We start from the raw sequence: 144,179 nt of genomic DNA on the forward strand, positions 1-144,179 counted from the left end.
TTACACTTCCCAATTTGCCCATCATCTCGAGTGGTTCGTTCTCTATGAGACGAGCTTGAGCGACCATTTCCCCTGTGCTATCTGTCTGCTAACTCCTACCCCATCTAGGTGCAAAACTCAATTGGCAGCTTTCTAAGGCTAACTGGAGACTTTAGTCCTCCCTGGCGGCCCTCTCAGCGAACAACATTTCACTGTTTGTGATGATTAGGTGGTGTACCTTACGAATGTTATTATTACCATTGCAGAACATTCCATATCTCATGCTTCATCTTTACCACGCCAGGTCCTGGTCCTTTGGTGAACTGGGGCATACTGTGATGTGATTTACGTATGATGTGCCCTCCACTTTTTTAACGGTTTCACTCCCTCTTCCATTGCATGGGGCAACCTCCATTGGATCTCTGGACGCAAGGCCCAGTCCCCAATTTACAGCCTGACTGTAGCAGATGATGCCATTGTGGACTCAATTGCTATTTCGAATACCTTGGGCCGCTATTTTGCGGATTTAGAGCTCCACCCCCCCCCCCCCCCCCCAAATTCCTCCCTTGGAAACGTGTGGAGGATGTTCGGGTGATACCCTTCTCTTCTCAGAATCGTGAATGCTATAATACTGCTTTTACTATGAGGGAGCTAGACCATGCTCTCACTTCATGCCGGCCGGAGTGGCGCTACAGTCTGGAACCGAGCGGCCACTACGGTCGCAGGTTCGAATCCTGCCTGGGGCATGGATGTGTGTGATATCCTTAGGTTAGTTAGGTTTAATTAGTTCTAAGTTCTTCCACTCCAGGCCCAAACGATGTTCACATTGCAGCACCCTTCTTTACACATACGATCGCACTTGGGCAGAAGGTACGTTCCCCAGACGCTGGTGTGAAGCCATTGTCATATTTATGCCTAAGCCCGGTAAGGACAAGCACCTTCTTTCTATCTACCACCCCATTTCTCTCACCAGCTGTGTCTACAAGGTAATGCGACGTATGATTCATGGCTAGCTGATATGGTGGCTCGAGTCTTGCAATGTACTAACCACTGCACAATGTGGATTTCGAGCCCACCGTTCTGCAGTGGACCATCTCGTCAGTTTCTCAACCCACGTCATGAGCGGTTTTCTGCGGAAACACCAGAATGTGACCTTGTTTTTTGAACTGGAGAAAGCCTACGACACCTGATGGAGAACTCGTATCCTCCATACTCTATACAAATGAAGCTACCAAGGCTGCCTGCCCCATTTCCTTCAGCAATTTCTAAACGGCCAAGTTTTCAAGGTACATGTGGGTTCAACCTTGTTGGAAAGCTTTATCCAGGAGAACAGGGTGTCTCAAAGATCTGTCTTGAGCTTCGACCTCTTTGCTATAGCCATAACCCTATTATGGCCTGCCTTCCACCAGGCATCTCCAGCTCCCTTTTCGTCGACAACTTTGCAATCTATTGCAGTTCTACAAGGACTTGTCTCCTTGAGCAGCGTCTTCAGCGATGTCTCGATCATCGTTACTCGTTAGTATTGACAATGACTTTCGATTTTCCACTGACAAAACCGTTTGCATGAATTTCTGGCGGCACAATGGGTTCCTTTCACCGTCTTTACATCTAGGGCCTTTGCTCTTCTGTTCGTTGGAACAACGAAATTCCTGGGGCTTGCACTTGATGGAAAACTTCCTTGGCACTCCCATGTGTCTTACCAGGCTGCACGCTGTATCCATCAGTGTCCTTAGTTTCCTCAACGGTACTTCTTGGTGAGCAGATTGGACCACCCTCCTCCATTTGTCCTGATCCCTTGTTTGATGAGTGTTTCATTTATTCATCTGCTTGTCCTTCCACCTTACGCTGTTTTAATACAATCCGCCATCATAGATTACATTTGGCCACTGGTGCCTTTACACTAGCCTGGTTGAGAGTCTCTATGCACAAGCTGCCAAACTACCACCATCTTAATGGTGTGATGTTCTCCTCAGCAGATACACATGCCATTTCTCTGTCATGCTCAGCCACCCATCCTATATTCCCTTTTTCAATTATTCCCTTGCTGCCAGTATGGGGTATGCCCTTCGTCTCTGTTACCTTCTGGAGTTCGCTTTTGGCTACTGCTATGAAAGCTTAACTCCACGCTACCTGCCACATTACAGATGGGTGTGAAAGTTTCACCACGTTGGCTTCGTGCTGCAGCCTGTGTTCATCTTGGACTTCATTTACTTCCCAAGGAAACTACTCTGGACTCGGTCTATCGGAGTAAGTTCCTTGACATTTGTACACAACAGCAATAGTACCCTCTAAGACAGAGGGTGGGTATGCCTTCGTCATTGGCACCAACCATTTACGATATTGGCTTCCAAAACACTGCTCAATATTTAAAGCAGAGCTCTTCACCCTGTATCAGGCCACCCAGTACATCCGGCGACACAGGCTTTTTAATTGTATCCTAAGCTCCAATTATCTCAGTGCCACTCTGAGCCTCTGTGTGCTGTACACAGATCATCCCTTGGAGCAACAGGTCCTAGAAAGCTTCCACTAGCTAGCTGTTGAGAGAGCCACTATAATGTTCATGTGGGTTCCTGATCACGTTAGTCTGACGGGAAACGAGGCTGCTGACACTGCTAACAAAGCTGCAGTCCTCCTACATTGGCTCTTTCATTCCTTCGCATGATCTCTGGCTTGCCATCTGTCAGCGGGTGATGTCACTGCGGCATCTCTTCATGAGAATAAGCACTGGGAAATTAAATTTCTACTAGCAGATTGGCTGACCTCCTGTTGGCCCTCTCGCTGTCTTTTTAAGAATCGCCATTTGTTACGTGGTGATCCCCCACCATTTTGTGCTAATTGTTGTCAACCTCTGATGCTTCACTACATTCTGACCGAATGTCCTTTTCTTTTTAACTGCTTATATCCTAATGTGTATTTATCATCTGAGTTATGGACCATTTTAGAGAACGACGCGCGAGATGTCGACCGCGTTTGCTTTTTATCCGTCGTAGCAATACGACAAAGGACATTTAATCTTTGGTCCGAGATCTTTGCTGTCTGTACAGCGTATTTTGTTGACCTACCCCAAGAAGAATCCTTGTTTTCAGCTCTCTTTTCTTCCGTTGATTGGGCTTAAGGTGTAGTCGCAGGGCAAATATACATTGTTACGGCACTAGGACAAACAGCTCTATCTACACTCCTGGAAATGGAAAAAAGAACACATTGACACCGGTGTGTCAGAACCACCATACTTGCTCCGGACACTGCGAGAGGGCTGTACAAGCAATGATCACACGCACGGCACAGCGGACACACCAGGAACCGCGGTGTTGGCCGTCGAATGGCGCTAGCTGCGCAGCATTTGTGCACCGCCGCCGTCAGTGTCAGCCAGTTTGCCGTGGCATACGGAGCTCCATCGCAGTCTTTAACACTGGTAGCATGCCGCGACAGCGTGGACGTGAACCATATGTGCAGTTGACGGACTTTGAGCGAGGGCGTATAGTGGGCATGCGGGATGCCGGGTGGACGTACCGCCAAATTGCTCAACACGTGGGGCGTGAGGTCTCCACAGTACATCGATGTTGTCGCCAGTGGTCGGCGGAAGGTGCACGTGCCCATCGACCTGGGACCGGACCGCAGCGACGCACGGATGCACGCCAAGACCGTAGGATCCTACGCAGTGCCGTAGGGGACTGCACCGCCACTTCCCAGCAAATTAGGGACACTGTTGCTCCTGGGGTATCGGCGAGGACCATTCGCAACCATCTCCATGAAGCTGGGCTACGGTCCCGCACACCGTTAGGCCGTCTTCCGCTCACGCCCCAACATCGTGCAGCCCGCCTCCAGTGGTGTCGCGACAGGCGTGAATGGAGGGACGAATGGAGACGTGTCGTCTTCAGCGATGAGAGTCGCTTCTGCCTTGGTGCCAATGATGGCCGTATGCGTGTTTGGCGCCGTGCAGGTGAGCGCCACAATCAGGACTGCATACGACTGAGGCACACAGGGCCAACACCCGGCATCATGGTGTGGGGAGCGATCTCCTACACTGGCCGTACACCACTGGTGATCGTCGAGGGGACACTGAATAGTGCACGGTACATCCAAACTGTCATCGAACCCATCGTTCTACCATTCCTAGACCGGCAAGGGAACTTGCTGTTCCAACAGGACAATGCACGTCCGAATGTATCCCGTGCCACCCAACGTGCTCTAGAAGGTGTAAGTCAACTACCCTGGCCAGCAAGATCTCCGGATCTGACCCCCATTGAGCATGTTTGGGACTGGATGAAGCGTCGTCTCACGCGGTCTGCACGTCCAGCACGAACGCTGGTCCAACAGAGGCGCCAGGTGGAAATGGCATGGCAAGCCGTTCCACAGGACTACATCCAGCATCTCTACGATCGTCTCCATGGGAGAATAGCAGCCTGCATTGCTGCGAAAGGTGGATATACACTGTACTAGTGCCGACATTGTGCATGCTCTGTTGCCTGTGTCTATGTGCCTGTGGTTCTGTCAGTGTGATCATGTGATGTATCTGACCCCAGGAATGTGTCAATAAAGTTTCCCCTTCCTGGGACAATGAATTCACGGTGTTCTTATTTCAATTTCCAGGAGTGTATATGCCCTACCACAGACTTTCAAAATCAGTTAACAGTTATGAACTTATGGGCCACAAATTATTTAACAAACTTCCACAAGCTATACAAAATTTACCAGAGCAACAATACAAACAAACACTTTATGACTGGTTAGTTGTAAACCCATTCTACAATATAAAGGATTTCATGACCTGTGATATTAAACTGTAAAGTTCTTAACAATTCTGTCCTTCTATAGCATGTACTGTATTGTATTGTATTATATGTATGACTTTGTCTATTGATGTAATGGCTTAAAGACAATAAAATTATTATTATTATTATTATTTCGTATTAGTGTTCTAAGGTTATGACATGGGCGCTTCTGACCTCATTGGTTTTTGCGCTCCAAAACAAAACAAAACAAAAATATTAGCGCAAACCGTATTGAAGGTTTTTGCCTGCACGTAACGCTAGAGACTTTTATCTTCCCACCCGTTTCTGATATAGCATCATTGCAGATGCAGATCACGGACCTCACTGCACAGGTTGCCATACAGCGAACATGACTTTGCAGTTGTCGACCTCAATGACATTACTGACCGGAAAAACGCAGCCGATCGCCTTTTCCAAAGATGATTTCCTGGTACCACAGAAGTTTTGGACCTCAAGCACAGGAACACACTCCACCATGCGAGATGGGAAACATGACAGGCAGTTAATAATGACAGCAAATGGCTTTCTCAATAGCAGCTGTTGATTGTTCGTCTCTGATCTCTATACTAAACTCCATTTCTGCCTGCCTCACCGTAACTGTGATGGTTGTCACTTCTTACCTGCCAAAAGATCAACAATAAAGACTTACGGTTGCATGAGACATGCACTAAACATACGTCTACATTGTAAAATCGAGTGGGAATTTAGCGAATGTGACACTTCCCATAATAGGAGCCGACTTTCTGTCATTTTATAGCCTGCTACCCGTCCTTGAACATCGCCAACTACTTGATACCATCACCAAGCTGCCCAGTCAAGCAAGTGTACATCACAGTGGACAGTACAGCTATGTAGAAGATCGCTGGTGATTCTCCCTACATAGAACTTCTTAAACAGTTTCCATGGATCACCATGCAGTTACTGATGGTAACACCAGAACGGCATTCGACATTGCATTGCAACACCTGGACAACCAATGCATGCTCGACTGTGCTGCTTGATACGTGCGAAGCCAAAAGCAGTTAAGCAATAATTTTCTATCATACTTGCGTGGCATCTACCCACCATGACACCATGAAGCATCAGCTTGGCCTCACTACTACACATAGCCCTGAAGAAGAACAATGAATGTGTCCGTGCAATGATTATCAATAGCTGAATGCAAGAACAATTTGGGACAACTACACGGTACCACACATTGAGGACTTTCCATTTAACATCTATGGTAAGCACGTCTTCTCCACCTTAGATTTATTGTGCACATATTATCAGATACTGGTAGCTCCAGAAGTTATTGCTAAAGCTGCTGTCGCCACAGCATTTGGCCTCTTCGCGTTTACAAGAATCCCAATCGAGCTGTACAATGCCACGCAACATTTTATTTTATGGATGGAATGATGAGAGGCCTGGACTTCTGCTATGATGACGTATCAGCTATACTTGGTTCCGAAGCCAGTTAAATTTTAGTTACGGCTGCAGAAGCATAGTGTGCTGATGTTGGCAACGACTGTCGAATGCTGGGAGTTATGTGATAGTCATATTAATGCAAATGTTTTGTTACAACATATTCACTTTATGAGGATAATTAATTTACTGAGCAGACAAGGGTACACACAAGAATTTATCAGCCATAGAACAGGAACAGTATTAATTATTTACTTCATAGCAAATCATTACCAACACCACCAATCTATGCCGCTGCTGTTGTAAGTAAAATTTAACCCCGAACCCGAACATCTGAGCCAGATATTTCCACACATTCGTTCGCATAGCTGCTTGTCAGTCCTTCTAAATGCGTCTTTGGAGCGTCAGAAGTCCTCTTACTGGGCTACGGAATCAATGCCCACGGAATTTGGCCACCACAAGACAAGGTAGACACAGTAGTTAATTATCCACTACTGGTGAATGTTTGTGAACGGCGGCGATTTCCAGACATCACCGACTTCTACCCAAATTGTGTGTGGGACCATGCATTGTTAGCTGCTCCTCTGAATGATCTCCTACACAGTTCACACAGACCAACCGACAGACTGCAGTGGAATAGAGAAGCTGAGATAGCTTCCAACACTGTAAAGACTGCTATTGTCAAGGCCACTCTGTTGGTGCACCCTTTTCCTTAATGGCTGATGCATGAGCGACAGCTATAGGTGGCGTGCTACAACAGCAGATAGACGATCAGTGGGAACCTTTGGCTTTCTATAGCAAACAGCTGTCTTATTCACATCAGAATTCGCAGTTCTGATCTACCTAGGATGGCGAACTGTGTGCAGCATATCCTCCCATCATGAAATTCGGACACATGCTCGAAGGTAGACACTTCACTCTCGTCACGGACGACAAAACACTGAAATATGCATTTTGTCAATGCTCAGACAAAGATTCACTGTGGCAGATTCGTCATTCGGACTTCGTAGGACAGTTTACGACCAACATTGTCTAAATTTGAGGTAGAACGTAATGTCCTAATAAGGTATCTTGGGGTACACAGATACAATATATTAGTTATAAGTTGTCAAGAGTAATTTATTTGTTAAGGGGGCTTATGGATTGTGGACCTGAAATATATGTTATAACATACTATTTATCATTCTTATGAAGCATAATAACATACAATATTATTTTCTGCAGAAACTCTAGTAGTGTGCATGACCTGTTAATACTGCAGAAGAAAACTATTAGGGTAATTACTAGTTCATATAAGGTACACTGTAAATCATTGTTCTGTGAACTGAAAATCCCTTTTCATACAGCATGCAGATAACATTTACTCTTTGACAAGTGTTACTGTGGCTATCTAAATAAAGCTAACAGAGGAAGATAAATGAAAACTATTCAACACAATTGAAAAATCAATTTTTTACCAAACTGGCGACTTTTTCACTAGTATAGCTATATCAAACAACTAAAAGTCCAGGCAGGAATAACAAAATATGGGAAGGATATGTTACTACTCACCACTCAGTGTAGGCATTGAGTCACAGGAACAATTAAAATGAATGCTAAAAATATTTCAGTTTTTGGATGAAGTCCTTGTTCAGCACTAGAAAAAACACACACATTCATACAACAACAACAATAACTACTACTACTACTACTACTACTACTACTACTGCTAGTACTACTAACACACTTCTGCCCATTGTCTCTGTCTGCAGCCTTAGTGCCAAGACAGTGGTCGTGCATATGTAAGTTGTTGTGTGAATGTGTGGGAGTTTTCTACTTTTGAAGGAGGACTCCATCCAAAAGCTGAAATATTTCTAAAATTCTTTATCATTCTGCTTGTCTGTGAATCAGCACTTCCTCTATCTGATGAGTAGCAATCGGTCCTTTTCATATTGTTATTAATACAACAGTATTATATTTTACCTGTGTAGGCTCACACTATGTAGTAGTCTAACGACAGCTCTATATAATAGATTAATCATTCATACAGTAGCCTATAACAAAGGTGTAACTCTTCAGGCTTTCCCGGCGATGTAATGACATCTTGGGTTGTCGGGTGTTCTGCCGGATATCAGCGTCGTACTTGCACGATATTTCAGTCATGTAGCTCGTAACCTTCATCAGGTACGACCTGAGACAGTCTCAGGCCGCACCTGATGAAGGTTATGAGCTATGTGACCAAAATATCGTGCAAGTACGACGCTGATATCCGGCAGAACACCCAACAACCCAAGATGTTATAACAAAGGTGTTTACATACAAGTGTTAAAGTGATTAAAACTGAATGAAAAGTTCAATAGTCTGCAATAGCTGTATCTATTTAAGTTGAATAGAGTTTCACTACTTAAAGGTTGCATCGTCTGGTGTTTATCTTTATGGAAAAATTTTATAAATTAATATTTTGATAATACAGAAATGAAGTTATCTAAGATATTTTAAAGTACTGAGTAAATAAGGCAATTCCCTGATAATACTCTCAACAACCAAATGGAATTGAGACTCCAAGCTTTACTGTCCAATTGTGACTATTTGAATTTTTGGTGTAAGGAGTCTCAGCATCAAATTGGATATCTTATTGCAGGTTTCCTATGTTAATCTCCAAGTCTGCCCCCACTGCTGGTCATCATGTAGGTCATTGTGATTCATTTAAGTGTACACAGTTTTAATGTTACAGAAATAAGCAACAAGTTTTAAATTTTTTTCACCACAGTAATATTATTATATTTGTATGACCCATGGTTTTTCTTATGTAATATGGATAATTGAGTCTAATAATTAGTGTGGTGACAGCAGCTCCTCATCAGAGCACTAGCAGTGTGTTTCTCTTATCTTCCAAGATCCCTGCATTGGTTTGATTCCCTTAACTGTCACAGTACCTGCACAGCAGTCACAGCACACACTCCAGCAACACACTGCACACCCCATAGCTGTTTACTCAGCCACTATGACTAGTATTATGTTGGTTACACACACATAAGCATGTTGGTTTCCAGTAAGTTTGACCTTCAGCATAATCTCCTTCCTTCAGTCCTTGGTGGTCCCTACAGCATGTTAAAAAAAAAAAAAAAAAAAAAAATTATTTGGTGTGTTTTTATACATTACTTTTACTAGTAACTTTATTTTATTCTTGAATCATTCCAGTAGACACTATTTTCCTGGATAACATTTACTAGGGGCATTGTCCATTGCTTAACATAGGCCCTCATGAAAATATTTTAATTGGTTGAGTAATGACACATCATTGAGATTTTAACACAGTTCTTGTCAGCTGTTTCATATTACATGGGACTGTCCTCATCTCTTTTACATCTGAGTTACTTTGCTGTGTTTATTAAGAGCCAGTTCCTGATTTTAAATTCCATTCCTGTTCCTTCATTTTTTTCAGACTGGACATTCATCATTGATTGTGATTTTTACCAACTGAAGGTGAGAATTTTGTCTAGCCACACCAACTATTACTCTGTGGTATTCTGCAATAGCTCCCCATATCATATGACATACCATTGTAAGTAACCATCTTTTTGATATTACAAATCTTGTTTATCATATAGGAATAGCCCTGTTCTTTGTGTGGCATATGTGATCCATATCTAGTTCCCTAAGTAGATACATAACATTTTTTCCCATGTTTAAATCTGTTCACTCTGTACTTTAAAATCTCTTTAATAACATTTCCCTCTTGCCAAAGTATTAATTTATAAAAATTTTCTGTACTGATATACACCAGAAGATGTACTTGAAGTTGTGAAACTGGTTGTGTCAGTCTCTGTTCGACTTCAATAAATACAGCTATTGTGGATTATTGGACTTTTCATTCAGTTTCATATTTTAATAGTTTTAACATCTGTATGTAAACACATTTGATAACTGTATGAATGGTCAATCAATTGTTTACTTTAGCTGCGGCTGCCCTAGTTTTAAAACTATTTGTTAATGATAGTTAATTATTAATACTGTGTACAGAATTAGTTTTAAACAGTTGCTTCTCTTTGTTACCATATGTGTAGATCATGATTCAGTCCCTATCTCTGAAGATTCTTCACGATGCAATCTACGGAACATGAGAAATGAATTAGAGCAAAATTTCCAAACATTTCAAAAGCTCATCATAATGTAGTTTCAAATAAGTGGCTAATGGGACATTGGGCATAATGGTCTAATACTAAATGAATCCCGTTGTAACATGGCATTTTCCACAGTATCCCTTCTCCCAGAAGTGCTAGTCCTGCAAGTTTTGCAGGAGAAATTCTATAAAGTTTGGAAAGTAGGAAACGTGGTACTGGCAGAAGCAAAGCTGTGAAGGTAGGCCCTGAGCTGTGCTTGCGTAGTTAGTAGAGCACTTACTCGCAAAATGCAAGGGTCCCGAGTTTGAATCTCAGTCCAGAACAAAGTTATTATCTGCCAGGAAGTTTTATATCGGCACACCCTCTGCTGCAGAGTGAAAATTTCATTCTGATGGAAATGCAACTAGAACATTCACAAGAAAATAAAGAGCTCATTCAGTATATTTTGATCACAAAAGTAGCCCTCATTGTTCAGTTACTGTCACCTTCCATAGTGCACTTTCACTCACTGATGAGCTGTGGAATTATCATCTGAAGTAGCATTACTAAATTGAATAAAGTAAAAAAGGCTAACCACTTCATACTGCAGTTACTCTAAATAATGGGCAAATATCACTTTCAGATTAGATTAGATTTACTTTCATTCCAATTGATCCGTAGTGAGGAGATCCTCCAGGATGTAGAGCATGTCAGAAAAACAATAATACATGACAAATATTTACAACTCAAGCAAATAAGCTAATGTACCATTCCACATTTCCCAAGTGGAATGATTGTCATTATGTTTAATGAACACTATATGAAAAAATCATTTTACAAACACTAATGCACTGAATTTAAAATATAAAAAGTTTTATTGTATTTATAAGATAATAAACATGTAATAGAACTACTGTAATACTTATTTACAATGAACACATTACTGCACTGAAATTGTGCAGAACAAGTTATACTGTATACACACACACAAACACACACACACACACACACACACACACACACACACACACACACACACACACACACAAACACAAACACACATATAAAGATGATGTGACTTACCAAAAGAAAGTGCTGGCAGGTCGATAGACACACAAACATACACACAAAATTCAAGCTTTCGCAACTAACGGTTGCTTCATCAGGAAAGAGGGAAGGAGAGGGAAAGGCGAAAGGATTTGGGTTTTAAGGGAGAGGGTAAGGAGTCATTCCAATCCCGGGAGTGGAAAGACTCACCTTAGGGGGAAAAAGCGACGGGTATACACTCGCACACACACACATATCCATCCACACATATACAGACACAAGCAGACATTGGCCTTTGAATATGTCTGCTTGTGTCTGTATATGTGTGGATGGATACGTGTGTGTGTGTGGGAGTGTATACCCGTCCTCCTTCCCTCTTTCCTGACGAAGCAACCGTTGGTTGAGAAAGCTCGAATTTTGTGTGTTTGTTTGTTTGTCTATCAACCTGCCAGCGCTTTCTTTTGGTAAGTCACATCATCTTTGTTTTTAGATATATTTTTCCCATGTGGAATGTTTCCCTCTATTATTTATACATATATATTGTGTGTCTATCGACCTGCCAGCGCTTTCGTTTGGTAAGTCACATCATCTTCGTTTTTACACACACACACACACACACACACACACACACACACACACACATATATATATATATATAAAAAAAGATGAGGTGACTTACCGAACGAAAGTGCTGGCAGGTCGATAGACACACAAACAAACACAAACATACACACAAAATTCAAGCATTCGCAACAAACTGTTGCCTCATCAGGAAAGAGGGAAGGAGAGGGGAAGACGAAAGGAAGTGGGTTTTAAGGGAGAGGGTAAGGAGTCATTCCAATCCCGGGAGCGGAAAGACTTACCTTAGGGGGAAAAAAGGACAGGTATACACTCGCACACACGCACATATCCATCCACACATACAGACACAAGCAGACATATTGGTCTTTAAATATGTCTGCTTGTGTCTGTATGTGTGGATGGATATGTGCGTGTGTGCGAGTGTATACCTGTCCTTTTTTCCCCCTAAGGTAAGTCTTTCTGCTCCCGGGATTGGAATGACTCCTTACCCTCTCCCTTAAAACCCACTTCCTTTCGTCTTCCCCTTTCCTTCCCTCTTTCCTGATGAGGCAACAGTTTGTTGCGAAAGCTTGAATTTTGTGTGTATGTTTGTGTTTGTTTGTGTGTGTTTTAAGGGAGAGGTTAAGGAGTCATTCCAATCCCAGGAGCAGAAAGACTTACCTTAGGGGGAAAAAAGGACAGGTATACACTCGCGCACACACACATATCCATCCACACATATACAGACACAAGCAGACATATTTAAAGACAAAGAGTTTGGGCAGAGATTTCAGTCGAGGCGGAAGTGCAGAGGCAAAGATGTTGTTGAATGGCAAGTGAGGTATGAGTGGCGGCAAATTGAAATTAGCGGAGATTGAGGCCTGGTGGGTAACGGGAAGAGAGGATATATTGAAGAGCAAGTTCCCATCTCCGGAGTTTGGATAGGTTGGTGTTAGTGGGAAGTATCCAGATAACCCGGACGGTGTAACACTGTGCCAAGATGTGCTGGCCGTGCACCAAGGCAAAGTGATATTTCCAGCAGAGAGTACAAGTGTAGGACAGTAAATCTTTGATGAGAGCTGTTTGGTTGAATCTGGGAGTTGGGCTGAAGGTGAGGCCTTTGGATAGGACAGAGGTTTCCTATTGGGAGAGAGGTTTGGAGGAAAGGTTCACTACTGAATTAGGGTGTTGTGGTTCCAGATTGTGTTGATTGGGTCTTTGATGAAGGATGGGAGACACCAACCACTTTCTCGAACACCTGGAATCCTTACCCAATCTCTTACCCCCGGAAACCATCCTTGTAACCATTGATGCCACTTCCTTATACAGAAATATTCTGCACATCCTACACTCGTACTCTCTGCTGGAAATATCACTTTGCCACGAAGAAAAATTATCCTAATCCTACTCCTAATGATCCAACTCCCCAAGACACTATCCAAATTGAACCCTGCCTGAAACAGTCCCGTCCTCCATCACAGCGGGATCCACCTCCTCTTCCTCAAAATCACCCTCTCCAAACCTTCCAGGAATTTCTGACTTCCAGCCTTGCCTCTCAATCCTTCTTAAAAACCTTTATCCTACTCCCAACATCACCACTGCTGAAGCCCAGGCTATCCGTGATCTGAAGGCTGACCGATCCATCGTCATTCTTCCGGCGGACAAGGGTTCCACGACCGTGGTACTTGATCGTCGGGAGTATGTGGCTGAGGGACTGCGTCAGCTTTCAGACAACACCACATACAAAGTTTGCCAAGGTAATCCCATTCCTGATGTCCAGGCGGAGCTTCAAGGAATCCTCAGAACCTTAGGCCTCCTGCAAAACCTTTCACCTGACTCCATCAACCTCCTGACCCCACCGACACCCCGCACCCCTACCTTCTACCTTCTTCCTAAAATTCACAAACCCAATCATCCCGGCCGCCCCATTGTAGCTGGTTACCAAGCCCCCACAGAACATATCTCTGCCTACGTAGATCAACACCTTCAACCCATTACATGCAATCTCCCATCCTTCATCAAAGACACCAACCACTTTCTCGAACGCCTGGAATCCTTACCCAATCTGTTACCCCCAGAAACCATCCTTGTAACCATTGATGCCACTTCCTTATACACAAATATTCCGCACGTCCATGGCCTCGCTGCGATGGAGCACTTCCTTTCACGCCGATCACCTGCCACCCTACCTAAAACCTCTTTCCTCATTACCTTAGCCAGCTTCATCCTGACCCACAACTTCTTCACTTTTGAAGGCCAGACATACCAACAATTAAAGGGAACAGCCATGGGTACCAGGATGGCCCCCTCGTACGCCAACCTATTCATGGGTCGCTTAGAGGAAGTCTTCCTGGTTACCCAGGTCTGCCAACCCAAAGTTTGGTACAGATTTATTGATGACATCTTCATGATCTGGACTCACAGTGAAGAAGAACTCCAGAATTTCCTCTCCAACCTCAACTCCTTTGGTTCCATCAGATTCACGTGGTCCTACTCCAAATCCCACACCACTTTCCTTGACATTGACCTCCATCTGTCCAATGGCCAGCTTCACACGTCCGTCCAGGTCAAACCCACCAACAAGCAACAGTACCTCCATTATGACAGCTGCCACCCATTCCACATCAAACGGTCCCTTCCCTACAGCCTAGGTCTTCGTGGCAAACGAACCTGCTCCAGTCCGGAATCCCTGAACCATTACACCAACAACCTGACAACAGCTTTCGCATCCCGCAACTACCCTCCCGACCTGGTACAGAAGCAAATAACCAGAGCCACTTCCTCATCCCCTCAAACCCAGAACCTCCCACAGCAGAACCACAAAAGTGCTCCACTTGTGACAGGATACTTTCCGGGACTGGACCAGACTCTGAATGTGGCTCTCCAGCAGGGATATGACTTCCTCAAATCCTGCCCTGGAATGAGATCCATCCTTCATGAAATCCTCCCCACTCCACCAAGAGTGTCTTTCCGCCGTCCACCTAACCTTTGTAACCTGTTAGTTCATCCCTATGAAATCCCCAAACCACCTTCCCTACCCTCTGGCTCCTACCCTTGTAACTGCCCCCGGTGTAAAACCTGTCCCATGCACCCTCCCACCACCACCTACTCCAGTCCTGTAACCCGGAAGGTGTACACGATCAAAGGCAGAGCCACGTGTGAAAGCACCCACGTGATTTACCAACTGACCTGCCGACACTGTGACGCATTCTATGTGGGAATGACCAGCAACAAACTGTCCATTCGCATGAATGGACACAGGCAGAAAGTGTTGGTTGGTAATGAGGATCACCCTGTGGCTAAACATGCCTTGGTGCACGGCCAGCACATCTTGACACAGTGTTACACCGTCCGGGTTATCTGGACACTTCCCACTAACACCAACCTATCCAAACTCCGGAGATGGGAACTTGCTCTTCAATATATCCTCTCTTCCCGTTACCCACCAGGCTTCAATCTCCGCTAATTTCAAGTTGCCGCCACTCATACCTCACCTGTCATTCAACAACATCTTTGCCTTTGCACTTCCACCTCAACTGACATCTCTGCCCAAACTCTTTGTCTTTAAATATGTCTGCTTGTGTCTGTATATGTGTGGATGGATATGTGTGTGTGCGCGAGTGTATACCTGTCCTTTTTTCCCCCTAAGGTAAGTCTTTCCGCTCCTGGGATTGGAATGACTCCTTAACCTCTCCCTTAAAACCCATATCCTTTCGTCTTTCCCTCTCCTTCCCTCTTTCCTGATGAGGCAATAGTTTGTTGCGAAAGCTTGAATTTTGTGTGTTTGTTTGTGTTAGTTTGTGTGTCTATCGACCTGCCAGCGCTTTGTTTGATAAGTCACATAATCTTTGTTTTTAGATATATTTTTCCCATGTGGAATGTTTCCCTCTATTTTTTTTTTATATATATATATATATATATATATATATATATATATATATATATATATATATATATATATATATATATATACTGAGAAATTCACCAATGGAGTAGAAGGAGTTGGCCACCATTAAATCCTTTAGGCTTCTCTTAAACTGAATTTCATTGGTTGTTAAACTTTTTATGGTTGCTGGCAAGCTATTGAAAATGTGTGTTCCTGAATAATGCACACTTTTTTGTACAAGAGGAAGTGACTTTAAATCCTTGTGAAGATTATTCTTATTTCTAGTGTTGATTCCATGAATTGAGCTGTTGGTTTGAAAAAGTGATATATTTTTAACAACAAATTTCATTAAGGAATAAATGTATTGGGAAGCAGTAGTTAGTATCCCTAGTTCCCGAAACAAGCTTCTGCAGGATGTTCTTGAGATCACACCACATGTAACTCTTACTGCACGATATTGTGCCCGGAAAACTTTAGCTTGGCTTGATGAATTACCCCAAAAAATAATGCCATATGATATTATGGAATGAAAGTAAGCATAGTATGCCAGCTGTTTCATTTTTATATCCCCTATGTCTGACACTATTTGCATTGAAAATAGAGATTTGTTAAGATGTTTCAGCAGTTTTGTGGTGTGCTCCTCCCAGTTGAATTTATTACCAAGCTGTAATCCCAAGAATTTAACACTGTCCACTTCTTCTGTCTGCTTGTCTTTGTATATTAGGCATATAGCCATAGGACATCCCTTATAAGTTCTGAACTGCATGTAGTGTTTTTTTTTTTTTTTCCAAAGTTTAGTGACAAAGAATTGGCTAGGAACCAGTGATTAATGTCCACAAATATTTTATTAGATTATCTTTCTAAGACTACACTTGATTTGCTATTTATTGCAATGTTTGTATCATTGGCAAACAAAACGAACTTGGCATGTTGTAATGTTACTAATGAAACATCGTTGATATACACAAGAAAAAGTAAGGGCCCTAAAATGGGACCTTGTGGGACCCACATGTAATTAGTTCTCAGTTGGATGATGCCTGATAGCTTAATACATGTCTCTTTCTTAATAACACCCTTTGTTTCCTGCATGACCATTTTGCAGCATTTTCTTTTACACTATAATATTATAATTTACTTAAAAGGATATTGTGATTTACACAGTAAAATGCCTTTGACAGTTAACAAAATATACCAGTTGCCTGCAATTTTTTGTCTAATGAATTAAGCACATTTTCACTGTAAGTGTAGATAGGCTTCTCAATATCAGAACCCTTTAGAAATCCGAATTGTGACTTTGGCAGTATGTTATTTGAGATAAGATGGTTATAAAGCCGACTGTACATTAATTTTTCTAATATTTTTGAGAATGCTGTCAAAAGTGAAACTGAATGGAAATTTGATGCTATTTCTTTATCTCCTTTCTTAACCAGAGGCTTAGCTACACCATATTTCAACAATTCAGGAAATATTCCACTGATAAACGACTGGTTACACATATAGCTTAATATGTTACTTAACTCAAAATCACATTCTTTAATTAACTTTGTTGATATTTCATCATATCCACAAGATGTTTTTGATTTAAAATATTTTATGATGGACATTATTTCTGATGGGGTAGTGAGGGTCAAATTCATATTATGGAAGTTACTTGAAATGTCTGGTCTGAGGTATTCCATAGCAGCATCTACAGAACCTGACAACCCCATCTTTTCAGTAACAGCTATAAAATGTTTATTGAATAGTTCTGCAACACTATATACATCTGTCACCAATGTGTCATTTACTCTTAATGCTATTTGTCCCTCCTCATTTCTGGTTCTACTGGTTTCCTCCTTCACTATATCCCATATTGTCTTTATTTTGATATCTGATATGACTATCTTTTCCTTGTAATATATTTGCTTTGATGTCCATATTACAGTTTTTGATATTTTGCAGTATTTCTTGTAATGTGCTATAGCATCAACATCAGAACTGTTTCAGATTGACAGATACAGTTTTCTTTTTGTTTTACAAGATACCCCTATTCCTTGAGTAATCCATAGCTTCTTTGCAGACTTTGCTCTAACCTTGGTTAGTTTTGGGGGAAAACAGTGTCCAAATAAGGTAAGCACTTTATTAGTAAAAGTGTTATATTTTTCATTCATGCCATGAGCTACGAGCTCTGTAAACATCAGTCCAGTGAATGTCTCTGAGGAGCGTCCTAAACTAATCAATTTTTGGCTTATGGATTACCCTCTTGAGCTCAGATTTAAAAGATTTTATATACTGTTCAGTATTAACATTTAACAGAAGGAACTGCATGTCATGGTCTGAGGGGCCATTGACTATTGTTTTCGTTATATACTTTTGTTCATTGGACTTTTCTATAAAGATATTGTCAATGGCTGTTTGTGAGCAATTGGCTATCCTATAGCCTATACAATTGTTGATGTTTCCTAAAGGCATATTTTGTCACTTATCCCTGTCTTTGCACAAGCATAAACAGAAGCATTCTTGTTACTTTTCCTTAATGAAGGGGTATATGAAATGTGTGAATTAATTAATGCCGCGTGGGGTAGCCGCGCAGTCTAGGATGCCTCGCCATGGCTTGTGCGGCTTCCTCCATCAGAAGTTCGAGTCCTTCCTCTGGCATGGATATGTGTGTTGTTGTTAGTTTAAGTTAGATTAAGTAGTGTGTAAGCCTAAGGACTGACGACCTCAGCAGTTTGGTCCCTTAGGAACTTACCAAAAATTTTCAAAATTTCCAATTAATTAATGTCAGAAGAGGGTTACAGTAATATAGGCCCAGGTTACATCATCCAGGGTATAGGTAATATCCAACTGTAAGTAAGGATCAGCCCACACCAAATTTCTGTAAACAGAGTCTAATACTGCCTTAGCACATCCAACATGAAACTAATGTGAGTGAGGAAGGCTCTTTTCAAAGTACAAACTTTTCTTATAATTCATTAGCTTCCACATGAGTGGTACAAGCAGAAGTAGTATTAAGCAGTATACTGACTACATATTGTTGTACTACAGTGTACAGATTAAGCTGTATGAGTTTCTTATACATTCACGCCTTCCACATCCCTGAAGATTCTTTTTTTGATGGACTCTACTGAACACAAGGAATGAATGAATGAACAAATGAGGAAAAAATGCCAATACTAAATTAGTTGAAGAATTGCTTATGCAAAGCAGTAGGGAACAATACAAATCTAAGAATACATTGCAGTGAAGCATAGCTTCAGTGAGGATATTGCTGCTGATTTAAGCATCAATGTGTTGCATGAAAACTGTGAAGCATTAAAATTCATTGACATAATAAAAAAAAAAATATTTTAAATTAAAGTTGTTTGGAACCAGTGAGACAAAATGCTCAGTTTGCTACATATATTGACACTATTATAACAAATTAAATTTTTGAGGATGTGCACAATTTTTTTTTTCCAGTCATTCAGCATTATTCATTGAGCTGCCCAGGTCATGTAAGGAAGTTCTATGCAGAAAGAAATTTTAATCAGGAAAACATGATTTCATTTCATGACAAGCTGAGTGAGACAGAATAGCACCTTGAGCAAAATATTTCTAGTCCTGTGAATTTTAAATCATTTTGAAGTAGTGTTTTAAATGAATTCAATGAAATGATTCCATCTAAAACTTGTTTTAATAAATGGCAAATAAATTTAAATAGATTACTAAACACACAAAAATCTCTAGTACTAAGAAAAGACAGCTACATAAGAAACCAAGATATAATAAAAATACTGATTTTATTGAATATGTTAGATAATACAAAATAACATTTAATAAAATTATCACGCCAGCAAAACAAATGGCAAATATATTAATTTTAAGTCGTAAGAGTAAATCAAAGGCAGTTTCGTCAGTTGTGAAATCTGAATTAGATATTAGAGCCTCTAGTCACAAAATTTATAAAATCAAGTTTGAGAATGAAATTATTGTAAATCCAGCTCAAATTTCAGAATGCTACAATGAATTCTTCACTAATGTAGCTAAACCAGATGTCAATGTTGCAGATTATGACAATAAAGTATTTCCCTTCAGAGCAGTTAAATGTCTGAATGCCTCACACAATTCAAAACAGCATCAGCAGCAGAAGTAGAAACACAAATATTGTGCAGGTTGGGATTGGATACCCACAAAAGTTTTCAAATTTCTGCATAAAATAATAGGACAAAATTTCAACAAACTAAAAGCCAAGAACATTCTGACTATGATCCTAGATTCACTGAAAACAAAGCTAGATCATACTCCACCTCAGCAACACTACTACTCAGTTGAAGATATCACAAAGGATGAATTGAATATTTGAGCAAAATGTAGTTTATCAGTTGTCTCTTTATGTAAATATGTAAATGTTTCTTTTCACAGAAAAGTTACATTAATGTTTAAATACTACTCCATCTCATTAACTATAGTTTTATATCAGTGGAATTGTATTAATCATATTTCCACATGTCTCCAGTACTCTAATCAAATAATTAGCATATGTATGTTATAAGACAAATAAATCACAATCCACAATACAACCTCATTCCCAACATACAAATATCAACACTTTGACTGCATTTAAGATTGATTTTGAGTGATGATATGTATGTGTGTTCAGTAACAACAGCCAGCAATACACTATAAGTTGATCCTGTGTGACAGATCACTTCTGAAAACCTGAAAAAGATGTATTGATTCCATTATTTATGTAGGGTTTATAGACTTTATGAAAGTAGTCTAAAATTTAGCAGCATATTTTATCATTAGCATTGATGTAGACTGTTGATCCAGATTCCTCTCTCTCATTCCTTGCTTCATACCTTCAGCCACTGGTGCAGTAGTTTTCATCATTTTATTCTGCTGCTGCTTTTCTCTCACTCAGTGACCATACCAAGCAAGGTGGTGCAATGGTTAGCACACTGGATTCGCATTCGGGAGGATGACAGTTTGACCCCGTATCTGGCCATCCTGATTTAGGTTTTTTGTGATTTCCCTAAACTGCCTCACGCAAATGCCAGGATGGTTCCTTTGAAAGAGCATGCCCGACTTCCTTCCCCATCCTTCCCTAGTCAATGAGACCAATGACCTCACAGTTTGGTCTCCTCTCCCCAAATCAACCAAACCCCAATCAACTCAGTGAACATGCTTTCTACCCATGACCTCCACATTTTGCAATATTTCTTATGCATCTTCTATCCAATGTGGTACACCCCCACACACATACCTGTATGTAAGTTACATTATCATACAGATAGTAGAGTAACAGAAAATATGTTATAAAAATTAACATGCTGTCTGAATCGACATTTTAAGTAATTAATGCAATTAGCTAAACAACACTTCAAACTTCATTTGATTTCAACATACAGCTCAAGCACAGCTGGGCAACTGGTGGATTAAGTTTAATCTGGCTCACAGAACAAATTCATGGAAGAGAGAATGTGGGTGTATCAGAACACTGCAGCTGTTGAAATTGAAGGTAATATTTAGTGAATTAGCTGCAACTAGTTGCTTTTATAGGCATTTATTTTTCAAGTTTGATATTTAAAGATGCCCAACATCTAGTCTTCGGGTGTTTATATTTATTTGTGTGTTGTGAACATTGTTTCTTCACTAATGATGTTGTAAAATACCATAAGCAAGAAAGCTTTTTCATGATGAGTAAACAAATATAAACATCTGAAGATTGGGTGACCATAAAATGAATGTACTCTCAAAAACATATACTTTGATATATAATTTGCTGGCGTGGCATGTTGGGAAAGAAGTACCATTCACATCAGTGTGTTACTGCAAAAACATAAACGTCATGGACATTATAGTTTTGACTTCATGCACTGGGAGTGCTGCTGTTGCATCACATGACTAGATGGCCAGTGAGTTTAATTACGTGAATGAGGCCCATGGGTCACCAAAGATTGCCCATCCGTGATCCAAAGCATCATCTCACTAGGGAAGATGAGGTTGTATACTGCACACAAAATATTCATGTCGAAGTGTAGCAAGCAGTCAGCTTACATTCTAATTTATTTTATCTTTACAGGTACTTTAATAAGTGCACTGTTCTCACAGAGCAAGCATTACTTTTTAGAAGAGCACATTATCTGCAGCAGAAAATTTGTAACAAGCCTTCAACAGCTACACAAAATGTGGACATTCACAAGTAGTTCCTATTGGTCTTCTACATTCCATTCAACTTGAGTAAAAAGAGACACCATTTAGCAAAACAAATTCTAATGTTTATTCTTCTACAAGTTTTACAGGAAATCTGAGGTCAGTGTGTTTCAAATTTTCTTTTATCCATTCATTTGCCCTTTTATCCAACTCAGGTGTGAACTCATCAATCCATGAACCATTTTGACCTGAAACATATTTTCATGTTTGAGACAGTCTAGTTCTATACAGTTTAAACACATCTGTTACTTATTATATCATATTTTTCCTTCTACTATTATATTATTACACCACATTACATTAGTCGTTTACTGTGAATCCCTAGGAGATGGAAGCCAGAGATGCAGAAAGGAGTCATGACATATATTTTATTTAAATCTAATATAATGAAATGACTAAACATAATTAAATGATATTTTATAATATTGATAATAAATAATCTAAATGCTATAAATGTAGATTGCCTTTTGTAACACCTTCTGCATACATAAATACATAATATCTAGGTAATATTTTAGGAAAGTATTTTTGTATAGTGTAGCCAGACATGGAAGATAAACAGACAAGAAAACAAGAAAATCTTCTGTTGCACTACCACTGTGGATAGTTAAAAGTTCCCATCTCTGGGTGCAATTCCTCCTTCCACCAGTCTCTCCTGGACTTCCAGAACCTTCAATCCTTAGCCCTTACCCAACTTGTCCTGAATCTCTACACTACTTCATGTAACCACCACTCCCAACAGCTCCTATCTCTCTTCAAAGTTCTCCACCTCTCAAACCCTTGCTTGGAGAACACACTCAGGAACATCATCCTAGAAGCCAGCTGCAAACTTGAGTTCCATGCCACACACCACCTGAAAAAAACTATCCACAGTGCTAGTGCAACACCTAAGAAGTGGGGTCCCTCTCCCTATCCCTCACAAACACCAACCACAACAGAACCTTCAACAAACCCCCCTCATAGCCAACAAACCTAGTCTAGCCACCCTACTCCATCTCCCCATCCCAGCATATATCCCACACAGACCAAATCTCAACTACAACCACAGTCAAATGCCACATATCACCAGTCCCAATTCAGTTCTAAACCTCTCATCCAGATCCCTCTCTCCTCCAGAGACATCTGATCTATCAAAAGGCTTAATCTTTAGCCCCACGCCTAAATTCAACCACACTGCCCTGGTTAAAGATCTCCTCTCATTCACCCGGAACCTCAACTGGAAATATCACTTCACTACCCAAACACAGCCCCCAAATACTAGACCCAGTGTTGAACCTTGTCTAGAACAGTTCCGACCGCCTTCTCAAAGGGATCCTCCTCCCCTCCCCCAAAACCATCCCTTGCATTCATTTCAGGAATTCCTCACATCCAGTGTTGCCTCCTAGTCCTTCTTGAAGAACATCCTGACAACCCCGAACATCACCCCAGCTGAATCCCGTGCCATTAAGGAGCTGAAAATAGACCGCTCTATTGTCATCCTCCCGGCAGATAAAGGCTCCACAACTGTCGTACTTAACCGTGTGGAGTATGTGGCAGAAGGACAGCGTCAACTCTCCGACACCTCAACCTACAAAGCTGTTACCCAGGATCCCATTCCCTCCATCCAGACTGAGCTGCAGAAAATCCTAAAAATCTAAGGTCCCTCACAAGGCCTCACAACGGCTTCCATAGACTTACTCACTCCACCTGAGCCACGTACCCCTACCTTCTACCTATTACCCAAAATCCACAAAGAGAACCATCCTGGCCGTCCCATTGTGGCAGGCTTCAAAGCCCCAACAGAACGTATCTCAGATCTGGTAGACCAACACCTCCAACCTATCACCCGCAGACTCCCATCCTACATCAAAGACACAAATCACTTCCTAGAACACCTCAAATCCATTCCCACTCCTCTCCCACCTGAAACCTTTCTTGTCACCATAGATACTACATCCCTTTACACAAACATCCCACATACCCATGGTCTCTCTGCCCTTGAGCACTACCTCTCCCAACGCCCACCCGAAGATCTTCCAAAAACCTCATTCCTTATCACACTTACCAACTTCATCCTCACCCATAATTACTTCACTTTTGAAGGCCAGACCTACAAACAAATCAGGGGAATGGCCATGGGAACCAGGATGGCTCCGTCCTATGCCAACCTCTTTATGGGCCGCATGGAGGAAGCTTTCCTGAAGACCCAACAGCTGCTTCCCCTGGCCTGGTATAGGTTTATAGATGACATCTTTGTGGTCTGGACTCATGGTGAAGAAACACTCCTTAATTTCCTCCATAACCTCAACTCCTTTTCGAATCTGAATTTCACCTGGTCCTTCTCCAAAACCCAAGCCACCTTCCTGGATGTTGACCTTCATCTTGTTGAAGCTCACATCCACACCTCTGTCCATATCAAACCCACAAACAAACAACAGTACCTTCACTTTGATAGCTGCCATCCATTCCACATCAAACGCTCCCTTCCCTACAGCCTAGGTATTCGTGGCAAACGTATATGCTTCAGTGACGAATCCCTCAACAGTTACACCAATAACCTAACCAGTGCTTTCCTCTCCCGCAACTATCCTGCAGACCTTGTCCACAAACAGATCTCCCGAGCAATACATTCCTCCCCGTCCAACAACAATGTTCCTATCCCCAGACCACACAGAAGCATCCCCCTTGTCACCCAATATTATCCTGGCCTCGAAAACATCAACAAATTACTCCGCCAGGGATATGACTTTATCTAGTCAACCCCTGAAATGAGATCACCCCTTGACAAAATTCTCCCCACACCACCCAGAGTTGCCTTTCGTCACCCCCCTAACCTCCGTAACATCCTTGTTAAACCCTACAATATTCCCAGACTACCTTCTCTACCCAGCGGTTCCTACCCCTGTAACCGACCCCGCTGCAAAACCTGCCCCATGCATCCCCCCACAACCACCTACTCCAGCCCCGCTACTGGTAAAACATACACAATTCAAGGCAGGGCCATGTGTGAAACTACACATGTCATTTATCAACTGACATGCCTGCACTGCACAGCCTTTTACATCAGTATGACAACAACTAAACAGGCTGAGCGCATGAACGGATACAGACGAACTGTCCGCCTAGGAGATGTCCAATACCCAGTAGCGGAGCACGCCCTCCAGCATAATTCTAGGGACCTAGGAACCTGCTACACTGTATGTGCCATTTGGCTTCTCCCACCCAACACCAGTCCCTCTGAACTGCGAAGATGGGAACTTGCACTCCAATACATCCTTTCATCCCGACATCCCTCTGGACTGAACCTACATTAAACAACCTCACCCCCATTTACTCTTCAGTCTTCTCCTCTTTCCCTTTCCTCTTTAGCCATTCACGCATCTTTTCAAACTACATAGTTGTGTTTATCTTTATACTATATACCTCTTTACTTCTGTATGCATCCTCTTTGGTTTGAAGCTGGCACAGTAGTCACATTAGAATATCTTTGGCTTCCCTCTGACAACCATGCCTCCATCCTTGCTACCCTCCCTGTTTTCCTTTCCCTGTTGCTTCATAACCTGGGTTGTGAGTAACTGAATCTACTTTCCCTTCTTCCCTTTCTTTCCCCTCTCTCCTCCCTGATGAAGGAACATTTGTTCCAAAAGCTAGGAACATAAATTTTTGGTTCTGTTTTTTGTGTATCTATCGGCTGTACTGAGCTGAGGTAAGTACTGGCCAGCCCCTCTATCTCTTTGTTAGACATTTTATATTGCTGGATAAGTTTTCAAAAATTTTACTTGCAGTGTTGTGCACCTCCTTTTGTGCTGAAGACAACTTTACTATGGAGTAATGAATGTCATTTTTACTTCTGGTATTGTAATTATGTACATCACTGTTCCTTTTGAATTGCAGTGGATATTTGCAACATGCTTCATGAAGGAATATAAATATATTGTGAAACTGTAGTCCTAATGCCTAACTCCTTACAGAGATGTCTACAAAATGATTATGTGTGAGCACTACATATTATTCTTACAGCACGTTTTTGAGCTACACTTTCTAGCTTCAAGAAGAGCTACCCCAGAACATTATCCCCTGTGACATTACTGAATGAAAATATGCAAAATATGTCAACATACAGATTTGTCCCTCACCAAGATTTCCAATTATTTTAAGTGCAAATGTAGCTGAGCTAAGATGTTTTAGGAACTTCAATACCGTATGAACTTTTTTCAGTTTAAATTCTCATTGATATGGACACCTAAGAATTTTGAAATTTCCACCCTATTTATTATTTCCATGCCATGTGTTACACTTGTCATTGGTGTAAAAAAATGATTCAAATGGCTCTGACCACTATGGGACTTAATATCTGAAGTCATCAGTCCCCTAGACTTGTTGTTGTTGTGGTCTTCAGTCCTGAGACTGGTTTGATGCAGCTCTCCATGCTACTCTATCCTGTGCAAGCTTCTTCATCTCCCAGTACTTACTGCAGCCTACATCCTTCTGAATCTGCTTAGTGTATTCATCTCTTGGTCTCCCTCTACGATTTTTACCCTCCACACTGCCCTCCAATACTAAATTGGTGATCCCTCGATGTCTCAGAATATGTCATACCAACCGATCCCTTCTTCTAGTCAAGTTGTGCCACAAGCTCCTCTTCTCCCCAATTCTATTCAATACCTCCTCATTAGCTATGTGATCTACCCATCTAATCTTCAGCATTCTTCTGTAGATCCATTTTTCAAAAGCTTCTATTCTCTTCTTGTCTAAACTACGTATCGTCCATGTTTCACTTCCATACATGGCTACACTCCATACAAAACCTTTCAGAAATGACTTCCTGACACTTAAATCTATGCTCGATGTTAACAAATTTCTCCTCTTCAGAAACACTTTCCTTGCCATTGCCAGTCTACATTTTATATCCTCTCTACTTCGACCATCATCAGTTATTTTGCTCCCCAAATAGCAAAACTCCTTTACTACTTTAAATGTCTCATTTCCTAATCTAATTCCCTCAGTATCACCTGACTTAATTCGACTACATTCCATTATCCTCGTTTTGCTTTTGTTTATGTTCATCTTATACCCTCCTTTCAAGACACTGTCCATTCTGCTCAACTGCTCTTCCAAGTCCTTTGCTGTCTCTGACAGAATTACAATGTCATCGGCGAACCTCAAAGTTTTTATTTCTTCTCCATGGATTTTAATACCTACTCCAAACTTTTCTTTTGTTTCCTTTATTGCTTGCTCAATATACAGATTGAATAACATTGGGGATAGGCTACAACCCTGTCTCACTCCCTTCCTAACCACTGCTTCCCTTTCATACCCCTCGACTCTTATAACTGCCATCTGGTTTCTGTACAAATTGTAAATAGCCATTCACTCTCGGTATGTTACCCCTGCAACCTTCAGAATTTGAAAGAGAGTATTCCAATCAACATTGTCAAAAGCTTTCTCTAAGTCTACAAATGCTAGAAACATAGGTTTGCCTTTCCTTAATCTTTCTTCTAAGTTAAGTCATAGGGTCAGTATTGCCTCATGTGTTCCAACATTTCTACGGAATCCAAACTGATCTTTCCTGAGGTTGCTTCAGTTTTTCCATTCGTATGTAAAGAATTCACATTAGTATTTTGCAGCTGTGACTTATTAAACTGATAGTTTGGTAATTTTCACCTGTCAACACCTGCTTTCTTTGGGATTGGAATTATTATAGTCTTCTTGAAGTCTGAGGGTATTTCGCCTGTCTCATACATCTTTCTCACCAGATGGTAGAGTTTTGTCAGGAATGGCTCTCCCAAGGCTGTCAGTAGTTCTATTGGAATGTTGTCTACTCTGGGGGCCTTGTTTCGACTCGGGTCTTTCAGTGCTATGTCAAACTCTTCACGCACTATCATATCTCCCACTTCATCTTCATCTACATCCTCTTCCATTTCCATAATATTGTCCTCAAGTACATTGCCCTTGTATAGACCTTCTATATAAACCTTCCCTCTTTCTGCTTTCCCTTCTTTGCTTAGAACTGGGTTTCCATCAAAGCTCTTGATATTCATGCAAGTGGTTCTCCTTTCTCCAAAGGTCGCTTTAATTTCCCTGTAGGCAGTATCTATCTTACCCCTAGTGAGATAAGCCTCTACATCCTTACATTTGTCCTCTAGCCATCCCTGCTTAGCCATTTTGTGCTTCCTGTCGATATCATTTTTGAGACGTTTGTATTCCTTTTTGCCTGCTTCGTTTACTGCATTTTTATATTTTCTCCTTTCATCAATTAAATTCAATATTTCTTCTGTTACCCAAGGGTTTCTACTAGCCCTCATCTTTTTACCTATTTGATCCTCTGATGCCTTCACTATTCCATCCCTCAAAGCTACACATTCTTCTTCTACTGTATTTCTTTCCCCCATTCCTGTCAATTGTTCCCTTATGCTCTCCCTGAAAGTCTGTACGACCCATAGTTTAGTCAGTTTATTCAGGTCCCATCTCCTTAAATTCCCACCCTTTTGCAGTTTCTTCAGTTTTAATCTGCAGGTCATAACCAATAGATTGTGGTCAGAATCCACATCTGCCCCTGGAAATGTCTTACAATTTAAAACCTGGTCCCTAAATCTCTGTCTTACCATTATATAATCTATCTGATACCTTTTAGTATCTCCAGGGTTCTTCCATGTATACAACCTTCTTTCATGATTCTTAAACCAAGTGTTAGCTATGATTAAGTTATGCTCTGCGCAAAATTCAACCAGGTGGCTTCCTCTTTCATTTCTTACCCCCAATCTATATTCACCTACTACGTTTCCTTCTCTCCCTTTTCCTTCTCTTGAATTCCAGTCACCCATGACTATTAAATTTTCGTCTCCCTTCACTACCTGAATAATTTCTTTTATCTCATCATACATTTCATCAATTTCTTCGTCATCTGCAGAGCTAGTTGGCATATAAACTTGTACTACTACTGTATTAGGCATGGGCTTCATGTCTATCTTGGCCACCATAATGTGTTCACTAAGCTGTTTGTAGTAACTTACCTGCACTCCTATTTTTTATTCATTATTAAACCTAATCCTGCATTACCCCTATTTGATTTTGTGTTTATAACCCTGCATTCACCTGATGAAAAGTCTTGTTCTCCTGCCACCGAACGTCACTAATTCCCACTATATCTAACTTTAACCTATCCATTTCCCTTTTTAAATTTTCTAACCTACCTGCCCGATTAAGGGATCTGACATTCCATGCTCCGATCCGTAGAACACCAGTTTTCTTTCTCCTGCTAACAACGTCCTCTTGAGTAGTCCCCGCTCGTAGATCTGAATGGAGGACTATTTTACCTCTGGAATATTTTACCCAAGAGGACGCCATCATCATTTAATCATACAGTAAAGCTGCATGCCCTCGGGAAAAATTACGGCTGTAGTTTCCCCTTGCTTTCAGCCGTTCACAGTACCAGAACAGCAAGGCCATTTTGGTTAGTGTTACAGGGCCGGGTCAGTCAATCATCCAGACTGTTGCCCCTGCAACTACTGAAAAGGCTGCTGCCCCTCTTCAGGAACCACACGTTTGTCTGGCCTCTCAACAGATACCACTCCGTTGTGGTTGCACCTATTGTACGGCTATCTGTATCGTTGAGGCACGCAAGCCTTCCCACCAATGGCAAGGTCCATGGTTCATGGGGGGGGGGGGGGGGGGCGGGGCTAGACTTAGAACTACTTAAACCTAACTAACCTAAGGACATCACACACATACATGCCCGAGGCAGGATTCGAACCTGCGACCACAGCGGTCGCACGGTTCCAGACTGAAGCGTCTAGAACCACTCGGCCGCATCAGCCGGCTTGGTGTAACACTCTGATTGTGCAGAAATGAATATTTTGTGTCTTTTTAAAAAGAAGGATGAGACCATTCACAGAAAATCAGTCACTAATACTTTTAAGAAGATTGTTTACCATTTCTTCTGTTTCTTTATGCTTGGCTTGATTACAATATTAGTGTGCAAAAGACATGCAAAAACAATGTAATTCTGCTTGTTGTATGTTAGACAGAAGATCGTTGGCATATATAAGGAACAATAGCAGACCTAAGATTCAGCCTTGGGGAACCCCATACATGATTTCTCCCCAGTCAGAATAATGTTGTAAGGACTACATTGGTCGAATTACTAACCACAACTTTGTGCATTCTTTTGGTTATATCTGACGTTATCTATTGGCTGACTATATCATCAGTCCCACAAAATTTCAGTTTATCTAGGAGACGACTGTGATTCACGGTCAGATCCATTAGATAGGTCACAGAAAATACTAACCACCACTATTTGATGCTTCTCAAATTTGGTGAGTTAGCATGTAAATAGCATTCTCAGTAGAGCAACTCTTCTTAAATCCAAACTGTGATGTGCTTAGGATATTATTATTGCTCAGGTGAGATAATATTTTAGAATAGTTTTGGAAAATGATGTCAGCAGTTAAAACAAACAAAGACTAGCACGGGGAAGACTGTTATGGAGAGCTGCATGAAACCAATTTTTAGACTGAAGACCAAGACACAACATAACCTAAAAGATTAATCTTTAGGGTTTGTGTGAAGAGACTCTTCATTGGAATAGAAGAAGTTCCCCAACAATATTTTCTGATCTATTATGACGTGATTCTTCTTTCTTTTTTTCTTTTCTAGTTTATTTGGAATTCTTTTTTCTGTCAGTTCACACTTGTTTTGTAATAGTTTGTTTTAACAAATGTTCCTTCTTCAGTATGTAGTGTAGACTTTATGATTCTTGGTAACCAATTTGCAACTTGCAGAATGCATCTTTAGTAGGCATTTTGTGGAAACACTGGTGACGGAGGAGCCTGCAAATATTTTTTGGCACGTGGGCAGAGGCCTGGCATGTCTGGATGTCGGACAAGTGGCTTGCACTTCAGTATCAGTACTCCTGATGAACTGTGCACAGTAACTGATGAAAATCTGAAACCCATCCATTTGCAATTGCTAATCATAAGCCATGGCGGGGTGGGGTATGGGCATGGAGTGTGTGTGAGCAAGCAAGGCATGCTGGGGCTGTGTGGAACATGTCAGGGGTAAGCATGGAACAGATTACCAAATCTGGGCTGATCGTCATGTCCACCAGTGTGGGAATAAGTTTTTTCTTCACTTGTTCTGCTAGTGGCTATCATAAAGCTAACTGCTAAGGGGGTAGGCATGTTGGGTATGGAAGGAGAGAAAACAATTTAAGTGCACTGGCATACAAATGGTCCATTTAGTGGAATGAAATGTACGTGGTGGATGGAGGCTATTTAGCAGATTATCATACTAGATTGCTGACAGAAATACGTCAACAAGAGAATATACAAAGATGCAGAGATGGACGAATGTGCACGATGGTCCAGCTGTTGTGTCTAGGCCAGACACATCTCACTAATAACACAAATCTACATCCTCAGTTTAAGGTGAGAGGTTAAATGGAATAGTTATGAGGTGAATGTCTAACTACCAGTTCACTTGAAGGGGTGTTAATAAAGGCAACATTACTTTTACATGTATAGGAAGGCCACTTGTGGAGAAGTATATAAAGACTTGGAAGCATGCTCTGGTGGGCACACACACTGCACCATTTATTGGAGTCTCTGGAAGGTGCCGGACTGCTGTCTTGCTGGTATTAATGTTGGTGGTAATTGAGAAGCAATGCTCAATGTCACATCTGGAATAACTGTCTGGGCAAGGGGGACACGGTTGCCCGATTATTTAAAGAGGTAGGCCCACTGGTTCTCCATCATAATGTGAGCAGCCTGTAATGTTCAGCTACAGTGTCAGATGTATTGTTCTCTGGACATCCATTCGGGAAGTGTCAGTTGTGGGATAAAGGCTTCTGTCTGCACTTTCTACCTGGAAAAACCCACCTACAGCAAAAACATAACTGGGGAGAGAATCCACGTCATGCTAGGGTCCTCATTACATACTAATGGTCTGGCACATGCCCATGCATCTTCTGCTGTAGCATTTGTCATCTGCTTGAGCAGACAAGTGGCAGGTGTGAACACTGGGAAGTGTGTCATCACAGTTGCATACAGAAGTTGATTTGAAAGTTTCATTTAGTTTCTTAAGATTTACTACTCTCCTTTGTCCTTTCTATTTAAAATATCATCTAATGATGAGTTTCTAAGAAGCCAAAACCAGGAGTAACATTTGTGTGACCTGATACTGAAAAGATACAGTAAAAGAATTTTGTACACCCTTTTTATTTATAGAGCTTCCTATGTTTGATGGAAAATGTTCTTTCACGTTCACTTATTTCCCCAAGCTACAGTATTTTCCTGTACTGGTAGCTGTTTAGCACTTTTTTTTTTGGAAGGCTTTAAAAAGATGTAGTGAAAACATCGGAAATCATTGGGTCTGGATAGATACTGCCTTAGTCTCACTGAACCCTGCTGATTCTTAATTGTGCAAGTAACTTCTTTCCAGATGCATTCAGATGGAGACCATACTATAGATGATGCATCAGTTACATCTACGGCTAGTTATGTATGTCTCTCTCCTGCCTCCTCTCCTCCCAAGTGACTCTTGAAGCTTTGCATTAGCAAGTTCCACATTGCACCTTATCCAAGTTTTGCATTACTCCTCAAAGAGTGACAGTATTGTCACACTTGTGAGAGGAGCATTGTCAGTTTTGTGACTGGTGCCAGTTGTTTATTCAATAAGTGATGCCAACTGTTGTCTGCAACTCCAGCTAAAATTATATTACGATTTTTCCAAGGTACTTGGGAGAAAGGAAGGAAGATGAGAATTTAATCCCCTGCTCACTTACAGTATTGAAGTATTGTAGTTTTCATTAATATATGCAAAAGAAATGGAAATGTTAATGAAACACCTAAGATGAGCACATTGTATTTCATGTGGCAGAGGAGCAGGATCCAAAAAAGGAGGATGCTTCTATTTTGAAGGGAGAAAACTAAATGTTTGTCTTCTTTCTTGTTAGATTCACAATAAATTTTGTATTTCACAAGTGATGCATCTGAATCGGGTAGTAAATTCTATGACCTAATAAAAATAGTAGGTAAAGTTGATAGTAGCTGAGATAATGCTTGACTTGTTAATAATACCTTTCCTTATAAAATCCTGCTCTCCATTCTGCAGCAGTCCAATGTCTTTCAGCTGATCCATGTTGACTGCTGTGTTTTTACGGAAATTATTTATATGCAAATATGATGTGAGCTCTGATACCTGTTCATCAGTTAGAGATTTCCCAAGAAAGTCTGCCACTCTTTCAACAGTTTCTGAAATGTCCTGCAAGGAGTTAGTGATTAGTTTAAATATACTTTCATCACATGAACTACAACCGTATATTCATTAAAGCTTTTAATGCTTATACCTTAAGTTAAACTATCACAATAGTATCAATAGACACAACAAGCCATAAATGACTATGGGAACACACACTTACACACATACACACACACACACAAACACACACACACACACACACACACACACACACACACAAACCATGGCACATGAATTCCTGTCCTGCTGCAAGTGCATTTAAAAAGTGACTGTCAGAAGTAAAGGAGCATTGTGGGCAAACCTGGAAGTTTAAATGAAAATTTAAGATAACCTGATTAGAGATTCCTTCTACAAATGAACTGATGATCGCAGAAATGTTTGGTTTTCCAAATTGAGAAGAAATTCAATTTTTTTTGTACACATCTCATATATAAAATCTTTTGGTGTACTCTCCTTCTGAAATTGATCTCAATTGCACTTCCTAAGAATACAATTTGGGAAAAAGCTTATGTTGCTTCTCCACTAAATGAATATCGGCTGATGATTGATTATACTTAGAGAAGGTAAGTATTTCATTAACAAGGCAGATGGATCTCAATGTAGCAATCACTCTTTACTCTCTATATGAAAACAAACATGCAAATACTACAAAACATCTGACATGTTCAACACTCTTTTTCTATTGAGCAGTAACAGTCTTTCCTACTGATTTTATGGCTGCAGGATTTTTCTTAAGCAGCCTTTCCACCAACTATGACAATCCAAAATGTGTGGGAGATTCAAATTTCATCACTTGTCTTAATGTATGATTAGGGCCTCGTAGTGTTTTAGAACATACATGCAGTCAAATGAATAGCGATTTTTCTTTATTGTACCACAATCCCATTTATTGGGAAGACAGGAATGGCCACTGATCAGAAGTAATGTACTATTTTGTTTATGTGGCCTGTCAGAGTAGGACAGAATCAAATCATTGTGTGGTTGCAGATTTGTCCCGGACAACCATAATAAAAAAGGTTTCTTTTTGGAATCCTTCCTAAAAACCCAGAATTCTAAACCTCTCAGCTGGCTCAGATTCATTGATGACATCTTTGCTATCTGGATTGAAAGTGAGGACACCTTATTCACATTCCTCCAGAACCTCAACAACTTCTCCCCCATTTGCTTTACCTGGTCCTACTCAACCCAACAAGCCACCTTCCTAGATGTTGACCTTCACCTCAGAGATGGCAACATCAGTATCTCTGTCCATATCAAACCTATTAACCACCAGCAATACCTCCACTTCGACAGCTGCCATCCATTCCATACCAAGAAGTCCTTTCTGTACAGCCTAGACACCCATAGTCATCGCATCTGCAGTGATGAGCAGTCTCTCTCAGAATATACCGAGGGTCTCACTGAAGCCTTCGCTGACCGTAAATATCCTCCCATCCTTGCACAAAAACAAATCTCCCGTGCCTTATCTTTCCAGTCTCCCACCACCTCCCAAAGTCCCACAGTCCGGCCACAGAGAAGCATTCTCCTGGTAACTCAGTACCATCCAGGACTGGAGCCACTGAATTGCATTCTACGCCAGTGTTTCAATTACCTCTTGTTGTACCCTGAAATGAGAAATGTCCTGCCCACTATGCTTCCCACTCCTCCTACTGTGGTATTCCGCTGTCCACTGAACCTTCACAATATACTCATCCGTCCTTACACAACCCCTGCTCCCAATCCCTTACCTCATGGCTCATACCCCTGCAATAGACCTAGATGCAAGACCTGTCCCATTCATCCTCCTACCATCACCTACTCCAGTCCAGTCACTAACATCACCTATCCCATCAAGGGCAGAGTTACCTGTGAAACCAACTATGTGATTTACTAGGTAAGCTGCAACCGCTGTGCTGCATTCTATGTAGGCATGACAACCGACAAGCTGTCTGTCCACATGAATGGCCACCGACGAACTATGGCCAAAAAACAAGTGGACCACCCTGTTGCTGAATACGCTGCCAAACGTGATATCCCTCATCTCAATGACTGCTTCACAGCCTGTGCCATATGGATCCTTCCCACCAACACCAGCTTTTCTGAATTGCGCAGGTGGGAACTTTCCCTGCAATACATCCTATGTTCCCATGACCATCCTGGCCTAAACCTTCATTAGTCACTGCCCTCACCCATCGAGCCCCATCCCTGTTCCCATTCCAGCACTACACAGCCGTCATTTCACCGCCACAACCAGTCTTTTAATTTCTTTTTACTTCTATCCTTTCCGCTACTTATCCCCTCCCCCCTCCACACCTTCTCTCCTGCCCTCCATCTAAACTGCAACACTTCACTGTCCACCACTCCCACCATACTATCCCTCCCCCTCCCTGCCCCAGCCTCCTCCTTACCCCCACCCAGTCACCACTCCCATAACGCACTGGTGCTGCTGCTCGCAATGTAGTTTCAACTCTCTGAGACTGCAGACATGTGTGCAAGTTACATTTGCATTTGTGTGTGTGTGTGTGTGTGTGTGTGTGTGTGTGTGTCTACTGCTGACAAAGGCCTCAATGGCCAAAAGCTATAATTGTGTGAATCTTTTTGTTGTGCCTATCGCAACTCAGTATCTTCGCTATATGGTGAGTAGCAACTTTCCTTTTTCTGGTATTGTTACATTCCATCCTGGATTTTCCATTGTTTGAACTTTCTTTATTTTGTTACTTATAGGAGTAAAGATTCATTTATGTATGAGAAAAAAACATGCTACCAACTTCACTGACAATTTGCTTTCCCTTCACACAAAAATAATTTAGACATTTTGGTCTTTAAGTTATCAAATCAACCAACTCATAGATACCTTGAATGCAAATTTTTGGTAACTCTGTATAAAGCCAAACAGGAGACTGACAATTTCATCATGTTGCAAGCACAATTTAGTTATGTGGTTTAGTTTCCCATACAACTTACTTGCTGACATTTTGTAAACTTGTAGCTCTCTTTTAGCTGTTTTTCTCGCAGAGAATGTAATTATATGCCTCTACATTTTGGAAAGACCTCCTCACATTTCACGCTGGCATCAACTTCAGTTTGACCAAATCTCAGATCGAAGTTTTCATTAAAGCCAAGAAAATACAAGTAATGGTGCTGTTGCACAGCAGAATAGTAACTACAGGAATAAAATTTCATTTCTAACTGACGGAAACATTGCTAAGTGGGGCACATCTGCTGGCTATGCAACTGTGTCATAACCGAATGTCAAGATGGTAGACGTGAAGTACAAACGAGCTGTGAGCTAAATTCATCAGACTATGTGAACAGGAAGCCAAGAACAATTGATTCAAAATTTGACAAGAGTGTGGAGCAAACAGAACGCTATACCATAACAAGGCTAAATGTAGTAATTTCACCTAGAAATGTCATAAGAACACCTTTAAGGGTGCAAACTTCATATAAAGGAATGCTCTGAACCCCTGAAGTTACACACTAGATCAGCCAATAGCACTGATAGGCTCAGAGAACGAGAGCACACATGGTCAAGTGGTCAAGATTGGGGGAAAGGGGCGGGGGATGTAACGGTTGGTGTTGCTACGCTTATCTTTGCTTCAGTATTTGAGTTTTACCTACGTTACCATCATATGTTAAGTCCTATTGGCTCTCAATGATGTCATTCAACAGGTGAGGGGTGCAACTTTGTCTTTATAATACACAGCATTTTGACACTATCTAGCAGTTACCAGTGGTGTTCTCCAACACCTCCCAATGCGCCACCTCTCTGCTCACCATCTGATAGTATAAAAACATTTTATTTTATTAAGTCTGTCAATCCACATTTATTATGTAGATGAAGTGTGTAATTTTGATACCTGTTTCCCTCTCAAGAATATCAATGGTAAACATTTCAGAGAGATGGTCTGAAGATGATTTTTGATAAAATCAAAACCAGTTACCACTTTGAAAAGTGATCTTAAGTTTTTAATAAATCCTTGCAATTAAGACAGATTAGTATTTTAACTGATTTTGTGTTTAGCTGCAGAACAGGATCAGCAACTGGAGACCTCAACGTTATCTAAACTAGAAACAAATATGATCAGAGACACTAACTTTGGTGGGGAAGCGGAGGGGGGCAAGGTGCTTTGTGCCCCTCCCCAAATATTTAGAAGTAGGGGCTTCGCTTCTCCAATGTTCAAATATACACTTCTCACCACCACCCCCCACCTCTTTACTGGAAAATCTGTTAAACTTGCATTTACACTGTTGCATAAGAGTACATAATAAATAAGAATGAAAAAGTGCTGGTTTGACAAGTTATTGAGAGTTCATCCCTGCTACTGCTCTAACCTATTTGTATAATGAGCTGTCATTCTGAGAGGGTTTCCCCTGCAACTGTATTGATCTCGTATTTTTATTTTGCACCTATAAAGGGGCATGTTGGGAGCAGAAGCTTATGATCAGACTGTTGCACATGTGCTTTTTGAACAATCCTCTCCTCTTTCTTGTAGAGCAGCCAACTTACAGTTTATAAAAGAAATGAATGTGTAATAGATTAGTGCATAGCAGAAGTAACAAGAAAATTGTTGATGAGTCGCTAGAAGGACAAGGTACTGGTAAAGATTCTTTACTCTTTTTTATAAATAATATTGAGAATTACTAGGTACAACACCACATACGAATCTGCACTAATCATACAGTGGGTCCTTACTGCTAGGGCACACAATACTGTTATAGTGTTGCTGTTGGCAGCGACAACAAACATTCCGGAGCAGCTCAAAGTCAGCCGCCGGCCGGTGTGGCTAAGCGGTTCTAGGCGCTTCAGTCTGGAACCGCGTGACCACTACGGTCACAGATTCGAATCCTGCCTCGAGCATGGATGTGTGTGATGTCCTTAGGTTAGTTAGGTTTAAGTAGTTCTATGTTCTAGGGGAATGATGACTTCAGATGTTAAGTCCCATAGTGCTCAGAGCCATTTGAATCATTCAAAGTCAGCCAGCATTCACCAAACAGCCAGGCACCAAGTAAAAGTGTCCACTTTTTATTAATCTATGTCCAACCCCACTAATAAGTCAGAAAAGCCTCCGAGGTGCCTTTACCTTTCATAAAGCCAAACTGATCGTCATATAACACATTCCCAATTCTCTTTTCCATTCTTCTGTATATTATTCTTGTCAGCAACTTGGATCCACAAGCTGTTAACCTGATTGTGCGATAATTCTTGCACTTGTCAGCTTTTGCTATCTTCAGAACTGTGTGGATGTTTATTTTGCCATAAGTCTGATGGTATAACACCACTCTCATATATTCTGCACACCAATGGGAACAATCATTTTGTTGCCACTTCCCCCCAACGATTTTAGACATTCTGATGGAATGTTATCTATCCCTTCTGCCTTATTTGATCCCAATTCTACCAAAGCTCTCTTAAATTCTGATCCTAATACAGGACACCCTATCTCGTTTACATCAATTCCTGTTTCTTCTTCTATCACATCAGACAAGTCTTCGCCCTTATAGAGGCCACCAGCATACTCTCTCCACCTATCCACTCTCTCCTCTGCATTTAACAGTGAACTTCCCATTGCACTCTTAATGTTACCACCCTTGCTTTTAATTTCACCAAAAATTGTTTTGATTTTTCCATATGCTGAATCAGCCCTTCCAACATACATTTCTTTCTCAATATCTTCAGATTTTTCATGAAACCATTTTGCCTTGGCTTCCCTACAATTTCTATTTATTTTTCCTAAGGGACTTTTATTTCTGTATTCCCAAATTTCCCTGAACATTTTTTTGCAAAAGTAACACCTTTTACCTTATTGCAATTGATCCATGCAAATTGCTGACTGCATGAGGGCTGATAAATGTGATGCTTTATTTTCATGAAATAGCGTGATTATTATTTTTTTTTTTTTTTTTTTTGTCACTGCCACACTTTTGTCAATACTTTTGTCATTGTTTTCTCACACAGCATGTCTAACACTAGCTGTAGGTTCACCATCACTAGCACTTGGTGCATCAGTAATTTTCTTCCTAAATATTAGCTTGTACATTTTAAACTGGTCAGTGAGGGACACAAGACTGATTAATAATCCATCTAATCCATCTGAGTCACAGTAACACACTGTCCAATGTGTGGCATATTAGTGAATGCACCTCAAATGATACGAGGTTTGGAGTTGGACATAGATTAATAAGACATGTTCATAGGATTTGTCAACCTGGAAAAGAGTTTGACAGTGTCAAATGGTGCAAGAAGTTTGACATTCTATGGAAAATATGGGTAAGCTCCAAGGAAAGATGGGTAATACACAACATATGCAAGAGCCAAGATGGAATAATAAGAGTGGAAGACCAAGAACGAAGTGCTTGGATTAAAAAGGGTGTATGTGAGGGATGTAGTCTTTTACCCTTACCATTCAGTCCGTGCAGCAATGAAACAATAATGGAAATAAAAAAATGTTCAAGAGTTGAATTAAAATTCAAGGTGAAAGGATATCAATGATAAAATTCAATGACGATGTTGCTATCCTCAGTGAAAGTGAAGAAATAGAGGATCTGTTGAACAGAATAAACAGTCTAATTAGTACAGAATATGGATTGAATGTAAATCAAAGAAAGATGAAAGTAATGAGGACAGCGAGAAACTTAACAACAGGACTGATGGTCAAGAAGTAGAGGAAGTTAAGGCATTCTGCTACCTAGGCACCAAAATAACCCATGACAGATGGGAGGGGGGCAAGGTGCTTTGTGCCCCTCCCCAAATATTTAGAAGTAAGGGCTTCGCTTCTCCAATGTTCAAATATACACTTCTCACCACCACCCCCCACCTCTTTACTGGAAAATCTGTTAAACTTGCATTTACACTGTTGCATAAGAGTACATAATAAATAAGAATGAAAAAGTGCTGGTTTGACAAGTTATTGAGAGTTCATCCCTGCTACTGCTCTAACCTATTCGTATAATGAGCTGTCATTCTGAGAGGGTTTCCCCTGCAACTGTATTGATCTCGTATTTTTATTTTGCACCTATAAAGGGGCATGTTGGGAGCAGAAGCTTATGATCAGACTGTTGCACATGTGCTTTTTGAACAATCCTCTCCTCTTTCTTGTAGAGCAGCCAACTTACAGTTTATAAAAGAAATGAATGTGTAATAGATTAGTGCATAGCAGAAGTAACAAGAAAATTGTTGATGAGTCGCTAGAAGGACAAGGTACTGGTAAAGATTCTTTACTCTTTTTTATAAATAATATTGAGAATTACTAGGTACAACACCACATACGAATCTGCACTAATCATACAGTGGGTCCTTACTGCTAGGGCACACAATACTGTTATAGTGTTGCTGTTGGCAGCGACAACAAACATTCCGGAGCAGCTCAAAGTCAGCCGCCGGCCGGTGTGGCTAAGCGGTTCTAGGCGCTTCAGTCTGGAACCGCGTGACCACTACGGTCACAGATTCGAATCCTGCCTCGAGCATGGATGTGTGTGATGTCCTTAGGTTAGTTAGGTTTAAGTAGTTCTATGTTCTAGGGGAATGATGACTTCAGATGTTAAGTCCCATAGTGCTCAGAGCCATTTGAATCATTCAAAGTCAGCCAGCATTCACCAAACAGCCAGGCACCAAGTAAAAGTGTCCACTTTTTATTAATCTATGTCCAACCCCACTAATAAGTCAGAAAAGCCTCCGAGGTGCCTTTACCTTTCATAAAGCCAAACTGATCGTCATATAACACATTCCCAATTCTCTTTTCCATTCTTCTGTATATTATTCTTGTCAGCAACTTGGATCCACAAGCTGTTAACCTGATTGTGCGATAATTCTTGCACTTGTCAGCTTTTGCTATCTTCAGAACTGTGTGGATGTTTATTTTGCCATAAGTCTGATGGTATAACACCACTCTCATATATTCTGCACACCAATGGGAACAATCATTTTGTTGCCACTTCCCCCCAACGATTTTAGACATTCTGATGGAATGTTATCTATCCCTTCTGCCTTATTTGATCCCAATTCTACCAAAGCTCTCTTAAATTCTGATCCTAATACAGGACACCCTATCTCGTTTACATCAATTCCTGTTTCTTCTTCTATCACATCAGACAAGTCTTCGCCCTTATAGAGGCCACCAGCATACTCTCTCCACCTATCCACTCTCTCCTCTGCATTTAACAGTGAACTTCCCATTGCACTCTTAATGTTACCACCCTTGCTTTTAATTTCACCAAAAATTGTTTTGATTTTTCCATATGCTGAATCAGCCCTTCCAACATACATTTCTTTCTCAATATCTTCAGATTTTTCATGAAACCATTTTGCCTTGGCTTCCCTACAATTTCTATTTATTTTTCCTAAGGGACTTTTATTTCTGTATTCCCAAATTTCCCTGAACATTTTTTTGCAAAAGTAACACCTTTTACCTTATTGTAATTGATCCATGCAAATTGCTGACTGCATGAGGGCTGATAAATGTGATGCTTTATTTTCATGAAATAGCGTGATTATTATTATTATTATTATTATTATTATTACACTCCTGGAAATGGAAAAAAGAACACATTGACACCGGTGTGTCAGACCCACCATACTTGCTCCAGACACTGCGAGAGGGCTGTACAAGCAATGATCACACGCACGGCACAGCGGACACATCAGGAACCGCGGTGTTGGCCGTCGAATGGCGCTAGCTGCACAGCATTTGTGCACCGCCGCCGTCAGTGTCAGCCAGTTTGCCGTGGCATATGGAGCTCCATCGCAGTCTTTAACACTGGTAGCATGCCGCGACAGCGTGGACGTGAACCATATGTGCAGTTGACGGACTTTGAGCGAGGGCGTATAGTGGGCATGCGGGAGGCCGGGTGGACGTACCGCCGAATTGCTCAACACGTGGGGCGTGAGGTCTCCACAGTACATCGATGTTGTCGCCAGTGGTCGGCGGAAGGTGCACGTGCCCGTCGACCTGGGACCGGACCGCAGCGACGCACGGATGCACGCCAAGACCGTAGGATCCTACGCAGTGCCGTAGGGGACCGCACCGCCACTTCCCAGCAAATTAGGGACACTGTTGCTCCTGGGGTATCGGCGAGGACCATTCGCAACCGTCTCCATGAAGCTGGGCTACGGTCCCGCACACCGTTAGGCCGTCTTCCGCTCACGCCCCAACATCGTGCAGCCCGCCTCCAGTGGTGTCGCGACAGGCGTGAATGGAGGGACGAATGGAGACGTGTCGTCTTCAGCGATGAGAGTCGCTTCTGCCTTGGTGCCAATGATGGTCGTATGCGTGTTTGGCGCCGTGCAGGTGAGCGCCACAATCAGGACTGCATACGACCGAGGCACACAGGGCCAACACCCGGCATCATGGTGTGGGGAGCGATCTCCTACACTGGCCGTACACGACTGGTGATCGTCGAGGGGACACTGAATAGTGCACGGTACATCCAAACGGTCATCGAACCCATCGTTCTACCATTCCTAGACCGGCAAGGGAACTTGCTGTTCCAACAGGACAATGCACGTCCGAATGTATCCCATGCCACCCAACGTGCTCTAGAAGGTGTAAGTCAACTACCCTGGCCAGCAAGATCTCCGGATCTGTCCCCCATTGAGCATGTTTGGGACTGGATGAAGCGTCATCTCACGCGGTCTGCACGTCCAGCACGAACGCTGGTCCAACTGAGGCGCCAGGTGGAAATGGCATGGCAAGCCGTTCCACAGGACTACATCCAGCATCTCTACGATCGTCTCCATGGGAGAATAGCAGCCAGCATTGCTGCGAAAGGTGGATATACACTGTACTAGTGCCGACATTGTGCATGCTCTGTTGCCTGTGTCTATGTGCCTGTGGTTCTGTCAGTGTGATCATGTGATGTATCTGACCTCAGGAATGTGTCAATAAAGTTTCCCCTTCCTGGGACAATGAATTCACGGTGTTCTTATTTCAATTTCCAGGAGTGTATTATTATTATTTTTTTTTTTTTTTTTTTGTCACTGCCACACTTTTGTCAATACTTTTGTCATTGTTTTCTCACACAGCATGTCTAACACTAGCTGTAGGTTCACCATCACTAACACTTGGTGCATCAGTAATTTTCTTCCTAAATATTAGCTTGTCCATTTTAAACTGGTCAGTGAGGGACACAAGACTGATTAATAATCCATCTAATCCATCTGAGTCACAGTAACACACTGTCCAATGTGTGGCATATTAGTGAATGCACCTCAAATGATACGAGGTTTGGAGTTGGACATAGATTAATAAGACATGTTCATAGGATTTGTCAACCTGGAAAAGAGTTTGACAGTGTCAAATGGTGCAAGAAGTTTGACATTCTATGGAAAATATGGGTAAGCTCCAAGGAAAGATGGGTAATACACAACATATGCAAGAGCCAAGATGGAATAATAAGAGTGGAAGACCAAGAACGAAGTGCTTGGATTAAAAAGGGTGTATGTGAGGGATGTAGTCTTTTACCCTTACCATTCAGTCCGTGCAGCAATGAAACAATAATGGAAATAAAAAAAATGTTCAAGAGTTGAATTAAAATTCAAGGTGAAAGGATATCAATGATAAAATTCAATGACGATGTTGCTATCCTCAGTGAAAGTGAAGAAATAGAGGATCTGTTGAACAGAATAAACAGTCTAATTAGTACAGAATATGGATTGAATGTAAATCAAAGAAAGATGAAAGTAATGAGGACAGCGAGAAACTTAACAACAGGACTGATGGTCAAGAAGTAGAGGAAGTTAAGGCATTCTGCTACCTAGGCACCAAAATAACCCATGACAGATGGGAGGGGGGCAAGGTGCTTTGTGCCCCTCCCCAAATATTTAGAAGTAAGGGCTTCGCTTCTCCAATGTTCAAATATACACTTCTCACCACCACCCCCCACCTCTTTACTGGAAAATCTGTTAAACTTGCATTTACACTGTTGCATAAGAGTACATAATAAATAAGAATGAAAAAGTGCTGGTTTGACAAGTTATTGAGAGTTCATCCCTGCTACTGCTCTAACCTATTCGTATAATGAGCTGTCATTCTGAGAGGGTTTCCCCTGCAACTGTATTGATCTCGTATTTTTATTTTGCACCTATAAAGGGGCATGTTGGGAGCAGAAGCTTATGATCAGACTGTTGCACATGTGCTTTTTGAACAATCCTCTCCTCTTTCTTGTAGAGCAGCCAACTGACAGTTTATAAAAGAAATGAATGTGTAATAGATTAGTGCATAGCAGAAGTAACAAGAAAATTGTTGATGAGTCGCTAGAAGGACAAGGTACTGGTAAAGATTCTTTACTCTTTTTTATAAATAATATTGAGAATTACTAGGTACAACACCACATACGAATCTGCACTAATCATACAGTGGGTCCTTACTGCTAGGGCACACAATACTGTTATAGTGTTGCTGTTGGCAGCGACAACAAACATTCCGGAGCAGCTCAAAGTCAGCCGCCGGCAGGGGTGACTAAGCGGTTCTAGGCGCTTCAGTCTGGAACCGCGTGACCACTACGGTCACAGATTCGAATCCTGCCTCGAGCATGGATGTGTGTGATGTCCTTAGGTTAGTTAGGTTTAAGTAGTTCTATGTTCTAGGGGAATGATGACTTCAGATGTTAAGTCCCATAGTGCTCAGAGCCATTTGAATCATTCAAAGTCAGCCAGCATTCACCAAACAGCCAGGCACCAAGTAAAAGTGTCCACTTTTTATTAATCTATGTCCAACCCCACTAATAAGTCAGAAAAGCCTCCGAGGTGCCTTTACCTTTCATAAAGCCAAACTGATCGTCATATAACACATTCCCAATTCTCTTTTCCATTCTTCTGTATATTATTCTTGTCAGCAACTTGGATCCACAAGCTGTTAACCTGATTGTGCGATAATTCTTGCACTTGTCAGCTTTTGCTATCTTCAGAACTGTGTGGATGTTTATTTTGCCATAAGTCTGATGGTATAACACCACTCTCATATATTCTGCACACCAATGCGAACAATCATTTTGTTGCCACTTCCCCCCAACGATTTTAGACATTCTGATGGAATGTTATCTATCCCTTCTGCCTTATTTGATCCCAATTCTACCAAAGCTCTCTTAAATTCTGATCCTAATACAGGGCACCCTATCTCGTTTACATCAATTCCTGTTTCTTCTTCTATCACATCAGACAAGTCTTCGCCCTTATAGAGGCCACCAGCATACTCTCTCCACCTATCCACTCTCTCCTCTGCATTTAACAGTGAACTTCCCATTGCACTCTTAATGTTACCACCCTTGCTTTTAATTTCACCAAAAATTGTTTTGATTTTTCCATATGCTGAATCAGCCCTTCCAACATACATTTCTTTCTCAATATCTTCAGATTTTTCATGAAACCATTTCGCCTTGGCTTCCCTACAATTTCTATTTATTTTTCCTAAGGGACTTTTATTTCTGTATTCCCAAATTTCCCTGAACATTTTTTTGCAAAAGTAACACCTTTTACCTTATTGTAATTGATCCATGCAAATTGCTGACTGCATGAGGGCTGATAAATGTGATGCTTTATTTTCATGAAATAGCGTGATTATTATTATTTTTTTTTTTTTTTTGTCACTGCCACACTTTTGTCAATACTTTTGTCATTGTTTTCTCACACAGCATGTCTAACACTAGCTGTAGGTTCACCATCACTAACACTTGGTGCATCAGTAATTTTCTTCCTAAATATTAGCTTGTCCATTTTAAACTGGTCAGTGAGGGACACAAGACTGATTAATAATCCATCTAATCCATCTGAGTCACAGTAACACACTGTCCAATGTGTGGCATATTAGTGAATGCACCTCAAATGATACGAGGTTTGGAGTTGGACATAGATTAATAAGACATGTTCATAGGATTTGTCAACCTGGAAAAGAGTTTGACAGTGTCAAATGGTGCAAGAAGTTTGACATTCTATGGAAAATATGGGTAAGCTCCAAGGAAAGATGGGTAATACACAACATATGCAAGAGCCAAGATGGAATAATAAGAGTGGAAGACCAAGAACGAAGTGCTTGGATTAAAAAGGGTGTATGTGAGGGATGTAGTCTTTTACCCTTACCATTCAGTCCGTGCAGCAATGAAACAATAATGGAAATAAAAAAATGTTCAAGAGTTGAATTAAAATTCAAGGTGAAAGGATATCAATGATAAAATTCAATGACGATGTTGCTATCCTCAGTGAAAGTGAAGAAATAGAGGATCTGTTGAACAGAATAAACAGTCTAATTAGTACAGAATATGGATTGAATGTAAATCAAAGAAAGATGAAAGTAATGAGGACAGCGAGAAACTTAACAACAGGACTGATGGTCAAGAAGTAGAGGAAGTTAAGGCATTCTGCTACCTAGGCACCAAAATAACCCATGACAGATGGAGCAAAGAGGACATCAAAAGCAGACTGGCACTGGCAAAAAGGGCATTCCTGGCCATGATAAGTTTACTAGTATCAAACATAAGACTTAATTTGAGGAAGAGATTTCTGAGAATGTATGTTTGGAGTATGTATGGTAGTGAAACATGGACCTTAGGAAAACTGGAATGGAAGAAAATCAAAGCATTTAAGATGTGGTGCTACAGAAAAATGTTGAAAATTAGGTGAACTGATAAGGTAAGGAATGAGGAGGTTCTGTGCAGAATCATAGAGGAATAACATGTTTGGAAAACACTGACAAGAAGAAGAGACTGGATGATAGGACATATGTTAAGACATCAGGGAGTAACTTCCATGGTCCTAGAGGGAGCTGTAGAGGGTAAAAGCTGTAGAGGAAGACAGAGATTGGAATATATCCAGTAAATAATTGAAGACATAGGTTGCAAGTGCAACTCTGATATGAAAGGGTGTGTTGCAATGCCTGTGAGAAAATTTGAGAAGGGAACAGCCTGTAATGTGGCGAGACAATTCATGGCTCTTGCATCACGATAACATACTGGCACATTTATCCCTGTTGGTGTGTGACTGTTGCGCCCAAAATGAAATCACTGTGCTGCCTGATCCACTGTACTCTCCAGACCTAGCCCCTGAGGGCACTTGTTTTTATTTCCAAAGTTGAAAACCATGATGAAAGGATGAACATTTGCAACAATAGATGAGGTAAAAGAAAATTCACCAACAGCACTTTGTGCGATCCAGCAAGAGGCATACCAAGACTGCTTCCAGAAGTGGAAACAGCGTTGGGTTTGGTGTATCAACTGTGGAGGAGAGTATGTCAAAGGAGACCATGCACAACACGTAAATGAGAAGCACGGAAAAATTTTATCAACAAAGTTCCAGAATTTTTTGAACAGACCTTGTAACTCTGGGTATTGACTTGTACACACAATCAACTTTTCCTTGTCTAATGCCATGTTGGTAAACAAAACTTTGTTTCATGTGTCGAAAGAGCTATGACTGGAATGACGTGTGGTGTTGTGACTCTTGCTATACTGCACTAGCGACAACAGAACTATGTGACACTGCATGGCAAGGCACAGTTGGTCAGTTGGTCAACTTTACACAGTTTCACTGCCCTGTAGTGCATTCTGCCTCATATGGCTACCTATAAACAATACTTAGTCTTTTCATGTTGTGCCGCTCTGCTGCAGTGCAGTTCTGTTCAGTACGGTCTTACCTTTAGTGCTTTGTATTTCTTATGAGCAAATGATGTTTACAAAAACGAAGCGAAACATGCAATAAGAGATCTGAAGAAATTGCTAGAGTGTGTGCCAGCACTCAAAATAACTATTGTTAGTATTCCTGAGTGGCATGACCTAACAAAAACATCTTGTGTAAATAAAGAAATAGAAATTACAAACCGTAAAATTGAGAAAATGTGCAAACTGTTCTGCAACGTGAGCTTTCTTAAAGCTACCAATCTAAGAGGAGACTTCACAACGCATGGTATGCACAGGAACAGCAGTGGCAAATCTAGATTGTGTGACTTAATACTGGAAAACCTAAATCAATTCAATGAATCACAGTATTCATCAATAGCAGTAAGTATGGTGGAGCCTAATCTAGGATCACAGAGTGGTACAACTGCAGTGACTTCGGATAAATTGAGAAACAATTCAAGTAAAGAAATTGACATAGATGATTTGTCAAGCTCAGTTTCTACTACATCAACTGTCCCGTCATCAGTGGAAGTGTCATTAACTCCAGCTACAGCAACTACAGCAGTGGAAACATTAACATTAACTGCAGCAGAATCAACAACTAGATCACAGTGCTCCATCAGAGCTACTGTAGTGTCACCAAGGCCTGCAGCAGTCTACAATCAAAAGAGGAGCTTGAGGCCTAGAAAACCTGCTCTACTAAATCAAGATTTTTTATGGTTTTGCAACAAAAAGGGGAAAATCATGACTTAGATAAGTCAGTTAAAAATGACACTCAGCAAAAGATTAATTATCTAACAAGCATGTGCAAAAACTCACCCATCTTGAAACCTAGCAACTCACTTCCTCAAAAAGTCAGTACTAAATGTGACAAACTGTGTATTTTCCATCAAAATATACGGGGGCTAAGAAGTAAACTAGAACTGTTGACAATGAATATTAGTGACAGTAATACTATTGATAATGCCGATATCCTTTGTTTTACTGAACACCATGTAAAAGAGGGTATCAATATGCTGAATCAAGATGGCTATCATATTGCCTCTCACTTTTGTAGAAACAGTGTGCAGAAGGGTGGTGTAATTATATATGTAAAAAAGAATATAATGTTTTGTTCAGCATTTTGAAGCTTGTGGTATAGAAATTAGCACCAAGACCCTATCACTCATTGTAGTAACAGTGTATAGGGCCCCATCAGGGAAGCAATGTATGTTCTTTAAGCAACTCGAATCTCTTCTACCCCATATATATTCAAAAAATAAAATACTGTAGTCTTAGGAGACTTTAACATTAACTTTCTAGATTATGATAATAGTAGAGCTGACCAGCTACATATAATGAACACATACAACCTCACACCCAAGGTAGACTTCCCCACAAGGGTTACGAACTACTGTTCAAGTCTTATAGATAATATTTTCATTGATGAGAATAGAAACATCAATGCAACAGTAAAACAAGTCCTAAATGGTCTTTCAGACCATAATGGCCAATTGCTAATTATCAATGATATATGCCCACACAAGAAGGACAAAGTCTATAAAAGGTCATTTAGGGCAATTAATAATGAAAATCTCATGATCTTCAACAGTTATCTTCAACTCATTGACTGGAGTCCAATTTATAGAGCACTGAAAGTCAATGATAAATTTAACCTATTTATAAATGAATTTATGTGCCACTGAAGCTGTCTTCCCTCTAAGAACTGCAAAGAACAAGTACCAGAGCCATCCCAGCAAACAGTGGCTCACAAAACGAATAAAAACATCATGTAGGACTAAAAGACTGCTTTATGTTTCTCTCAGAAATACAAATGACCCTGAAATAAAAGCTTATTATAAAAGGTACTGCAAGATCTTAAATGAAGTTCTGATAAAGGCAAAAAGTATGTTCATCAAATCAGAAATAGATAATTCTGGCAACAAAATAAAAACCATCTGGGGTATTATTAAAAGGGAAACTGGTAGTTAACTCAAATGATGCAGAAAATATTGAAGTTATACCTAATGGGAATATCATTGATAAAGGTGAAAATGTTGCAAAAATTTTCAACAAGCATTTTTTGACTGCAGCAGATAAAATAGGGTGTAATGGTCCTATAAATGAGGCTCTGAACCTTTTACAAAGAAGTGGACGTAGTGCAACACCCCAGATTAGCATGCCTCCTGTCACTGTAGAAGAAATTAAGAAGATAATAAGGACCATGAAAAACAAAAACTCAACTGGTATTGATGGTATTTCCATCAAAGTGTTGAAACACACACACATTTTCATAGGTGAAGTCCTGTGCCACATCTTTAATGACTCACTGAGACTAGGAATTGTCCCTGATAGACTTAAATATGCAGTGGTTAAACCATTGTACAAGAAGGGTGACAGAAATGAAGTAACCAATTATCGTCCTATTTCACTCTTAACTTGTTTCTCCAAGATTCTCAAGAAACTTGTACACAGAAGGATTCTTGAACACCTTAGTAAATACAATATTCTCAATAAGTCAATTCGGTTTCCAGAAAAACATCTCAACAGAAGATGCAATGGATTCTTTCACCAATGCAATTCTTGAATCAATCAATAATAAAATGTCTGCAACTGGAATTTTTTGTGACTTTTGTAAGGCGTTCAATTGTGTGAACCATGAGATTTTTCTGAGAAAGGCAGAATTTTATGGGTTAACTGGAGAAGCAGGGATGTAGCTTGCCTCCTATTTAAAGGACCGGAACAGAAAGTCATGGTAAACAACACTAATGGGGAACCAGTGTCCTTTTCTTGGGGCACAATAAACTCTGTCTGGGTCCTCTACTTTTCCTTATTTTCATAAATGACCTTCCAATGTGTACAAGGGCTAAGATAAAATTTACTTTGTTTGCCAATTACACGACGATTCTGGTAGAGAATTCAACAAATACTAATCTTGAAATCACTGTAAATGCAATCTTTCAGGAGCCTTTAACTGGTTTACCTCTAATGGATTATAACTAAATTTTGAAAAAACTCAATTGATTCAATTCCATACAAGCCAAAATATCGAAGGTGAGGATGTTAAATACAATGATGGGAATTTAGCAAGAGTGGAGTCAACAAAGTTCCTGGGTCTACTTGTTAATAGCAATCTAAACTTGTCCTTACACATTCCTTACCTTAAAAAAAATTTAAAAAAATATTTTAGTTATTTTCATGCCCTGATGGTCTATGGAATTATATTCTGGGGAAACCAGCCAAAGGCAAACAAAATCCTCATAGCCCAGAAAAGAGTCATTAGGATTCTGTGTGGTGTCATTTACAGACATTCCTGCAGGAAACTCTTCCAAGAACTGAGAATACTCACAACAGTATCTCAGTACATTTTCTCTCTCATTTGTTTCTTGTGTAAAAACCATTCCCTTTTTGAAATGAACAGCATGTATCATAATTATGACTCAAGAGTAAAAAAGATCTACATCTTGAGCAAAAGAATCTAAGTATGGTGCAAGAAGGAGTACACTACTCTTGCATAAAAATATTTAATGCTCTCCCTCAGGCAATAAAAATGTCAGTTAATGATCCACCTACTTTTAAAGATCAACTTAAACAGTATCGTCTAATTAAAACCATTTACTCACTGGACGAATTTATGTATGAGAATATGTGAATTGATTTTGACCTATTGTAAGTCTGTTCAATGTAATTTGTAACTTTTTACAAAAAATAATTCTTGTTAACATTTTTTCTATGTAATATATTATTCATTGTACAACCTATTATTATAAACAAATGTCTCAAATCCATGTAAATGACACGTTCTACACCCAAGCGATTTATCGCTAATGGGTCTACAGAACACAAATGAAATAAATAAATAGATAAATGACTGGAGATCTAATATTACTTTTCTTTTCTGTCAGTTATGGATATGATAAATAAATTTACTAGGAGGTCATTGTATGTGGCTATGGGCAAAGATATGTTGCCCATTGTCAAATTCTCACTCCTTCTTACAGTTACTTGGACTGTTTACATATAATGTGTGTGCCTTGACAAAATGAGATGTGTGTGTTTATGTTTGTAGTTGTGTTTGTATACAGAAAAAGGTGATGATGCATGTTCTTTGTTTTTAATTTTGGGGTTTTTATTGTTCATGTTTGGTAATTGAATTGGTTTGTGGTTGATAGGTAATGTGGATATTCTTTAAATGTACTCGCAAAGGCGAATATGGACAACCATCAGCTGTCGAATGGAAAGTCAACAGTGAAAATTTGTGTCAGACTGGGATTCGAACTCAGATTTCTTGCTTATCGCGAGCAGTCACCTTACCATTAAGCTATCCGTGCACAACTCACAGTCAAACCCAAACTTCCACATATCTCCAACTATGTGTCTGCAACCTTCCATTATGTATATTCCCATACAGGTGAGACATTTTACTTTAGAGTCGCTTGCCCAGTGTCGGCGCATAAAGTCGATGTTGTAGTGCCTGTGTTATTCGAAATTATGATGCAAAGTTTCTTTTCTTGCATGCATGTCCTTGGAACAGCCACTGTGGCAACATTGTAATTCAGAATAGTAAAGACACTGCAACACCATATTCTTTCACTGATGTCACATGCATGCATGTCCAAAGAAACTTTGCATCATAAATTCAAATAACACAGGCACTGCAACATTGTATTTATCCGCCGACATCAGGCAGGTGACTTTAAAGTAAAATGTCTCACCTGCATGGGAATATACATAATGGATGTATGAGTACAGGTTGTTGACACATGTTTGGCAACATATGGTAGTTTGGGTTGGCCATGAGTTATGCATGGATACCCAAACAGGAAGGCGACTGCTTGCGATAAGCGGGAAATAAGAGTTCGATGTCCTATCTGGCACAAATATTCACTGCCATCTTTCCACTCTACAGCTGATGGTTGCCCATACTCACAGATGTGAATGTATTTAATGTATTTCATGATGGTTGTTGTCCCCACAGTGCCTGTTCCTTTGAACATCCATGCATACCCGAAGTAACTTTGCAGTGCCTACTGCAATATCGAATGTCAAGATTATTTGTTTTTGTTAGTTATGGGAATGAATTTTGTTTTCTTGTACTCAGGGCTTCGTTTTATCTAGGTGTGTTAAGTGAAGGTTTGGATGACGATTTGACAGTATGAGTGTTATGGTTTTGATATTGTGGGCCCCATTTCATCTTTATAGATGAGGTAAAATTTGTGGTTTTCGAAATGTGCATTGGTCTCTGGTACCACAGGATACATCTGAACTATGTAGGTCAATCAAAATTTGTGATATTAGGTTTCCAAATTGTGTGTGATTAGTTTGGTACTGAGGGCTTTGTTTGAGCTATATATGTCACGCAAAATTTGTGAGACAAAGTTTTTGGGCTGTGTGTGGGTTACTGGTACTGCACGCCTCGTTTGACCTATGTTAAGTGAAATTTGCAGTATTTGTTTTTGGGTTGTGTGTGGGTTACTGGTACAGCACTCCTCGTTTGACCTATATAGGTTAAATGAAATGTGCAGTATGAATTGTTTTGCTTTTTTCGGTTGTCAGTTGTTGAAAATTTTGGGCACTTGATTTTTGGGTTAATTTTTGTTTTGAAGTGGTGCTGTTATTAGTAGTATCATATTTTTAGTTTGCCCCAACCAAAACCCCCTACTTCCCATGGTTCTTCCATTAGTTTTTGGTCATTTTCTATTTTTATTCGCACAGACCACAGTGCATTAATAATGGAACTCAGCATGAAGAATAAGAGTAAATTGCATCCAAGTACATGTTGTTCAAGCTACACATTCAATAGGAGGGTTATTAAAGAATAGACATTAAATGATAGTAAATCAGCACTGTCTTGTGTGAAATGGCAGCAGAAAAATGCAGTGGGGCCAGTGCTTCATCTAAATGTGTGTTCCAAACCCTGAAAACACAATTTGATGACATATTCCCAGTAGTCCTCAAGAAGTATCCTGCAGGTAAATTACAAGGAAGGAAAAAAGCTATTATAGGGAGCTAGATAAATAAAAGGCATTGTATTAACATTCAGGGACTGTATGAAGACAGCTTTAGAACTTCCAGCTAAAGACCTGCTTCATAGTAATTACTTAAGAGCCAAGAGGGATGGAGTGGAGGATGCAAAGAAGGAGTATTATGACAAGTTTGTTCAAGAGGCTCATAATCCGTGTAAAGCAGCTTGGACTCTGATAAATGAGCATACCGTAATTCAGTACTTCAATCAGTACTTCATAAGGACAGCAAGAAATATTGTAAATTAAATTCAAGACTCAGGCTTAGATTGCACAGCTCATATAAAAATGTAAGGTGTTGCTTAAAAACTGGAAGTAAGTGCACTCTAGGACATTCTAAAAAATAGTGAATACATGTAAATACTCAAAGTGAACAGGTATCTATGGCATAGGCCACACAGTCCTGAAGGAAATTATCCCAGAGCTTGCTCAACCATAGTAATCCACAAATGTTTTTCCTTTGGTGTCATCCCAGAATTCCTGAAACTGGCATGGAAAGTAGCAGTCTACAAAAAAAGGTGATCCATGTGAAATGTCCAGTTTCAGACCAATTTCCATAAGCCCCATCCTAGCTAAAATGATGCACTCTAATGAAACAATAGCTACAAAAATTAATTCAAAGACAATAAACTCTTTCAGGACAACAGCATGGTTTTCATAAGAGAAAGCCAATGGACTTAATTAGGGAGATAAGGCAAGGGTTTGAAGACAGGAAAAGTCTGGCACTGACACGCTGTGACCTCAGAAGGCATTTGACTGCATCTTGTACAAGATATTGCTTATTAAATTAAAGTATTATGGTATTGGAATTGTTGTGGTGGTTACTCTCCAATCCTATCCTGAGAACTGATAGCAAGTAGTATCTTTTCTTGGTGCAATCTCCCAAGAACAAAAACTGGATCATGATGTACCCCAGGGGTTCATCATAGGGCCTCTCCTGTTCCTTATTTACATTAATGATCTGGGTTGTATCAACCACAGTATGCTGATGACACCACTCTTTTTGTGAAAGAAAAACATGCTGCACAAGCTCTGCAAGCTACAAATATGTTCTTTGAAAATGTCAAAGAATGGTTCATTGAAAATAAAATTAAAATTATTGAAGAAAAAACACATCTGTTATGCAGCCTTAGCAATATTGGATACCACGATAATATGGGGGCTGTCAAACTGCTGGGACTTATGATTGATAGCGAGCTATCAATGAATGACCTGTGTGTGTGTGTGTGTGTGTGTGTGTGTGTGTGTGTGTGTGTGTGTGTGTGTTGAGTGCGTGCACATGCATACTCAAAGCTCTCCCACATACTATACCTTCTGAGGAGACTAAAAGGTGTATTAACTGACTTATACCTTATAACAGAGTATTATGCGCTGTTCCATAGTCTCAAAAACTGTGGCTTACTGTTACGGGGACACATTGCAGGTTGCAAGGAAGTATTAAAGCTATAAAAGAATGCAGTCAGAATCATTGCATCAAGCAAGACGGGAGCACTGCAAGCCTATATTCACCTGGTCAGGAGTAATGAAAACCTTCAGCCAGCACGTGTTTTTGTACTTCATCAGTGTAAAAGAAAACCAAAGGGTTTCCAGCATAAGGTAAGATATACATAATCATGACACCCCTAACAAGAGGAACATTGATACACCTAGCTGTTGACTGTCTGGAACAAAAGATGGTTTTACAGTGGTTGCTTTAACTCATTGCCCTGAGAAGTGCAATCCCTGTCACCAGGGTGTTCAGACAAAACTGTCTAATACTTTGGAATGCTTGGAGAGGTGGTAGTACTCATTGAAACAAGAAAAATAAGTCCAATGAACAAAAGCATACTTTCTGAAATAAAAATGTGTTTATGGGAAGGGCTGTGCAATACTTGGTTGCAAAGTTTAGCACAGTCATTGCATTAATGCTCCATCAAATGTGTTGGCAGTATTACTCACTGTACTCTCCCTACCATTAGGTGGTCTGCAGTTAGTTGTCTGGTTTAAGTCATGTTGTAGGCTACATTGGTTTTCGTCATGTTTATGTGCTTTATTGTACAGCACTGTCAATCCTGGGTAGGTATCATGATATTTTGCCTTCTTCCAAATGTGATTCACTTATGTATTTACTGTTATTGCTCTGTTTTGTATGTACAATGGGTGCAGTACATTTACATTTTTTTCTCCCACCACTTGTTAGCATTGGAAGTCTTCTACTCAACAAGTGAAATAGTGGATACAATATTCTGCTATGGTTTAGCAAATGGATATAGCCTACGAGCCTGTACCCTCTACAATGAAAAATATTCACAGCGCAGAGTGGCCTCTGATAAGTGATGAGCTGTTCGACAGACTTTTCCAGTGTCTGAGGGACACAGGTACCCTTCTTGCTCAGAAGCCTGACTGTGGAAGGCCCGACGCAGTCTGCACACCTGACATGGAGAAGCATGTGCTACATTCAGTGGAAGAAACCCTTGGGACCAGTGTGTGATGATTAGCAGCAGCAGAAGGCATGTCTCACTCTCTTATCTAGGAGGTACTTCATGAAGAATTGCTGTACCCATATCATCTACAGTGCATTCAAGCATTAAGGCAACAGGATCATCATCGCAGATGGTGGTTATGTCAATAGCCATTGCAGAGGGGGACCACAGATCCACTGTTCACATCCAAGATTTTATTTACCGATGAAGCAGGATTCACAAGAGCTGGTTTTGTGAATTTCCATAACCAGAATTCATTGGCAAATATAAATCCACAAGCAATTCAGAAAAGAGGGCATCAACACTGATTCTCAATCAGGTGTACTTGGTGACAGATTAATAGGGCCATATGCTATGAGCAAGGTTAACTAGGGCACATTATACGGACTTTCTCTTTAATGTATATCCTATCTTGCTGGAGGCTGTGCCATTGCAGCAATGAATAAAAATGTGGTTAATGCACGATGAGCCATCAGCACACTTTTGTCACAATGTGCGCAAACATCTGACCCAGACATTTCAGGGCCACTGTATTGTTGAGGGAGTCCCCACACCTTGGCATGCTTGTTCCCCAGACCTCGAGACCCTAGACTTTTGGTTATGGGAACACTTGAAGAAATTGGTCTACACTATGCTAATCCACTATGTGCGGACAATACAGGGTCACGTCTTTGATGTGTGACAGCTAGTACAACAACAACCCGGTGTATTTCAAAGGGTGCACCATTCATTATGCTAGAGGACAGAGGGGTGCATTGCCATGAATGAACTTCACATTGAACACCTCCTGTAAACATGTGCTTATCACAGAAAGTATGCATTTCTGGAGTCATGTTTATTGGACTTCTTTTTCATGTTTTGATGAGTACTACCACCTCTCAAAATATTCGACACCTTTTTTTAGAACACCCTGTATATATAATGAATATTTGTCTGAATATATATGAAAATTGTAAATAAATCATACGTGTGTATGTAATCTTGATGCAGTCTGTCCAAACATGACTGGTAAATGATGCAGATCTAATAATAAAACAATAAATTCAATTACTTTTTAATAAAGTCCCAATTTGTTGAAAATATATGGGATCTCGTGAACAGTGACAAAAGCAACAAATATTCATTAGCTAAATTATTGGAACAGTTTACTGACGACCAGCTTCTGATGAGGAGATATTCACAGAAAAACTCTCTGAATTAATCTTACTGACTACCAAATACAAGCAGAATAAAACATTTATCACAGGAGACATTAATATAGATGTAAGAGCAAAGAGAAAAACTGTGATATACATCCTACACATCTTAAGATCAATGAATTACTACTGCTTAAATGAATAATTGACCAGAATGGAGGCATGCCTTGACAATATAATTAGCAATGTGTGTAGGAATCAAGTAGAATGGGATACCATCAAATTAGGACTATCTAACCATGATGGCATATGGCTCAAAATTGGAAATCTGTCACTTGATGATACCAGGATGTTAACTACATATAAGCTCACAAGGAAGAGAACATTGAAGTAATGAGAAGTGAACTGAGTAGAACAGAATGGCTAGAATACTAACCATTGATAAAGATATAAATGAAAGCTTTTCTGCATTCATATGCAATATAAAAAATACATTAGACAGTAACTGCCCTCTTGTCACTAAGAGATCTAACCGTAGCAATATGCATAAACCACAACACACAAAAAAGTGGTACACCCTGCACCTAAATAAAATTAGAATCCTTCAACTCAATGCTGAAGGGCAAAATTGAAGGCAATCAAGAAAACAAGAATAGATATATGAACTTAAGAAAAATATACAAATCTGAAATTAAAGCAGCAAAAATGAAAGCAAATGAGGAGTATATTTTAAATTCTAAAAACAAGCTGCCTGCAACATAGTTAAAAGTGAGATAAACATGGAGAAAGTAGAAATCAGTAACCCAATTAATTTCAAAACTCTCAACAAACACTTCATAAATTTAGTAAATGCCCAGGTTCCAAAAAGTGATGATTTAACTGATGCGGAAGCTTTTCTTTCGTAATCACAGAATAAAAAAGATAAAAGATTTAAATGGAGTAGAATAACTGCCACAGATATAACTAACTCTTTAAACAAGTTGAACAACTCTAGAACAGAAGACTACTATGGATTCAGTAACTTTGTAATAAAGGCTATAGTTAAGGAAATTAGAACTCCTCTACTCTACCTTGCAAATAAAATCCTTGATGATGGCATTTTCCTTGATTGGCTTAAAATTACAGTTACACTACCCATATACAAAAAGGGTGACAGAGAAATGCCAGATAACTATAGACCAATATCAATTGTCCATATACTCGCCAAAATCATAGTTAGCTGCTCACACACACAGATTTACATGTATTTTGAGAGCAATAAATTACTTAATGACAGGCAGTTTTGATTTAGAACTAATCAGTCAACCATAAAAGCTATTGAAAGGCAGCTAACCGAAATCCACAATGCTTTTGAAAGGAAGCTGACCACCTGTGCAAGAATCATAGACTTAAGCAAAGTATTTGATTCAGTATCACATGAGATAATTGTTAAAAAATTAGAATATTATGGTATTGCAGACTAACCACTTAATTTGATTAAGCTATACTTAAATAACAGGCAACAGTCAGTGTGTGTGAACAATGAAAGGTCAGATCTAATGAAAATTAAGAGAGGAACTCCACAGGGCTCCGTTCTTGGACCCTTCCTCTTTATTATCTATGTTAATGACTTCCCAAACTATATAGCTTGCGAAAATGTTTTATATGCTGATGATATGACCATGATCTCCATTGGTCGTGTGAAACTCAGTGACTGTAGAATTACTGTGGTAACAAAAAACCGTTTTCATGCACTAGATTCAGATATAAATGTGGAATCCACGGAAAACTGTGACGACAACAACACGCCGAATCTATATAGTGACAAGCACATGAGCAGAAACTTCCGCAATAAACGTGAAGACAAACTCAAAGTGAAAATATTCTCTGATAGCCATGGACGTGAGATCGCAAAAATACTATGTTACAGTCATTGTATACAAGCAACTAGTATTGTCAAACCAGGTGCACCCATCCAAGAACTCGTTAGGAACATAGAAACTGAAAATGATCGTCATATTGTCGTCATAGCAGGAGCCAATAATGTATATAAAAACGACCTCCACAGTGCAACACGAAACCTTAAAGCAATACTAAATTCAACAGGAGAGAAATCAGTTTTTGTAGTCGGAATTCCACATAGGCATGACCTTTCGGAATGGTCATGTGTGAACGTGGAAATCATAAAAGCAAACAGGCAATACTCAAAGATTTGCAGGGCCTACCAAAATGCATATTTTATAAGTACGGACTCCTTGCAAAGAGACTGTTACACGAGACATGGCATGCACCTTAATAACAGAGGCAAGAAGATTCTGTGCCAAAACATCAGCATGATACTGAAAGCATCTGACAACCAAGAAGTAATTGCTGCTCTTCCAGTTCCTTGCTTGACGCAAGCAGAGCCTGAAGAAATGGTTACTTCTATTTCAGCAGTAGAAGTAGAGGTGGAAGCAGCAATTGTACCTACACACATAACAAATGCTGCAGCAGCAATACCTACCACACTTCATCAACAGGATTCAACAGCAGCAGAAGATGAGGCAACATCCAAATCTCCACTGTCACCAGTTGCCACAACAATGCCTACAGCAGCAGCAGCAGCAGCAGCAGCAGTACCTATCACACTTCACCAGCAAGATTCAACAGCAGCAGAAGAAGAAGCAACCACCTTATCTCCTCAGTCACCAGATGCCACAACAGTGCCTCCAGACACCATAACAGCAGTTACATCAATTCCTCTAGTAGGAGGGAAGAGTAGGTATACAACAGTAGATGTGCTACCACTCCAAGTGAACAATTTTTTAGTAAAAGGCAACAAGAGGCAGAAATCCAAAAGATAAGCCCTGAAAAACGTTTGAAAACCAATCACCATAATATTCAGTGTGTAAGCAATAAGAGCATGGATCTTAAAATATGTTACCTTAACGTTCAAGGACTCAAAGATAAAGAACTTATCGTAAATGAGTTTGGACTTGATAACCAGTTTGATATTTTTTGTCTGAGTGAACACTGGGCTAATGAGAATGAACTTGCAGTTGCCAAATTTGACAATTTTAGTATAGTAAATAGCTACTGTAGGAAAAAGCACATTAGAGGTGGTGTGGCAATTTATTCCAACCAGTCACTCAATTGTACAATAACCAAACTAGACCTAAATTCCTTGAGTGATGAACAGCACTTTGAAGTTACGGGTATAATCATTAACAGTCATAAGCTAATAGTAGTATCCATGTACAGATCACCAAAGGGAAGCATTAACATATTTTTAGAAAAAATGGACATGCTATTGAGTGAATTAAGTAATATTAAATGGCTACATTATGATATTGCAATAGGAGGTGATTTGAATGCTGATTTTGATGTTACTAAATGTAAGGGTAGTGTTGCAGATCTGGAAAACTTGCTAAGACAATACAATTTACATCATGTTAATAACAGGCCCACAAGAAACAAAGCATGTTTAGATAACATCTTTGTAAACTTCAAGACCACTGAAAACACATGCAAAGTTGTAGTGTTCCCATTCTCTGACCATGACTCCGTATCTCTAAATTATGCAAGTAAAATTCCCCTCAATAGGAGCAATGCATACAGACCTGTCCCAACAGTTGTGATTACCAGACCCATAACTGAGGATAAAATTAACACATTTCGTAATTCCCTTGCTGACAGAGACTGGTTTGGCCATTGTAGTGTTGATGGACATTACACATCAAGTAATGATCTGCCAGCCAAAATAATATTTGATAGATTTTTTAATGCATTCTTGACCCTATTTAACCATAGTATTCCCATAAAGAAAATCAAAATAATGGACAGCAGCCACAAATCCAGATCTCAAAACAGACAAAATATATGGTACACTAAACAGCTGACAGATCTAAAGAAACAAGTTTTGTTACTGTACAACATATACAATAGTATGAAGTCTGACTGTGCCAAATCAGCCTATGTGGAATGCAGGAATGAATACAAAAAAGCCATCCTGCAAGCCAAAAAAACCTACAATGCCAACAGCATACATAATTCCACCAATAAATGCAAAACCACTTGGAAAGTAATTAACAGTGCTGCCAGAGATACTAAAAAAGACAAAATTAATATCCCGCCACAAACACTCAATGAGTTTTTTATTAATTCAGTGAAAGAAATAAGAGACGCAATTATCAAACCAGACATTAGTCCATCAGAGTTACTCTCCCAAAATTGGGGTAGACAGCCACTAAATACAAGCATGGCAACCTTCTCCGAAGTATCGCCTAGATATGTACAAGGGGTCATAAAACAACTGAAATCATCTGATAGCTTAGATATATATGGCATATCATCCAACCTGCTAAAAAAAGTGTGTGACTGCATTCTCTACCCCTTAACCCATTGCATAAACAAGTGCTTACTTGAGGGATATTTTCCTGATGAGTTAAAACTGTCTAGGATCGTCCCAGTATACAAAAAGGGAGATAAAGACTCTCCATCTAGCTACAGGCCTATTTCAATAGTACCCACATTCTCCAAGGTAATAGAATGCATCATGTACCAACAATTATCATCTCACTTTGAGAATCTAGGAATAATTAATGCTACACAATACGGGTTTAGGAAGAATCAGTCGACCATTGATGCAATCAACACGGTAGTCAGTTACATCCTCAAAGTTTTTGAGAACAAAGGCTTTGCTCAGGTCTCATTCTGTGACCTAAACAAGGCCTTCGACTGTGTTGAGCACATGCCACTACTAGAGAAACTAGAATTCTACGGCATCAAAGAAAACAGTCTCAGACTATTAAAAGCTTATCTCAACAACCGTAAACAGGTAGTTTGTGTTGGTAAGGAAATGTCAAACATAGAAAATGTTAAAGTAGGTGTGCCTCAGGGATCTGTACTGGGGCCCTTCCTGTTTCTGATAATGATCAATGACCTCCCCTCATTTATTAGATCCACCACTGTATTGTATGCAGATGATACGACTTTTCTCCATAGCAGTAACAGTCTTAATGATCTTAAAACCTGTGCTGAAAATACACTCACTCATGCAGCATATTGGTTCAGAGCAAATAGTTTCCTGCTAAATGAAAATAAAACTCAGCAGATAATCTTCACTCTAAGAGACAAGCCACTATCTGATGACCCTAGTTCTGTTAAATTCCTGGGAGTTTATTTAGACGAAAAGTTATCCTGGGGCCAACATTTAAACTATATTAGTAGTAAACTATCTAGAGTAATTTATTTATTAAGACAACTCAGAAATTGTGTACCTGAAACATACATCAGATCATCTTATTTTGCATTTTTCCAGAGTATAATATCCTATGGCATTATCTTGTGGGGTAACTGTAGTCATATACATGACATCCTATTATTGCAGAAGAAAGCCATTAGGATAATTACAAATTCTTCACATAAGGCTCACTGCAAACCCTTATTTACTAAACAAAAAATTATGACTGTAATAAACCTCTATATATACAATGTCTTAATCTTTACGAAGAAGAACCTACAAGATGTGAAACGTAGAGAAAATGTACATTGTTACAACACAAGAAGCATCAAACACATATACACACCTTACCACAGACTATCAAAATCAATAAATAGCTATGAAATCACAGGGCACAAGCTATTTAATAATCTGCCACATGCCATACAGGATCTTCCTGAACATACATTCAAAGAAAGACTGCATGAATGGTTTATTGCCCACCCGTTCTATGATATCAATGAATTCTTCAACTGTAAAATGCAGTAATCCAACAGATGACCCACTGTACATTTATTGTAATATAAGCTAAAATATTTCAGTAGTCAATACCTTATCACACTGTATTATAAATTGTAACTTCATTTGACGTTGTCAATTGCTGTAATGGCCTAAAGACAATAAAATCTTTATTATTATTATTATTATTACAGGTGGGGGTATGCAAGAAGTGGTAAAAAAAAGTAATGAACTTTTCGAAAAATGTAGTGTGTGGTCTATTGATAACGAGTTATGTATAAACAACACAAAAACAGAGGAAATTTATTTTAATCTGAACGTATGGAAAGCAGAGAATCATAGTGTCAAACTACTAGGACTAAAAATAGACCAAATGCTCTCATAGGAAGAGCATATAAGCTATCTGGCAGGCCAACTTGCACGCGTAATATTCCTGCTGTATAAACTACAATATTCTGTCACTAAAAGTTTATTGATGCTTTGCTACTATGCATCCTTTCAGTCACAGCTACAATATGGGATTCTGTTACGGGGTAATTCACCAGGCACAAACTGTATTCAAATGGCAAAGAAACAATTACATGTTTACAAAGACTGGGTCCAACAGAAAGCTGTAAGGAGCACTTCAGTATATTAAACATAATGACACTCTCAAGTCTCTATATGTATAACTGCGTAATACACGTAAAGAAAATATACAATAATTTACACATAGAATGAATTTACATTTGCACAGCACTCAAAACAACTGCATGCTTCATATACTGTATTCTAGGCTGTTACTGACACACAACAGTCACAAACACCTAAGTCTAAAGTTATATAATAAACTGCCACAATCTGTCACAACCCTCACCCACTTTAAATTTAAGGAGCTTTAGACACATGGCTCAAAAATAAAGCATATTACTCAATTGAAGAATATCTTGGAAGTAATTTGAAAGGAATGTATAAACAATGAAATAATGTAACTATCATTAACTAAATGTGTAAAACCACATAATTATTTCTTGAACATAAACTGTATAATGATTATTGCTGAAATTGTCTGATTAGTCAGAAGTTTATGTATTTATATGTATTTATGTATATGTTAAATGATGATGTGAGTAAAATGTGCAAATTACTAACTACTAAAAGGATGTATGTATATGTATGTCTAATGTATAATGTAAAAATTAGTAACAACTATACTTCTATGAAATATGTAAAATGTATTTTGACTAAGCCAAATGCATGGTAAACATGCTGAATGGCTAATAAATAAACATATGAAACAACATAAAGAAAGACTGTTAATGACTTTTAAGGAAAGTGGACATCAAATTAAGAATGTAATTAGTGAATTGGTAACTGGTGATATGAAACCCAGTCAGCTGCTTCAGAAAATGGAAGTTTATGGAGGAACAAAAGTTTCAGACTAAAATTTTGAAGACTCTCTGGCTAGACAAAACTTTCTGGTAGTGTCCAAAATATTCTAACAATTTCCAAAGAAAATGTGTACCAGCACTGTTACCTACTTCAAACAATGTTCATACAGCTCATTTCTGCAGAACAAAAAGATTATGTACTTTGGCTGAAGCGTCCCACAAGATAACTCCATCAGACAACAGGGAGTTGTAAAAAAGGCATTGTAGGGTCAACATAATTGGAAATAATTCATACATACATGAAAGGTTTCATTAATGCTACAACATTCCAGTTTCCCAAGTAAGATTTTATATTAAATACAGTCAAATATTTGATCCAGGATGCTTCAACAGGAGTGAGAGATGGTAAAAAAATTTAAGTTAATGTGGGTAATGTCTTTATACCCATCAAACTTAGTGATTCATCCTCAGCAAAGGACACAAGCTTGTACTAAAATTATGAGTAGTGTCCATTCCTCACATTCTGTTTAATGTGGAAGATAAATTGGCTGTAAAGCACATTGTAGTGTCATTGACTTAACATTTTGTGCTTCCCCTTTGAGGTGAGTTGTTTCACTTTGTTCTGTGCTACATATTTTACATTACATTTTACTGCATATTAATCTTCATGAAGCAATTTTAACTAACACAAAACACTATAAAATTGTAATTTTGAATACATTTATTTCCATTTCAGTAGAATAAATTTCAAAAATTTTATTTTTACCTTATTCATTTCCTCATAAAACAAAAACAGCAAATTCGGGTGTTCTCTCCTCTTCCATCCTTCAGTGACATGTGTCCAATAAGGTGTCCATGGATCTAGAAAAGTTCACATCCTCTATAGAAATTCAGAATTACATTTTATTATCTACTGAGCAAACAAATTAGTTTTGTTGACAATTTTTGATATTTTGAAATAAAACGACAGTTTCCTTGAAAAAGAACTCCTCTTACTTAGCTTATTCATTTATTTCATATTTGTTTCGACAAATAATTCTTAGTTTTTGTGCAGGGATCATGAAGTTCATACCTTTCACTAGAAGTGGTGTGAATATTTGAACAAGGACTCATTCAGATATACTTACGGAGATTTTTTTCAAAGTAGTCCCAGTACTTTTTAAAATCCCCTCGATATCCTTGTGTACGGAAGAGTCTATTTAGATGATAAAAGGATACAGCAACATCTTTTGGATTTCTTGCAACATAGATCACCTGCAAAAGCGGTCAAGTATTTTTACTTCATTAAAACGTCATAATTATGTGCTTAATATAATTCCCTCTGTCAAACAAAATGCTCGGAGAAACTTCATATGCTCCATCATATTTTATCAAGGAATAAGGTGGATTCCTAATTTTTTCCAGTTCCAAAAGCTAAGAGACTACAGTGCAGTTCAGAATAGTGTATAGACTGGAAATTTTAAAGTTATGATTTAATGATGATTAGAATTAAAGATTATGAAAATATAGAATGTATTTTCCACTCTACAGTGGTGTGTATATTATTATGAAACTTTCCAAATTCCTTGCCTTTTATAGAGAATTCTCTTGCTGGCTGAGTTACCAAACATTTCTCCCATGACTATCTCATAGCTTCAGTCTGCTAGTTTATCTCCCCCAATTTCCAACAAAATATATCACATTGGCAGTTTCTCTAACACTTAATGTTTGATACGACAAGTTTATAGCACACAAAAAGAAATTATTTCATGAATTTTCTTTATGCAACTGTAGTTGACCAGATTTTCATCTGGCACTGTTAGAGGGCAATAAAGGTAATGATTTAATGTGTTGTTCTGTGGACAGATAAGGAACCATGTGCTGAGTATGGAACTGTTGAGTCCATTACAAATGTATTTGGCTTGCTGAAAAAGTGGTCTGTTGTTTCTAACGTTGTTTCATATAAATAAACATTGTAAAAATGCCAGCATGGCATTGAAAACATGACATGTGTAGCAAGGTTGCATTGTGGTCAACAAATGGCAGCTTCTCAAGAATTGGTCAATGACGAAAGGATGGTACACATGCTCAGCATGTTGGTTCCAGATGGCAACAGCATGCAGATTCTTGCCTGGACCAGCTGATCAGACTAACTGCATTGCTGGTTACAAGAATTGTCAGACATGTAAAAGTTATGTCCAGTGACGATCTAATAAGGAAATCATCAAATAAAATGAGGGGTATGTGATAGGTTATCAGACTAGCAAGTTGTGGTGTGCCGCATAAAAAAGAATATATCTTTATTATTTGTTGGAGACAATGTGACAGACTCGGAACTGGCTCTCAAAAAATTCAATGACTACTTCATACCACCAGCTGAAACCATCATTCAGGTAGACTCTTAAGAACCACCCACATATTTTTACAGAAGGTCAGTGGCTACAGATGACTGTATGAATATGTATAACAAACAAACCCAGATGGAATTATGAGTAAAATAAAAGCATTAAATAATGAAACCTCAAGTAGCATTCATTAAGCAGCAGACTCACCTTAAAAGCATGTACTTAACACATAGCAATAACACTGTCAAAAACTTTCCTTTTTTGTTTATATTGTATGTTATGTTATAATATTTTTCTAATGGTATCAGGAAAATGCACTCCTCCAGTAGAAAAATTCTCATGTGCACACATCTCATGCTCACCAACATTTATTCCAAAATGAGTGAAAACTGTCCTTCAATTAGATTCAGTAAGCTGTTCCTCTCTAAAAGTACTGGAGAGTTTATGAAATGCCATTGTGCTCACAGACTCAATGAATGGGTACTCCTGGCATCCACTTCCTTGTGGTAGAGAGAAGGAAACATTTGAATATATAGACTGTTATACTTAGGTGGCTATTAATGCAAGGACTGAATGAGTCCTGGAAGAAGGAGTCCTTCTGTGAGAGGTGTCAATGACCTCTCAGGAGGGTTGGTGAGTGGGTCTCTTGTCCTCAAGTAAGAAATTACCTCTAAAGGTGGATAAAACTATAGTTGGTCAATGGCATAAAATGAAGAAGGCAAGGGGAAACCACTCCTTTAAAGATCCATATGTATATCCTTAGTATTATCAAAAAGTTCAAAGCAAAATGTTCCAGATATAGTCCTTCATTTGGATCTCTGGAGAGAACTATCTGATCTATACAGTAAGACATGCACAAGGAATGCACAGTCAATGACACAGTGGGAAAAGACACAATGCCATCCAAGTAATGAAAAGGATGAAGGTCAAGATAATAGGCAGAAGTGAGAGAAAGATTGCAAAGATTTTGGACTAGAAAGAAGACCTCCAGTAATGGGTAATTGTCACCTAATGTGGTCTTTAATGGCTGTTATCTAATTTAAAAAGTGTATGAATGCTGGTAAAACCTAATGTAACCAAAATAACAACAGTGCTTGGTACTGATCAGAAGCAATTTGTAGATTTTTACCTAGTAGACATTTCAGTAGACAATTCACAAGTTTATTCCTATATATATGTGTTTACCTTGCATCCTTCTTCTAAAAGATTTTGTGGCAAGAGACTAAATGGAAAATGTGTTTTGATGAAGCGGGGTGAAGGCATTTCACTAAGGACTTCATATCCTGGCTTACTGAGTTTTTCTATTAGGGCCTGTTTTTCTGGATTGCCTTCAGACTGATTAAGAAGCTCCTTCTTCACTTCATCATGCACAAATACGCTAAATCTGCAGAAAATAAAAATCAGTTTTTAGTGTGTCATCGTTAAGTTACCAGAAGACTTTCTATGGTTTTTACAGATCTATTCTACTTACATTGCATGTATATATTAAATAAGTGAAAGTGATAATAGTTAAGTCACCTTAAATAATTACTGGAGATAAATATTGTAAATAGACTGTGGTGTAAAATATTTTTAGTGTGCTGAACTTATTGTTAGTAACTCACTCACTCAAGGAAAGGAAATCTGTCAACCAGAGGAATTTTGGTAGCTGTATCATAGTCAAGATCATTTGCTATCAACCAGACTAATTCTTGTGTCCATGTTGTTCCTGGAGATAGAAAATGTTGCTTTTCTTCACACCATAAATAATATAAAAATCATGTACGTACCAATATATAAAGTGGACTAACAAAAGAAGTTATTTTTTACCACTTTGGAGGAAAAAAAGAAAAAGTGGAATAGATTTTTCTAAATTGGCTCAATATGCCCTCTAATAAAATGTTCCAAATAGCAGCAAGCACGTGGAAATTTGACATTTGTGATAACCAAAAAATATATGACATCCTCAAAAGAATGTACGTGATGTAAAATTGACTAATGGTATATACTCAGTCTGAAATAAGCTTTTCAAAATGACTTAAGCACTGCTGTTGTTCTGGATTATGTGATAAAAACTTAGTTTCATTCATTAATTTAAGGTAGTCATCCACATTGCACAATGTAAGCCTGCTTTGAACATATTTTTTAAGAATCACACTCAAAACATATATAAGATATCAATAGTAAGTATTGTGGTGCTATTTAGAAATGAGGCACTTAAGCGGTAAATGCTCATCTAAAATATCCTACCTGATCTAGGAAATGTTACCACCCATGTGTCATCTTTCCGTACACTTAAATTGTAGAAATTAACTCCTTCAGATGCATACTTGCTTGGGAAAAACCACTGGTCATCACCTACTTGCACAAAACCAGTTCTTTCCCCTGTAAAATCTTCTAATAACTGTTTGTTTATATCTGGGCTCACATATTTAATAGACAATGGAAATGCTGTAGACATTTTGGGGATTTAAGACCTTAAGAGATATAAACAACTGCAGCACAGTCTACCCAACTTTCCATCACACTGATGACTGAGTGTTCTTTGTAACTGAGCTGTTCTTATATACTGTGCCTGTAGAAAGCAGAGAAGTTGCTGAGATGTGCAGCATTGTTGGTGAAAGTGGGGAAGGAGCCTGACCTGCTTAAGAACAAAGATTATATTTCTCTTTCTCTCATCCTCCTATTTCCTCTCTATTGTTATCTCTTTGTGTTTGCTGACATCATATTCTGTCATAACAAATGTACACATTAAATGTAAAATAGTGTTATGGAGAGAAAAATACGTAAACCTTATTGTCATTTGTTCTCTTTAGAAATGGCTCTTCATGTTGTCACTGAAAATAGAAGTGAAACAGAATTACCAATTCACCAAATAAAAATGGAGTAATGCCTTCAAAATAAACAAATATTTACTTGCTGAGCATTCAGTGTTTCTTGCCACAGGCAACTTGTACTAATTGTAAAGCACTATTAACTATGTAAGAATGTGCCAATGTGCTGCATCAAATGAATAAATTACCTATGAGGCTACAGTAAAGAACAACATGACAAAGCTTTAAAAATATTTCTATGTAGCTATTCATCCTTTATTTCTTTATACTGCTCAGAAAAATTCCTGGGTGGCATAGATGAAAGTAAGCACAATGAGGAAGAATTTTGCTGTTTTCTATAGAAACATTGTAATTACAACAGTTTTGTTTAATACACAGGTAGTTTTTCATAATGAAAAGACAGCACAATAAAAAGTAATTAGATGAAGTTCATTTCATTTGAAACATGCACGTACTTATTTATTTGCTGTCCCTGGATCAATCAAACAAATGTCACTCTCCGTTCCATTCATGTCATTTTAAATACTTTAAAAAGGACTTTTAGATTAATTGTTTATGAAAGATGGTGCTTCAGAGTAGATATAGGCACCTGAGGCACAGGGTGGCCATGTTAGAAGCTTTAGTTGATTCAGAGGCATGATTATAAATAAATATTCTTTAGTATTTTTCATGAAAATATAAAAAGCCTGCAAAATCATTAGTCACTAAAAACCAATAGCTCTCTTTTTTTTTGTCCCATGTGCTGCCTGACAAAATGTGAAGCACCAAAGAAGGGAGGTGGAAATGAAATAAAACTTTTCAGGTTGAGAGGATGTGGAATATTATTTCAGAGACTATAAAATTGACTCACATTTACAAATAACTTGGCAGTATGAGCCCACTTATCAGAACAACATTGCATTTAACAGGAATATACTAAATTAAGAGTGGGAAATTATTCATATGGGTTCACACCAGGTTTGGTAGTTTGCTCATTCATGTTCTTGATTTAAATACATACCAAACACATGAGGAGGCCTCTTCAAAAACTGTAGTGTTTGCTAATGATACACCCCCAAAACCACACCTACCAGATGCTGTCAGGAGAACAGCTAAACATGCTTACAACTGGTACACAGCAAACAGCTTAACTCTTAACCTTTAAAAAAATCATATTATGCAATTGCAGGAAAGTAAAAATGACTTAAAAATAGCAGCAGTAGTAGGGATCACAACTCTAAATTAAACTCCATGTGTGTGTGTGTGTGTGTGTGTGTGTGTGTGTGTGTGTGTGTGTGTGTGTGTGTTTTGTAGGAATTCAGATGGAGGTGGAAAACAAACTGTGGTGGGAACAACACATGCCTCAGTTAAGCAATAAGCTCACTTCTGCACTAATAAATCTCTCATTTTGTTGACCTGTTGATGGCATAGGTAGCACACTTTGCAGTATATCACTCAATAATCTCATAGGGCAGTGCAGCAGTGTCGAAGTTCTTTGTAAATTTGACTCAATTTTATAATCTCTGACATAACACACAGAATCATAGATGAAAAATATAGTGTAAAGTTGATAATCAACATATTGTTGAAGGCTCTGCAGAGACTTTGGGAGTCTTACAGCTACATGCTGATGAGACATAACATGAGAAGTAAAATTAATTCAGTATAGATTTTCCATCTTTACTTAGGGTTCAGAATGGAGTTGGTGTTCTGGTGCAGAAGTCTTTAACAGGTTGACAGAAGAGATCAGGAGGAATTTGGCAATACCAAGATATTCAAAAACAATGTAAAAAGTATTATTAAACACTTGTCTTAACATTGAGGATTTTTACACTCAGGGATGTTATGTCTAAAAATAATTCCTATATTTATTATGGAACACAATGTGTGAATAAATGAAAATGTATGAATGTGATAATTTTGAGCTTTGAGTATTGGGTGCATCTTATCAGAATATCACTTGAAAGAGAGCAGTTTTGCATTGAAGATTACAAGATACTATTTCCTTATTGTGGTACTAACACAAGAAAATGAGAAATGACCCTACACATAAGCAGAATGGCAACAATCTAGCCTTAAATGAATATTGTGCAGCTCATAAGCAGATGGAACTGAAACAAATGTTTGTATATGCCACAACAAAAACTACAGATGCTACCTTGAGTGAATATTATGCATTTGATAATGAGCTATGGGAGTAACTTTTGTTTGGTCCTAAAGTTTATCATAATTGAAAAAGAAGGAAAATCTGTAGAGGAAACGAGAAGTCCATTCTTTGAATCAATATTTAAATCAAATATAATGAAAATCAGTGTGTATATATTGCACATGCCTGTGAATTTCCATGTTGATTATGAGTTTCTGGTGAAGTTTACACAGTACCAATGCAAAAATGCTACTTGAATCCTGTTTTGTAGGACAGAACCCTGAGACAGCTTGTAATAAGTTAGAAACAAATCCCTACATCACCAGTAATCATTGACTTAATTACTGTTCCAAGACATCATAATGTACACTGTAGCCCCAAATGAGATTCACAAAAAGTAACCACTCTAACAGTTAACTGTATGACAAAACCCAAATCTCGCTCCCAGGTAGTTGTGTTTTAACTCCACCATTGCCTCAGAGAGTCATAATTTCCTAATAAACTTTCTTTTCAGGTCACAGAGCAGTCATTCTATATGCTAGATGTTTGGCAGAGGAGAGATTGGTCCAGTTAGTATGTAGTCAGTAAGAAAGAAATATGGGAAGATTGAGCAAATGAACACATGAATGAATGTATGAATTTACACTGATGAGCCAAAACATTATGACTACCTATTTAAAAGTGTGTCGGTCCATTACTAGAACGCAGTTCAACAGTGATTCTGTGTGCCATGGATTCGACAAGTATTTGATAGGTTTCCAGAGGATTGTGGTACCAGATGCCTACACACAGGTCACACACTTCCTGTAATTTATGGGCAGTCGGTTTGTGGGTGCAGAACTGGTACCTGATAGTGGCCCAGTTGGGTTTCGTCAGATTCAGGTAAGTCGAATTTGATGGCCAAGGCATCCATGTGAGTTCACTATCAGGCTCCTCAAATCTTTGCAGCACAATTCTGGCCTTGTGACACCGACGGTTATCCTGGTGGAAGGTACCACCACTGTAGAGGAAGACATCAAACATAAGGGGTTACAGGTGGTCCCTAATAATGTTCACATAGTCCTTACCTGTCATGATGCCTTTGATTAGTATCACAGGCCCCATGGAAGACCAGGTGAATGTCCCAGATAACATAGTATTGATGCCACTGGCCTGCATCCTTGGTGTGCTGCATATTTTCAGCAGCCGTGCACCTGGATGGCAGCATATCCGGACATGGCCATCAACCTGGTTTAACAATAAATGATATGCATCTGACCAGGTGACATGATTCAATTGATCCATGGACCACTCTTAATGATTCTGTACCCACTGTAGTCATAATTGATGTTGTTGGGTCAACATGGGAACACATAGTGATCCTCTGCTGCGGAACACCATATTCAATGCTGTATGCTGAACGGTGTGCTCCAAAACATTTACGCCTGCACCAGCGCTGTACTGTGTCATCAGAGGTGGCACAGATTGCTGCCTGCCCTGCCTTAGAGAGTAGACGCTCTTGACAGTAGCGACTGAACAGCCAACCAGCTTCGCCATCTCTGAGATGCTCGCTGCCAGGTGCTGGGCCACAATAATCTGGCTTTTGTCAAAGCCACTTAAGTCGGCAGATTTCCACATTAGCGGCACTTATTGTTGCTATGATAATTCTCCATTCATCTCTGCTCCACTCACAGACTTTTCTTACTGCATCATGTGCCCTCAGTGCCTCCACGCAGCATGCAACCTCACGGTGGGCAGTTGTCATAATGTTTTGGCTCATCAGTGTGTTTCACACAAATGAATCTCACTTCAGTTTGCAGAATAACTCACATATTTCTCTGGTAGAATTACAGGAACATTGAGGAAAGAGACTATAATAATATTTGTTGTTGATAGTGAAAATAATTGTAAGATGACCAGTGATTTGCACAATCACACTAAAAGATGCAAAAATAATTATTGTGTAGACTTAGCCTCAGTTTGATTATGCTTCATAGTGGAATTATGTACCTTAGTGCAAAGATCTTCAGTGAGCTCCCCTATAACCTAAAATAAGAAATCAGAAATCACTATCAGTTCAAAGAAAATTAAGGAAAGACTTAAGTATCCACCTTTTATATCAGTTACCCATTACTTAGATTCAAGGATTGAAATTTCTCATAAGCCACATGGAAAATAACAATGTTATTTGGTAAAGCTCCTTGACAACTGGGTAGTGTGTTTGTAACCTCCCTTCCTCAATATTTTGCTAATTCTTAACTCAAACAAATGACAACATCTTTTGTACAAACCCTAGCTATGATGCCAGGACAAGTATGTCTCTCTTGTATTTATGAATATTAAATCAATTAGTCCTTCCATTTAAGTGAAAAGAGTGCTTTCAAATCACAACTGTTCATACAATTTGTTCTGGTTGCCGAGTTCATATAAGTGTAACACTTTCTAACAATGACTAGACCCAACCAAGCTCATTTTAGCAGAAATTTCAGTACCACCTTCATGCTGTGTTGCTTATCCAAATTAAACTATCAGTAGCCTTAATTCTAATTTAATAATATAGCCCATCAATGGATGCCACTGGCTAAGAATGTCAATGTCAATACTGACTGTTGTAACACCCCAAGAAACCCGAAAACCCAAATAAGAATGTCATGACAATTTAAATTAGGGAACAGTGTTATCCTGACAGGTAGGACAACTTTGACAATAATATAAGACCTTAAAGTTCTGATGAATACCAATTTTGATAATTACTGAGTATGTCATGATATAATAAAGGTAGAAAGAAAGAAAGGTTATCTTCAATTAGCTATCAAACATCTCAGTAATAACTACAAATCAGTACAACAAAAGTTAAGTCCAAAGTAATATGTCAGTCAAAGATAACATTTATTGTGAAAGAGAGTTGTAAACCCGGCGTAAAGGAAATTCAATGCATCTACAATGCTCGATCATGGAAATGTTAGTCGCTTGCTAGCTTGCTTGCTGTCAAGTCGTGAGAGAGCACCGTTTGTTATAGTACTACAAACGGAATGCTACGAGATTGTTTCTATTCAAAAGAAGTACTATTGCATGATAGAGATGCACGGACTTTGTTCTCAGTTATTCTGACTTGAGAACTTGAACTGAAGTGATATTCTGATTGTGTACGTCGAGTTAATCAACTTTAATTGTTGGAGATATCATTGTTGGACTCAAACCTTCATTAATGTGAACAGTTACAACGAAGAATGGACATAGTATTGAAGAATGCAATACCTGTTTAACCTTAAGTAGGAAACATTAATACGACCACACGAAGATAATACAAATACGTCGATTGTAAAAGTTGTAATTGTCACGATCAGCGAACTGAAAAGAATCGTAATTGATCTGATCCTTCGGTATGCGTGTGGTTTGATGATTATAAACTAACTGCTAAAAAAAAACAATAAAAATTGTTCGTCAGTAATGGAAATCTCACGTGTTGGCTCCATCATTAATTGAACTGTGTGATAGTTGATGATCAAAATTAATTAACTGTAAACATTTTAATTGAAGGAGTGACTTGATGAACATTGAGCACTGAAACGAGTGTTTTGCCGAAATAATATTACGACGCACGAAAGCGAGACAGCATTATACACTCCTGGAAATGGAAAAAAGAACACATTGACACCGGTGTGTCAGACCCACCATACTTGCTCCGGACACTGCGAGAGGGCTGTACAAGCAATGATCACACGCACGGCACAGCGGACACACCAGGAACCGCGGTGTTGCCCGTCGAATGGCGCTAGCTGCGCAGCATTTGTGCACCGCCGCCGTCAGTGTCAGCCAGTTTGCCGTGGCATACGGAGCTCCATCGCAGTCTTTAACACTGGTAGCATGCCGCGACAGCGTGGACGTGAACCATATGTGCAGTTGACAGACTTTGAGCGAGGGCGTATAGTGGGCATGCGGGAGGCCAGGTGGACGTACCGCCGAATTGCTCAACACGTGGGGCGTGAGGTCTCCACAGTACATCGATGTTGTCGCCAGTGGTCGGCGGAAGGTGCACGTGCCCGTCGACCTGGGACCGGACCGCAGCGACGCACGGATGCATGCCAAGACCGTAGGATCCTACGCAGTGCCGTAGGGGACCGCACCACCACTTCCCAGCAAATTAGGGACACTGTTGCTCCTGGGGTATCGACGAGGACCATTCGCAACCGTCTCCATGAAGCTGGGCTACGGTCCCGCTCACCGTTAGGCCGTCTTCCGCTCACGCCCCAACATCGTGCAGCCCGCCTCCAGTGGTGTCGCGACAGGCGTGAATGGAGGGACGAATGGAGACGTGTCGTCTTCAGCGATGAGAGTCGCTTCTGCCTTGGTGCCAATGATGGTCGTATGCGTGTTTGGCGCCGTGCAGGTGAGCGCCACAATCAGGACTGCATACGACCGAGGCACACAGGGCCAACACCCGGCATCATGGTGTGGGGAGCGATCTCCTACACTGGCCGTACACCACTGGTGATCGTCAAGGGGACACTGAATAGTGCACGGTACATCCAGACCGTCATCGAACCCATCGTTCTACCATTCCTAGACCGGCAAGGGAACTTGCTGTTCCAACAGGACAATGCACGTCCGCATGTATCCCGTGCCACCCAACGTGCTCTAGAAGGTGTAAGTCAACTACCCTGGCCAGCAAGATCTCCGGATCTGTCCCCCATTGAGCATGTTTGGGACTGGATGAAGCGTCGTCTCACGCGGTCTGCACGTCCAGCACGAACACTGGTCCAACTGAGGCGCCAGGTGGAAATGGCATGGCAAGCGGTTCCACAGGACTACATCCAGCATCTCTACGATCGTCTCCATGGGAGAATAGCAGCCTGCATTGCTGCGAAAGGTGGATATACACTGTACTAGTGCCGACATTGTGCATGCTCTGTTGCCTGTGTCTATGTGCCTGTGGTTCTGTCAGTGTGATCATGTGATGTATCTGACCCCAGGAATGTGTCAATAAAGTTTCCCCTTCCTGGGACAATGAATTCACGGTGTTCTTATTTCAATTTCCAGGAGTGTAGATTATCTCTGGATTTGCATTGTGCTGTAGTGAACAATTCTGTGTAGCAACGTAACAACAACAACTGATACTGAACCGCAAATGAATTTTTCCTCGCTTCAGTGGTGATTCATTCAATATTGCAATAACTAACCGGGTATAGCAAATCATCATAAAACCATAACAGACAATTAAAATCAGCAGTTCGCACCGCTGAGAAGACTGTGCGTACTCGCAAACGGACTCTCATACATTACGCGAGGAACAATTTTCTTTAGAGATTTTCAGGTGCTGTTCCACGTTAACCGTCGGGGACAACCATCATTGCGCGTCGCGTCTCCATTCCACCGACCGAGCTGTAGCAGTACCGGCTCAACATCAACAGCGACAACAAAAGGGGAGAGGGGACGTCACACTGTCCATTGATTTTGTGCGTAATCAAACTCAAATTTTATCAACACCTCCTAACTGTTCAGTTTGTTTTCATGTTGATATAAATCATAAGCAAAAATGATGTTATTCTACAGTACATATTTATTTTGCTAACCAGTTTCTGCTTACAGTGCATAATCATACTACAATGAGCAGCTAGTTATGATCTTGTGGTGACCTTGTAAGCCATAAACTGGCAACAAAATAATTTAATAAAGCAGAACAGCATAATTTTGCGCTTTTCATTTATGGCATAAAGAAGACTTAGAACACTGATAACCTTTCAGAGAAATTCTTCATTAGAGTTAACAGAACACACATACACTCACTTGTGTTTGTACATGTGTTCTGTTAGCTCTGTAACTTTCACTATGTTATTGGCTTATAAAAGGCTCAACTGGCTGAGCCTAGGGAGTGTGAACAACATCCATATTATTTCTGCATCCACATCTGCATTCAGTGAAGCATTGTGAAGTGCATGGTAGAGGGTACATAGCACCGTACCAATTGTAGTCGTCTTCATCAAACTTTTTCGCTCAAGATCCAATACTGACATTGTGGATTGTCGTCTCGAGCCACAAGTACAGTTTGTAACTAGTATAAGCTCATATATTTTTATATGTGGTAACTTAATATATACACACATCAATGTGCTAAAACTTCCTGGCAAGTTGAAACTGTGTGCCAGACCGAGACTCGAACACAGGACCTTTGCATTTCATGGGCAAGTGCTCTACCAACTGAGCTACCCAAGTATGACTCGTGACCTGTCCTCAAAATTTAACTTCTGCCAGTATCTCGTCTCCTACCTTCCAAATTTCACAAGTTTGTTTCTTAGTTCAGCACACAGTTTTAATCTGCCAGGAAGTTTCGCATCAGCACGCACTCTGCTGCAGAGTGAAAATATCATTAGTGTGTTGGTTGCCGGCTATTTTTTTTCTGCGCCAAATGGTCGCATTACATAATTTACTACTTGATGTTTCCTGCACAGTTGTAACTGCACCACTGAGTGGACTACACCTGCAGTATTGACTAACCATTATGTGTCCACGTGTTCACATTTAAACATCTGAGGTATTTCCCAGGCGAAAATATGCATTAATGACTTGCTCTTGCCACATTTACTTGGAGGTACTAACCATGCTAAAAAAAATACTACTCCTAACAGCTAGAATTATCAGTCTGCAAATGAAATAAATACTGATATAATGTTGTGCAGTACATTGCACTCATTCACCAGTAAAATTATCTGTACTTAAACTCGTTACACACTGTATACCAATCGTATTAATAATTGCTAACCTACATAAATTATTATATTATAATACAGTAGCTATAATATAAGTGCGAAAATTTGGCCGCCACCCCCCAGTACTGACCATTCAGAACACTTTGTGTCAGCTGCTCTAGTTGATTGCTGCCACCTTCAACAAGCCCCAAGTTTTAGACTAACAGAAACTGTACATTCATTGAAATGCATTCTGCAATATAAGCCACGATCACAAATGTTAACTGAATGTTTTAAATGTCATTTTCCTTCTACTCATTGCATTGTATTACAACAACCTTAATTTCATATTCCTTGATACAAATGTGTACCGCATTTGATAACGACTCTCTCTGTAATATGCATTCTCAAATGCATGTTACTTCCATATCAAAATTTATACCGTAGCAGCTGATCGGAACAAGTTACGCACACCTGTTGGTTGTCAGTGCTGGAATACAAACAATAAAATATTCCATCTGTCACATCCTCTAGCCCTGCAGAGGACATTCTACTTATCTGTCTGCCCCTACAGAAAGCGCCAACTTTACTTAGTCCACAGTCGAATTCACCAACATCATTCAAAATTAAGAACATCTCAATATACAGGGTGTATCAAAAAGAATCATCCGATTTTTTAAAAAATCGTAACTATTATGTTATTTGAGATATGTGCGTGAACAACGTACTGTTGGAAAGAGCAAACTCTGGAGTTTTACATGGTTCCTGCTAGGTAGTAGCAGTGAGCACCCACTTCAGTTCTAGTAAAGTAAAAATGGTGTCGGGATAACAAATGGTTCAAATGGCTCTGAGCACTATGGGACTTAACATCTGAGGTCATCAGTTAAACCTAACTAACCTAAGGACATCACACACATCCATCCCCGAGGCAGGATTCGAACCTGCGACCGTAGCGGTGCGCGGTTCCAGACTGAAGCGCCTAGAACCGTTTGGCCACACGGGCCGGCGTCGGGATAACAGAAAGCCATTTCTGTTCTACGTTTTGTGCAATGCAGGTCAGTAATAACTGTTCAGCGTGACTTTCATACTAAGTATGGTGCGGATCCTCCTATAGCACAGAGCATTAGACGATGCCATGAACAATTCTGAGAAACAGGTTGTTTGTGTAAAGGCAGACACTGAACGCATCCGCCATAGTTTCACAAGGAGTCCACAGAAATCCATTCGTCGTGCAGTTCGACAGCTCAACATGCCCTTATGTCTGTCTGGCGTGAGTTGCGTCAACGTTTAGACATGAAACCACACAAAATTCAGCTGCTGCAAGCTCTGTGTGAAGATGGCAAACGACAACATGTGGAGTTCTGTAATTTCATTCTTGGCAAGATGGAAAATGACAGTTTTCTTCCATTCATAGTGTTTAGTGACGAGGCAACATTCTATTTAAATGGAAAGGTGAACCGTCATAACGTGAGAATAAGGGATACAGAACAACCACATGAAGTTATACAACAAGAGAGACTCTCCAGAATTTAATGTGTTTACGCAGTTTCACAGGAAAAGGTGTATGGTCTATTTTTCTTTGCCGAGAACACTGTTACTGGAAGCACATATCTCGATATGCTTGAGGACTTTCGTTTCCCACAGTTGAAGACTGATTCGAAAGACTCATTTACCAACAGTATGGGGCACCGCCACACTGTCATCTGAAAGTGCGGGAATTTTTAAATCAACGGATTACTGAATGATGGATCGGTGCCACAGGACCAAATGATTCAGCCTTACATTAATGGCCTCCAAGGTCACTGGACCTGACTGTATGTGATTATTTCTTGTGGGTGTTTATAAAAGATTTTGTTTATGTGCCTCCGTTACCTACAACAATGAAAGAACTGAGACATCACATCAGCTGTGGAAGCTGTAAGTGAAGACATGCTCGCTAAGTGTGGGTATAATTTGAATATAGCATTGACATATGTTGTGCATCTCAAGGGGGGTATATTGAACACCCATGAAAAGGTATGAAAAAAACTTCTGCGTTTCCCATTCATAAAAACAAAATTCATTTTATATATTTATTAGTTTCAGAAATATAGAAGTGCCAAATCGGATTATTCTGTTTGATACGCACTGTATTATTGTTTCCATAAGTAATTATCCTTTGTTATTGAGCAGGAAAACTACACTCTTAAGCTTTTAATGTTAGTTGACTTTCTAGATTTGGCTGTTAACATAGTTGCTAGATGCAAATTGTTATAAAATACGGCCGAGTACCGCGAGCTGCATGAATACTTGATTCCAGGAGCACGGGCCGCAGTTTGACGACAACTGCTACAGAATCTTTCATAAGGTAGTGAAATGAATGACTGACGACATGGGCCAGTTAGCGAAATCCACCGGCACAGATGACTCTGACGACGACCATCTCGGACATGGCAAAGCTGGTCGACTGTTCATGTGCTGCTGTCGTGAGCATCTTGTGGAAGGACGGTGGGACAATCGAGTATGTGCCAAAAAGTTGGCGCCTCATCACAGAATGTGGAAGTCATGTAAAAAAGCATAGTCAACGATCAGTGTTACATTTGACAATAGAGCTCAATGCTGATGCAGAATTACTTCGTAGTTTATGTCTGTCACATGCTGCTACAGTGCTGCCACATTGGCTACTGGCTACTGTCCTGTCACTTCGCAAACGTTGTTAATTTATTTATTTATATCCCATAAATCCAACACTGCGAGGCATTCGCATGGATGTAGGACGTGTCAGAATTATCACAAATAATACAAAAGGAATACATGAAAGTACCTCTTGCAAGAGGATATCTGGTATAAGACAAAAAACACATTACATTAAAAAATATGCTAGATCTTAATAGCTAAATGAAAGACACAGTAATGTTAACAGTGATTGTGAGTATCGTAATGCACAACAGCCCATCAAATTAGTAAATGAAAAATCAATTACAGTTAACTCTACTGAAATATTCTTCTACCGAATAGAAGGAATTATCTTAAATACTGTTTGAGCTGTTGTTTAAATTTGGGAAGCTCGTGGATAAGTAATTTCAGTGATGGTGGAAGAGCATTGAACACCTTGCAGCTCATGTAATGTAAAGGTTTTTTGATTCATAATGGAGGTCCATCTTCCTCCTTGTATTGTGGGTATGGTACGAATCATTGGTTTTGTACGACTGTCCATTTTTACCAATGAAACATAATAGGGAGTAGATATATTGGCATGCAGTTGTCAGTATCCCTAATTTTCTGAAAAGGTTTCTACAAAAATGTCTAGGCTGGACCCCGCTCATTATCCTAATAACTCTCTTTTGGCCAATGAATTTTTTTTTTTGGATAGTGGCTGATTATCCCAGAAAACTATGCCATACAGCAATAATGCATGAAAATAACTAAAATAAGCAGTTTTTGTGGTGTCTCGGTCACATACAGTGGGAATAATACGAACAGCGAATGTTGCTGAGCTGAGTTTTTTGTGGAGATGCAAAATATGTTCATACTATTTTAGACTGTTGTCAATGTGTACACCCAGAAACTCTGTTGACTCAACTTGTAGCAATATTGGATTGGAAGTGGCTGCTGCGAGAGCAACTGATTTTAAGTGACGAATGACAACTGCGGCAGACGACGCGTTTTGTAGCCCCGAGTGTATACTCCGTTCATCATAAGAATAAACTTCATGTAAACATTACACCATGTATTCTTCCACGAGTAAAGTCAAGTACGATAATAAGGATACGTTTAATGCTGTGCGTTACGGGTACATCGACTCAGCGATAATACAGATCAACAGCTTTACCGGGACATTTAACTTGGAAAGCACTAGCCGGCCATCTGGTCCAACTATCCTCCAGTGATGTGGACAGTTGTAGTAAAGACGTAAAGAGAGACGAGCAGAGAACAATATAGCCTTGAATGTCATTTAATTTTTGAACAGAAGAAAATAAGGGTAGAATTCAGGCGACATGCATCTTAGGTAAATGTAAATGTCGTGTGACTAGGGTCTCCCGTCGGGTAGACCGATCGCAGGGTGCAAGTCTTTCGATTTGCGATTTGATGCCACTTCGGCGACTTGCGCGTCGATGGGGATGAAAAATAATGATGATTAGGACAACACAACACCTTTTTTTGTAACGTAATAAACTTTTATTTAAAAGTTAACAATTACACTGCTTTGATCAAAGGTACGTTTAAGTTTCACACATACAATTTTCGAACCGTTTTCTAGAGTCTCGTGTTTTCTTTCTGCTTTGGTTCTTTCTGATAAGCAAGTTTTGTTTCTAATTATCTACTTGGTTATATTTGATTGTTCTCTATCCTGATTAATGGCGGTGCTGTGGTCTTTTTGTTTTTAGTTATAGTTCTGTATGCGATTGTTAGTGCTGTCTTTAAAAAAAATGATGACATTTAGTGAGATTAATTTCGATTGGTGCCAAATGATGGCGTCCTTTGAATTTGGTTATAACTTAGTGACTATGACATACATCTATGGGTACATTCAACATTGTTTCTAGCGAGAGGTAGTTGTTAGATTGTGATTGGGCGAGATAGAGAGAGAGAGAGAGAGAGAGAGAGAGAGAGAGAGAGAGAGAGAGAGAGCATTCGGTATATGCGAATCGTCATATTTGCATCGAGTCACAATTGTTTATGATCTGCACGATTATTGAAATGAATTGCAGTTGTATTGCTTATTTGGTATGGTACTTACATAAACACCTTTTGCACACACAGAAGATCTCCAGTATTTTAACACTTTTCTCTAGTTGCGTGACGATATGACTTGTTGTGTCGCACTCTTTCACATATGAGAACACAGATGATGCACTGCCACTTTTTACTCAAGCGCACACATTTAACTCGCACTTTGAGAATGTTGGAGGGTGGGAGGGTGTCTGCGTCAGCAACAACGGGGGCGCGAGGGGCTATGGGAGGGCGTGATGTGGTGGCTGTGGCGGCGGCGGCGGTCGCGGCGTGTGGGGACGGAGGGCGTCCTTGAAGGCGGCGTCCAGCGTGATCTGCAGATAGCTCTGGAACGTCTGGCGGTGGTAGTTGTTTTCCTGCCAGGCTCTCTCGTGCTCCTCCCAGAGATCTGTGAGGAACTGCACCGTGTCCGTCTGCTTTTTTTGCGCTGTCAAGTGTCCACATGGCCGCGACGCGCTAGGGTCCCAGTCCCAGAGCGGAGAAAAATCTCCGACCCAGCCAGGAACCGAACCCGGGCCCTTAGGATTGACATTCTGTCACGCTGACCACTCAGCTACCAGGGATCTGAAGGGAAACATGCTCTCGCTCTTAGCTAACGTGGTACTGTAATTAAAAATGAGAGTGATGAAAATTCCTGACTTTTACAAGCGTAATTTTTCTGGATGAGCAATATGCGGCGTAAAAGAGCACTGCTGTAGTTAAATATTGAAGCCACTGAAGGTATTACAGTCAGTCGTCTGGTAATCTCTGAACTTCTTCCATACAACAGTCCACATTTCCTCCTCCGCTTTTATGACGTGCTGTTCTGCATTTCGCCATCGTTCGGCAGTGACGTGTCACAAAGCTTCGTGCATTAGGTCCAGTAAGTTTGGAATCTTAAATGTCTTGTTATTTCTCGCAACAAATCCCTTCTCTTGCTCCAGATCAATTCTACTGAGTTCAGATAACAGTGGTACGGTGGCAACTGTAGAAATGCAGCATTTGTACAGTGTGCTTGACGCCGTGAAAATTGTTTTCCGTGTTTCTACGACGCTTATCACTCTGTCTCGTGTGAGACCACATCTGTCCTATAAAACAGTGGGCGTATTCAAACAAAGAGTATTTGATTTTTCATTTTTCTCCAAAAAATTTAATTTTGTAATATTTCCTTAACTTGAAAATTTGTAACAATCCTTCATAATACAACGATAATTAACAATGTGTATTTGCAATTAAAACCAGAATTCTGCGTGTGATACGTAATCAGAATCTAGAAGTCGTGCATCGAATAAGTTAATTATCACATTTTGATAAATTTCTTATTTAAATGATTTAGGTACTCAAACGGAACAAAAGAAATTGTTGCTCACAACGGATTACGCACCACCGCCACACGATTACCAGCTAACGACACTACAGATTACGCCACGATTACAGTTATAATTGCGTCTGTTATATTTATTATATCGTCTTTCTCAACAAACGTCAAAGCTCAGTTTTCTCTGTAATGTTGTGAAAAACATTAAGAACAACTTGTCTCAAGCCATTAACGGTGTTCCGCGCACGTGTTTCATTACGAAGCAGGAAGCTGTGACACCCATTTTCACAGTACATGTGAAGAGCAGGACAGTCAGAGCACAAGTAACGCTGAAAGACTGTGACTGTTCACGATTTTCGAAATAAAAATTACGTTCCTGAAGTATGATTAAGAAAAACTTTGATGGCTGTTAATACATCAGAATGGGTTGGGGTTGTTTGGGGGAAGAGACCAAACAGCGAGGTCATTGGTCTCATCGGATAATGGAAGGCCGGGGAAGGGAGTCAGCCGTGCCCTTTCAAAGGAACCATCCCGGCATTTGCCTGGGGCTATTTTGGGAAAAATACATCAGGACAGACATAGTAATAAAATATCTAATACATAATTTGGACCTACTTCCAAGAGCGGAACAGCACCAGTGTACGAGAGTTACGGCTGCTGACCAATCATCGCATTTGTGTTTGTTTACATCAGGTTTATTCTTATGATGAAAGGCGTATAGACTCGTGTGCTATGCTTGTACTACTCCATCACGTCTTCGCGTAATTAACCTATATCGATATGTAGATGCCCAACGAAAACTATAAACTATCATTTTTTGTGCAAGGTTTTTTTATTAACGCTAAATTACGGCCCTACAAACTTCAGAAGAATCAAGTGAGATACGTATAAAATGAAAGTCAAAATCACCATAAGTTATATTGTTTATTATAAGTCCTCACACAAAACGAGCGCAGTAGTTGAACTGAAGTATAACACGAACATGTTTAACAATATCCCATTCACTGACAAATTATCACACGAACATGAAACCGTTAAAGTAGCTAAGGTAGGCGGGAATTCAAGACAATGAACCGATAGGTAGGTTACTATATTATTAGCACAATGATCGGTTTCCGCGATTTAACGACAGTGATTGCCAAACTTAGGAGTTCTTAAAATTATGCACGTCAGAAGGAAGTCTTCCTCCTACTCAAATCCCGAAAAGCTACCTAACGCAAACTTTACCCAATGGTCCATCTGGAGCCGCAAAGTGAAATGACTACTTCCCACACTGAATTCTGCGAGAAGAATTCGAAGCGATTCTCTCACTAGCAGTGGACGGAAAGCTACCTTAGTTCCTCCTGTCTTCCCTCGTAACATTCGCCCCTTCTCCGAGAGCCAACCCTAGCCTCTCACGAGCGGTCATTCGATGACCAGTGTCAGTTCTCTTGGAACGTCCTTCCACTTCTCAATGATTTTTCAACACTACTACGTCATACCAGGCTGACCAATGAAACTCCCACATTTTCGCGCCCAGAGGCCTACTGACAAAGAAAGGAACGTGGTTTGGCTCTGTCCTGTCTCGAAAGAACGCTTTAGCATATTGTTTCATACGACCCTCCTAAGATTCCTACACTATGTGATCAAAAGTATCCGGACATCTGGCTGAAAATGACTTACAAGTTTGTGGCGCCCTCAATTGGTAATGCTGGAATTCAATATGGTGTTGGCCCACCCTTAGCCCTGATGACAGCTTCCACTCTATCAGGCGTGCGCTCAATCAGGTACTGTAAGGTTTCTTGGGGAATGACAGCCCATTCTTCACGGAATGCTGCACTGAGGAGAGTTATCCAGTCGGTCGGTGAGGCCTGGCACGAAGTCGGCGTTACAAACCATCTCATAGGTGCTCTGTAGGATTCAGGTCAGGACTCTGTGCAGGTCAGTCCATTACAGGGATGTTATTATCGTGTAACAAAATGGCTCTGAGCACTATGGGACTTAACTTCTGAGGCCATCAGTCCCCTAAAACTTAGAACTACTTAAACCTAACTAACCTAAGGACATCACACAACACCCAGCCATCACGAGGCAGAGAAAATCCTCGACCCCGCCGGGAATCGAACCCGGGAACCCGGGCGTGGGAAGCGAGAACGCTACCGCACGACCACAAGCTGCGGGCTATCGTGTAACAACTCCGCCACAGGCCGTGCATTATGAACAGGAGCTCGATCGTGTTGAAAGATGCAATCGCCATCCCCGAATTGGTCTTCAACAGTGGGAAGCAAGAAGGTGCTTAAAACATCAGTGTAGGCCTGTGCTGTGATAGTGCCACGCAAAACAACAAGAGCTGCAGGCACCCTCCATGAAAACCACGACCACAGCATAACACCACAGCCTCCGAATTCTACTGTTGGCGCTACACACGCTGGCAGAGGACGTTCACAGGGCATTCGCCATACCCACACCCTGTCATCATACGGTCACATTGTGTACCATGATTCGTCACTCCACACAACGTTTTTCCACTGTTCAATCGTCCAATATTTACGCTCCTTACACCAAGCGAGGCGTCATTTGGCACTTAACCGGCGTGAGGTGTGGCTTATGAGCAGCCGCTCGACCACGAAATCCAAGTTTTCTCACCGGTCGCCTAACTGTCATATTACTTACAGTGGCTCCTGATGCAGTTTGGAATTCCTGTGTGATGGTCTGGGTATATGTCTGCCTATTACACATTGCGACTCTCTTCAACTGTCAGCAGTCTCTGTCAGTCAACAGACGAGGTCGACCTGTACGCTTTTGTGCTGTATGTGTCCCTTCACGTTTCCACTTCACTATCACATAGGAAACAGTGGACCTAGGGATATTTAGGAGTGTGGAAATATCGCGTACAGACGTATGACACGAGTGGCACCCAATCACCTGACCATGTCTGAAGTCCGTGAATTCCGTGGTGTACCGTGGATTTACTTTCAAAATCTTTTCTTAAAGAATTTACTTTATTTACTAGCGATTCATCAAGAACATTAACACATTTAATCACACTACGTGAGCGTGGAAGTAGTTGCCAGTGGATTACGGATGAAAACAAATTTCTTTCAACAAATGGAAATTTTATTCCTAACAACCCTTTCTTTTTTAAAAAAACAGATTTAAAAATTATAATCAGAAAGCACCCTCTAAATACCAAGTTACAATTTATTCAGAGGCAGAAATAACAATATATATATTTTTACAGTATGAGCTTTCGGGCTGAGAACCTTGCCGCTCCCTTTAAACATGGCCGTAGTCACGACCGCTCACAACAACCTCTGAAAGACTACACTGGTGCAAATCTGCAACACACCAGATTACTTTAAACTAAAAATTTTAACAACTCACACAAACACATAACTATATATCCCGTAGGAGGGATGGAAATGGTACAAAACACTCACATTAAAAAAAAATTACTTGCCACCGAAAGTGCAACTTGTTTTTAAAAGAAAACTCTTACGGTGTAATGGTGGCAACTTTATATACTAAAATGACCATGTAAATAAAAACCCATGAAATGCAGTCTTACATAAAATGTACAAACATGCTCTACATTACACATATACCGCCTCTCAAGATGATAGACAAAATAAAAACATATTTCAGGAATTCGGCCTTTACACCTTAAGCAATAAATTCGATAACACCGAATCCGACAAACATGACAGGGGCAGCTATTAACATATGGCAGATTGACAGGGGGATTACTGAACAACCCGAACCGCAGGTTGCTCTAACCCGCTCCTACTCCACAACAGAAAAACGGACCACCCAATTCATAAATAACCACCTTCCCGCGGGTGGGCAAACGGAGAAGAATGGTGGGACGACCCCAAAACAAAGCGGCTGGTGACCCCACGAAGAAAACAAATAGAATTTAACAAGTAAATGAAACAACGTATCTCCAATCACTAACTTCTAATAAACTGCGATTTCTGGCGAAGACCTGGCGCAGCACCCGCAACGTTCTCCCGAACCGTCCGCTGCCAGCCTCTGCAACGGACGCAGGAAGGCGCGCCGATCTCCCGTCTCGCGACTTCGCAGCTCACCCCGGCCAGACCGATGTCGTGGGTTGACTCCTGTTGGTCTCGTGTCGACCGGTAAGCCACTACCCCTCGTTATACGGCGCCGCCCACTGGACTCACGTGGAGACCTCACATGCGCCGACGCTCAAGGCGAACAAGTCATCTTGTGTCTCACAACGGGAGGCCGCCAATTGTGAAATTCAGATTCGATTCATACTGCGCATAATAAAAGCTCATGGCCAGAGGTGTAATGTGGCAAAGCACCAAGATGCACTTCTCAGCCGTTGTCGAGAAAATCGACAGTTAAAATAAACCGTTGCGGTGAAATGCCCTCTACGGTTAATAATTTTATACAGCGTCGTGGCGCAGCGGTAAGCGCTCGGGTTTGTAATCGGAGGGTCGCCGGATCGAACCTCGCGCCATGCAACATTTTTTTTATTATTAGTTTTTTGTAATTCAAATATATATATAAGTCAAATATACTATTAATGAATTGCTTATGCATTTTGGTGAAGGCGGATCGCTCTCCAATTGTACCGCCTCCATTTTTCCGTTTGTTTAACAGGGTGTACCAAAGCTCTCACGTCCGCACTGATTTTCGACGATGTTATAAGTTACGCTAGGGACCGCATCTACCTTCTTTCGAAGTTAGCAGGCAAGTACGCTTTTATGCGGCGGCTCGTTTCGGCCCATTCAACATCTGTCCTTCAAGTGTAACGAGCGAGTAACGGAGTTTATATTTCATACCTGCCACAGCAAATTTGTGTTCGTGGGGTTTCTATTCTAATTCGAACGTTTGACTTACGCTATACGTATTCGTTTCGGAATATCGTTTCTACGTCTTCCGTTGACTATACGTGGTTAACATTATGAAGACAATTAATAACATTTGTGAAATACAACTTTGTTTGCGGAAAACATAATGATGTTCGAAGTCGCCAGTTTTTCCACGACAAACGACCTTCAACAACTTATTATATGCATAATTGTTGCAACTGATTGCCGGGAATTATATATATATATATATATATATATATATATATATATATATATATATGTATGTATGTATGTATGTATGTGTGTGTGTGTGTGTGTGTGTGTGTGTGTGTGTGTGTGTGTGTGTATAGACACATTTGAATAACAAAAAACAAATACTAAAAAAAAAAATTGCATGGCGCGAGATTCGATCCGGCGACCTTCGGATTACGAACCCGAGCGCTTACCGCTGCGCCACGACGCTATCGATAATTATTAATCGTTGAGAGTATTTCACCGCAACGGTTTATTTTAACTGTCGATTTTCTCGACAACGGCTGAAAAGTGCATCTTGGTGCTTTGCCACATTACACCTCTGGCCATGAGCTTTTATCATGCGCAGTATGAATTGAATCTGAATTTCACAATTGGCGGCCTCCCCTTGTCAGTGCGCGACCGACCAACCGATCGATCCAACCGCCAATGACCGTTGCCCCAGCAACTCGCGCAGACTGGCGGGCTAACGCGCGGACTCAACTCAGCCCTGACTGGGCGACCACTAGCTGAGATCTGTTACTGGCTGAGTGGCAAGACTCATTATCTGGCTGTAAAGTTTGATCCAAACGACAGACCTACTAGCACTCCGATGACAGGCAGACACTAACTGCCGCACAAATGTGAACGAGAGACCGACCAGCAACTGCCACTGGCGAGCTTATAGCGCCCCTTAAATGCACGTGAACAGGCAACCTTTCCCCTTTTCCACCAGAGGGAGACACCAAAGCTGCGACTGCCACAGCGGCGCCACCGCCAGAAACGGAGGACGACTGCTTCACACTAAGCGCTGCGGCGCGCTCTTCAAAATAGCAAATTTTACCACGGCTCACGCCGAGTACCCCACTCTTCTCTCTCACGTTGTCTGATGACCACTGAGGTCGCTGATGTGGAGTACCTGGCAGTAGGTGGCAGTATGCACCTAATATGAAAAACGTATGTTTTTGGGGGTGTCCGGATACTTTTGATAACATAGTGTATCAGCGTACCTGCTTTATATACGTGAGGGGTCAGGTACACGTAGTTTTGGGATGAGAAAGTTTGCAGTCTCACACTAATAGAATCCGCAATCTCGCCTACCGTGTTGTGCCGAGAGCATAGAGCCATAAATACCTGCAGCTTTCACAGAGCCTGCGCAGCGTCTACAGAATAAGGGTCTCCTGTCGTCAGACTGGCGCCGTTTTCTCCGCATTCACTGCCCAAGGCTCACTCTTGCCCACCTTCTGGGATCTTTACTGTACTTAACAATGCCCTCAACCGCAGAAAAACGTTCGAGGAACGTGGAAGCCATTCTTCTCAGTTTCCACAGTAGCTGTGATACTAATTGTGGACTACATGAACATTACTGTGGACCAGGTGATTCCCTTCGTGATTGATCCGTAACCTTCCAGGAGGGTAACTAATCACATCACAAGGCGAGAATCGTGCTGTACAGGGTGCGTCAGGAGGAAAGGTGCATGCTATGAGGGGTTGTAGTATTAGTAATTCTGAAGAGAAAACTTCATATGAACGTTATGTCCCGTTCTTAACAGTCTCTAAGGAAACTAGTGGAAATGGTGGGGAAACAGAACAAAATAAAAAGCAGATGATACAGGACAGGACAAACGCAGGTGATAGTGTGGTATCACGTATTGAGAGCACCCTGCAGGCATTGAATAACTGGTAACGAAGTACCAAGTTTGCGTCTAATGCAGACAGCGGGAGCACAAGATCTGGCGTACTCAATGTTGTGCGTCCACTGAGCCACACTCCAGCAGCTTGGTACTTCGAGCCCTCTCTGCTGTCGCAATATACACTCATGCTCATAAATTAAGGATAATGCTGATACATAGTGAAACAACGCTCTGGTGGGCGGTTTGCGGGTTTAAATCACCTCCGGGTATGACCATGCGGTGTATTTGACCTGCGGTCGTCGCACGGTGGCGCTGGCAGCAGTCCACACACGCAAAGATGTGTTGGTGAATTTCAGAGCACGGTACGGCGAGTAAGTGTGCAGACGTTTTCAGACGTTCTAATGTTGACTGTGTGTTGAAAATGCCTCTAAGGACATATTGATGACGTTATGAGGGGTTGAATACCAGGGCGACCAGAGGCTGGTAAAACACAGCAGGTGGTAGCACGGGCCCAACGTCTACCACAAAGTGTGATCTCAAGATTATGGCAACGATTCCAGCAGACAGGAAATGTGTCAGGCGCTACATTACGGGACCTCCACAGTGTACAACACCACAAGAAGACCCATATCTCACAATCAGTGCCCACAGACGGCCACAGAGTACTGCAGGTAGCCTTGCTCGGGACCTTACCGCAGCTGCTGGAACAGTTGTCTCCAGACACACAGTCTACAGACGGCTCAACAGACGTGGTTTGTTCGCCTGGAGACCTGCAAGGTGCATTCCACTGACCCCCGGTCACAGGAGAACTCGTAAAGCCTGGTGTCAAGAACACAGTACATGGTCATTGGAACAGTGGTCCCAGGTTATATTCACGGACGAGTCCAGGTATAGTCTGAACAGTGATTCTCTCCGGGTTTTTATGTGGCGTGAACCGGGAACCAGGTACCAACCCCTTAACGTTCTTGAAAGGGACCTATATGGAGGTCGTGGTTTTATGGTGTGGGGCGGGATTATGATTAGTGCACGTACACCCCTGCATGTCTTTGACAGAGGAACTGTAACGCATCAGGTGTATCGGGGCGTCATTTTGCACCAGTATGTCCGCCTTTTCAGGGATGCAGTGGGTCCCAACTTCCTCCTGATGGATGATAACGCACGGCCCCACCGAGCTGCCATCATGGAAGAGTACCTTCAAACAGAAGATATCAGACGAATGGAGTGGCCTGCCTGTTCTCCAGACTTAAATCCCGTCCGAAAGAACAGACACCTTATGCATATAAGTATATAGTTCTGGCAACACCAGCCATGGCCTTCTTCTTCTGTGTGCGTATGCATATATATTCCCCGAACTCTTACTGGACTTGGAAAGAATGTCTTCCACGAGTGCTGGGGTGGGACACTACGAATGTAATATGTGGACGTATAAGGTGAGAATGTGGGTCTCGCGGGAGGCGTGCTCGAGATAGTCCCTGCAGTCCCGCTATCCTCTGTGCCCTCGGTGGCTCAGATGGATAGAGCGTCTGCCATACAACCGGGAGATCCCGGGTTCGAGTCCTGGTCGGGGCACACATTTTCACCTGTCTTCGTTGATATATATCAATGCCCGTTAGCAGCTGAAGGTATTACTATAATTCTAACAAATGCTAATGGTTTCATGTATCTACGTGAAGCGTTCCCTGCATTAAGTGACGCCAAATTGAAAGAGGGGACTTTTATTGGGCCACAAATTAGGAAGTTAATGCATGATAAGAACTTCAAAGAAAGATTAAGTCAGTTAGAACTTGCAACCTGGCGTTCATTTAAGGATGTCGCTAAGGTTTCCTGGTGAATACAAGAGCAGAAAACAGTGATATATTAGTGGAAACTCTATTAGAGAACTATCAAAATCTTGGATGCAGAATGTCACTAAAAATGCACTTTCTACATTTTCATTTAGATTTCTTCCCTACCAATTTTGGCGCGGTTAGTGACCAACACGGGGAAAGGTTCCATCAGGACATTTTGCGAATGGAAATCCGCTATAAAGGTAGATGGAACCCTTCAATGTTAAGTGACTACTGTGGGTTTTTGAAGCGTAAAGGATATATATCCCATAGAAGGAAGTTGTCATCAAAAAGACTCAACCCTCCGCCATCAAAATCATCATCGAACAAATGAATGTTGCAGTTTTTCTTGTAAATATGTACATTAGGCCCAGGACACTGGAGTAAGATAGTTTTATGGCATTAACTATGTTATATATTGTGTAAATTTAGTATAGACCACCATGGTCTCTGTTTTAGATATAGGCATTTAAAAACATCCGTAACAAAAAATTGCAGGGCGATGACGAAAATCTAACTGCATTTTCAGATTCAGCAAGTCCAAATTAGTTAGGCCCATCATGTTTTATCTCTGTACTTGAAAAACTTTTTTTTTGTATAGTGTAATGTCCGTTTCTGGGGAGTTTGGTGGCCAGCGGAAGTGTTTAAACACAGAAGAGTGTTCCTAGAGCGTGTCTGCAGCAATCCTGGACGTGTGGGGTGTCGCATCGTCCTGTTGGAGTTGTTCAAGTCCGTCAGTATGCAGAATGGACATGAATGGAGGCCGGCTATCAGACAGGATGCTTATGTATGTGTCACCTGTCCGGGTCGTATCTAGACGTGTCAGGGGTCCCATATCACTCCAGCTGCACTCACCCCATACCATTACAAAGCCTCCACTAGCCTGAACAGTCTACTGCTGACGTGTAGGGTCCATGTATTCATGAGGTTGTCTCCATACCCGTACACGTCCATCTGCTCGATACAACCTGAAACGAGACTCATACGATCAGGCAACATGTTTCCAGTCATAAAGGGTACACGAGTGGGCCTTCGGGTCTGGAAGCTCGTATCGATGATGTTTCGTTGAATGGTTCGCATGATGGTACTTGTTGATGGCCCAACATTGAAATCTGCAGCAATTTGCGGAAGAGTTGCACTTCTGTCACGTTGAACGATTCTGTTCAGTCGTCGTTGGTTCCGTTCTTGCAGGATCTTTTTCCAGCCGCAGCGATGTCGGAGATTTGATGTTTTACCAGATTCCTAATATTCACGGTACACTTGTGAAATGGTCCTATGGTAAAATCCCCACTTCATCACTACCTTGGAGGTGCTGTGTCCCATCGCTCGTGCACCGACTATAGCACCAAGTTCAAACTCACTTAAATCTTGATAACCTGGCATTGTAGCAGCAGTAAATAATCTAACAACTGCGTCAGACACTTGTTGTCTTGAATAGGCGTTGCAGACCGCAGCGCCGTATTCTGCCTGTTTAGATATCTCTGTATTTGAATAAGCAGTTTCTTTGGCGCTTCAATGTACTTAGAAAGTGTATTTTTGTGCAGACATACACTTTTTAAATGGAACAATGCTATTGTTATTAACAGGCTAAAAGCAGCGTAAATTAGAAATTCAATTGCAGGATTTTAGTGCGAGTCGTTTACGAGCTATCATATTGTACGAAGTTTCCACACCGACATTTGTTTCTGCCTTTCAACTTTCTTAGCTGCCAGGTACCATGTTGTTTTGTTTGCTTACAGTGTGCTTGTGTGTTTATTGAGTGCATTGCGACTTTTTAGTCAGTTTGTTTGTGATGGTCCAATTAGTAGGTCGTGAGTGGAAGATGGGATTTACCAACGCAGAAAAAACTGACATGCCCATGGTGAATGGGGTGTGTAGGAAGAAAGAAGTTTCTTCTTGAACAGTGCAGGCAGCAAGAAATTCCATTAGAAGTGAACCATCTCAGCAATTATTTATCAGTCTCCTCTACAAGTTATGTGAAAGTGGTAATGTAACACCTAGGCAATGTGACAGAAGGAAAGAAGTGACGACAGAAGACGGAGAAATTAATGTTCTTGCTGCTGTTGGAGTTGATCCACATGTTAGATCCCGCACAATCACATCAGTAAGTGGCATGAATGTCCTATGCATTCTCCATCAACATACATCACATCCCTATCACATCTCTCTCCGTCAAGAGCTCCACGGAAACAATTATGAGAATCATCTTAATTTCTGTACATGGTGTGACTGGTTTGCATTGTCGGAATTTGCTATTGTAGTGTTGGGCAGTTGGCTGTTAACAGCGCTTAGCGTTGCGCATTTGGAGGTGAGCCGTCAGCAGTGGTGGATGTGGGGAGTGAGATGGCGGAGTTTTGAGAGCGGATGATCCGGACGTGTGTTCATCAGAGAGAGTAAATTTGGAAGACTGGATGTCATTATATATATATATATATATATATATATATATATATATATATATATATAATGACTTTTGAACACTATTAAGGTAAATACATTGTTTGTTCTGTATCAAAATCTTTCATTTGCTAACTATGCCTATCAGTAGTTAGTGACTTCAGTAGTTAGAATCTTTTATTTAGCTGGCAGTATTGGTGCTCGCTGTATTGCAGTAGTTCGAGTGACGCAGATTTTTGTGAGGTAAGTGATTCATGAAAGGTATAGGTTATTGTTAGTCAGGACCATTCTTTTGTAGGGATTGTTGAAAGTCAGATTGCGATTCTGATATTTTATGTATTTACTTATGTCATAATTCCTGTAACACTGATGTATATGTCTATTTCTATTCTTTTGTAAAGCCTGTATTACTACAAATATTATCTGTATTGCTATGTTTTAATGATGTTTTCTGTATCTTTGTAATTGTATTCTCGTGTTACAAAATTGTAATGGACACCAGTTCATCAAATTAAGTAACTTGTAATCATTCATTTCAGTCCACACATTTCTGTTGATCATAGTATATGCACAATATGTGAGAAGTTGGGATTGTAGTGTTTGCACGTTTGTTAATAATTCAGCAAGGGACTGGTTGACAGCATTGCTGGTTCTAAGGACATTTCAAAAAAATTTTTTGGGAGTGCACAAGTGGTGGTTTATGGACTTGCCATATTGTCCGCAAAAGCCTTCGATGGTGATTGTGCACCTGCACAGTCGCAACAGATTGCTGCTGGCCGTCTCTACAAGGAATACAGTAGGTCCGCATCTTTGATGGCCCACCAATACCATTATTTCTACAAGGACTGCAATGGATCTGCACCTCTGGTGGCCCACCAATACCATAATCTCTACCAGGACTACACCTACCTACCAATATTCTTCAAAAGTTCGACTGACTCTGCTGTGGGTTTGCTCTGTTGTGGCCCATTACCTGCCTGCATGTCAAGAGTCAGCACTGTCTTTCTGTTGGAAGGACAACACTACTTCTTCAAGGCTGCATGGAAATCCACTACTTCCATGGGCATTTTCTTTTACTAATGAGACTTTGTGGAAAAAAAACTGTAATTACTATTGTGATAAATGATCAGGACTGCCTTTATGAGAACAATTTTTGCTTTTGACCAACAGTGTATCAATAAGTGTGTGCATTTGATATCTTTGTTATTGTAATTATGAAAAAAAATTTTTCAAATCTGTATTGGCCACTGCCCAAAACAATTTGTAAATTTTTTTGTCGGGGCTATGTAAGTAGGCTGTTTAGGTTTTTATGTTGGTAATGCCATGTAGCGCTCTGTATGAAAATCACTGACTGTGCTGTGTGCAGTATGTGGCTGGTTTGCATTGTTGGAATTTGCTATTGTAGTGTTGGGCAGTTGGCTGTTAACAGCACTTAGCGTTGCGCAGTTGGAGGTGAGCCGCCAGCAGTGGTGGATGTGGGGAGTGAGATGGCGGAGTTTTGAGAGCGGATGATCTGGATGTGTGTTCATCAGAGAGAGTAAATTTGGAAGACTGGATGTCTTGAACTGATGTATATATATATTATGACTTTTGAACACTATTAAGGTAAATACATTGTTTGTTCTGTATCAAAATCTTTCATTTGCTAACTATGCCTATGAGTAGTTAGTGACTTCAGTAGTTAGAATCTTTTATTTAGCTGGCAGTATTGGTGCTCGCTGTATTGCAGTAGTTCGAGTGACGAAGATTTTTGTGAGGTAAGTGATTCATGAAAGGTATAGGTTATTGTTAGTCAGGGCCATTCTTTTGTAGGGATTGTTGAAAGTAAGATTGCGTTGCGCTAAAAATATTATGTGTCAATTTAAGCACAGTCATTTATAATTTTTCTAAGGGGACGTTTCAAGGGGTATGAAGACAGGATACTCCAGATGTATCATGTAACTTGTTTAGCGATGAAGGCACATTTACCAATCATGGCCAGGTAAACCGACGAAACATACAGTATTGGTATGTTGACAGTCTCCGTTGGCTTCGTCAGGTGTGTAAACGTGTGTTGTGGGATAGTGAACCATCAACTCATATGCCCATTTTACATAGATCGAACACTGTATGCATAGTAGTATCGCAGCCTCCTAACAGACCGTTTTCCACAGATGCTAGAAGACGTTCTTCTGCAGAATAGGGAGAACCTGTGGTAGCAACATAATGGCTGTCCAGGCCTTAGTGCACCAGGTACTAAAGTACGTCTTCACGAATTGTTTCCAAATCGTTGGATTGGACACAGAGGACCTGTACTTTGACCAGCCCATTCCCCAGATTTGAAACCTGAAGCCTTTTTTCTGTGGAGAAAGCTGCAATAAGGTATCTACAAGTATATGCCAACTACACCCGATAATACGCAACGTCGTATTACTGCAGCCTGCTTGGACATCTCCACTGAAATGCTAGCATGTGTGGAGCAGTCGTTTCACACCAAACTGGGAGCATGTATTGCAGCTGCTGGTTGATGTGTCGGCGCAGCATGGAAGTAACTTTTACATAACAACTCAAGTTCAGCACAATAGGCTGTGGGGTGGTAGGACTGGACCAAGTGACACCTCAGGCAATCACCATTTACAGTTGCACTGAACATTTATTTGGCACATTTAAACAAGACAAATAACAAATAAGACCATCAACACATTTTTAAAATTACCATTTAGGTGAGAGCAAGTTACTTCAAAATTTAAACATTCATAAACCACGGCACTTACAGCCTATTACACATCTAGTGAAATGAGTTAAAAATTATTTACTCAAAAACTAAGATCAACCTGAAGAACAATTTACTAAAATTTGACGATAAAATGTATTCTTTCGTTACTGCAGTGGTTAGTATTACCGAAGTAATTCAGTGTACAGGTAACAACAAATCAGATACCGTGGCACACAACCACGTTACTTAAATGGCACGCACCCTACAATGTAGGATATAAAATATAGAAGTTCATGTGACCAAGCAGCCTCGTGGGACGCCCGCCCACTCAGCTGTTTCTAATATAGGCTCGGCATGGACCCCCAGACGGGAGCAGCAACGGTCACGAATAGGTACGAAAAAAATCCCAGAACTAGTGGGTATCTACAACAGACTGACATCTGCCTTAAGTAACTCATTACAGCACATCATCTGTAGAATTAATCATCCTATTAACGAACATCAGCTAAGCAGTAGAAATCTATTATCTTATGTGCGTAAGGCCAATTATACATTTAGCCGCAAGCGAACTAGATACACGGTCAGCCGACACTCGCTGGCAAAGGGGGCGGAAAATACACAACAGCACAAGTAGGACGCAACCCAGGACACCCCCCCCCCCCCCACCTGCTGCCAAGACAAACAGTTGAAGTCCCGATAAAACGAAATCAATCGAGACCGCCCCCCCCCCTCCCCCCCCCCCCCCCGACGCGAAACACAAAGCTACTTACACCAAATAGCCACACTTAAATTTTTGATTAAATCTGAATTAATTACCATATCCACATACTGTAATTGAAGGAATTCCTGTACTTTCATTAATGGAATCAGTTTCAAACTATGTAAACACACAATAAAAACTGGCCTCTCAGTAACTTGTAAGAATTTATGAAACTACTCATTTAAAATTAGACACGTGTCTCTCAGACATACTATCACTTCAGATAGAAAGGTAACAGTAATTTTATTGCAATTCACAGCAAAATTTATCCAGGGAAAATTTTATCCATGCATATCTATAGCAATTGGACAGTTTAACTCCGTCGTATGATAGAAATACAATAACCAGGTGGCACTTAGACAAGGACCAGCCAAACTGTTTTCAATGGCGGTTAAACACTGGCAGTAGCAACTTACAAACGGAATGTATCAGCACTCCAGGGCCTAGTGAATATTAATCATCACATCACATACAGTTCTCACTAGAGCCTTGCGTACTAAACAAGTTGAAATTAACACATTCGAGGACAGACTCAGTTGGAGTAGTAACGGCCGGCCAAGAAAATGAAGTCAACAGCACCCAATAGTCGATTCCGGCCACAATGTACAGCACATGCAGCGCCCTTACCCCCTTGATTGTTCGACGAAGCCAGTCGCCGCAGATCCCGGTGGCAGGAGACATGCAGCAAGCGAAATACACGAACGGCTTCCCAAGAACGTGACTGCTTCTATGCCGGCGATATTTGCTACGGCGCCGTCACCCGGATAAACAGCCCGTTTTAGGTCCCGCTGCCTCGCACGGCGCCTGTACTCACCACCAGACTTCCCAAACGACATTACTGTTCGGGGTCCCAAACAAAAACCCTCGCTACTACCTAGCGCTTACCCCTCGCTTCCCGATCGGTCCGGTAGGTGGCACCACCGGAAAGATGAGCCATACCGGCGGCGGTAATATCGCTGATCGATCCACACGGCTCAGTGGTGGTCATTTTGAACACAACCTCTGATGGTCAGGTGTCTAGTTACTGTTCAAAATCCACATAACTAGTGTACGCACGTGTGCTACCACAGGTATTGTAGAAAGGGCGTTCAAAATGTTTTGCACAGTCGTCTCTAATTTTTTTTTATTTTTTGCAGGAGGAGAATGAAATGTAGCTATACATTGAGCCTACTCAATGTAGCCTCAATCAACTGTGATGCATTTGGACCAACGTTCTTTCCATGATGTAAATGCACTTTGGTAAAATTCTGGGGATTGACTTTTACACAATCGCTTGACACAGGAAATAAGGTCTATCTCACTATAAAATGTTTTACCATGCAGGTGGACCTTCAGACGACCAAAGCCGTAAAAATCAGACGGCGCCAATTCCGGACTGTAGGGAGGATGAGGAACAATTTGCCAACCCATTTTCCTGATTTTCTCGTGCGTTATAAGAGCTGTATGGGGTTTGGCATTGTCATGGTGTAGTCTGAGGAGCTGACCCTGAAGCTGTGGTCTGTGGTTCTTGATGGGACGTCGCAGCTTGTCCAGCGACAAACAGTAACAGTCCTAGTTAATTGTGAAGCCAGGTTCCAAAAAGTCAATGAAAATGACACGACACTGATCCCAGAAGAAGGAGGCCATCACCTTTCGATCTGCTGTTCGTGAAAGTCTTGGTTTCTTCTTCCGAGGGGAACCCGTATGACGCCACTTAAGGATTGGGTTTTGCTCTCAGGTTCGGCCAAAAACAACCATGTTTCATCGTGGGTAATGACGCCGTCAAAACACTGTAAAGGCCTTCACGAGACCCCTCGCACACATTCTTCCTCATCGTTTTCATTTCTCTTGGCAATAATCTAGGCACCCAACGTGCACAGATTTTTCTGTACCCTAGTGACTGTACCAGTGGCACCACACTGCCCAATGACAAACGAGTCATTTCAGCAAGCTCTCGTGTCGTTACACATCGGTCATTTTGTATGATTTGGTCAATGGTCTCATTCACATCACTCACTGCTGTCGATGGTCTACCACATCGTGGATTGTCCAGTAGAGATAGCCAATGCAACCACCGCTGGATACTGCTGCGATCCACTGTGTCCTCCCCATAAACAGGGAGCAACTTCCTGTAAATCGATGTGGCAGAGTCATCTCCGGTCTTGAAGGAGAACTCCATCACTGACCATTGTCGCAACATGACATCTACTTCTCGGTCCATTATGGCTCACCTGTAAATAAAAGAAAATATTTTTATATACCAACTTACAGCTAAATTTTCCAAGTATGTTCACAAAAAATATTAGTCTCTTTCTGCAAAATATAAAAGAACTAGAGACGGCTGTACAAAACTTTTTGAATGCCCCTTGTATAAGAGTCAGTGTAGGAACTTTTCAAAATATCTCGCAAACCACTCGCCCTGAAATCCTACATCAGACACCACTGACATTCTACTTTATTCTACTTTTAGTTTGTTACTGTAAATAGGCATTGCTCCATTTAAAAAGTATATGTTTGCATAAAAAATACACTTGCTAAGTACAATTGAAACCTCTTTATTGACTAACAATATGAGCCCCTAACTACTAATCCATCATGTGAATACTGCACATCGAAAACATTTTCCATTTCCGCAATATTTGCGGTGCAAATTTAAGGTGATTCACCCTGTATATACTTTACAACATGGTCACTTTGTTTTCACAAGATGAAGTCTGAGACTTCTTCTCACATTAGTGAGCTTGCCATCTTTAAAAACTGCTCTTTCAGAGGGAGTAGAAGTTGCTGTAACTCACAAATACTGTATTTAGTGACCAGTGTGTAAAGTTCTATAAAAACAGTTCATGCGTTTTCCATAAGTTCACTGGGTCTTCCTCTCTTCTGAAGTAAGACATCATCAAATTTTGTTTAAAAGACACGGGACCTTAGTTTTCCAGTATTTATTCATTTATTTGGCCTTTAGCATCTATCAGCCAGTTAGCCAATCAAAAGGTAAACGATTTCTGGGGGTGTTCGATTAGGAAATGATATGCTAAAAGTGTTAGATGGATTTTGGTAGTTGGCCAGAAAAATAACTGATGACAGCCGAAGTAGAGAGGATATAATATGCAGACTGGCAATAGCAAGTAAATCATTTATGAAGAAAAGGAATTTATTAACATCGAATATAATTTTAAGTGCTACGAGGTCTTCTCTGAAGGTGTTTGGCTGGCAGGTAGCCTTGTATGGAATGTAGCCTTGTCACATGGACGATACACAAGTAAGGTAAGAAATAACAGAAGCTTTTGACATGTGGTACTATAGAAAATTGCTGAAGGTTAGATGGGAGGATCAAATAACAAATGAGGAAGTTCTGAATCGAATTGCGGAAAAAAGAAATTTACGGCACAACTTAACCAAAAGAAGGGGTCAATTGATAGGAAATATCCAAAGTAATCAAGGAATAGTCAGATTGGTAATGAAAGTAAGTGTGTGAAGGGGATGGGGGAGGGTATACAAGTACAGTGCACCCTGCTTGCCAACAGTGCTCGGCAGGCCAGATGCCCCCCCCCCCCCCCCCAAGTGCTCGCCAAGCTCGGCAGCACGTAACTTCGGTGATCTGGTGGGAACTGCTGTTACCACTGCAGCAAGGCCATTGGCCGAGAACAGTCTCTATGACACTGCAATCAAAGATGGCGATACAAGATGGCAACATGGAGATATGAGAGTCTACATGACTGCCAGGTCACTTAAATCCAGGATGAAGGACCTGGGGATATACGGACCAGTTGCATGATTGTCAGATTTCATATGTTCAAAGTTTAGAATCCTATCCTAAATGTAAAATGGTGTTTAAATTATCTTATGACGTTGTAGTTCAGAGTCCATTTCTGGAACTCTAAGTTTACTTGTACTATTCTCAAATTTAAAGTTTAAACAGTTTCCACCCCTCCCCCCCCCCCCCCCCCCCCCCCACCGCCACCCCTCTGATGCCGTATCTTGGTAAGTTTGGAGCCAGTTGCCCAAAGTCTAAAAATTTGCAGTAGGAATAGGGTAGGAATGTTTTGTCTTTGTTTACACAAAAATGCGGGAAGGCCCCTGATCCACCACCCCTATGCACTGCCGCACTGGTCTTGCATTGCACTGCTTGTGTCACTGCACACATCTGACGACGAATCCCTTGAGTGCGAGGTCCCAAGTTCAATCTTTAGTCAGGCTCATTTGAAAGTGTTGTGTTAAATGTTACCTGCTAATGACTCACCATGTGCATTAGGAAGGCGACAGAAAATGAGTGTCCGTGAGGTGCGTAGATCAACCTTCTATGGGATGTATGTTTTACATTTCACAAGTATGTATTACACTTCACAAAACTGACATCGCCGACATTCAAGAAATGTTCAAAACCAACCATTAACTTACACCATGAACACCAAATGAAAAACGGCGCGCCAAAGTGATCACAAAGTTTTACACCATCAAGATTGAAGGTGAGCTTGTGAATTACAAACCATGCAGGCCGTTCAGTGAGGTATCCACTCTTAAAGAATGCGTAGAGAATCATGTTGGTATAATGGGGTGATGAGAATTGATGGAATGCTTTCGCATGCAACTGAATGCGAAACAGTCTGTTGTGGAGTTTATCGTGAAACTGGCTATCGTTTAAGGAATAGCTGTAGATTGTGTGATAATTGTTTTATAGGCACAGAAAAAAACAAACATCCACAGTCTGAATTTGTCCAGTGTTTCCAGGTGGTATGAACTACAATGTCACATATCTTTCAGGAGCCATGGCTTGCTCTAAAGGAGTATGATTTTTATACAAAGACCAAAAATCAAGCAAAAGTAGTTATTTTGACCAGTTATTGGTCAAAAGCAGTGCTCATACCATAGTTGCAGTTCTCTTACGCCCATTTTCCCGCTCTTAATTGCAGTGACGTAAATATTCCCTACTTTCCTTGTGAGATCACGAACACGAGAATGAATCGTAGTTGGTGGAGCACCTCCAACTTCTCACATAACAACAAATAACTTTCCAGCCCATTTATCATCAAATTAACAGCCAGAATAATTGTAAAGGAATGCATTAAGCAAGTGATGTTAGTTGATACTACTCTCTTGGTACCTCTAATTTCCTGGGTCCTCTTCAAATCCCGACTCTGGTCAGAGTTGAAAAGAAATTCCTTACTGAATGATGGGATAAGTTTGTTTATCTCATCTACACATTTTCGAGCCGATTCCGCAGCCCCCTGTGCACTGTCAGGTTGACGCTTTGTCTGAAATTTCACATCTTCCAATTCTGCAGGACTGCGCGAAGTTAAGCAACCATCCACTGCTTCCCCTGAAACCACTGTAATCTATGCCACGTGCAATTTGCTGTGCATAATGTAGTAGTTAACTAACATGCACATCCCGTAAATTCTATTGAACAACCTTGAAATGTGCAAACATCAGTTTTTGTAACAAGTGCGCCTTGTCCTCCCTTGAATATTCGTAGTTTTTCTTAAGCACTACACGATCATATTGCTGCGGACTTTTCCATGTTTTTTTTTTTTTACTATGCTGCAGGTAATCTTCCGTGCACATAATTATGTTTAGTACCTGCTTCTTGGATAACAATTGGCCTTCGCTAAATTTCACTAGAGACGTGATTTGTGGCTCCCTATCCAACAAGGATGATGAACTAATGCTTCAGTATCACTGTCACTTGCGAAGCATGTTTCACCATCATTGTGCACCTCACGTACATTATCTGCACAGTCGGGTGTATACAATACCACACACTCCACTGACTCATCTTGCAGAAACGCTAATATTTCATTTGTCACTTCTTTCTCACTCTGTGAAAGTCCTTGGGTTTCTTTCTGACGAAGTGTCAACTTTTGAAACTGTTGTTGTAGATATAATGCAATATTTGTTTATCGTCGTTATTGCTCTGCTTTTGTATTAACACCACTAGCGCTGTAGCACTGTTGTGAGTTACTTGTCAGCTACCCAGTTCAGTCACACTCCAGCATACCTCCAGCCCTGCCCCGTGTTGCCATTAGCAGCCCATACTGTGGTTACATGGTAGTCAATTTGTAGGACTTCGAATGATGTTGGCACCATTGGCCACTTACAGCCTCGCACTCAAGAGGTTCCTTGTGAGCTGCAGTAGATCACACCACTGTCGCCAGCTGGCTACATGCGTTCAGTTAAGTCCAACTGCTCTAGTGATGGAAGCTCTACTGAACAATATGTGCCAACTACCTGGCGAGTTTTGTGCTTGAACATACTTCAGCGCTTATAAAGAACACTTTTCTTGTGGAAAAGTTACATGCAATACAGACATGCATGCATTCTATACGACTGAGCGCTTTTAATGAAGTGTAACATGCAATGCAGATTTAACTGTATGTTGTAAACATTTACACAGGTTGATTTTTTCCACTGTGTACAAACTCTAGAGACTGATTAACGGGAGGATACGGAACAAAAAAGGTCTAATGATGTTCTGTCCAGAAATGCATGGTTTCCAAGCTACAGATCAATTACTCAATCATACATTCTTACAGAGACTGCAGTCCAGTGCACACTGTACCATGCAGTCACAGTCACAATATGTGTTGAAAATGGTATCCTTGTGCCTCGACGCATGCATCTATATGCCGTAGCATGTTCTGTCTCACACATTCATATCAGCCAGGCTGTATCTGAACAGTGTCAAAGGCAGCTTGAATACGCTGCTCCAGTGTCTCCACATCTGGAATGGACTCTGCGTATATGATACTTTTGAGATGGCCTCATAATCAGAAATCGCACGAGTTGAGATCCAGTGAATGAGCAGCCACGCTACTGGACCCCCCTCGTCCAATCCATCAACCAGGGAAGACATGACTGAGATGTATCCAGACGTTAACGACGAAGTGGGCTGGAGCACCATCATGTGGCAGCCACATAATCCTTCAAACCATCAATGGCACTTCTTCTAGCAGGTGGGTGGCCAAAATTACCCTCAAAAAACGCCAATAGTTCTGGCCTGGTAGATGACTGTTATAAAGTTGAAGATACCATACTGCTTAAGGGTAGCGTCATCCGTGAATAGGATGGATGACACATCCGGGAATAGTGGTTGCCTGATAAAGAAACCAGTGAAAAAACTGCTCCCAATGTGAAATTCTGTCGCTAGTAAGTCCTGCACATGCTGTAAGTAGTAAGGGTAGTAACAATTATCATGGTCTCCTGGCTTATTCTGTACTGGTGGGCCAACTGCCTGGTGCTGACACGGTGGTCGCCTTCCAGGGTGTTAATCGCATTTTCTTCCTAATCAGGTGTCTGAAGATATCGGGTATGTCCTTTTTGATTTCCTGCTTCCTGAATCGACCCTGTCTCAGGCAAACGGTGAAACACTCTTGCAAACATTGAACGATGTTGTTGTTGTCGATGGGAATAGGTCTTCTGACACAACCTTGCTGCCCACCACTCATTGCCATTTGTCTTTCTGTGCATGAACACCATATCAGCAATGTCTTGATTCGAATCCAGAACCATTGTTTCACATCCACTACAAGGTGAGTCAGCAAGAGAAGTGAATTGGACATGACATTACTAATTACTATGGCAGGAGAGCGTGCTAGGGCATGACATATGAGGAACAGTACTAGCCTCTAGGAGGAAACCATACATACTGTAACTGTGGCTGCATGGTTCAACGCATATTGGACCGTAGTTTCTATAACAAAGTATGACTGAATAATGGTCTGTGTAGTGTCCTGCAGTCGGCAGGAAAGAACTGAAGTTGGAACACACTTTATGTAACTAAACCGCCTTCTTGACGTGCACTAATTTCCACATGCAAGAACAACGAAAAGCTCAACAATTCTTGTGAAGGCAAAAGCTAGATAAGAGTACAAGATAATGAAAAGAAATAATAACCAAAATACTACTCTACACAATTAAGAAGTGGCTTGAGGTCCAGCAAGACACAAATTTCTACTGAAGCCTATGGCGAGTGTCTACTAGGCTAGAACCAGCATAGGTATTGGCCGGAGCTGTCCTAGCTGTAGGTACACACTGCCAGTCTGACTCTGCTGGCATGCTTATAACACAGACTTGGTGGAGTGCTACACGTAGTCACGTTAGTTCCAATTGGTGGAACTCTGCCACATGGCGTTTCAAGAAGTAGCGCTGTGTTTATGCGAAAAGTGTGTTGATGTTTACATCCACTGGCGGTGTTTTGATCTGGGCTCTTGGAGGGAGGCCGGCAGCCCACCTTTCTTGTCTGTTGTGTGGGCCCCTTAACTGATAACGGACCGCTACAACAGTTTGTAGCATGAAACCATGCATTTCCATACACAAGCTCATTAGACCTTTTTTGTTCTGTAACCTTTCGTCGATCAATCCCTAGAGTTTGTACACAGTGGAAAAAATCACCCTGTATATGACAGGGTTGAGGTAGAAAGAAAGAAAATGAGTAACTAGAGTTTAACAAAGTAGAGATATTTTTTATATATTTTTCCCTTCAAAATAGATTTTCAAAAATCAGTTGGATATTGTTTTTTCAAAAATTTACATCTCACAAGCTAATATAATATACATTTCAAAATATATGTATCACATTTGACATTCGATACATATTTACAGTTCTGATAAAACGTTTTATACAGAAAAACAAGAAACAGTAGCTGTATATGCAGTATTTACAAAAATTATATGACAGTGTACAGAAAGAAGTATGTACAAATTTTGTCTCACAGGTTGACACACTTATATGTGTTTTTGGAATACAATTTACAATTGATGTTGATGCACTTGTATGGTGGTCCTCGACATCCTGGAATAGTTGTAGAACGATATACAATGTTATGGCACATATTTTCACCATTTCAAACAGTTGATGCACTTGAACCACATTTCGCATTGAATATTTACAACTAGTCTGTGAGATATGATGTTAATAAACTAAATAAAATAGTGATTTGTATGGCGAGCAGTTGTGAAACAACCTCTTCTACCAACAATATATACAACCTAACTCACGCATGTACTATGTAAACGATATATACAATCTGACTTGAACACACTGTATGCACACACACATGATGTACAAACCATATAAACTGCACACAGGGTGAGCACAATATGTACTCATATACAAGGTATGTACTCTGACATGCATTCAGGAACACTCACGCATCCATCTGCACATATAGAAAAACATACACCTACATACAAACTGTGATAAATAAATCATGCTACTCAACATAGAAAGATGTATTTGCACTACATATACAACACTTACATACATCCTCTCTGTCACTCATGTGAATAGTGTGCATATCACAGGGTTCTGATTCTGTCGGCACAAATGACAAGCTTATCATCATCAGCTGATAAGCTGATTCGGAGTTGCAATACAGTAGGCCCTCATTTCTACACAACTGAATACTAACTTTGCACACCATTTGCAGGCACATCAAGTAATCCTCAACTGTGAGAGACCCTGAGGCCACACACTGCACATCCTTAGCCTGCCTCAGGGTGCCATCTATCTCTGTACAGCATAGTTTTGATTGGAGACCTACAGACTCCACAATTGAGAACCCATTCGCCTCATCTTTCATCAAGCCGATAACCTTATTGTTAGCTGGCTGCACGTCATAAGGAGTATCAGTTACATATCCAGATGTGCCAAAAGTGTCAGTGTGGCACAGTATCAGTTTTTGCAAATTCATAATGAAACTGGTACATTTGGACTTTAGATAGTTTTAATATACATGTTGATACATAAAAGGGTTTCATGAACTCTACTGAAATCTTAGCAATCTCCAGAGTGACGAATTATCTATTGTGCAAGCTTCTTCATCTCCCAGTACCTGCTGCACCCTACATCCTTCTGAATCTGCTTTATCTCTTGGTCTCCCTCTACGATTTTTACCCTCCACGCTGCCCTCCAATACTAAATTGGTGATCCCTTGAAGCCACAGAACATGTCCTACCAACCGAGCCCTTCTTCTAGTCAAGGTGTGCCACAAATTTCTCTTCTCCCTAATTCTATTCAATACCTCCCCATTAGTTATGTAATCTACCCATTTAATCTTCAACATTCTTCTGTAGCACCACATTTCGAAAGCTTCTATTCTCTTCTTGTCCAAACTATTTATCGTCCACGTTTCACTCCCATACATGGCTGCACTCCATACAAATACTTTCAGAAACGACTTCCTGACACTTAAATCTATACTCGGTGTTAACAAATTTCTCTTCTTCAGAAACGCTTTCCTTGCCATTGACATTCTACATTTTATATCATCTCTTCTTCGACCATCATCAGTTATTTTGGTCCCCAGATAGTAAAACTCATTTACTACTTTAAGCGTCTCATTTCCTAATCTAATACCCTCAGCATCACCCGATTTAATTTGACTACATTCCATTATCCTCATTTTGGTTTTGTTGATGTTCATCTTATATCCTCCTTTCAAGACACTGTCCATTCCTTTCAGCTGCAATTCCAGGTCCTTTGCTGTGTCTGACAGAATTACAATGTGATTGGCGAACCTCGAAGTTCTTATTTCTTCTCCATGGATTTTAATTCCTACTACGAACTTTTCTTTTGTTTCCTTTACTGCTTGCTCAATATACAGATTGAATAACATTGGGGATGGGCTACAACACTGTCTCACTCTTTTCCCAACCACTGCTTCCCTTTCATGCCCCTTGACTCTTATAACTGCCATCTGTTTTCTGTACAAATTGTAAATAGCCTTTCGCTCCCTGTATTTTACCCCTGCCACCTTCAGAATTTAAAGAGTATTCCAGTTAACATTGTCAAAAGCTTTCTCTAGGTCAACAAATGCTAGAAACGTAGGTTTGTCTTTCCTTAATCTCTCTTCTAAGATAAGTCGTAGGATCAGTATTGCCTCACATGTTCCCAACATTTCTACTGAATCCAAATTGATCTTCCCCAAGATTGGCTTCTACCAGTTTTTCCATTCGTCTGTAAAGAATTCGTGTTAGTATTTTGCAGCCGTGGCTTATTAAACTGATAGTTCGGTAATTTTCACGTCTGTCAACACCTGCTTTCTTTGAGATTGGAATTATTATATTCTTCTTGATGTCTGAGGGTATTTCGCCTGTCTCATACATCTTGCTCACCAGATGGTAGAGTTGTGTCAGGACTGGCTCTCCCAAGGCCGTCAGTAGTTCTAATGGAATGTTGTCTACTCCCGGGGCCTTGTTTCGACTCAGGTCTTTCAGTGCTTGCAAAACTCTTCACGCAGTATCGTATCTCCCACTTCATCTTCATCTACATCCTCTTCCATTTCCATAATATTGCCCTTGTATCGTCCTTGTATAGATCCTCTATATACTCCTTCCACCTTTCTGCTTTCCCTTCTTTCCTTAAATCTGGGTTTCCATCTGAGCTCTTAATATTCATACAAGTGGTTCACTTTTCTCCAAAAGTTTCTTTAATTTTCCCGTAGGCAGTATCTACCTTACCCCTAGTGAGATATGCCTCTATATCCATACATTTGTCCTCTAGCCATCCCTGCTTGGCCATTTTGCACTTCCTGTCGATCTCATTCTTGAGACGTTTGAATTCCTTTTTGCCTGCTTCATTTACTGCATTTTTATATTTTTTCCTTTCATCAATTAAATTCAATATATCTTCTGTTACCCAAGGATTCTACTAGCCCTCGTCTTTTTACCTAGTTGATTCTCTGCTGCCTTCACTGTTTCATCCCACAAAGCTACCAATTCTTCTTCTACTGTATTTCTTTCCCCCATTCCTGTCAATTGTTCACTAATGTTCTCCCTGAAACTCTTTACAACCTCTGGTTCTGTCAGTTTGTCCAGGTCCCATCTCTTTAAATTCCCACGTTTTTGCAGTTTCTTCAGTTTTAATCTGCAGTCCATAACCAATAGACTGTGGTCAGAGTCCACATCTGCCCCTGTAAATGTCTTAAAATTTCAAACCTGGTTCCTAAATCTCTGTCTTACAATTATATAGTATATCTGAAACCTTCGAGTATCTCCAGGCCTCTTCAATTTATACAACCTTCTTTTATGATTCTTGAACCAAGTGTTAGCTATGATTAAGTTATGCTCTGTGCAAAATTCTACCAGGCGGCTTGCTCTTTCATTTCTTATCCCTATTCCATATTCACCTACTACGTTTCCTTCTCTTCCTTTTCCTATTACCGAATTTCAGTCACCCATGACTATTAAATTTTCGTCTCCCTTCACTGTCTGAATTATTTCTTTTTGTTCATCATACATTTCATCAATCTCTTCGTCATCTGCGGAGCTAGTTGGCATATAAACTTGTACTACTCTGGTAGGCTTGGGCTTCGTGTCTATCTTGGCCACAATAATGCGTTCACTATGCTGTTTGTAGTAGCTTACCCGCACTCCTATTTTTTATTCATTATTGTACCTACTCCTGCATTGCCCCTATTTGATTTTGTATTTATAACCCTGTATTCACCTCACCAGAAGTCTTGTTCCATCTGCCATCGAACTTCACTAATTCCCACTGTATCTAACTTTAACTTATCCATTCCCCTTTTTGTAATTGTCTAACCTACCTGCCCGATTAAGGGATCTGACATTCCACGCTCCGATCAGTAGAACGCCAGTTTTCTTTCTCCTGCGGTCCTGAGACAAGCGGCAGGAACTCTCACAGTGTGCAGGTGGACATTATCTTCTGAAATATAAGCTGAAGATAGCTTGCCCTGAAGGGCAACAAAACAGGGCATCAAATATCGTCGACGTACTGCTGTGCTGTATGGGTACTATGGATGACAACCAGGGGGGGGGGGGGTCCTACTATGGAAATAAATGGCATCCCAGATTAACTCGTGGTTGTCTGGCCATATGGCGGGCAGCAGTCAATTTGGTATCCTACTATGTGGGACGTCTCCAGACACGTCTTCGTTGGTCATATGTCGACGATTCTCTATGCCCAGGTTTGTTGCCCTTCATGGAAACCCATCCTGGACTTACATTTCAGCAAGATAATGCTTGCCTTCACATGATGAGAGTTTCTGCTGCTTGTCTTCATGTGTACCAAACTCTACTTTGGCCAGAAAGATCGCCAGATCTCTCTCCAATTGACAGAATTTGCAGCATTATGGGCAGGGCCCTCCAACCATCTCAGGACACTGACCACTGAATGTGACAAAGTGGCAGGATATCAATTAGGAGGAAAGCTAATAACTCTATCAAACAATGCCTGACCTGAATAACTGCTTGCATAAAGGCCAGAGGTAAACCAATGTGTCATTGACTTCTCAATTTGTGAAGCTTTTTCTGTTGAATGAATCATGCAATCTTACTGAAACTGTAATAGTTTGTTTGCTTGTACATGTACATCACATCTAACGATTTCCGTCCCATTCAGATATTACTTCGTGTTGCATCAGTTTTTTTAATCTATATTGTACACATCTGCTCCTCCCCACCCTCTCTGTAGCACTTCTTCCTTCCACATCTCTGACGGTGTCATTTTCACCCTCTAACTATCCAGCTCCTCCTCTCCACTTTTCCTGCATTTCCATCTCCTGCTCCCCCTTGCTCCGTCTTTCTCTTCCTTCTCGCTCTCTGACCATCTCTTCCTCCCCCCTCTCTCTGTCCAAACGTCTTGCCTCCTCTCTCTGTCCATCTGTTCCCCCTCTCCTGTGTCTGCCCATCTCCTCCTGGCTCCTTTCTCTGTACATGCCCTCCTCCTCTGTCTCTGTTCATACCCTTCTTCTCTCTCTTTCTGTCCATTTCCTCCTCCTCTCTTCGTCTGTCCACCTCCTCCTCTTCCCATCCCTCTGTTCATCTCCTCCTCCTTCTTCTTCTCTCTCTGTCAATCTCCTCCTCTGCCATCTCTCCCAGTTCATTTTCTCATCCTCCTCTCTCTGTCCATGTCTTCATGCCCTTCTCTCTCATCTTCTCCTGCTCCCATCCCTGTTTTCAGCTCCTGCACCCTCTCCCTACTCATCGCCTCTTGTCCCACTCTCCCCAATCATCTCCTTCTGCCCTACCTCTCTGTCCATCTCCTTCTATCCCTCTCTATCTGCCATCTTCTCCTCCCCTCTCTCTATCAATCTCCTCCTCCATTTCTCCCAGCCACTTCCCTCATTCCTCCTTTTCCTGTCCATCCCCTCCTGCCCTATCTCTCTGCCCATCCCCTTTTGCCTCCCTCCCTCCTTATCCATCCCTCCCAGCCCCCCCTCTCTATCCCTCATCTATCCATCTCAAGTGTTCCTTACCCATCAGCACATGTAGCTCCTGCAGAACAGATCTATAATGCAGGCCGAATCACTCTCACAACACACCTGTCATGCAGTGCAGCCTACACAGGGGCCTGAAAACCATTCCTTACCCTGAAAAGCATGTCTATAAGGCAGACTGATATGACTCCTAGGCAAAACACTTATCATTCAGAGCAGCCTACACTGCAGGGGCTGAAGAAAAACGTTTTTGCCTGAATCTCTGCTCCTATAAGCACTTAGAGGTTCTAACCCTCAAGTGCTGATCCTCATGAAATTTGCCGTTTGTGTACCAATTTTAGTTGAAATCGATCAGGGGTTTGGGCGGAGATGCTGCACATACATACATACATGCTCTTTTATATGTATAGATATACATAGAGAGAGAGAGAGAGAGATGTTACATACCGCCATCAGCATCAAGGTCCTGAAACAGCGTAAAATCAATCATATCTATAGAGATTGCTCTAAAATCATCACCATCGAGTAGTACTAAATTAATAGCACAAACGGTAAATAAAGTGTGAATAAAAATGCATAGATGCACATACACACAAAATGTAACTGGTAATTATGTCTATGATCCTACTCTGTAACATATTTCATTAATAGTGGAAGTTGTATTTTCATTAAAGAGGAGGAAAGGCTTGCAATAAAACCCATCACAATAAGGGCACTTGCACGTGCTGCTGGATCACGTCATAATGCTGCTGCTGATGATGCTATCGACATGAATCTTACGATCAAACTGAAGTGAAATATGGCCTGCCACAACGCCTTATACAGATGCAACTGGGACAGCAGTTGGACCAGACTGTGAAATGATAATATGTGAGAGTTTGTTTTAAAATAAAAATAATTTACTTTTCACACAATTTAATAGTAATTTTACATTATCTAATGCACACAAAAAAATTCTTTATCTTCTTCTTGAGACGAAGGGTGTCCAATGAAGGACACACTTTTTTCAGACCTCTAACTGCAGCTTTCTTGTAAATATCGTGTATCCACAACGATTAGTCACTATTGCGACAGTATAATCGAATCTTCGAGGTAATGTCACCATATCTTCAAAAATTACTTGGTCTTCATCCTAGTTCATTAATCATAGTGCACTTTTAAGCATTTTCAGACATCTAATTTCTCTGAAAGGTTTTCTTGAAGCAACTATCGCAGAGAACGTCATTCTAGCCCATTAATCATTCCTGAATGCAATGAAGATGACGTCTTTAAACACAAGCTGTCCATATTCATCGAGGAAGCATTAGACATCAATTATAATGTTAGCAGTTTCAAATTGATTGATGTTATACAACACTTAGTAATTTATACAATTTCTGCACGATTCTGGTAAGTGGGGAGTAGCTAATTATGCGATTGTGTGATATTAATGTGAATGCCGCTGTGTCTCCTGGGAAGTTATGAATTTGAATGTGGTCATCAATCGATCAACTCTTTACATTTTTGTTCTGTTTTGAGCAATTTATAACGACAGTAGGAGCTAAATTCTTAAATTCCTTTGGATTAAGCAGAAATCCCTTATTCTCTTCACTCTCATAATATGCAGGATGGAACCTTGCATACATATCAAATAAAAGGCTATATAACCGTTTTAGGCCAATCTTGCGGTAAGTGTCGTAAAGGTAGAACTCCAAATTGCGTTTATTAAATTACAATTGTCGAATTCACTCAAATCACATTTCGGATTTGTTTTCGTATGGTCCACTACGGGCCTGCTGCCTGAACTACATAATAACCCTGGTTCAGTGTGGATCGATGGTGAGGTGGGTGGACTGCGGTGGCCTGTTTTGGGGTTGTGAACCACTGAGGGCTACGGCGGGACGAAACCTCTCCGTCTTTTCTAGATCCCTGGTTTAGCACACAATACACACAATGGTCTCCAAGCTAGACTGAAAAAAATCAACCCTCTCGCTGTGTAATTCCGTGTGCAGCTCCCTTCCTTAGTAGGATCGTGGCTAGCAGGGTGTTGTTTACAAGCGCCTTCATTTTTCCGTTTGTTGCAATAAATTTACACTTTCTTCTCTGCTTCGACAAGCCGTTGGAATACTTTGCAGTGAAAATTAAACATTTCACCTTCCGTAAAATGTCCTTCAGAAACACGGAGGTCAGGGAGTCACAATGCTTGCTGTAGTCTCAATGTTAACAGGGAACAAATAATATTAGCTTTGGCAGCTAGCCAGGATGCTGAAACTCAAACGGCCTCACTAAGATGCGAGGCGACTGGAAGGGAACTGCGGTAAGACAACTCTTTCATTAGCGACATTGAAGAACTTTAATGCTAGAAATAAATTTTTGCAAAGTGCTGCGACCAGTGTTGGGACTCTCATAAAGATGTACGACTCTTTACTTGAATACGCTCGGTAGAATATTTCTTTGTGCGACACATATGAAAACGCTGGCATCGAAAAGAGTAAGATAAATATGTAAAAATAGGAAACAGTCAGAAAATTGAAAGTGAATGAAACCGCTACTTTTGGAGAAAAAGAATATTTATGGGTGAACGCATTTCTCCTTATAATAGACAGATCGGTATCTGAACTTTAGAAATGAGAAAAAATCTTTGAAAGGGTTTTATAGCGATTTTGATTTTTAAGTAATTTCCTTGGAGGAAACAACACGGAAGAATTGAAATGTGCTAGAAAACTGCAACAGCGTTACAAAGACCACTTGGAAGAATTTTTGAGAGATAAGGTTATTCATTTTATAGCATACGCGATTTGAAAACTGCACTAAGAATATTTCTGTCAATGTTACAACCAAATCACTGTTCAGCTGAGGGCTCTTTCTCATTCCTCAAAAAACTGAAAAATTATTTGCGGTCATCCATATCGCAGGACCGAGTTAACAGACTTGCCGCTCTCTTCATGAATTGTGATGTAACACAGCAAGTAGACTATGAAGATCGATGAATTTGCTATAAAGAAGCCACGCCTTAAACAGATTTATACGTAAATTCAAGGGGTTGGGGGGGGGGGGGGGGAGAAAGGAAAAGAAAGGAAAGGGAAGGGATTAGTGATGTCAGCTACGTCGGGACATTACGCGGAATCAGAGGCAACGAGTGAAAATATGCGTCGGACTGGGATTCGAACCCGACATTTCCCTTTACTAGGCAGGCGCATTAATCACCGCAACACCGGGACACAGTGTTTATCGCCATCTGCGAGGACTATCTCGACACGCCAACTTATCCGCATTCCCTGTTCATTTTGCTCCACGCACACTATTTTGAGATTCGCACAGTAGATCGGACGTACTTATGCAGCCACACTGAAGAACGTGGATCGACTGCCCACCTAAGCGAAACAACCATATTAATACGTTGTGTCTGTTCTTTCAGGTATGTCCAAAAGAACAGGCACCACGTAAAATCCGCAGCTGTGATACATTATATGTAAATTGAAGGTGGAAGGTGGGAGAAAGCAAAGGTACTGCTGATGTCAGTTGCATCGGGGCACGGCCGCCTGTATTAGAGGCCGGAGGACTGAAATGTGGCAACGTTACGTTAAGGCCTACCGCATGGCTGTGGCTATGAGGTAGCGAACGGAAGCAGTTGTTTACGTACTTTCGCGGTGTCTGTTTTATACGACATTACAGTGTAATTATGCTATACTGGACTCTGCAAAAATTATAGCAGATAGTCGTGACTACAGTAGAAGATATAACACAATGTAAGTATACAATTCTGTGAAGTTTGTAGTGTTTTTACATGTATATGCGCAAGTGTGCTACGTGAACGACTTTCGTCTACACAATTGCAACAAAAGTTCTACTATATTCTAGACATAATTCGAAAATAAAGTTTTGAATTCATAAGGTTAGTATCAGAATATTCTCCTAAATGATTTGCCGGCCGCAGTGGCCGTGCGGTTAAAGGCGCTGCAGTCTGGAACCGCAAGACCGCTACGGTCGCAGGTTCGAATCCTGCCTCGGGCATGGATGTTTGTGATGTCCTTAGGTTAGTTAGGTTTAACTAGTTCTAAGTTCTAGGGGACTAAAGACCTCAGCAGTTGAGTCCCATAGTGCTCAGAGCCATTTTCCTAAGTGATTTGTGTTAATATTATGAATATTTCTACACATTTGATTCTATTGTAGACTTGTGTTTCGTGATATCCAAGCAGGAGAAAAACCAGTCCACTCAAATTCTCATTTGCTATTTTTACATAATAGTATTTTGATTTAAGATGTTAGCAATTAATGCATCATTCTATTTGCAGATGCCAGAAAAATGTGTTCCTGGTTGCAACAGCAACTACAAATCCAGCAATGAAGAGGGTTACATCTCAGTGTTCAGATTCCCTACTGAAGAGGAAAACAGAAAACGATGGACAAGAAATATCCCCAGAAAGGACTCGACTCCATCAAATGGAAGTGTTGTTTGCATTAAACATTTTGAAGAAAGTGACGTATCAAGAGTGGAGATTTACAAGGATTCTGATGCGAACTGTCACGAGTTTCCTCGTGAAAGGCCAGCTTTTACCAGAAGCTGTGCCAAAAATATTCCCTGGGTTACCATCGTATTTAATTAAGGTGCAGCCTCCAAGAAGGTGTTTGTCATGTTTGTCATTTATATAGGAAGGAATATCATAATACATTCCAAATAACAGACTGAAATAATTGCAAGTCTGCAAATAATGTTAGTAGGCAACTCACAAAATTGTTTGCTGAACTTGTATATCCAAATCTCGGGTAAGAAACGTCATAATATGAAGAACATGTGAGTTATTGAAAAGTTCATCGTTGCAAGGAAACGAGAATAAAATGCGTAATTCCGACATAAAGTCGGCGTAATACTGCGAGAAATTAGCTTTTCTAGGTTACTGTCTTATTTATAGGGACCAAATCTACAAAAAAAAGTGATTGCGTATTTATATCTGACTCGTCTTCTCCATTCGACGAAATCTAAACTTCAGTCTCGGCCTAGCTGGTCACGCTAGCCGGCCCACTGACGTCACAGGCTACGTCGTTGTCAGCTTGACGACTCCGTCCTCTAATACAGGCGGCCGTGGTCGGGGCATTGCGTATAAGCAGCGGCAACGAGTGAAAATGTGTGCTGGAGGGAGATTCAAACCCGGAATCTCCTGCTTAGCAGGCAGGAGTGTCAACCACTGCGACATCGAGGACGCGGTGTTACTGCAGCTGGCAGACTACCCCGGCATGCCTCACGGCCGCCCCACATTCCCATCGAGCGCCACTAATCAGTCATTCCACCTTACATCCACCTTCTTCAGTGCGAATGCACAAGTACAACCGAGTAGCGAGCGTGGAGGAAATGTACAGAAACTGCGAATAATTGGCGTTCGGTGGGAATGTGGGGCAGCCGTGAGGCTTGGCAAGATAGTCCGTGCAGATGCGATAACCCTGTGTCCTGGGTGGCACAATGATTTAACACAACTGCCTAACACGCAGGACATCCTGGGTTCGAATCCCAGTCCGGCACACATTTTCACTCATCGCTGCTGATATCCCAATGCAACTGAGATCAGTAACCCGTTCTCTTTTCTTTCCTTTCTCCCCCTCCACTTTTAATTTACGCACATCAAAAAAAGTTTTGCATCACCTCGGTTCCAGCAGTTCCTGAACCTGTACAGAAAATTGGAATAGAGATCAACATCAATATCATTTCCGCCCTTTTTATTGCTCATGGAAAACACACATTGCATGTTGTACCACAATACAGCGAGACCTTCAGAGGTGGTGATCCAGATTTCTGTACACGCCGGTACCTCTAATACCCAGTAGCATGTATTGATGCATGCCTGTATTCGTCGTGGCTTACTATTCACAAGTTCATCAAGGCAGTGTCACTCCAGATTGATCCACACCTAAACGACGATTCGGCGTAGATCCCTCAGAGTGGTTGGTGGGTCACGTAGTCCATAAACAGCCCTTTTCAATCTATCCCAGGCGCGTTCGATAGGGTTCATATTTGGAGAACATGCTGGCCACTCTAGTCGAGCGATGTCGTTATCCTGAAGGAAGTCATTCACAAGATGTGCACGATGGGGGCGCGAATTGTCGTCCATGAAGACGAATACCTCGCCAATATTCTGCCGATATGGTTACACTATCGGTCGGAGGATGGCATTCATGCATCGTTCAGTCGTTACGGCGCCTTTCGTGACCACCAGAGGCCCCACATAGTGCCACCCCAAAACAGCAGGGAACCTCCACCTTGCTGCACTCGCTGGACAGTGTGTCTAGGGCGTTCAGTCAGACCGGGTTGCCTCCAAACACGTCTCCGACGATTGTCTGGTTGAAGGCATATTACGACACTTATCAGTGGAGAGAACGTGATGCCAATCGTGAGCGGTCCATTCGGCATGTTGATGGGCGCATCTGTACCACCCTGAATGGTGTCGTGGTTGCAAAATGGCTCTGAGCACTACGGGACTTAACTGCTGAGGTCATCAGTCCCCTAGAACTTAGAACTACTTAAACCTAACTAACCTAAGGACATCACACACATCCATGCCCGAGGCAGGATTCGAACCTGTGACCGAAGTGGTAGCGCGGTTCCAGACTGTAGCGCCTAGAACCGCTCGGCCACGCTGGCCGGCTCGTGGTTCCAAAGATGGACCTCGCCGTGGATGTCAGGAGTGAGGTTGCGCATCATGCAGCCAATTGCGCACAGTTTGAGTTGTAACACGACGTCCTGTGGCTGCATGAAAAGCATTATTCAACATGGTGGCGTTGCTGTCAGGGTTCCTCCGAGCCATAATCCGTAGGTAGCTTGGATCGTCCGACATAAATCCCATCGAACATTTATTGTACTTAATCGAGAGTTCAGTTCGTGCACAAAATTCTGTACCGGCCACACCTTCGCAATTAAGGACAGCTATAGAGGCAGCGTGGCTCAATATTTCTGCAGGGGACTCCCAACTTCTTGGGTCCATGCCATGTCTACCTTCCGCATTACGCCTGGCAAAAGGAGTTCCGACACGATATTAGGAGGTATCCTACGACTTTTGTCACCTCAGATGTGGGTGCAGGGAGGAGGTGAAGCAACTGAAGCTAGGGATAGGAGTGGTGCAGATGTAGAATGCTTTGTAATAGGCGTTTATCTTCAATTTGGATAGTTAAGTTTCCTTTCTGCGAAGGAGGTGCTTGCTGGTGGCATTCAGTATACCTGGAAGCATTGCAACACATACACTACTCAAACACAGTGGCATTCAAGATTTGAAGATGTGGCAGAAGATTTTTGACTGTGGTATCAGTGAAAGCAAGTAGAAGGAACTGAATAGACTTGGAGTGTGGCTTATGATATGTACAGCCTGAGAATAAAAATGGTTCAAATGGCTCTGAGCACTATGGGACTTAACATCTGAGATCATCAGTCCCCTAGAACTTAGAACTACTTAAACCGAACTAACCTAAGCACATCACACACATCCATGCCCGAGGCAGGATTCGAACCTGCGTCCGTAGCAGTCACGCGGTTCCGGACTGAAGCGCCTAGAACCGTACGGCCACCGCGGCCGGCGCCTGAGAATAAACCCAGTACAAAAACGATTGATAGAAATAAGCAGTAACAAATTTTCTCATTGACTCATTAGTAAAGATAATTTACCTTTGGTTATTTTACAGGTAAAAATTTCAAAGAAAAAGTTTGGTGTTAATTCTGGCGATTGGGGGGGGGGGGGGGGGCACAGGGAGTAACGGTCTCAGAAACAATGGGAACCACTGGCGGGCACAGATGCGGCTGCTCGACAAAGAGCGTGAAACGAAGAGACGTTCGAACTGATACAATAAAATTCTATGCCGGCCGCGGTGGCCGTGCGGTTCTAGGCGCTCCAGTCCGGAGCCGCGCTGCTGCTACGGTCGCAGGTTCGAATCCTGCCTCGGGCATGGATGTGTGTGATGTCCTTAGGTTAGTTAGGTTTAACTAGTTCTAAGTTCTAGGGAACTAATGACCTCAGCAGTTGAGTCCCATAGTGCTCAGAGCCATTTGAACCATTTGAATAAAATTCTATCTTCCTGCAGCTAATGTATCGCTGACAAGAAGAGTTTTCACTGACCTGTCGCCTAGAAAGTGCTCAGTGCTTCGTGTCTGTAGAAGCGTAGAAACGAAAGTCGTCCTGGTTCTCATGTTCTGAGGCGACAAAACGAGACGGACGGTGGCGGTCACGCAAGCGCACACGCAAGAGAAATTCTGGGGGTACAGCCGCACTTAAGAGACGTAGTTCATTCCGTAAAACTTCTCTTGCATAAATGTCACGGAATATTTATGCACACTGCCACTGTGCTTGTCGTCGTGATGTGATGCTCTACATGACTCCCCCCACAGTGTCAACGGTATCTGAGGCTGAATCGCACATGACGTCCAGCACGCGTTGTCACTATTTTCTAGAAATCAGGTATTTTATTAAACTTCCTCCGCAATATCCTTTCTTTCAGGAGTGCTAGTTCTGCAAGGTCCGCAGGAGAGCTTCTGTAAAGTTTGGAAGGTAGGAGACGAGGTACTGGCAGAAGTAAAGTTGTGAGGACGGGGCGTGAGTCGTGCTTGGGTAGCTCAGTTGGTAGAGCACTTGTCCGCGAAAGGCAAAGGTCCCGAGTTCGAGAGTACTTGGCTGGCTGCCCGCCTGGCAACACGTGTGCCGCTCGCTATTGTGCGTCCCAGGTAGCCGAGGATTACCGGCCGCCGAGCCGTCGCCGCCCGACATTCTACCGCGCCGCGCCCACGCAATGCCGCCTGCCGGCTCCCGCGCCGCGCCAGCCGTAGCTGTTTCGTCGCTTTAACGTGAGCTTCAACGATTTGGTGAGTCAAAATGACTACTTACAACCGATCTAATACGACGCTGCAGTTGCAATTTGACCGGGAATTCGTTACGCCAACGTCCTTTGAAATTGAGGATTGGATGTTTAGTGAACTGAGGATAGAGCAGGATGAACTTGAGGGACTGATGCTGGACTTCACAGTATACAGTCTTTTCATTAAATTAAAAACGCTCGTACGATGTGAAACCTTGGTGACCACCCACGGTGGTATTCGGAAATTCACGCACAGGGACGGTGTCGTGAGTGACGTAAAGATCTCGTACGCTGGTTACGGTGTGAGGCACTTGAAGGTCTACAATCTGCCTTTCGAAGTGCCGGACGAGGAAGTTGCACGATGTATCAGACTGCGTGGAGAAGTTCTGTCGGTGAACGGCGAGTTCTGGGGAGCGGGACACAGATACAAGGTCGAATCGGGCGTCAGGGCTGTGACGATGGTATTAAAGAAACACGTGCCATCTTTCGTGATGATTGGAGGGCACAGGGGAGTGGTGCAGTACAATGGCCAGCCCCATACGTGCTCCATATGCAGCTCCACAGAGCATATGCGCGCAAACTGCCCGAGAAACAAACGACCGGCGCAACTGCCATGGCAACCAAATACGAATGCCGAGCAACAGAACATTACCGGCAGCTACGCCGGAGCTGTAGCTGGAGAAGGGCCACGTTTAAACGTAGAGCCGGTCGTAGCCGTAGCAGCCACAGAAGTAGTGGTGGGCAGGAAATCGCGTATCTGTTAGAAATCGCAGTGACTGAGAAGTCACAGATATCACAGTAGCAACTTTACAGAATCTAACTGCGATTTCAGTCACAGTTAGCAGTCGCAAGTAGTATTTCACATTCAAAGACGTGAGCCATCTATTGGTCGAATTTAGCACTGCTTTCTGCGATTTCAGTGACAAGTCGCAACTAAGTGTCGCAAGTAGCAACTAAAAAGCGCCGTTAACAGTGGCATCTGTTGGCCGAAGTTCGTACTACGTCCATCTCTGCGGTACGCTATGGAGTCTAACTGCGATTTCCGTGACAAGTCGCAACTAAGAGTCGCAAGTAGCAACTAAAAAGCGCAGTTAGCACTGCCATCTGTTGAGCAAAGTTCATACTACGCTATTCGCTACCGAGTCAAACTGCGATTTCTGTGACAAATCGCAACTAAGAGTCGCAAGTAGCAACTAAAAAGCGCAGTTAACATACTTTTCCTAGTGTCATCTGTTGACCGACGTACGTACTTCGTTATGAGAGCCTTGTGCCTCACGAGATCGATGTGCTGTGTGTGCATATGAAGGGCTTATTTCAATTGTGGTACAAGTCCATTTTTGTTAATTTTGAGATATAGAGTCGTAAAGTTAAATGAGCGCTGAAAAATCTGCAGTTGAGATACCAGAAATATTCAAGCATATGGCTTCTTGCTAGAGATGAACCTTTATTTATGTTTGTTTGGCTCACTAATTTCAGAAGCATTATAGACAGAAAAGTGTAGGTAATGGACTTATACCACTATTGAAATAGGCCCGTCATATTATATGACGACATGCACATTCAGCATCAGTTATGGTTGGTCAAATACTGCTGTGACTCTGAATGTATTATATTAATAAGAAGCAACATTGCCTTTTTCTCCTGAAAATATCGAGTAACGTAACAAATGTGTTTGATTCTGCTTCCAATATGACAGTTTTGGTTAATACTCCACATGCCTACAGGACTTTGCAATGTTAACACAGCAGAACTCAGACATCTGTATAAGTGTAGAGAAATGAAAACAGTCATATGAATGCCTCACTTTTGTTCCGACACAGTTCAAGACTCGGGAGAAAAGTTTTACACCTGATGTTCTACATGGCAACTTCACACACAAGAACTTTTTGCCGACACTACTACCACCTACATAAGTAAGCTTTTCCTGTGTCACTTTCAAGTAATGCACTTAAGCTATTCCTGATTTAACTGGAAGATCTGTACTTCCCAATTTCATATCAACAGCCTCAAAATGCATATTGTAGACTTCGAGATATGTTACAGGTCAGTGTCACACCAAGATTGTGGAGAAAGAGGGGGGGGGGGGGCACCTCGGTATCCAACAAGTGTTTACCAATAAATAAGTGGCGGAAAATTACGGGTATAGGACGGCTTAACATGTGGAAAATGAGATTTTTATTATTCACTCTATGTATTTAACTTTTATTATTCCTTTAAAATCGCACAACAACTTCAATAAAACACTTTAATCAGTCACACACTTATTTCATAATTATTTCACTTTTAAACTGCAAATCCTCTAAGAGCTGTCTTGAATCTTCACGAGTCTCTCTCAACAGCCTTGATGTGGATAGATATGTACAGCAACCAGTAATCAGTCAGAACTGCGTCTGCAAAAACACAAGGATTATTAAACAATTTTTGCTGTCACTTTACTAGCAATATAACTGACAGAGTAGATTGCTAATATTTGCTATATCACATTTGCTAATATTTGCTATATCACATTCGCAAGAACGATCTCACTGAAGTAATTAAGTCCATCAAAACGCTTAGAAACTAACCTCTCGTCTGACGAAAACGGTCTAACGACTGGCAATTTTTTCAGCTCTGTTGACAATGATATTTTGAATTATCACTTTACTGAGTGACTGAAATGTAGTTCAGGTACCTATGAACATAACAATATGTTAGAATTCATTTTCTAAACACGAACTATTACGGTACTGTGCGGCTACTTACATATTAATTACACTATTAATATTTTCACAGTTGTTTCTTTAATACAAAATTAAAGCCAACGGAAGAATAAACGTAAAACATACTTACCAATGACAGGTTTGTTGAGATGCAATTTTCTGTGTGGACAGATGTAACTTTTTCATACGGTGGTACGTCGCAGAAATCGCAGGAGTCACAGAAATCGCAGAAGTAGCAGAAGTCACAGAAATCGCAGAAGTAGCAGAAATCGCAGAAGTAGCAGAAGTCGCAGAAATCGCGGAAGTAGCAGAAATAGCAGTGGCGGAGGGATACGCGACTTAGGTTCCTTAACTGCGACTCTTAACTGCGACAAATCACAGTTAAGAATAACAGATACTGAAAAGTAGCATTCACAGAAATCACTGATATCGGAAAATCGCAGTTTAGCCCATCACTACACAGAAGCGACAGAGGAAGCGGCAGCCCCGGCGGGCCGCCACGGAGAGCCCAGCGGCTCCCCCAACCCCCGCCGCCGTCATGGCCACGGCCGTGGCCAGCGCAGGTAGCGCGGGAGAGAAACGCCCGCTCAGCTCCGACTCGGAGGGCGAAAGCACAAGGGAGAGCGAGCCGGCCCCCCGCCCCCTCCCCTGCCGCCCGGCGGCAGAAGGTAGCGGAGGTCGACGCCCCCGTCCAGGAAGCAGCTGTGGCCAGCCAGACGGCCGGACCCAGCAGCAACACGCCACAAACGTTTAGCGAGATGCGCATCAACAAAATTGCGCGCGTACTCAAAGAGTCGGACGACGAGAGGAAGGACACCAACACAGAGCGGCAAAAGCCGACAAAACCGAAAAGGAAAGGCGCCAGGAGGAGCCACGATAACGCAGAACTGATGGAGAATCATCAGACGCACCACCCGCAAAAACCGTAACGCACACCAGTAAACCCGAGGAAGTCGCCCTACGGCCGGACCGGCCACAGCACACACCCGGCCCGCCCCAGCAAAGCGCCCGACGACCCTCATTCTAAATGCACAGTAAAACAACGCACACGATCATCTCATGCAATGTCAATAGAATGAGAGGCGCTGCAGTCCGGAGCCGCGCGACCGCTACGGTCGCAGGTTCGAATCCTGCCTCGGGCAAGGATGTGTGTGATGTCCTCAGGTTAGTTAGGTTTAAGTAGTTCTAAGTTCTAGGGGACTGATGACCTCAGCAGTTAAGTCCCATAGTGCTCAGAGCCATTTCAACCATTTCAATAGAATGAGCTCATCAGTTAAATTAGACGCCCTCTCAGAATTCTTGCAGCATAGAACCGCATACGTAGTTCTCCTGCAGGAGGTGGTAACGACACAAATAGAAGAGGTACCCGGATACAAAGTTATCAGCAACATCGACCCCGAAACCCGATGAGGGACAGCGATTGTGATAAGAGAAGAAATAGAGACAGGGGAGCCAAAACTGATGGTAGATGGAAGCGGGATCGCAGTAGAAATATCAGGAACGGTGTTCATAAACGTATACGCACCGTCGGGCTCAGAAAACAAGAGGGCGAGAGGACAATATTTCAACGAACGCATTTGCGAACTCCTCCCGCACAATGACACCAACATTGTGCTAGGGGGAGATTTCAACTGCGTAGCTGCACCAGAAGATCAGATCCCGGTACCGAATCTATGCGTGGAGCTGCAAGAGCTCATAAGGCGTCTAAAACTTGACGACTCGTGGCGGCTGCTCAACAAAGAGAACACAGAGTTCACTTCTCACTACAACAGGGGGAAAAGCAGATTAGACAGGGTGTACGTGAGCAGAGAGTTGGCCGCCTCTGTATCACACGTAGAGGTCTGCCCAGTGATTTTCTCTTATCACTGCGCATACGAAACCAAAATCCACCTGCCGAGAAGAAAGCCCGCTGTACAAAAGGCGAGATGGAAACTAAACGTCAAACACCTCAATGACGAGAAACTACGGTCGGCAATCTCCGAGACAGTAGGGAAATGCTCAGAAAGACGTCACGCATACAACTCCACTATAGACTGGTGGACAGAACTTGCCAAGCCAGCGATCAGAAGAGCACTGATCAGATACAGCGCGGAAAAAGCACACTGGAAGAAAAGCACAGTAGACTTCTACGCACTCTGTCTTAAGGACGCACTCAACGCCCCTGCTGACGACCCACAGTACCTGACGCGCGTGAGACGATTAAAAGCACGTCTGCTCGACATGAAACGGCAGCGAATGGAAGGCGTCATCGCTCGCAGTCAAACGCACGGCGTCATCGAGGACGAGCCTGCCACACTGCACCACTTAGTCAGGGAAAGGCAAAGGGCCAACAGCAAGGTTACCTCCGAACTCCTCGATAAGGACGGAAACAAGCTGTCCACAAAGCGGGAAATTGTGGACCACGTGGAAAACCACTTCGAAAAGCTCTTCAGAAGCGAAGAGACGGACGATGCCGAAACGGCAGACATCCTGCTGCAGACACGTCGGCTCTTGACCAATCAAGATCGGGCGCTTCTAACCGAAAACGTGAGAGCCATCCTCAAAGACAGCGCAAACGGCAGAGCACCAGGAGCCGACGGCATCCCCAAGCAATTCTACAGCCAGCTCTGGGACCTAGTAGGAACACATCTGACAGAAATGGTAAACGAAATCCTAAGTGGGACAGCAGTACCGGCCTCCTTTCTGGAAGGGACGGTAATCCTTCTCCCAAAAACACAGGCAGCGAAACACATCGAGGAGTTCAGGCCCGTAACTTTGATGAATGCAGATTACAAGATTGCCGCGAAATGCCTCGCAAATAACATCAAGACTGCGTTAATGAAGGCGATCATCCCGTGGCAAACGTGTGCAGTGCTCGACAGGAGCATATTCGACGCCGCCTGCGCATACAGAGACGTGATTGCGCACGCCGCCACCAGCAGAACGACAGCAGCAATAATTTCTGTTGACTTCCACAAGGCTTTCGGCAGGATCAGCCACCGATATCTCCTGCAAACGTTAACCAAACTCGGATTCGGACAAAAATTCACCCAAATTATAAGAAACTTTCTAAAGAACGCCACATCGATAATAACTGTAAATGGATGGACAACAAAAAGGTTACAACTAGGCAAGTCAGTAAGGCAAGGCTGCCCGTTGTCCGTGGCCCTCTTCGCGGCGGCGCTTGACCCACAGCTAAGTAAACTGGCTGCAAGCCTGCATGGTTACCAAATCGGGCAACAGAAGGTCACATGCATGGCCTACGTCGACGATGTGGGAATCTTTGTCAACAGCGAGCAGGAGATAGACGAAACAGAACCGATAATCAAAACATTTCAAAACGCATCGGGAGCAAGGGTCAATCCCAGAAAAACTGTGCTTCTCGCCATTGGCAATGGAAGTCTGACCATCAACAGGGAGTGGTATAGAGTAACCGAGACCCACAAAACACAAGGGATACTGATCCAAAAATGCCCACTAAAGATGGCGACACAAAACTGGCGAACAACCCTTCATACAATACGAGGGCTCGCCAGGACTCACTCGAGTAGACATCTAACACTAGGACAAAGAGTAGAATTGATCAAGACAACGATCCTGTCGAAAGCCTGGTATGTGGCACAGATACTGAGTGCATCGCACGAGCGATACAAGGAGCCGTCTACTACCTGCTGTGGAGGCGGGAGATATTCAAAGTATCGCAGGCGACGTGCTCACTGAAGGAGGGCTGGGTCTGGTGGACGTCAGGACAAAGTGTGCTGTGCTGCTGCTCCACAGAGCAATCCAAATGGAGGGCAAGAACAAAGACAGCATCACGGCCTGCCTAATAAACAGCTACAGGCCACGATCAGAAGAAGCACTGGTAGTCACCGGTCACATACCGTTTAAGATGCGACACATCAGGCAACTGATCCTCGATAAGAGCTACGCACTGCCCACCCTAACAAACCCGCAACTAAGGACGGCGAAAAACATCTACGAGGTGCATTCAAATTCTAAGGCCTCCGATTTTTTTTTCTCCGGACTGTAAAGAGATAGAAACATGCGCATTGTTTTAAAATGAGGCTGCGTTCATTGTCAATACGTCCCAGAGATAGCAGCACCGTACGGCAGATGGAATTTCACCGCCAGCGGTGAGAATGAGAACTGTTTTAAATACTTAAAATGGCGACGTTTTCCTTACTTGAACAGCGTGCAATCATTCGTTTTCTGAATTTGCGTGGTGTGAAACCAATTGAAATTCATCGACAGTTGAAGGAGACGCATGGTGATGGAGTTACGGATGTGTCGAAAGTGCGTTCGTGGGTGCGACAGTTTAATGAAGGCAGAACATCGTGTGACAACAAACCGAAACAACCTCGGGCTCGCACAAGCTGGTCTGACGACATGATCGAGAAAGTGGAGAGAATTGTTTTGGGGGATCGCTGAATGGCTGTTGAACAGATCGCCTCCAGAGTTGGCATTTCTGTGGGTTCTGTGCACAAAATCCTGCATGACGACTCGAAAATGCGAAAAGTGTCATCCAGGTGGGTGCCACGAATGCTGACGGACGACCACACGGCTGCCCGTGTGGCATGTTTCCAAGCAATGTTGACGCACAACGACAGCATGAATGGGACTTTCTTTTCGTCGGTTCTGACAATGGATGAGACGTGGATGCCATTTTTCAATCCAGAAACAATGCGCCAGTCAGCTCAATGGAAGCACACAGATTCACCACCACCAAAAAAATTTCGGGTAACCGCCAGTGCTGAAAAAATGATCGTGTCCATGTTCTGGGACAGCGAGGGCGTAATCCTTACCCATTGCGTTCCAAAGGGCACTACGGTAACAGGTGCATCCTACAAAAATGTTTTGAAGAACAAATTCCTTCCTGCACTGCAACAAAAACGTCCGGGAAGAGCTGCACGGGTGCTGTTTCACCAAGACAACACACCCGCACATCGAGCTAACGTTACGCAACAGTTTCTTCGTGATAACTTTGAAGTGATTCCTCATGCTTCCTACTCACCTGACCTGGCTCCTAGTGACTTTTGGCTTATTCCAACAATGAAAGTCACTCTCCGTGGCCGCACATTCACCAGCCGTGCTGCTATTGCCTCAGCGATTTTCCAGTGGTCAAAACAGACTCCTAAAGAAGCCTTCGCCGCTGCCATGGAATCATGGCGTCAGTGTTGTGAAAAATGTGTACGTCTGCAGAGCGATTACGCCTTAGAACTTGAATGCACCTCGTACGGCGCACTAAGAGGGCAAACACACAGAAGAAGAATCGAGATAAAATCTCCAGACCACGACTGGCCAGTCGTCTGGAGAAATATCTCAGAAAAAGCAATACCGGAGCACGCCAGATCTACGCGGTACAAAGTAGTGCACAACACCGTACCGACCAACGAGAGGCTGGCGCGAATCCGTATAAAAGAATCGCCCAATTGTGAAACCTGCAACGAGAAGGACACTGTAGAGCACCGTTTCCTATGCAGGGCAACCAGCAACATATGGGAGACAAGCAAGAAGATAATAGCCCACATAAACAGAAGCTACCCAAGAAACATCCAAGTCACGGCTCTCACCGTCCCTGATGCGAAACCGTTTCCTAGGCCAAAACGAAAGGCCACGATGTGGATGCTCGCCATGACTGCACACGCAGTCATTACCAAAAAGCAGTCAGGCAGCGTGCAGTTCCTCACGGACTTGTGGGAAGAGCACAAGAGGGCAAAACAACGCGCTACATATCGTGAGACTTTCCACAACTTCCTGGAGATCCCGCTGACCGCCGCCTTCAGGGACGCACTGTCTGCCGCCACGTGACGTGTCCGCCACCGCCGTTGCCGTCGCCTCCGCCGCCGTCGCCGCTACCGTTGCCACCGCCGCCGCCCACCGCCACAAACCCCCCACGCCCTTGTCGCAGTCGCAGATGTCCTCCCACATCCCAAAAGCGCCAACAGTGATACGTGTGTTAAAGTGCTAAAGTGTTTTTTAAAAAAAAAAAAAATGTGACAGTGAAAAGTGATCGAACACGTGAAAGTTTCCAGTATAGTGTCAATATAACCATAGCTCCGAGTGTCTTTTTGTTTGTTTTTGTGTTTTTTTTTTTGTTTTCTACCCTCCATCGTGTGCAATCGAGAGGTGTGCGTAACTGTGAGTACCACATAACTATTACTGTTCTATCAGTACAACAAACTAGTGATTCACATGCTTATATATGTCTGTCTTTCCACCACGAATAATGTCCTACTTTCAGTCTTCCTTACTCTCACGCACCACCTATATTAAACTAGCTCTACAATTGCACTATATAATGCTTCCTAGTGTATTGCTCCTTGCTCAATCGGGGGAAAAAAATAGGTTTAATAATTCGCTAAAATAGTAATGTCCTTTTCTTTTGTCATGGATTGTTTAATATGTTAAGATAGTTTTTCATGAGTGTTTCCCCTTTGGATACCACTTTACTCATCAAACAACAGCTGACAACTGATACACTCGTTAATATTTCTGTCAAATTGATTTCATGCCTAGTGCATGTCCCACTAAGGTCTCGTTTCCAACAGCCAACGTAAAATGCCTCCCCCTTGTTTTCTAACACACGATTTAATAAGAAGATATGTAAGTAGGCTGTTTATGTTTTCTTATTGGTAACGCCACGTAGCGCTCTGTATGAAAATCACTGGCTGTGCCGTGTGCAGTCTGTGGCTAGTTTGCATTGTTGTCTGCCATTGTAGTGTTGGGCAGCTGGATGTGAACAGCGCGTAGCGTTGCGCAGTTGGAGGTGAGCCGCCAGCAGTGGTGGATGTGGGGAGAGAAATGGCGGAGTTTTGAAATTTGTAAGACTGGATGTCATGAACTGCTATGTATATTATGATTTTTCAACACTATTAAGGTAAATACATTGTTTGTTCTCTATCAAAATCTTTCATTTGCTAAATATGCCTATCAGTAGTTAGTGCCTTCCGTAGTTTGAATCTTTTATTTAGCTGACAGTAGTGGCGCTCGCTGTATTGCAGTAGCTTGAGTAACGAAGATTTTTGTGAGGTAAGTGATTTGTGAAAGGTATAGGTTAATGTTAGTCAGGGATTTCTGAAAGTCCGATTGCGTTGCGCTAAAAAAAAAATATTGTGTGTCAGTTTAAGCACAGTCATGTATAATTTTTCAAAAGGGGACGTTTCAGATAGTAATAACTCAACATTATTTTAAAATGAATAGAGCACATCCACAACTCAAACATCTACAAAAATAATAACAACAATAATAATACCATAACTAGTAATACGTAAAATTCCATAAAATAACTTTTTTTACTAATTATTCTCTGTAAATAACTAGATCGTACAATCAATGCTTATTCCAAATTCATTCTGCCATACGTACAAATGTAGCATACAAAGACTCAGAAAAGCTAAACTACAACAAAAAACAGTGCAAGAAACAACTAACGAACTCTGACTGACAGACTCTCGAAAAATATAAAAAAAAAAGCACCAAATGAAATAATTATCTGGACAGTACAGTAACAGAAAAATAAAAGCAAAGAATGGATTGTCTCGTCTTTACAAGTAAAATACAAACTGTATTTGTAAAACGAAATTGTTATTTTGTAAATAAAAGACTACATACGTTAAAAAAAAAAAGGTCCGGCACAGTTTTAATCTGCGAGGAAGTTTCATATCAGCGCACACTCCGCTGCAGTGTGAAAATCTCATTCAGGTATTTTATTGTAGAATTCGGTGGGACCAGCTTTTCGTGAGAGAACTGCACTCGACGTCACTTTCTTCGTTACAGCGCCCGTTGGTTGTCATATCTTGTCGGTATCCTGCTGGGCATGTGTCATGGCATCTTGTATATCACAGAAGGTAGGTTTGAGTCTTTTAGTGGAAATGGAGGTTGGCACACCTCTGATGTCTATCTTAAAAGTGTTGTTGCTTCGACCAGGCATTTTACACGGTCCATCGTACGGCGGCTGCAATGGCTTGCGCACCGTGTCATTTCGCATGAATAGGTGGTTGCAGCTGAACAGGTCTTTGAATATGAACAGATGTCGTCCACTTTACTCTGTAGGTGTCACTGGTGCCGGATGTGCGATCGTAATTTGACGCATCAACCGCATCATCCGTCACATTATGCATGAACTTCCCTGCTAGACACAGTGTTTGTCCTTACAATACTTCAGCTGCTGTAGCCTTCAGTGATGTACAGAGACCAAGGAGCACAATGGGTAGTGTCTCCATCCAATTTTGTGTAGCGTGACCCCGAAGGGCTGACTTGAGCTGACGATGCAGGCGTTCTTCTATGCCATTCGCTGTCGGGTGATAAGCAATAGTTCAAATGCGCTTAGTGCCCAGCAAGCTGGCCGAGGCTTTGAATAGGTAAGCCTCAAATTAGCGTCCTTGATCTGTTTTAATGTGCACCGGTACGCCAAACTGGGCGATCCATCCACAGGGAAAACGTTTGTGCTACCGTCTCGGCTGTAACGTCTATCATCAGGAAAGCTTCAGGCCATACTGAAAATCGATCGAAGATCGTGAGGCAGTAGCCATAGTCTGCTGGAAGGGGACCAACCATATTTATGAACATGTTCAAACCGTTGACTTGGCGGCAGAAATGTGCCTATGGTGCCTTGACATGCCGAGTGATCATATTTTTCTGGCACTCCATGCAGTTTCTGACAAATGTATTACCGTCTGCATCCATGTTTGACTAATTTCGCCATGCCCAGGACCACAGGACGTGTCAGGCCGTGCACTGACGCAGTTGCTTGTGATCGAAATTGGTGAGGCATGAAAGATCGCACTTTTGTGCTAGACACGTCACAGTACAGTACGGCATTTGTTTCTGGTACAATCATGCGTTGTAACTTTGATCCCGCTGGGTTATCCAACAACGTACGCAGCTCATCATTGTGGTGCTGGGGTTGAACTAGGACCTCGTAATCAATTGCAGTGATTATAGCTTCAACACGTGAGAGAGCGTCTGCTGGCACATTTGACTTTCCTTGCACACAGAGTATGTGAGTCGTAAACTGGCTAATATAGTCCAAATGACGAAATTGTCTCGGTGATGCTTTCTCTGGTTTCGTATTGAAAGCATTTGTCGTCGTGCTTTGTTGCTCTACAGCAGCTTCGCGGGGCTGTCTCAACCACTAAAGCAACGCGATTTTGTAAACGTCGGTATGACAAAGCTGCAGTGTTGCCACAGCTGTGTAGACGGCTACTGTTTGCGCCTGGAGCCGTTAGCGCTTCGCGGTTGAGAGCTGGCAACAGCGCTGCGAACTGTCAGGGATCATCTTATGCCGTCTCGACTATATATATAAGATACAATAAATTTGTAACTATATTTAATAAAAAAGATGCATTATTGAAAATTGTTACTTAAATGAACTACACTGATGTAAAACATTGCGAACAACAAATTAAATGTATCATTGTAGCCAATAAATGACTACCGTAACTATACGAACTTTCTAAATTTTTAAAATAAAACAAATTCTGCAATTCTCTCTTTTGTTTCTGAGACCTCTCTTGTGCAGTGGCAGTTTTTACACTTTGTGCTCTCGTTAAACCGATTTTTAAACAGAACCTCAATTGTTACAGCTAACACTGATGGCGCTTTTAAATGAAGTGAAACGCGTTTCGTCTAAACAAGACTCTTGCAGTCGCACAAGACGGCATAACACCAATATTGCTTATACTAATATGTATTATACAAGGTGCATCATAATGACGTAAACGCATACAGTTGAAAGTACACTATACTAGAAGCAGATATGACTGTAAAAATGCCGGCCGCGCTGGCCGAGCGGTTCTAGGCGCTCAGTCCGGAACCGCGCGACTGCTACGGTCGCAGGTTCGAATCCTGCCTCGGGCATGGATGTGTGTGATGTCCTTAGGTTAGTTAGGTTTAAGTAGTTCTAAGTTCTAGGGGACTGATGACCACAGCAGTTAAGTCCCATAGTGCTCAGAGCCATTTGAACCATTTTGAACTGTAAAAATGTCCGCAAACGAACCGTTCGGAAGATAACTGCAAGTTTGTGGTTACCTGTTGAAACGTCTCTGTGGAGTCGTTTCACAGTCGCTTGTCTCATTGGATTCTGTGCATCCTATTCTATCCACCTCCTGATTGCGGTTTAATTTATTAACTCTCCCAGGAAGACCGAGCAATCAAAGTAAGGGTTATTAAATGATATTATGTTTGATCCTTTTTGTGTTCCATAGGAAATCATGACCTGTACTTATTACATTTTTCCCTTCACCCTACCCTATGTGTGCGTAAATGTGACTGAATGAGTGTTTTTACGAGTGGTTTCGGGTTTCTTTTGTGGGGGACGCAGAGTTGGTTGTCGTCTGCTAGGAGCAGGTGATGTTTGCTTCTCGTTTGGAGGGTAGCACAGGATGACCAACTTAGAATCCCGGTATCTGGGCAGAGAGGTTTACCCCTTTTAGTCTGAGGTTGGTGGCGTAAGCCTATCCCTCTGGTAGCTTGCACCGGTAGTTAGGGGAAGCTCGGTGGAGAAAGGACACACTGCAGCTAGCGGTGGGTGAGTACAGTTCGTAGATCCAAGAGAGGGTTTCTGCCTTGCCGAGTTAATTTTATTTCGTTACGGCAAAATCATTCTGCTATTGCACCATTAAAATTTCTTACATTTGTGCCTGGTATAATGTCTAATTTCTGAACAGTTAACTCGTAATCAAGTTTACCTCGTGCTGAAGTTCGGCCGTTCGTAAGCGGCAGGCGCACATTCCATGTCGTATATCTACTATACAAACCTTGCGAATCGGATAAACCTCTTTCCAAGCTATTGCATGAGCATAATGGTGATAGGTATCTCTCTGAACTATTTCTGTCGTGGGTATGTAGATGGAATGATTGTATTACTGTGTTCCACTTCCCTTTTGTGTGTTTTTCCTTTTTCAATTGCGCTATTCTACCTTTTTTGGCGAATTATTTAGTTAAATTTTTCATTCAGGCACCAGTCATCTCTATTCATAGGATGTGCGTCAAATTCAGTTCTGAAATAAATGAGCTACGTAAAAGATAAACGCTGTGTCCTTTATCTTTCTCATTAATGCCATTTTTGGAATTAATTTTCTATTCCCTGATTTTTTTAAGTTAATCTGCTTGCTTGTGATGAACAAAAATGGGAGAAAAAATCAATTTAATTAAACAAGCTTATTGATATACAACATACAATTCTGTTCATGTTGTTAGTGTCTTTAAAAAATTGCATTCTTATAATCAAATTCTTAATTTAATTGAACTGATAATTTCCAGTTCGGTCTTTTCTTAATTGTCAAGAAGGGCTTGGGCTGGTGGCGACCCTGTAATTTTTAAATTTATAATTGTCCTTGTGAGGTGGCTTAACCAGAAATTGCGCACAAAGGTTATATCTCCATTATTCTTGGTACGTAACGTATGTGGATCCTTGGCTAGGATCCGTTTACAGTTCTACATACATACTTTACATAGTCACTATTGGTGTGATTCTGTGTAAACAGTGCGTGCCAGTCCGCGGTGTGGTCTTTGTTTACATTTTCGAGACGTGGAGTTGTAAACAGAATGGATACGACAGTACAGTACACAGTAAGAGTGTCACTCATGTCAGTTGTTTGCAGAGAGTCAGTTGTGTTGTACGAGAGTCGGTGGTAACATGGAACATCGCAGGGAACGAGGGGTAAACTGATACGCATTTCATGTATGGTAGGGCTAACGGCAACGCACGGGAGGCTCCATGCTTGTCGCAAGAAACAGACCCTGTCCGAAGGCTACCCGAGAGTCTAAAGTGTACAAGGGTGCATCAGCGTCTCCGAGAAAAGGAAATTTGTACGTGCTGCAAGAACGAGTAGACTTGCACGAAGCCGGCCGGAGTGGCCAAGCGGTTCTAGGCGCTTCAGTCTGGAACCGCACGACCGCTACGATCGCAAGTTCAGATCCTGCCTTGGGCATGGATGTGTGTGATGTCCTTAGGTTATTTAGGTTTAAGTAGTTCTAAGTTCTAGGGACTGATGACATCAGATGTTAAGTCCCATAGTGCTCAGAGCCATTTGAACCAGTTTTTTTTTTTTTTTTTTTTTTGAACTTGCACGAATTACATCTGTGCTCTAAGATGTGTTGCTGGAAACAGTCAAATGCTTTCCAGGAATGTCGACAATGTGACTTGTCACACAAATCCCTGGATATCATTCCAGGAGGGGTCGAGCGGCGGTGTGCAAACATGCAGTGCGCGATGAATTGCCCGAACGTTGGACATAGCTGTGAACACGGTACATAAAATCTTAGGGAACATCCTGCATTGCTATCCGTACAAAATCACCCACGTTCAGGAGGTGCTTCCTGCTCACCTACCAGCAAGAAAAACGTTTGCTCTCGAATTTCTTGCTCGCATGGAAGTGCACAATGAATGGCCATGGAACATTCTGAGCCACCCGGGATTAGCCTAGCGGTCTAAGGCGCTACAGTCATGGACTGTGCGGCTGGTCCCGGCGGAGGTTCGAGCCCTCCCTCGGGCATGGGTGTGTGTGTTTGTCCTTCGGATAGTTTAGGTTAAGTAGTGTGTAAGCTTAGGGACTGATGACATTAGCAGTTAAGTCCCATAAGATATCACACACATTTGAACATTCTGCGGACGGACGAAGTCTATTTCCACTTTCAAGGACATGTCAGTACGCAGAAATGCAGAATATGGGGAATGGAAAATCTGCACGCACGTCAACTGCTACCGCTTCATTCCGCCAAGTTGACTGTGTGGTTCGGGTTGACGGATCGTTTATCGTAGGGGCGTATTTGTTCCTGATTTATATAAATGATCTAGGTGATAATCCGAGCAGCCCCCTTTGATTGTTTGCAGATGCTGCTGTAATTTACCATCTAGTAAAATCAATTCCAACTACAAAATGATCTACAGAGAATTTCTGTATGGTACGAAAAGTGGCAATTGGCATTAAACAAAGGAAAGTGAGAGGTCATCCACATGGGAACTACAAGAAATCCGATGCGTTTTGGGTATACGATAAATCGCACAAATCTAAGGGCTGTCAATTCGACTAAATACCTAGGAATTACAATTACGAGCAACTTAAATTGGAAAGACCACATAGATAATATTGTGGGGAAGCCGAAACAGAGACTGCGCTTTGTTGGCAGAACACTTAGAAGATGCGACAAACCCACTAAAGAGACAGCCTACATTACACTTGTCCGTTCTCTGCTGGAATATTGCTGCGCGGTATGGGATCCTTACCAGGTAGGATTGACGGAGGACATCGAATAAGTGCAAAGAAGGGCAGCTCGTTCCGTGTTATCGCGCAATAGGGGTGAGAGTGTCACTGATATGATACACGAGTTGGGCTGGCAGTCACTGAAACAAAGGCGGTTTTCTTTGCGGCGAGATCCATTTACGAAATTTCAATCACCAACTTTCTCTTCCGCATGCGAAAATATGTTGTTGACACCCACCTACGTAGGGAGAAATGATCTTCATAATAAAATAAGAAAAATCAGAAATCGAACGGAAAGATTTAGGTGTTCCTTTTTCCCACACGCCATTCGAGAGTGGAATGGTAAAGAAGTAGTGTGAAAATGGTTCGATGAACCCTCTGCCAGGCACTTAAGTGTGAATTGCAGAGTAACCATGTAGGTGTAGGTGTAGAAGAGATGAGTCCTGCGTGTCCTGTTACACGTACAGTCACTGGTAGACGCTACGAGACACTTTTGCGCACGAGCGTCATTCCAACCATTCAATAGCGAGGATGTGTGGGTATCATTTCCATGCAAGATGGCGCTCCTCTGCACATTGCACAGCCAGTGAAGCGGCTGCTGTAGAGGCATTTTGGAAATGCCAGATTTATCAGCCGTCATTTCCCTGCAGTCTGACCGTCCATATCACTTGATCTTAATCCGTGTTAATTACCGCTGTGGGGTTATCCGAAAGATGTTGCGTTCAATGCTCCAGTTACGAAAGTAGCTGAACTGAAGGCACCCATCGCGCAACGCATTCTGAAGGCGACCCTCGAAACACTCCGATCTGTTGTGGAACATGCTGTTCCTCGATTTCACCTTGTGGCAGAATGGTGGCCAACATTTTGAAAATGTCTTGCGCCAGTCTCACGACTATTAGAAAACGATCTCAATTTGCTTTTTATTCCGTTTTTGCTCCCCGGGAAATCAAAAATCGATATCATTTTGCTTTTACGCTGCTTTTGCCTCGCGCCAATTAAAAACTGATTTTTACCATCCAACCTTGTTGTGGTAGATGGGCTTACTTAACTAACAGTTGTTGACTACCGAACTTGTCCAGTCATGCACATTGAACAATATACACTACTAGCCATTAAGATTGCTACACCAATAAGAAATGTAGATGATAAACGGGTATTAATTGGACAAATATATCATACTAGAACTGACACGTGATTACATTTTCACGCAATTTGGGTCCATAGATCCTGAGAAATCAGTACCCAGAACAACCACCTCTGGCCGTAATAACGGCCTTAATACGCCTGGGCATTGTCAAACAGAGCTTGGATGGCGTGTACAGGTACAGCTGCCCATGCAGTTTCAACACGATACCACAGTTCATCAAGATTAGTGACTGGCGTATTGTGACGAGCCAGTTGCTCGGCCACCATAGACCAGATGTTTTCATTTGGTGAGAGATCTGGAGAATGTGCTGGGCAGGGCAGCAGTCGAACATTTTCTGTATCCAGAAAGGCCCGTACAGGACCTGCAACAAAATGGTTCAAATGGCTCTGAGCACTATGGGACTCAACTGCTGAGGTCATTAGTCCCCTAGAACTTAGAACTAGTTAAACCTAAATAACCTAAGGACATCACAAACATCCATGCCCGAGGCAGGATTCGAACCTGCGACCGTAGCGGTCTTGCGGATCCAGACTGCAGCGCCTTTAACCGCACGGCCACTTCGGCCGGCGGACCTGCAACATTCGGTCGTGTATTATCATGCTGAAATGTAGGGTTTCACAGGGATCGAATGAAGGGTAGAGCCACGGGTCGTAACACATCTGAAATGTAACGTCCACTGTTCAATTGTGCCGTCAATGTGAACAAGAGGTGACCGAGACGTGTAACCAATGGCACACCATACCATCACGCCGGGTGATACGCCAGTATGGCGATGACGAATACACGCTTCCAATGTGCGTTCACCGCGATGTCGCCAAACACGAATGCGACCATCATGATGCTGTAAACAGAATCTGGATTCATCAGAAAAAATGACGTTTTGCCATTCGTGCACCCAGGTTCGTCGTTGAGTACACCATCGCAGGGGCTCTTGTCTGTGATGCAGCGTCAAGGGTAACCGCAGCCATGGTCTCCGAGCTGATAGACCATGCTGCAGCAAACGTCGTCTAACTGTTCCTGCAGATGGTTGTTGTCTTGCAAACGTCCCCATCTGTTGACTCGGGGATCGAGACGTGGCTGCACGATCCGTTACAGCCATGCGGATAAGATGCCTGTCATCTCGACTGCTAGTGATACGAGGCCGTTGGGATCCAGCACGGCGTTCCGTATTACCCTCCTGAACCCACCGATTCCACATTCTACTAACAGTCATTGGATCTCGACCAACGCGAGCAGCAATGTCGCGATACGATAAACCGCAATCGCGATAGGCTACTATCCGACCTTTATCAAAGTCGGAAACGTGATGGTACCTATTTCTCCTCCTTACACGAGGCATCACAACAACGTTTCACCAGGCAACGCCGGTCAACTGCTGTTTGTGTATGAGTAATCGGTTGTAAACTTTCCTCCTGTCAGCACGTTGTAGGTGTTGCCACCGGCGCCAAGCTTGTGTGAATGCTCTGAAAAGCAAATCATTTGCATATCACAGCATCTTCTTCCTGTCGGTTAAATTTCGCGTCTGTAGCACGTCATCTTCGTGGTGTAGCAATTTTAATGGCCGGTAGTGTAGATGGTGTAATGTGGAACGCAAGCCATAGCCGTCGTATTGCGATTCGTCTGTCATTTGTAGCGCACCGATTTACGTTAAGACGCTTACAGCGCCATCTATTGGTAAAATTTTCGTTAAATCTCTTTGTTCCATGACGTTTCCCCATGCGTCAATAATAAGCTGGTCAAATTTGATGTCGTTCTGAGCAGTGGTTCTCTGTCTACAGCGTTTTGAAACTGTAACTTTGATTATGGACATCCTGCAGTTCCACTGTGTCTGCTATACTTGGTGTCAAAATCAGCTGCATATTTTTCATTAAAAGCTACAGAGCTTCCATTGACGTGTCCGTAGTATTATTAATGAGACAAAGAAGGCTTATTATTGAATTTCTTTTATTTATGCAGGAGAACTAACCAGTCGAAGCTTGGAAGCAGCAAAAGCAGATGGCAGCTGTGTGAACCAATACACGGTCGCTACATAACAATGATGCGATAGCCGTATGTTTGGTAGCAGCCGTTTCTTTACGATGCTGCTTGGACGAAACGACATTATAGAAATTACACTGCGACAACGGCACACGTTTGCAGTCGCGGGTCGAGGGAAAGGCTCCTTATAGGCGGAAGAGAGGAACTCGAGATGTAGGAGAACTCACATACCTCTTCCAGTTGTCATCAACCCGTCATTTTTGTTTTTCTTTCTGTCAGTTTTTGCATCCCCCTACGGCTGCATCACTCTTGGCTGGGACTATCTCTTTACCCCGTCGGTACAACACCGTATCATCACCGTGAAGTGAGACATTTTACTTTTAACAACCGACAGAAATAAGTCTTGTGTTATACCTGAATAACTTTCCACGATGATCGCATGATCGATGGCATTTCAAGCAGAGTGCTAAAAGCTTGTTCCCAGCTGATAAGTAGGATTCTCAGCCACGTATGTAATAGATCACTGAAGCAGGGGATTTTTCCTGATAGACTGAACCATTGCATAAAAAGGGGGATAGCTCTGATGCCAAAAACGACCGTCCAATCTCACTTCTGATAGCTTTTTCCTGAATTCTTGAAAAATTAATATATTCGAGAGCTCTTAACATATTTGCAAAAATAAAGTACTGAAAAATTTTCAGAAGAGCTTTTCAAAATAAAATGCTATATATGCTCTCAGCGATCAAATATTAAATACTCTGAATAACCGAACATCGTTCAATGGGAATTTTTGTGATCTCTCAGAGACTGACTGTGTAAATCATGGAATTCTTCTGAATAAACTTAAGTATTGTGGTATGATTGGGACAGTGCACAAATGGGTTATTTCAAATTTAACTGAGAGAGTTCACAAGGTTAAAATAAACAGTTCACATAATGCGCAAAAACTAGCAGATTCCTCGAACTGGGGAGGCGTCAAGAAGAGGATTCCACATGGGTCAATCTTGGGTCTCTTTATGCTCTTAATATACTCTACGGAGCGAAAAACCTCAACATGAAGGAATTATACGAATAGGACGGAAATAGGTAGGTATGAATACATGTACAGACAAACAAATGACCAAAATTTAAAAAAAAAACGTATTCAAGAGAAAGAGCTTCACAAACTGAGCAAGTCAATAACACGTTAGTCCACCTACGGCCCATTTAACCTGTTGTGACCGCGACCGGAACTGTCGTGGGGTGGCCGAGAAAGCGCGGCGGGACCAAACGGAGAGTGGCCCGCGAACAAACAAACGAACGGAAAGGACGGACACGAAACAACGACGGACGATGGAGAGAGATCTTATGACGACAACACGCAAGAAGCAACGGAGTGACAGAGACGACCAAACGAATCCAAGACGTCCATTATTAATGAAAACAAAGAAAGATAAACACAGTCTGTTGTCGAGGCAATGTGTCGAGACTCACGCAACGATTAGACTCGCTGGCTGACCTTTTTTTTTCCTTTATTGATTTTCAATTCGCCCCGAAGGGGGCGGGCTGGCAGTAGCTTAGTACGCTGCTCTACAGCCTACAGACTTTTTTTAAAAGAAAAGAAACAAGAAAAACAGGCTATAAAACGGTGACTTTAAGTGTAAAATGGCGGAAAAATGCGGAAAGTTAAAATAGTAAGCAAAGGGGTTGGCAATGTTAATAAAATACACAGGAATCAGACAAGTAATATAGTAGACACACAATTAAAAAGCATGGCGACAGTCTGGTTTCTGTTCACAAGAGATAAAAAATCACACCCAGCGACAGTATGATGCCCGTTCGCAACACTTCCCAAAAGACACACAACACGGAACACTCACTGTAAGACGCTCACTGTAAAACACTGCACGAAAATGGCGGCACAAAGATGACACTCCCGACCCAAGGGCAGATGGGGGGCGGGGGACCTGTAGGAGGGGGAAAAACAAGGAGGGAGGAGAGGAAAAAACGAGAAAGGGGGGGGAACCAAGGAGGGAGAGGACTCATAAGGGGGGAGAGGGGCAGGGCAGACACGAGAGGGAATGAGAAAAGGCAGAGGAGGAAAATGCAAAAGGACTCGGGGGAGAGAAGGGGGCAGAGAGAGGGGAGGTGGGGAAAAAAGAGGATGGAAGGGGGGGAGAGGGAGCCCGGGAAAAGGACAGAGGAAAGGAGGGGGAGTGAGGATCAGAGTTGATAGGAGGGATAAATGGAAGGAGAGAGGGCATCGTCTGGGAGAGGTAGTTGATGGAAGCCACCTTGGGAAAGGAGATGAAGGGTGTAGAGATGGGGGGTAGGGGGGACACAACAGTGAAGATGTGGCAGGGAGCGGTGACGGGAGAGGAAAGGAGCAACCACGGGGTGAGGGGGTTCAAGGCGGCGGGAGGTGTAGAGGATGCAGATATGTTCGAGGAATAGGAGCAGATGGGGGAAAGGAATGAGGTCATAGAGGATCCGCGTGGGGGATGGGAGGCATATACGGAAGGCGAGGCGGAGTGCATGACGCTCAAGGACCTGGAGGGACTTACAGAATTTGGGGGGGGGGGCAGATAACCAGGCGGGACTGGCATAACAGAGGATGGGATGGATTAAGGATTTGTGGGTGTGGAGGATGGTAGAGGGGTGCCACCCCCATGTCCGGCCAGAGAGGAGTTTGAGGAGTCGGAGGCGGTTGTGGGCTTTGGATTGGATGGAGCGGAGATGAGGGATCCAGGTGAGGTGACGGTCAAAGGTGAGGCCAAGATAGGTGAGGGTGGGGGTGAGGCAGACAGGACAGGCCCAGACAGTAAGGGAGAAATCCAGGAGTGGGAAGGAGCGAGTGGAACGACCTACGATGATTGCCTGGGTCTTGGAAGGATTCATTTTCAGGAGCCACTGGTTACACCATGCAGCAAAAAGGTCAAGGTGAGTCTGGAGAAGGCGTTGGGACCGTTGGAGGATAGGAGCGAGGGCAAGGAATGCAGTGTCATTGGCATATTGCAAGAGGTGTACTGCAGGGGGGGGGGGGGGGTTGGGGCATATCTGCTGTGTACAGGAGGTAGAGGAGAGGGGAGAGGACAGAGCCCTGGGGCACACCTGCAGAGGGGTAGAAGGTGTGGGAGTTGGCATTATGGATGGTAACATAGGAGGGGTGGTGGGAGAGGAAGGAGGCCATCAGACAGATGTAGTTGATAGGAAGGGCGTAGGTGTGGAGTTTAAACAGGAGACCGGGATGCAAGACATGGTCGTAGGCCTTTTCAAGGTCGAGGGAGACAAAAATGGCGGAGCGACGGGAGTTAAGCTGGAGGGAGAGGAGATGAGTGAGGCAGAGGAGTTGGTCATCGGCAGAGAAGGAAGGTCGAAAGCCACATTGGGTGTTGGGGAGGAGGTGGTTTTGGCGGAGGTGGTGATGGATGCGCTGGGAAAGGATGGATTCCAAGAGCTTGCTGAACACCGATGTGAGACAGATAGGACGATAGGAAGAGGCATCAGATGGAGGCTTGTTTGGTTTGGAGAA

At 41.7% G+C, this 144,179-nt stretch overlaps 1 protein-coding gene across 3 annotated transcripts; it reads right to left on the minus strand.

Moving 5' to 3' along the window:
* Nucleotides 1-19,590: 19,590 nt before the first annotated feature.
* On the minus strand, nucleotides 19,591-83,308 carry LOC126463008 (sulfotransferase 1C4). 3 transcript variants are annotated; one of them, XM_050096120.1, is made up of 9 exons: nucleotides 83,045-83,308; nucleotides 69,493-69,537; nucleotides 68,951-69,275; nucleotides 68,330-68,429; nucleotides 67,907-68,105; nucleotides 65,525-65,651; nucleotides 65,164-65,258; nucleotides 32,966-33,149; nucleotides 19,591-22,096 (listed from the first exon to the last, which is right to left on the minus strand). In XM_050096120.1, exons 3-9 carry the CDS (start codon nucleotides 69,159-69,161, stop codon nucleotides 21,975-21,977), a joined length of 1,038 nt encoding a protein of 345 aa, XP_049952077.1. In that variant the 5' UTR covers nucleotides 69,162-69,275; nucleotides 69,493-69,537; nucleotides 83,045-83,308; the 3' UTR covers nucleotides 19,591-21,974. The 3 variants fall into 3 exon arrangements, with proteins under 3 accessions (XP_049952077.1, XP_049952076.1, XP_049952078.1); XM_050096119.1 differs by having other exon boundaries at nucleotides 68,951-69,537; XM_050096121.1 differs by lacking the exons at nucleotides 68,951-69,275; nucleotides 69,493-69,537; nucleotides 83,045-83,308 and adding an exon at nucleotides 80,614-80,863.
* Nucleotides 83,309-144,179: the final 60,871 nt, after the last annotated feature.

Source organism: Schistocerca serialis, chromosome 1, assembly GCF_023864345.2.
Source record: "Schistocerca serialis cubense isolate TAMUIC-IGC-003099 chromosome 1, iqSchSeri2.2, whole genome shotgun sequence".
NCBI classification, from domain to species: Eukaryota; Metazoa; Arthropoda; class Insecta; order Orthoptera; family Acrididae; genus Schistocerca; species Schistocerca serialis.

Coding starts and splice junctions, on each gene's coding strand:
- LOC126463008 (XM_050096120.1), bottom strand. CDS start 69,161: ATGTCTACAGCATTTCCATTGTCTATTAAATATGTGAGCCCAGATATA. Junction 68,106..68,329: donor GACAGATTTCCTTTCCTTGA/GTGAGTGAGTTA, acceptor TATTTTCTGCAG/ATTTAGCGTATTTGTGCATG. Junction 33,150..65,163: donor TTTATGAGGAAATGAATAAG/GTAAAAATAAAA, acceptor AACTCCTTGCAG/GACATTTCAGAAACTGTTGA.